The sequence below is a fragment of the Oncorhynchus masou genome, chromosome 12, assembly GCF_036934945.1.
Source record: "Oncorhynchus masou masou isolate Uvic2021 chromosome 12, UVic_Omas_1.1, whole genome shotgun sequence".
Taxonomy (NCBI): Eukaryota; Metazoa; Chordata; class Actinopteri; order Salmoniformes; family Salmonidae; genus Oncorhynchus; species Oncorhynchus masou.
This window is the reverse complement of record NC_088223.1, coordinates 78278822-78419991: the sequence shown is the minus strand read 5'-3', so window position 1 is coordinate 78419991 and position 141170 is coordinate 78278822. Positions and strand designations below refer to the sequence as shown.

Sequence of the window (141170 nt, the reverse complement as noted above, 5' to 3'; positions counted from 1 at the left end):
TTTCTCTACCATAAGCAGCCTCCAATGTCGTTTTAGAGAATTTGGCAGTACATCCAACCGGCCTCACAACCGCAGACCACGTCTATGGCGTTGTGTGATCGAGCAGTTTGCTGATGTCAATGTTATGAACAGAGTGCCCCATGGTGGGGTTAGGGTATGGGCAACGAACAAAATGTACATTTTATCAACGGCAATTGGAATGCACAGCGATAGATACCGTGATGAGATCCTGAGGCCCATTGTTGTGCCATTCATGCTCTAACCACTAGGCAGTGTAGCCGAAAGGTTGCAAGTTCAAATCCCCGAGCTGACAAGGTACAAAATCTGTTGTTCTGCCCCTGAACAGGCAGTTAACCCACTGTTCCTAGGCCGTCATTGAAAATAAGAATTTGTTCTTAACCGACTTGCCTAGTAAAATAAAGGTAAACTAAAATAAAAAAATCCGTTGCCATCACCTCACGTTTCAACATGACAATGTTGCAAGGATCTGTACACAATTTCTGGATGCTGAAAGTGTCCCAGTTCTTCCATGGCCTGCATACTCACCAGACCTTTCACCCATTGAGCTTGTTTGGGATGCTCTGGATCAACGTGTAAGACAGCTTGTTCCAGTTCACGCCAATGTCAAGCTACTTCGCACAGCCATTGAAGAGGAGTGGGACACCATTCCACAGGCCACAATCAACAGCCTGATCAACTCACGTTGCATGAGGCAAATCGTGGTCACACCAGATACTGACTGTTTTTCTGATCCTCGCACCTACTTTATTTATTTATTAAGGTATCTGTGACAAACAGCTGCATATCTGTATTCCCAGTCGTGAAATCCATAGACTAAGCCTAATGAATGTATTATAATTGACTAATTTGCTTATATGAACTGTAACTCAATAAAAATAAATTGTTTCATGTTGCATTTATATTTTTGTTTAGTATACATATTGTTGGTACAGGCTTTTTTGTTGTGATATTGTATGAATTTCAATTGGCATTTCAATATTGAGTTTGCACAATTAATTGACCCTAATAGGCAGCAAGAGAAGGCAATTATCCCATTTTAGAAAAGCAATAACATTTCAAGAATAAACTGAACAGCTCTCATAATTGACCATTGTGTCTGTTTTGTCTCTTCAAAAGTTCCACATAAGCCTTCATGCATTCATGCCTCAATAATTTTATAAAACCATAAACTTAATTAATATGCTAAACGTAGGCTATGTGAAAGAGCTACAAATGTTAACATGCTTACTGTTAATTTGGGGTTGTATAGTTGTGCAATAAATAGGCGCGAATTTTGGACTATAGACGAGCGTGTGCATGGGTATCCCGTCACCAAGGCGACCACGTGATACCGGGTCTAAAATACTTTTAAAACGAAAATAGACCTAGCTACTGTACATGCATGCAATATACACAGTTTAAAGATACGGCAACTTTACCGCTATCTTGATGGAAGGTGGAATATGTTATATATAATGTGCAGATATAGATAAGGGCAAAATAAATATTAGTTTGACATCGACGCAGAAGCTACGTTTGCGTTTTGGACACTGCAGAAAAGTGAAGACTTCGAAGGTGCAAGAGAACCTACTTTATGTAGTCTACTGTACACTAATAGCTCATTGCAATGATGTAACTGGTTAAGCGTAAATCTAACGTTGGTTACCGACTGTCTTTAAGCCCGGTTCCATGTAAAAGAGCATGTGTGGACAAGACTACTGATGCTATGATACTGTAACGACCCTGGGTTTGCACTCTTTGAAAGGAGGGAGTAGTGTTTGCGCACGAGCATAGTGTCAGAAGTGATCGGACCTCGCATCCACGACAGTGTGTGTGCGTGGCCGGTGAGCGCGTTCCTGTAAGATGTAGAGCCGCAAGCTAGCGCGAGGACGCACTCTTTGAACGGAGGGAGTAGTGGAACGACCCTGGGTTTGCGCTCTTTGAAAGGAGGGAGTAGTAGCAAAAAGGGACAATTAGGGGGCCTGCGTCTTGTGACCATAGTACGTGTAGGTATGTACGGCAGGACCAAATCGGAAAGATAGGTAGGAGCAAGCCCATGTAATGCTTTGTAGGTTAAAAAAAAATCAGTCCTTGCCTTAACAGGAAGCCAGTGTAGGGAGGCTAGCACTGGAGTAATATGATCACATTTTTTGGTTCTCCTCAAGATTCTAGCAGCCGTATTTAGCACTAACTGAAGTTTATTTAGTGCTTTATCCAGGTAGCCGGAAAGTAGAGCATTGCAGTAGTCTAACCTTGAAGTAACAAAAGCATGGATTAATTTTTCTGCAGCATTTTTGGACAGAAAGTTTCTGATTTTTGCAATGTTACGTAGATGGAAAAAAACGTCCTTGAAACAGTCTTGATATGTTTGTCAAAATAGAGATCAGGGTCCAGAGTAACGCCAAGGACCTTCACAGTTTTATTTGAGACAACTGTACAGCCATGAAGATTAATTGTCAGATTCAACAGAAGATCTCTTTGCTTTTTGGGACCTAGAACAAGCATCTCTGTTTTGTCCGAGTTTAAAAGTAGAAGGTTTGCAGCCATCCACTTCCTTATGTCTGAAACACAGGCTTCGAGCAAGGGCAATTTTGGGGCTTCACCATGTTTCATTGAAATGTACAGCTCTGTGTCATCCACATAGTAGTGAAAGTTAACATTATGTTTCGAATGACATCCCCAAGAGGTAAAATATATAGTGAAAACAATAGTGGTCCTAAAACGGAACCTTGAGTATCACCGAAATTTACAGTTGATTTGTCAGAGGACGAACCATTCACAGAGACAAACTGATATCTTTCTGACAGATAAGATCTAAACAAGGCCAAAAGAATGTGGTGATCGACGGTATCAAAAGCAGCACTAAGGTCTAGGAGCACGAGGACAGATGCAGAGCCTCGGTCTGACGCCATTAAAAGGTTATTTACCACCTTCACAAGTGCAGTCTCAGTGCTATGATGGGATCTAAAACTAGACTGCGCAACAGCTTTTCTAAAATGTTTGAGAGGAATGGAAGATTCGATATAGGCCGACAGTTTTTTATATTTTCTGGGTCAAAGTTTGGCTTTTTCAAGAGAGGCTTTATTACTGCCACTTTTAGTGAGTTTGGTACACATCCGTTCTTCTATACACAGTCTTCTATTAATGAATTCTTCTTTACCTTACGTCAGTCTCACTCCAAACATCGTAATTTTTTTGTTATCTGCACGAAACCAGTCTAGACTATGAATCATCCATACACCAATTGGCTTAATCATTTATTTACTAACTAACTAAATAATCACAGAAATGCATAACAAACAGTAGATATTGGTTACTAACAATGATAGGGAAGATCCCCTATTGGGCTAAACCGATAAGACGGCTTGGTATACAAAGAAAAGGGGGTGTGGACCGATAAAGGAGCGGGAATGACAAAATGGATCACTACACACAGTAGACAATTATATTATTTGAAATGCTAATCCTTTGCACATGAACGCTCGCTCATTCGGGAATAATTGCAATCAATATATTTACTCCCCTATTGTCGCTATTGGAATTGTCGGTCCGTCTGCTGGAGAGTCAGCTCATCAGAGATTCTCTGGTTACTCAAGGTGGTAGCTCTGTCGGCGGCTCCACATCATGTCTGTTGTAAAGAATATGTCAGGCGTTCATTGTTCTTAGAGTACATGTTTTGGTGGTTGTCCTTTGTTTACATAATTTCTAGCTGCAGTCTAGTAATTAGTATCTAAGATTTGTTCTTATTCTGTAGGGATCGATAGTTTGAGTTTATTTAATTTTTACAGGGACAGTGCACATTAATCAACATTTCAGTAAAAGTGCCGGTTTTAGCCAGCCGGCTCATTTTCAACCGCAGTCCCTGGGCAGGTTATTAAAAACAATTACAATATAGACAATAGCAACATAGGACAAGCAAGACATAGCATACAGACAGAGCAACATAGCACACGCAAGATGTAGCATACAGACAGTAATATAGAACAAAAAGCAGCAAGACAAAATTCATAAAAGCAACAAAGTGTTTCCACACCTCACAAGCTACAACAGATAACATGGAAAGCGGCAACACACAGCTAGGGTTTCTGTTCACAAATCTGATTGTCCTTTAGCCATGTCTTCAAGCATTTTGTGAAAGTGTGATATGTGGTGCAGTTATGTGTGTCTGATGGCAGTGTATTCCAGACATGGGAAGCTCTCACAGAGAAAATGGATTTACTAAAGGTGCTTTTTCTTAAGGGAACTATACAGTCACCTCTCATGGCAGACCTTGTGGATCTGCTGCCATATGTTTGGGTTCGTGTTTAACAAAAATACTGACTGGAGGGGGAGCCAGGCCATTTAGGATCTTGAATATAATACATGCTTCGGTGTATTGCACAAGATTTTCCCAACTCAGGAGCTCATGCTTTCTGAGGATGTAACAGTGATGATGGCTATTGGGCTTCCTATCAAGCACTTTTAGAGCCTGTTTGTAGACAGACTGAATAGGTCTTAATGTTGTACAGCAAGCTTGGGCCCAACTAGTCAAGCAGTATGTGAAGTGAGAGAGTATCATAGATTTGAAGTACAGTTTTGCTACCTCTGTAGTCAAACAATTTCGTATAAATCTGAAATTAGCTCGGTTGAATTTGGTTATTTGAATTACCTTTTTCACATGCTTTTTAAAAGAGAGGTTGGAATCAAGTATGATGCCAAGGTACTTAAAATCAGATACCACCTGGAGCTTCTCCCCTGACACATAGACATCTGGCTCAGTAGCATCTGTTGCCCTCTTTGTGAAGAACATGCAAACAGTTTTTTTCACATTGAGATGCAAACACGAGTCACTGAGTCACTTTGTAACCTGGACCATTACAGTAGTGAGTTCTTGTGCAGCTTGTTGTTTGCTCTTTGCGTGCACATATATCACTGTATCATCTGCATACATTTTAACTTCAGACCCAGTACAGACAGAAGGCAGATCATTACTGTACAGGCTGAACAGGAGGGGCCCCAGTATTGACCCTTGGGGCACGCCCACATCATAGCTAAGAGTGGGCGACAACTCATTGCTCACTCTGACACACTGAGTTCTGCCTTCAAGGTATGATTTCATCCATCTCAAGGCATCAGGGGAAAAGTTGAACTTGGACAATTTTGTGATGAGAATCTCATGGTTAACCGTATCAAAAGCCTTCCTTAGGTCCAGAAACACAGCCCCAACAACGCCCCCTTTGTCCATCTTGGACTTCACACAGAAGAAAGCAGTTGGCCGTATATGTGGAGTGTTTCGCTCTGAAGCCAAACTGCATGGAGTGTAATGTGAAGGTGCTTTTGTTGAGGTGTGCAATCAGTTGTTCTGCTACACACTTTTCAACAACCTTTGACACCACAGGTAGAATACTAATGGGCCTGTAGTTACTCACGTCAGCAGAGTCGCCTGATTTAAAGATGGACGTTATTATGGCCGACTTCCATACCCTTGGAAACACCCCGAGACCAATAGATGTGTTGGTGACCTTAGTAATGGGGCCAATGAGTGACTCTTTGTAGTTTTTAAGAAAGGTAGAGTTCAGCCCAAACACATCTTTGGCTTTAGAGTTCTTTAATGAGCTAATCACCTTGTTCACCTTTGACTCAGAAATCTCCCTTATGATGAAGACAGGTTGAGCATAATTTACTAGCACTGAGCCCAAGAAACCAGTGGAGGGGTTCTGTGTCAGTACCCTGACAGAGTCAATAAAGTAGGAATTGAAGGCTATTGCTATTTTGACTGCATCCTGTGTTAGATTGTTAATCAACATGATTTCTAGTCTTTTTGCAGTGTTACTATGGTCTTTCCCTGTTAACTTTTTTAGATTCTCCCAGATCAGTTTAGAATTTCCCTTTGCTTCACCAATTATGTTAATAAAAAGGTTTGCCTTGGCCTGTCTGATTTCTTTCATCACCTTATTTCTCAACATGGTAAACCTACGTCTGTCATGCTCTAATTTGGATTTAGGGCTATTTTTAGAGCATAATCTCATTCTTTCATCAATTTCCAGATTTCTCCATTTAGCCAAGGAAGAGTGCTCTTTTGGCCAGGTTTGGATTTGATTTTCTATAGGAAACCATTTATTGTAGTCTGGATTGTGGATAGAAGAACTTGACTATCAGCTTCCACGTCTGTATAGGACAAGAGATCATACCAGTTAATTCCCTTAATTGCATTTTCAAAATAGCTTAATTCACTCTTAGGTATTCTTAGTTGATCTGGCTTCCTAACAGTAGAGAGGTTAAACATGTTCTTAGAAAGCTTTCTGGCTATAAGTGTCAGATTATGATCAGATAGCCCAGTAACCATATTGAATGATTTAGTCACTCTCTCTGGTTTATTACTGAACACCAAATCAATCTGTGTTTTAGAGCAACAAGTCACCCTGGTGGGCCCTTTAACTAGCTGTGTAAGGTCAAAAGTATTAATGATCTGTTTGAGGGTTTTCCTACCAAACTTGTCTTCATAATTAATATTAAAATCTCCCGTTAAGTGGACCTCTTTCCCAAAGTCACATTCCCTAAGCATGTTATTAAACTGATCAAAAAACACACTTTTGGTGGAAGGTGGCCTATACATTTCAATAAGGGTAAAAGACATTTGGGGAGACAGTGTAACCTGTTCTCAGGCGGTAATACTGTCAGGACCCCAGCCGTTAAGTCGCTTTGGACAAAAGCCCGGGTCTCCGGAGTGAGAAACAGTCACTTAACCAACTGAGCCACAAATAGTCAGCAGAACCCAGAAGATGAGGCAGACACAGCAGTACTTGAGACGGTGTATTTAATAAAGTAAAAAGTGAAGTCCTTCAGGAAAACATGTAACTCCACAACCTCAAAAGGAATTCCACAAGAACAAGGTAATCCACAAGGTAATCCTCCAAGACAAAAAGGTAAATCCACAAGGTGGTAGGTAAAGCATAAAAAGCCTCAAAAGATACTCAAAAATAAATAAACAAGAACAAAAAACAGAATTCCACAAGAGCGTCCACCGGGATCAACAAGAGTACACAGAATACTAGGGCTGGGTGCTAACATACAAACACAGAGCAAAGAACTGAGGGAAACTAAGGGTTTAAATACAATCAGGGGAAACGAGGCACAGGTGCAAATAATAATGGGGATCAAGGGAAAGCAAAAGGTCAAAAAGCACAATGGGGGCATCTAGTGAACAAAAAACGGAACAACCCTGGCCAAATCCTGACAAATACATTCTAGTTCATTATCACATGACCACTCAATTTGTTTACATCAGATATGTTCTTTAATGTAAATCATCAGACCCCCTCCTCTTCCTTCAGTCCTGTCTCTCCTGAAGACATTGTAGCCAGGCACAATCACAGCAGCATGTGGAGAGTTTTTATGGAGCCATGTCTCTGAGAGGCAGAGGAAATCAAGGTTGGAGTCTGTGAGTAGATGTTGAATTTGATCACCTTTTGGACACTACGAATGTTCAAGTGCCCCCCTAGTAGTCCCTTGGGCTTAGCTCGTGGGTCCCAGATGACTCGAGAGTGATTGACACATTGTAAAAAGTTACATTTTCTGTGTTTTCTGACGGCTGGGTTTAGGCCGTTTTGTTTTGTTTTGATTAAGGGCAGTTCGGTAGCGCAATTAACAATCCCTCCCGCCTGCACTGGATGCGGGGAACAAAATAAAACAGCTTGCGTACCAGAAGCAGAGTCAGGGATCGCATATAGCGACTCGGGTATGTTTGAAGAGTCAAAATCTATCCTGGAGCCGGGTGAGTGGAGAGAAACCATGGGACCATAGCACTCACCCACTTCCACAGCGGCGACAATCAGTGGAGGAGGCCATCCACTGCTTTCCACTCCGCTGGCTCGGTGATGTTGGGCCCAGGGTTGAGGCTGGCTCGGTGATGTTGGGCCCAGGGTTGAGGCTGGCTCGGTGATGTTGGGCCCAGGGTTGAGGCTGGCTCGGTGATGTTGGGCCCAGGGTTGAGGCTGGCTCGGTGATGTTGGGCCCAGGGTTGAGGCTGGCTCGGTGATGTTGGGCCCAGGGTTGAGTTGCACATCCCGGGGAACAGGAGGGTAGTGAACAGGTAGTTTAACAGTTTCCGATACATGTTGGACTTGTGTTTGTTAGGCCTAAGCGGTTCAGTAGAATAGGGAGCGAGGTAGACTTGGCCATTATTCAGAACATTATGGTACGCTGTGTACTGTCCGCTCCCGTGGAACGTGAACCAATGTGTTGATATTCTCAGGCAGTAGATTTGTGTCATCCCAGCAACGACACACTGAGATTATCAGTAGAGCAGCTACATAACTGACAATCATGGCAGAGTACTGGAGATAAAACACAGAATTGCGCTTTAACACTTTGCATGAGTTACTTAGCTGGGGTCTGCGTACATGATGGTTTAGATAAAATTACAGCATTCGAATGAGAAGCGGCACCATCCTGTCTTCCATCCGCCATCGTGACTTTTCTTGAGCCAGAAGAGGGTGTAGTATCTTAAACTCTCAAGAGTTTAACCATTTCCAGCCGTGTAGCCAATGCACCGCGTGGTATGAATTTCTAGTCTTGGTACTCAACCATTGCAACCACAGATCACGCTGGGGGTTTTCTTAATCTGAAGAGGATTTCCTCTGGAGGGTCTTTTATTCATAACAATAGAAAAGGGTGGTTCTGTCACGATCGCTGTTGTCGTGAAAATGACCGGACCAAGGTGCAGCATGGTGAGCTTACATTTCTTTTATTGGTAAATGTCACCAACAAAACAAAGAACAAGGAAACGACCGTGAAGCTTACTTAGGCTATAATATCACTAACAAAGACAACTGCCCAGAAATACTGTCCCTGATTGAGATCCATACCTGGCCAAAACATAGAAACAAAGAACATAGAGTTTCCCACCCGAGTCACACCCTGACCAAACAAACACAGAGAATGAAAGGATCTCTACGGTCAGGGCGTAGGTGCGGACTCCGGACGCAAACCTGACACTACAGGGGAGGGTCCGGGTGGGCATCTATCTTGGTGGCGTCTCCGGTGCGGGACGCCAACCCCGCTCCACCTCTGGCTCCCCCCACTTTGGTGGCGCCTCTGGTGCGGGGACCCTCGTTGCCGACCCCGGACTGGGGACCCTCTCCGCAGGCCCCTGACTGGGGACACTTGCCGCAGGCCCTGGACTGGGGACCCTCGCCTCAGGCTTCGGACTGGGGACACTCATTGCAGGCCCCGGACTGGGGACCCTCTCCGCAGGCCCCGGACAGCGGATCGACGCTGGAGGCTCCGTGCCATGGATCATCACTGGAGGCTTTATGCAATGGATCATCACTGGAGGCTTCGTGCCATGGATCATCAATTAGAGGCTTCGTGCCATGGATCATCACTGGATGCTTCGTGTCATGGATCATCACTGGATGCTTCGTGTCATGGATCATCACTGGAGGCTTCGTGCCATGGATCATCACTGGAGGCTTTGTGCCATGGATCATCACTGGAGGCTTCGGGCCATGGATTGTCACTGGAGGCTTCCTACTTGGAGCCGGAACAGGTTTCACTGGACTGAGGAGACGTACTCGAAGCCTGGTGTGTGGAGCAGCCACAGGGTTTACCGGACTGGGGAGATGCACTGGAAGCCTGGTGTGTGGAGCAGGCACAGTACCTCCCCCCAAAGGTGCGGACTCCGGGACGCATTCCTGACACTATAGGGGAGGGTCCGGGTGGGCATCTATCTTGGTGGCATAGCACGGTGCCTGACCAGTACCATGCTCCCCACAGTAAGCACGGGGAGTTGGCTCAGGTCTAAACCCTGACTCCGCCAATCTCCCCGTGTGCCACCCCCTCCCCCCAAACCATTTTTGGAGCTGCCTCTAGGGCTTCCGTGCTAGCCGTGACCCTGTGTAACGCTGGGCCCCTTTACTAGCTGCCTCCGCCTTCCTCGCTGCTTCCACGGCAGGCAATCCTTTCTAGCCAGGATCTCCTCCCATGTCTAGGATCCCTTTCCTTTCAGCCTGTCTTCACATGTCCATTCTGTCTGCTCCTCCCGGCCACGCCGCTTGGTCTGTTTGTGGTGGGTAGTTCTGTCACGATCGCTGTCGTCTTGGAAATGACCAGACCAAGGTGCAGCATGGTGAGCATACATTTCTTTTGTTGATAAATGTCTCCAACAAAACAAAGAACAAGGAAACAACCGTGACGCTTACTTAGGCTATAATGCCACTAAACAAAGACAACTACCCACAAATACAAAAAGGAAAAAGGCTGCCTAAGTATGATTCCCAATCAGAGACAACGATAGACAGCTGTCCCTGATTGAGAACCATACCCGGCCAAAACATAGAAACAAAGAACATAGAGTTTCCCACCCGAGTCACACACTGACCAAACAGACATAGAGAATAAAAGGATCTCTATGGTCAGGGAGTGACAGGTTCCATGACGCCAGATTATGTCTGTGGGGGGGCGTGGCCGCTGACTAGTTAAACTTTACAGGGAATACAATTCTCTCATTCTAAAGGTTAACATCACATTACATCATTTCACAAATAGTTTAATCTATTCATATATACTCATTCATTTTATACAATAATTATATGAAAACCCCATAATTGAGAAGTGTACACATTCAGAGAGATAGTTAAGTGTGTTTCCTGTCCTCCATGAGTTCACCAAATGAAACACACTCGCCCCTTAAGTGTCCACGGATCATTCCCACAAGTGGGAATATAGTTTAATTACCCCATTTTTGGGGATTTAGGAGTTTGGCCAAGTGAAATCCTTTGTTCACTCTGTGGTGTCTCTCTCTGCATAACCAGAAAAAGCAGAACATGGGTGTAGGAGAGAGTGAAAGAGAGGGGGAGCCGTGATTTACACCCAGAAAGGGTTACGTCATGACAGTGGTTCCAGACTTGTTCCATTTAAGAATGATGGAGGCCACTGTGTTCTTGGGGACCTTCAATGCTGCAGACATTTTTTGGTACCCTTCCGCAGATCTGTGCCTCGACACTCCTATCTCGGAGCTCTACGGACAATTCCTTCAACCTCATGGCTTGGTTATTGCTCCGACATGCACTGTCAACTGTGGGAACTTATATAGATAGTTTTATGCCTTTCCAAATCATGTCCAATCAATTGAATTTACCACAAGTGGAGTCCAAGTTGTAGATCTCAAGGATGATCAATGGTAACAGGATACACTTGAGCTCAATTTCGAGTCTCATAGGAAAGGGTCTGAATACTTAGGCAAATAAGGTATTTCTGTTTTTTATTTTTAATACATTTACAAACATTTAAAAAAATATATTTTTGCTTTGTCATTATGGGGTCTTGTGTGTAGATTGATGAGGAAAAACATTTATTTAATGCATTTTAGAATACGTAACAAAATATGGAAAAAGTCAAGGGGTCTGAATACTTTCCGAAGGCATTGTAAATGCATCATACTCTGAGAGCCAATCTGTAGTTGATTCATAGTGCCTTTAAAGTGGCACATCAGATAAAGGTAGTGATAGCAATACGTCTTGGATGTTCCATGGTGGCATAGGGTACTAGCTATGCTTGCCATGCCTCTTGGCCCTCAAGACAGGGCTGGTGGTGAAAGCAAACACAAGGACACTGAGTTGAAATAATTAGGTATTTATGCAATTCTCACTGTAGACCAATAGATAGCAACCTTCCCTATGTACAGCAGAGGGCAGCAAATTACTATTTTATACAGTGGCAGGTTTTCCTCAGGATATTTTAACAAGATGGTGCTGCTGAGTACGGCATTTTTGAACACATTCACAACATGTTAGCCTATTCCACCTGGTTGTATTATCATCAAGTGACATTGAGCTACTATGAGCTGAATTTAATGTATGAGTTTGCCTTGATGGAGAGGTTAACTAATGGTTGTTTGGATATGGGGGGATGTAGTCGTAAAATATAGGTGGATAAACCCTGAGTACTGTGGGTCAATAGGTGGGTAAACCCTAAATGTATAAAAACTCTAGTGTAAGACATGGGAGAATACTATTCACAAAATAAGGTGTGTCTACCCCCTCTACATCAGTTGTTATTGGGTGTTTGTTGTTTGTGTTGGTGGTTGGCTTCTCAGTTGTATAATCATTCCAGATGAGCATATGTATGACTATCAATCCATATCTTCCTAGTGGCCAATGTGAGTCATCTAGCCTGATCTTATGTTGTGCTGTCTTGTTTGGTTTCCGAGGTGATGATACCTTACCTAGTAGAAGTACAACAGGATTCCCAGGTAGGGCTTTTCCCACAGAGGCTTCCCTGGAATTATGTGAATGTCTTGTAATGTATACTAAGGTGTGCTTGTGTGTACATCACTATTATTGTGTGTGTGTGTGTGTGTGTGTGTGTGTGTGTGTGTGTGTGTGTGTGTGTGTGTGTGTGTGTGTGTGTGTGTGTGTGTGTGTGTGTGTGTGTGTGTGTGTGTGTCACGCCCTGACCGTAGATTGCTTTGTATGTTTCAATTTTCAGTTTGGTCAGGGTGTGATGTGGGTGGGTATTCTATGTTTTTGTTCTATGTTTGTATTTCTATGTGTTTGGCCTGGTTTGGTTCCCAATCAGAGGCAGCTGTCAATCGTTGTCTCTGATTGAGAACATACTTAGGCAGCCTGGTTTCTACCCTTGAGTTGTGGGTAGTTATTTTCTGTTGTGTGTCTGCACCAGCCAGAACCGTTTTGGTCGGTTGCGTTATTATTTTTGTGATTTCAGTGTTCATTAAATAAATATGGACACATACCATGCTGCACCTTGGTCCTCTCCTTCCAATAGCCATTACAGTGTGTGTGTACGTGTTTGTGTGTGCATGCAGCCATGCACCCATATGCATATTGCCAAGTTTGCATTACAGTCCCGTTGCTTACATTTGTTGTCAATTAAGATTTTTACTTCATTTTTGTTTCTGATTTTACAACGATTCTTAGAGACCTTATCATCAATGAGGCACATTCTGTCTTTACTTTAGGTTCCAGTATTTCCAGAAAGACAACGCACCTCTTCCCCAAATGGGGGAAACCGACTGAAAGTGTGAGAACTACTTGGACTATGAGAAATGCTCATTTTCATTGGCGTTACATTTTCTTTCTCCGTTGCATGCCTGAATGAATACGACCCAGGATTTTGTAGGTAATGGAATTGTCACCAAAATGAATAATGTTTCCATTATTTTTTACAGAAATACACTATATATACAAAGTATGTGGACACCCCTTCAAATGAGTGGGTTTGACTATAGCTGACAGGTGTATAAAATCAAGCACACAGCCATGCAATCTCCATAGATAAACATTGGCAGTAGAATGGCCTTACTGAAGAGCTCAGTGACTTTCAATGTGACACCGTCATATGATGCCACCTTTCCAACAAGTCAGTTCTTCAAATTTATGCCCTGCTAGACCTGCCCAGGTCAACTGTAAGTGCTGTTATTGTGAAGTGGAATGTCTAGGAGCAACAATGGCTCAGCCGCAAAGTGGTTGGCCACACAAGCTCACAGAAAGGACCGCCAAGTTCTGAAGCGTGTAACAATTTCAAAATTGTCTGTCCTCAGTTGCAACACTCACTACCGAGTTCCAAACTGCCACTGGAAGCAACATCAGCACAAGAACTGTTCGTCTGGAGCTTCATGAAATGGTTTTCCATGGTCGAGCAGCCTAAGATCTCCATGCCCAATGCCAAGCGTTGGCTGGAGTGGTGTATAGCTTGCTGCCATTGGACTCTGAGGCAGCGGAAACGCATTATTTGGAGTGATGAATCACACTTCATCATCTGGCATTCTGACTGACAAAGCTGGGTTTGGCAGATGCCAGGAGAACACTACTGCCCCAATGCATTGTGCCAACTGTAAAGTTTGGTGGAAGAGGAATTAAATCAAATAAAATGTATTTATATAGCCCATCAGCTGATATCTCAAAATGCTGTACAGAAACCGAATGCAGGTGTAGAAGCACGGTGGCAAGGAAAAACTCCCTAAAAAGGCCAAAACGTAGGAAGAAACCTAGAGAGGAACAAGGCTATGAAGGGTTGGCCAGTCCTCTTCTGGCTGTGCCGGGTGGAGATTATAACAGAACATGGCCAAGATGTTCAAATGTTCATAAATGACCAGCATGGTCAAATAATAATAATCACAGTAGATGTCAAGGGTGCAGCAAGTCAGCACCTCAGGAGTAAATGTCAGTCGGCTTTTCATAGCCGATCATTAAGAGTATCTCTACCGCTCCTGCTGTCTCTAGAGAGTTGAAAACAGCAGGTTTGGGACAGGTAGCACGTCCGGTGAACAGGTAAGGGTTCCATAGCCGCTGGCAGAACAGTTGAAACTGGAGCAGCAGCATGGCCAGGTGGCAAGGAGTCATCATGCCAGGTAGTTCTGAGGCATGGTCCTAGGGCTCAGGTCCTCCAAGAGAGAGAAAGAAAGAGAGAATTAGAGAGCATACTTAAATTCACACAGGACACCGGATAAGACAGGAGAAATACTCCAGACATAACAGACTGACCCTAGCCCCCCAACACATAAACTACTGCAGCATAAATACTGGAGGCTGAGACAGGAGGGGTCAGGAGACACTGTGGCCCCATCCGATGATACCTCCGGACAGGGCCAAACAGGCAGGATATAACCCCACCCACTTTGCCAAACACAGCCCCCACAACACTAGAGGGATATCTTCAACCACCAACTTACCATCCAGAGGACGAGGTGTAGCCCACAAAGATCTCCACCACAGCACAACCCAATGGGGGGAGCCAACCCAGACAGGAAGATCACGTCAGTGACTCAACCCACTCAAGTGACGCACCCCTCCTAGGGACGGTATGGAAGAGCACCAGTAAGCCAGTGACTCGGCCCCTGTAATAGGGTTAGAGGCAGAGAATCCCAGTGGAGAGAGGGGAACTGGCCAGGCAGAGACAGCAAGGGCGGTTCGTTGCTCCAGAGCCTTTCCGTTCACTTTCACACTCCTGGGCCAGACTTGACTCAATCATATGACCCACTGAAGAGATGAGTCCTCAGTAAAGACTTAAAGGTTGAGACCGATTCTGCGTCTCTCACGTGGGTTGGTAGACCATTCCACGAAAATGGAGCTCTATAGGAGAAAGCCCTGCCTCCAGCTGTTTGCTTATAAATTCTAGGGACAATTAGGAGGCTTGCATCTTGCGACCGTAGCGTACGTGTAGGTATGTACGGCAAGACCAAATCGGAAAGATAGGTAGGAGCAAGCCCATGTAATGCTTTGTAGGTTAGCAGTAAAACATTGAAATCAGCCCTTGTCTTAACAGGAAGCCAGTGTAGGGAGGCTAGCACTGGAGTAATATGATCACATTTTTTGGTTCTAGTCAGGATTATAGCAGCCGTATTTAGCACTAACTGAAGTTTATTTAGTGCCTTATCCGGGTAGCCGGAAAGTAGAGCATTGCCTAGAAGTAACAAAAGCCTAGAAGTAACAAGAGCATGGATTAATTTTTCTGCATCATTTTTGGACAGAAAATTTCTGATTTTTGCAATGTTACATAGATGGAAAAAGCTGTCCTTGAAACAGTCTTGATATGTTCGTCAAAAGAGAGATCAGGGACCAGAGTAACGCCGAGGACCTTCACAGTTTTATTTGAGACGACTGTACAACCATCAAGATTAATTGTCAGATTCAACAGAAGATCTCTTTGTTTCGTGGGACGTAGAACAAGCATCTCTGTTTTGTCCGAGTTTAAAAGTTGAAAGTTTGCAGCCATCCACTTCCTTGTGTCTGAAACACAGGCTTCTAGCGAGGGCAATTTTGGAGCTTCACCATGTTTCATTGAAATGTACAGCTGTTTCTCATCCACATAGCACTGAATGTTAACATTATGTTTTCGAATTATATCTCCAAGAAGTAAAATATATAATGAAAACAATAGTGGTCCTAAAACGGAACCTTGTTCCCAACATTTATAGTTGATTTGTCAGAGGACAAACCATTCAGAGAAAAACTGATATCTTTCCGACAGATAAGATCTAAACCAGGCCAGAACTTGTCCATGTAGAACTATTTGAGTTTCCAATCTCTCCAAAAGAATGTGGTGATCGATGGTATCAAAAGCAGCGCTAAGGTCGAGGAGCACGAGGACAGATGCAGAGCCTCGGTCTGACGCCATTAAAAGGTCATTTACCACCTTCACAAGTGCAGTCTCAGTGCTATGATGCGGTCTAAAACCAGACTGACACATTTCGTATACATTGTTTGTCTTCAGGAAGGCAGTGAGTTGCTGCGCAACAGCTCTTTCTAACATTTTTGAGAGGACTGGAAAATTCGATATAGGCTGATTGTTTTTTATATTTTCTGGGTCAAGGTTTGACGTTTTCAAGAGAGGCTTTATTACTGCCACTTTTAGTGAGTTTGGTACACATCCGGTGGATAGAGAGCCGTTTATTATGTTCAACATAGGAGGGCCAAGCACAGGAAGCAGCTCTTTCAGTTGTTTAGTTGGAATAGGGCAGAATTGGGGTGACAGGGTAGCCTAGTGGTTAGGGCGTTGTACTAGTAAGCGAAAGGTTGCAAGTTTGAATCCCCGAGCTGACAAGTTACAAATCTGTCGTTCTGCCCCTGAACAGGCAGTTAACCCACTGTTTCTAGGCCATCATTGAAAATAAGAATTTGTTGTGAGAATTTGAGTGAGTTGTGCAGACTCAGGACAACTGAGGTTTGGACGAATACGCAGATTTAAAGAGGAGTCCGTAATTTGCTTTCTAATGATCATGATCTTTTCCTCAAAGAAGTTCATGAATTTATTACTGCTGAAGTGAAAGCCATCCTCTCCTGAGGAATGCTGCTTTTTAGTTAGTTTTGCGACAGTATCAAAAATAAATGTTGTGTATTGTTCTTATTTTCCTCAATTAAGTTGTAAAAATAGGATGATCGAGCAGCAGTGAGGGCTCTTCGATGCTGCACGGTACTGTCTTTCCAAGCTAGTCAGAAGACTTCCAGTTTGGTGTGGCGCCATTCCGTTCCAATTTTCTGGAAGCTTGCTTCAGAGCTCGGGTATTTTCTGTATACCAGGGAGCTAGTATCTTATGACAAATGTTTTTAAGGGGTGCAACTGCATCTAGGGTATTGCGCAAGGTTAAATTGAGTTCCTCAGTTAGGTGGTTAACTGATTTTTGTCCTCTGACGTCCTTGGGTAGGCAGAGGGAGTCTGGAAGGGCATCAAGGAATCTTTGGGTTGTCTGAGAATTTATAGCACGACTTTTGAGGCTCCGTGGTTGGGGTCTGAGCAGATTATTTGTTGCTATTGCAAACATAATAAAATGGTGGTCCGATAGTCCAGGATTATGAGGAAAAACATTAAGATCCACAACATTTATTCCATGGGACAAAACTAGGTCCAAAGTATGACTGTGAGAGTGAGTAGGTCCAGAGACATGTTGGACAAAACCCACTGAGTCGATGATGGCTCCGAAAGCCTTTTGGAGTGGGTCTGTAGACTTTTCCATGTGAATATTAAAATCACCAAAAATTAGAATATTATCTGCTATGACTACCAAGGTCTGATAGGAATTCAGGGAACTCAGTGAGGAACGCTGTATATGGCCCAGGAGGCCTGTAAACAGTAGCTATAAAAAGTGATTGAGTAGGCTGCATAAATTTCATGACTAGAAGCTCAAAAGACGAAAAAGTCTTTTTTTTGTCAATTTAAATTAGCTATCATAAATGTTAGCAACACCTCCGCCTTTGCGGGATGCGTGGGGGATATGGTCACTAGTGTAACCAGGAGCCAAGGCCTCATTTAGCACTGTAAATTCAGGCTTAAGCCATGTTTCAGTCAGGCCAATCACATCAAGATTATGATCCGTGATTAGTTCATTGACTATAACTACCTTTGAAGTAAGGGATCTAACATTAAGTAGCCCTATTTTGAGATGTGAGGTATCACGATCTCTTTCAATAATGGCAGGAATGGAGGAGGTCTTTATCCTAGTGAGATTGCTAAGGCGAACATCGCCATGTTTAGTTTTGCCCAACCTTGGTTGAGGCACAGACACGGTCTCAATGGGGGAAGTTGAGCTGACTACACTGACTGTGCTAGTGGCAGACTCCACTAAATTGGCAGGCTGGCTAACAGCCTGCTGCCTGGCCTGCACCCTATTTCATTGTGGAGCTAGAGTAGTTAGAGCACTGTCTATGTTGGTAGATAAGATGAGAGCACCCCTCCTGCTAGGATGGAGTCCGTCACTCCTCAGCAGGCCAGGCTTGGTCCTGTTTGTGGGTGAGTCCCAGAAAGAGTGACAATTGTCTACAAATTCGATCTTTTGGGAGGGGCAGAAAACAGTTTTCAATCAGCGATTGAGTTGTGAGACTGCTGTAGAGCTCATCACTCCCCCTAACTGGGAGGGGGCCAGAGACAATTACTCGATGACAACATATTTTTAGCTGATTTACACGCTGAAGCTATGTTGCGCTTGGTGACCTCTGACGGTTTCATCCTAATATTGTTGGTGCCGACGTGGATAACAATATCTCTATACTCTCTACACTTACCAGATTTAGCTTTAGCCAGCACCATCCTCAGATTAGCCTTAACATCGATAGCCCTGCCCCCTGGTAAACAGTGTATGATTGCTGGATGAGTCGTTTTATATCTAATACTGCGGGTAATGGAGTCGCCAATGACTTGGGTTTTCAATTTGTCAGAGCTAATGGTGGGAGCCTTCGGTGTAGAGTCCAGAGAAGGCTCGGCCTCAGGCTCCAACTCGCTGCTTAATGGGGAAAACCGGTTGAAAGCTTCTATTGGCTGAATGAGCAACACCGGTTGAGCATTCCCACAGCATTTCCCTCCAGAAGCCATGAGAAAGTTGTCCGGCTGCGTGGACCGTGCGAGGGGATTTATACTAACGTTACCATCTGTACTTACTGGTGGCACAGATGCTGTTTCATCCTTTCCTACACTGAAATTACCCTTGCCTAACGCTTGTGTCTGAAGGTGGGCTTGCAGCACAGCTATCCTCGCCGTAAGGTGATCATTCTCCTGTATTTTATGAGTACAGCGACTGGAATTAGAAGGCTGTTGGAGGTCCTGACGTACCATGTCCAGATAAAGCGTCCGGAGTGAAAAAGTTTAATGAAAAAGTTGAGTGAGGGAAAAACTAAAAATTTTAACATAATTAAAAAGTAAAAACTGCCTCCCGGGTGGCGCAGTGGTTAAGGGCGCTGTACTGCAGCGCCAGCTGTGCCATCAGAGACTCTGGGTTCGTGCCCAGGCTCTGTCGTAACCGGCCGTGACCGGGAGGTCCGTGGGGCGACGCACAATTGGCCTAGCGTCGTCCGGGTTAGGGAGGGCTTGGTCGGTAGGGATGTCCTTGTCTCATCGCGCACCAGCGACTCCTGTGGCGGGACGGGCGCAGTGCGCGCTAACCAAGGTTGCCAGGTACACAGTGTTTCCTCCGGCACATTGGTGCGGCTGGCTTCCGGGTTGGATGTGCGCTGTGTTAAGAAGCAGTGCGGCTGGTCGGGTTGTGTATCGGAGGACGCATGACTTTCAACCTTCGTCTCTCCCGAGCCCGTACGGGAGTTGTAGCGATGAGACAAGATAGTAGCTACTACAATTGGATACCACGAAATTGGGGAGAAAAAGGGGTGAAAATTCAACAACAAAAAACAAAAAACAAAAAAAAGAAGTAAAAACTGTAAAGTTGTCAGGTAGCAAAGTAAGGTTGGCAACAAAACGCACAGCAACACGTAAACAAGTCTGCAGAATAATGGTCTGGGGCTGTTTTTCATGGTCCGGGCATCTTAATTCTACAGCATACAATTAAATTCTAGACAATTCTGTGCTTCCACTTTGTGGCAACAGTTTTGGGAAGGACCTTTCCTGTTTCAGCATGACAATGCCCCGTGCACAAAGCAAGGTCCATACAGAAACGGTTTGTCAAGGTTGGTGTGGAAGATCTTGACTGACCTCAACCCTATCAAACACCTTTGGGATGAATTGGAAAGCCGACTGTGAGCCAGGCCTAATCGCCCAACATCAGTGCCCGCCATCACTAATGCTCTTGCTGCTGAATGGAAGCAAGTCCCCGCAGCAATGTTCCAACATCTAGAAGAAAGCCTTCCCAGAAGAGTCGAGGCTGTTATAGCAGTAAAGGGGAGACCAACTCCATATTAATGCCCTTGATTTTGTAATGAGATGTTCAAAGAGCAGGTGTCCAAATACTTTTGAACATATAGTGTATATTGAGTTCCCACTGTATTTTTTTTTCACCTTTATTTAACCAGGTAGGCTAGTTGAGAAAAGGTTCTCATTTGCAACTGCGACCTGGCCAAGATAAAGCATAGCAGTGTGAACAGACAACACAGAGTTACACATTGAGTAAACAATAAACAAGTCAATAACACAGTAGAAAAAAAGGGTCTATATACATTGTGTGCAAAAGGCATGAGGAGGTAGGCAAATAATTACAATTTTGCAGATTAACACTGGAGTGATAAATGATCAGATGGTCATGTACAGGTAGAGATATTGATGTGCAAAAGAGCAGAAAAGTAAATAAATCAACACAGTATGGAGATGAGGTAGGTATAATTGGGTGGGCTATTTACCGATAAGACTATGTACAACTGCAGCGATCGGTTAGCTGCTCAGATAGCAGATGTTTGAAGTTGGTGAGGGAGATAAAAGTCTCCAACTTCAGCGATTTCTGCAATTCGTTCCAGTCACAGGCAGCAGAAAACTGGAACGAAAGGCGGCCAAATGAGGTGTTGGCTTTAGGGATGATCAGTGAGATACACCTGCTGGAGCGCGTGCTACGGGTGGGTGTTGCCACCGTGACCAGTGAACTGAGATAAGGTGGGGCTTTACCTAGCATGGACTTGTAGATGACCTGGAACCAGTGGGTCTGGCGACGAATATGGAGCGAGGGCCAGCTGACTAGAGCATACAAGTCGCAGTGGTTGGTGGAATAAGGTGCTTTAGTGACAAAACGGATGGCACTGTGATAAACTGCATCCAGTTTGCTGAGTAGAGTGTTGGAAGCTATTTTGTAGATGACGTCGCCGAAGTCGAGGATCGGTAGGATAGTCAGTTTTACTAGGGTAAGTTTGGCGGCATGAGTGAAGGAGGCTTTGTTGCGGAATAGAAAGCCGATTCTGGATTTGATTTTCGATTGGAGATGTTTGATATGAGTCTGGAAGGAGAGTTTACAGTCAAGCCAGACACCTAGGTACTTTTAGATGTCCACATATTCAAGGTCGGAACCATCCAGGGTGGTGATACTAGTGAGGCGTGCAGGTGCAGGCAGCGAACGGTTGAAAAGCATACATTTGGTTTTACTAGCATTTAAGAGTAGTTGGAGGCCATGGAAGGAGTGTTGTATGGCATTGAAGCTTGTTTGGAGGTTAGATAGCACAGTGTCCAAGGACGGGCCGGAAGTATATAGAATGGTGTCGTCTGCGTAGAGGTGGATCAGGGAATCGCCTGCAGCAAGAGCAACATCATTGATATATACAGAGAAAAGAGTCGGCCCGAGAATTGAACCCTGTGGCACCCCCATAGAGACTGCCAGAGGACCGGACAGCATGCCCTGAGATTTGACACACTGCACTCTGTCTGCAAAGTAGTTGGTGAACCAGGCAAGGCAGTCATCAGAGAAACCAAGGCTACTGAGTCTGCCGATAAGAATATGGTGATTGACAGTGGTGATTGTATGCTGCCTCTAAAATATCTTTGTAATTTAAAATCTGGGTGAGCCTTCAGCTTACCTTACGCAGAGAGATCTTTCCTGGAGTAAGTGATATTCTGATATTTGTAATGCTAATTGGTATTTTGACCAGCTCTGAAAAAGACCTGAAGTGAAAAGAAAAAAATCTGAAAAAAATCCGAATTGGGCTGCCTGTTTAAACGCAGCCAAAGTGTGATTTGGTACCCTACAGTATATTGATGTGGTGAGGTGACATCAGTAGGGTAAGGACTGGCGTGTTTAGGGGGGGTGGGGGTGGGGGGGTGCGTGCGTGCGTAATCTTATGTACAGTGTGTGTGTGTGTGTGCATATATACATGCACGTGTGTGTGCGTGCAATCGTGTGTGTGTGTTTGCATAGACGTGTGCGCGTGTAATGTTCTGTACTGTGTGTGTGTGTGTGTGTGTGTGTGTGTGTGTGTGTGTGTGTGTGTGTGTGTGTGTGTGTGTGTGTGTGTGTGTGTGTGTGTGTGTGTGTGTGTGAGATCAAGGACCTCTCACTTACAACACATATCCATCCAATCCTACCTGATTCATCAACAAACTACAAGTTACGTGGCTATGGCATTGGACTCTGCCCAGCGCACACTTAATGACCAGGCCACCCAGCTATAAGCTGTAAACTGTACCTGTCTCCATGGAGGTCTGTATAGAGCTGTTAAGTTTACAAGGACAAATCAAGGACAATTGCTGCTGTCCTCTGCACTTGTCTGTGGTATACCTAGCTATATAGATAGATGTCAAGGCCAATGGGTTCTCCTAGGATGACGGCTTCTAGTCTAACTAGCAGGGTTCATTCATGGATCCTGTGTGTGCGTGTGCACACATGCGTGTGACCGTTAACCTGCTCTTAATGTAAATGTCCACCTCTGACAGAACCCAGAGAGACCAGAGACTGGTGAGGTCCATATGGAATCTAGCATGTATGCAATGAACTGCCCAGACACCTAAATGCTCTCGCTGTCTATCTTACCTTCTTGTACAAAAGCTAAAGGACATACACACATCCAGGTACTTTTTGCAGGTGCTGCAGTTATAGGTGAATTCATGAAAAATGTAAATGAAAATGCAGCACACTGCTACTCATGCTCCTAGGTTTCGACCCTTAGGTCTTCATCAGCCATGTATATCGGTATGGATTCCTGATGAAAAGCTAAGGGTCTCAGCAGTGTTATAATAAAATCATCTGGAAGCATGAGCAGCAGTTTGCAGCATTTTTATTTTTATTTTTCATGTCTTTCCTTCTTACAAGGAACAGTTTTTTTTCTGGTCTTTACGTGGAAATTATTTGGTAACAGCTTTATTACCTCATGATTACCTGCTTAAATTCCTTTCGAATGTTGTGGGATTCAGTTAAACAAGTATGAAATAAACCACTAGGTTTCAGGTAGTTTTCTCAATAAGCACCAGAAAGTAATTGATTCTCTCACTTTCTATATCGTCTTTTCTTTATCTCTGTCTTATCCTCTCTCGCCTTCCTCTCTGTCTTTCCCCTCTTTCTCTCGCCTCTCTCTCCTCTCTCTCTCTCTGTCTTTCCCCTCTTTCTCTCCTCTCTCTCTCTCCTCTCTCTCTGTCTTTCCCCTCTTTCTCTCCTCTCTCTCACCTCTCTCTGTCTTTCCCCTCTTTCTCAACTCTCTCTCTCGCCTCTCTCTCTGTCTTTCCCCTCTTTCTCTCCTCTCTCTCTGTCTTTCCCCTTTTTCTCTCATCTCTCTCACCTCTCTCTGTCTTTCCTCTCTTTCTCACCTCTCTCTCTCTCGCCTCTCTCTGTCTTTCCCCTCTTTCTCTCCTCTCTCTCTCACCTCTCTCTGTCTTTCCCCTCTTTCTCTCCTCTCTCTCTGTCTTTCCCCTCTTTCTCTCATCTCTCTCTCTTTCTGTCTTTCCCCCTCTCTCTCCTCTGTCTCGCCTCTCTCTCTCGCCTCCCTCTCTCGCCTCTCTCTGTCTTTCCCCTCTTTCTCACCTCTCTCTCTCTCCTCTCTCTCTCTCTCTCTCTCTCTCTTTCTTTCCCCTCTCTCTCGCCTCTCTCTCTGTCTCTCCCCTCTTTCTCTCCTCTCTCTCGCCTCTCTCTCTGTCTTTCCCCTCTTTCTCTCACCTCTATCTCGCCTCTTTCTGTCTTTCCCCTCTTTCTCTCCTCTGTCTCGCCTCTCTTTCTGTCTTTCCACTCTTTCTCTCAACTCTATCTCGCCTCTCTCTCTGTCTTTTCCCTCTTTTTGTCCTCTCTCTCTCGCTTCTCTCTGTCATTCCCCTCTTTCTCTCCTCTCTCTCTCGCCTCTCTCTGTCTTTCCCCTCTTTCTCTCCTCTCTCTCTCCCCTCTATCTCTCTGTCTTTCCCTCTTCCTCTCTCCTCACCTCTCTCTCACCTCCCTCTCTCGCCTCTCTCTCTCGCCTCTCTCTCTGTCTTTCCCCTCTTTCTCTCACCTCTCTCTCGCCCCCTCTTTCTGTCTTTCCCTGTCTTTTTCTCTCCTCTCTCTCGCCTCCCTCTCTCTCTGTCTTTCCCCTCTTTCTCTCCTCTCTCTCTTTCCCTCTCTCTCTTGCCTCTTTCTGTCTTTCCCCTCTTCCTCTCTCGCCTCTCTCTCTGTCTTTCCCTCTTTCTCTCCTCTGTCTCGCCTCTCTCTCGCTTTCCACTCTCTCTGTCTTTCCCCTCTGTCTCACCTCTTTCTCTCTCTCTCTCGCTCTCTCTGTCATTCCCCTCTTTCCCCTCTATCTCTCGCCTCTCTCTCTGTCTTTCCCCTTTTCTCTCCTATCTCTCACCTCTCTTTCTGTCTTTCCACTCTTTCTCTCTCCTCTCTCTCTCACCTCTCTCTCTCGCCTCCCTCTCTCGCTGTCTCCCCTCTCTCTCCCCTCTATCTCGCCTCTCTGTCTTTCCCCTCTTTCTCTCACCTCTATCTCGCCTCTTTCTGTCTTTCCCCTCTTTCTCTCCTCTCTCTCTCGCCTCTCTCTCTGTCTTTGCCCTCTTTCTCTCCTCTCTCTCTCACCTCTCTCTCTCTTTCCCTCTCTCTCTCTCTCGCTCTCTCTGTCTTTCCCCTCTTTCTCACCTCTCTCTCCTCTCTCTCTCTTTCTTTCCCCTCTCTCTTGCCTCTTTCTCATCTCTCTCTCCTCTCTCTCTCTTTCTTTCCCCTCTCTCTTGCCTCTTTCTGTCTTTCCCCTCTTTCTCTCCTCTCTCTCGCCTCTCTTTCTGTCTTTCCACTCTTTCTCTCGCCTCTCTCTCTGTCTTTTCCCTCTTTCTCTCCTCTCTCTCTCGCTTCTCTCTGTCATTCCCCTCTTTCTCTCCTCTCTCTCTCCCCTCTTTCCTCTCACTGTCTTTCCCCTCTTTCTCTCCTCTCTCTCTCACCTCTATCTCTCTGTCTTTCCCCTCTTTCTCTCCTCCCTCTCTCAACTCTCTCTCTCGCCTCTCTCTCTTTCCCCTCTTTCTCTCACCTCTATCTCGCCTCTCTCTCTGTCTTTCCCCTCTTTCTCTCCTCTATCTCTCGCCTCTCTCTGTCTTTCCCCTCTTTCTCCCTCTCTCTCGCCTCTCTCTCTGTCTTTTCCCCTCTTTCTCTCTCTCTCTCTCTCTCTCGCTCCTCTCTGTCATTCCCCTCTTTCTCGCCTCTCTCTCTTCCTGTCTTTCCCCTCTTTCTCTCCTCTCTCTTTCTCTCCCCTATCTCTCGCCTCTCTCTGTCTTTCCCCCTCTTTCTCTCCTCTCTCTCTCCCTCTCTCTCTCCTCTCTCTCTCACCTCCCTCCCTCTCGCCTCTCTCTCGCCTCTCTTCTGTCTTTCCCCTCTTTCTCTCACCTCTATCTCGCCTCTTTCTGTCTTTCCCCTCTTTCTCTCCTCTCTCTCTCTCTCTGTCTTTGCCTCTCTCTCTCCTCCCTCTCTCACCTCCCCTCTCTCTGCTCTCCTCTCTCGCCTCTCTCTGTCTTTCCCCTCTCTCACCTCTCTCTCTCCCCTCTCTCTCTCTCTCTTCTTTCCTTTCCTCTCTTGCCTCTTTCTGTCTTTCCCCTCTTTCTCTCACCTCTATCTCGCCTCTTTCTGTCTTTCCCCTCTTTCTCTCCTCTCTCTCGCCTCTCTTTCTGTCTTTCCACTCTTTCTCTCGCCTCTCTCTCTGTCTTTTCCCTCTTTCTCTCCTCTCTCTCTCGCTTCTCTCTGTCATTCCCCTCTTTCTCTCCTCTCTCTCTCGCCTCTCACTGTCTTTCCCCTCTTTCTCTCCTCTCTCTCTCACCTCTATCTCTCTGTCTTTCCCCTCTTTCTCTCCTCTCTCTCTCACCTCCCTCTCTCGCCTCTCTCTCTCGCCTCTCTCTCTCGCCTCTCTCTCTGTCTTTCCCCTCTTTCTCTCACCTCTATCTCGCCTCTTTCTGTCTTTCCCCTCTTTCTCTCCTCTCTCTCGCCTCTCTCTCTGTCTTTCCCCTCTTTCTCTCCTCTCTCTCTCGCCTCTCTCTCTGTCTTTTCCCTCTTTCTCTCCTCTCTCTCTCGCCTCCCTCTCTCGCCTCCCTCTCTCGCCTCCCTCTCACTGTCTTTCCCCTCTGTCTCACCTCTCTCTCTCTCTCCTCTCTCTCTTTCTTTCCCCTATCTCTCGCCTCTCTCTCTGTCTTTCCCCTCTTTCTCTCCTATCTCTCGCCTCTCTTCTGTCTTTCCACTCTTTCTCTCTCCTCTCTCTCTCACCTCTCTCTCTCGCCTCCCTCTCTCGCCTCTCTCTCTCGCCTCTCTCTCTGTCTTTCCCCTCTTTCTCTCACCTCTATCTCGCCTCTTTCTGTCTTTCCCCTCTTTCTCTCCTCTCTCTCGCCTCTCTCTCTGTCTTTCCCCTCTTTCTCTCCTCTCTCTCTCGCCTCTCTCTCTGTCTTTGCCCTCTTTCTCTCCTCTCTCTCTCACCTCTCTCTCCTCCCTCCCTCTCTCTCTCCTCTCTCTCTCCTCCCTCTCTCTGTCTTTCCCCTTTCTTTCCTCTCTCTCTCTCCTCTCTCTCTCTTTCTTTCCCCTCTCTCTTCGCCTCTTTCTGTCTTTCCCCTCTCTCTCTCTCTCGCCTCCTCTTTCTGTCTTTCCACTCTTTCTCTCGCCTCTCTCTCTGACTTTTCCCTCTTTCTCTCCTCTCTCTCTCTCTCTTCTCTGTCATTTCCCTCTTTCTCTCCTCTCTCTCTCTCTCGCCTCTCTCTGTCTTTCCCCTCTTTCTCTCCTCTCTCTCTCACCTTTCTCTCTGTCTTTCCCCTCTTTCTCTCCTCTCTCTCTCACCTCTCTCTCTCGCCTCCCTCTCTCGCCTCCCTCTCTCGCCTCCCTCTCTATGTCTTTCCCCTCTTTCTCACCTCCCTCTCTCGCCTCCCTCTCTCTGTCTTTCCCCTCTTTCTCACCTCTCTCTCTCTCCTCTCTCTCTCTTTCTTTCCCCTCTCTCTCGCCTCTCTCTCTGTCTTTCCCCTCTTTCTCTCCTCTCTCTCGCCTCTCTCTCTGTCTTTCCTCCACTCTCTCTCAACTCTCTCTCGCCTCTCTCTCGTCTTTTCGCCTCTCTTTCTGTCTTTCCCCTCTCGCTCACCTCTATCTCACCTCTTTCTGTCTTTCCCCTCTTTCTCTCCTCTCTCTCTCGCCTCTCTCTGTCTTTCCCCTCTTTCTCTCCTCTCTCTCTCACCTCTCTCTCTCGCCTCCCTCTCTCGCCTCCCTCTCTCTCGCCTCCTGTCTTTCCCCTCTCTCATGTCTTTCCCCTCTTTCTCACCTCTCTCTCTCTCTCTCTCTGTCTTTCCCATCTTTCTCTCTCTCTCCCGCTCTCTGTGTCTTTCCCCTCTTTCTCACTCTCTCGCCTCTCTCTCTCTCTCTCAACTCTATCTCGCCTCTCTGTCTTTCCCCTCTCTCTCCTCTCTCGCCTCTTTCTGTCTTTCCACTCTTTCTCTCTCCTCTGACTTTTCCCTCTCTCCTCTCCTCTCTCTCTCTCTGTCATTTCCCTTTTCTCTCCCTCTCTCTCTCTCTCTCGCCTCTCTGTCTTTCCCCTCTTCTCCTCTCCCTCTCTCTCTCTCCTCTCTCGCCTCCCTCTCTCGCCTCCCTCTCTCTGTCTTTCCCCCCTTTCTCACCTCTCTCTCTCGCCTCCCTCTCTCGCCTCCCTCTCTCTGTCTTTCCCCGCTTTCTCTCCTCTCTCTCTCACCTCTCTCTCTCTTTCTTTCCCCTCTTTCTCACCTCTCTCTCTCTCACCTCTCTCTCTCGCCTCCCTCTCTCGCCTCCCTCTCTCACCTCTCTCTCTCGCCTCCCTCTCTCGCCTCCCTCTCTCACCTCTCTCTCGCCTCCCTCTCTCACCTCTCTCTCTCGCCTCCCTCTCTCACCTCGCTCTCTCACCTCCCTCTCTCGCCTCCCTCTCTCACCTCTCTCTCTCCTCCCTCTCTCACCTCTCTCTCTCGCCTCCCTCTCTTGCCTCTCTCTCTCGCCTCTCTCTCTCTGTCTTTCCCCTCTTTCTCACCTCTCTCTCTCTCCTCTCTCTCTGTCTTTCCCCTCTTTCTCTCCTCTCTCTCCTCTCTCTCTCTCCTCTCTCTCTGTCTTTCAGAACCCCAGGACCAATCAGAACCCCAGGACCACAACCAGCTGATGATCCACCTTAAAGTGTGGTATTGTGGGAGATGACTTTGTAGCAATAGGGGTGATTGACAACAGGCTGGGAGCAGAGAGTAGAGTGTGGGTGGTGGGGATGATGTCAGAAGACAAGAGACGTTGTGATGAGGAACTGTGGGGCTGCTTCTTAATTGGCAACCTCTTCCCTAGATAGTGCTCTACTTCTGACCAGGGCCCATAGAGATCTGGTCAAAAGTAGTGCACTAAATACAGAATAGGGTGTCATTATTGGGACGTAGTCTGTTATTATTATCAAATGTATTCTTCACAGTTCATCACAGGTCAGACTCTGGGTTACTGCTGAAAGCACAGGAATAGCACAGAGTACAACATGTTTTGGGTAAGCAGCAGGGCAGACATTCAGACATTCCACACATTCTACCATTCCAGTGTTTAATTGCTATATTGTAATTACTTCACCACCATGGCCTATTTATTGCCTTACCTCCCTTATCCTACCCCATTTGCACATGCTGTATATAGATTTTTCTACTGTATTATTGATTGTATGTGTGTTTATTCCATGTGTAACTCTGTGTTGCTGTATGTGTCAAACTGCTTTGCTTTATCTTGGCCAGGTCGCAATTGCAAATGAGAACTTGTTCTCAACTAGCCTACCTGGTTAAATAAAGGTGAAATAAATAACAATTAAAAAATTAAAAATATGCCTGCAGCTAATGTCTCTTTTTATGAAGAGGAGTTGTATATATATATCTGTATAAATATATCTCTTCAAGGTCTCGCCAGGGCATTTGTGATTGATGTTTAAGATCAGTTTGTTTGGTGGAAGTGGTGTTGATCCTGTATGTGTGTGTGTGTCTACAAGGTGAAAACCAGACTTGTCCTAGTTTAAGGCACATGAATTACACAGTCAGACAGTCAGATGTCTTGAAAGATATGGCAAGAGAGAACAGAGGTGTTAAGGTGACACTTTGCTGAGTTGTCTCTCCCATAGTAACTTTTATGCCAGTGATACACATAACTGCAATGTGTGTTTTCTTGTCCAGCACAAAGATTTGACAGGTTTGCTTAGTAGGAATGCACATTTGATTTCCATGCACACACCACACACAAGGTCCTTGAAAAATATATACCACATTTTACTTAGTCAGCCATTGATTTGCAATTGTCTTGTACAAGGGTGTCAAGATCCAGAGGGCCATACTGAAAATGTGTTATATTTCCTCACAGTCCAAATTTGCAAAACATAGTAATCTATCCATTGTTTTTGGAATTTCCAATGCACCCTGACTATCTCGATTTTTTTCTCGGTCATTGATAGCGAGCTGGACAGAGTGAAGTGACTCAAATGGAGGTCCATTGTCATGTCTGCACTGTTTAAATTTGGATTTGGTCATTGAGGTCGTTTTCCCCCAGAATTTTGTATATATTTATTTTTACACACACTGCTTGGCATGAACACGACATGGAGAAAGTCACCTTTTATCTATCGTATTACCAAACACTCTTGGATAATATCCCAACTTTAGCCCCAAACTGACCGGAAGACTTTAAAAAAAAACACCACAAACAGACTGTTTAATAAATGTCATTTTGGCTCATTGGTTGAGCTGGCCAATCAGCGGTCTACTTGTATGAGATTTTTTTAGGACCGGTAACTCGTTGAAGGCCAACAGGGGCAGTGATAACTTCTTCTGTGTGTGATTTTAAAATAATTGGTTCAAGGACATACATCTGGTCATTTAGAGGCAACTATTGGTACCATGATTGTCTTCAAATTGTTTCGTTTTTTCCACTAACATTGCCCACGCAATTTTTCCATTCACTATAATGGGGAATCCTGTTTTCTGCTAACAATGCCTACATTACCACGGTCAGCATTGAACTTCCGTGGTTTCAATGAGAGGGGGTAGTCGTTCCCCCCTAATTCAAACAGGCCCCATTTCAAAGGAAACAAGCACTCATTAAGATCAGCTGTGGCCAATTAATGGGTGTGGCCAACACACCTCAACACACTTTACAAGATAGAGGGTGGAGTGTTTTCTGAACATTGCTAAAGTTTTCTTGTGTTTTTTATGGAAAGTTCTCTGCTTGTTCTGAGAATGGAATTTATAGCTTATTGATGTCAATGCGTACAATTAGATGTTTTTTTACATTCCCAGAATATTGCCAAGATCTGATATAAGAGAACCTTACATTCTCTGAACGTTTTGAGAACAATGCTTATGTCACACCATTTTTGAGAAGGTTCCCAGAATGTAGTAAAAATATGACAGTAATTATAACTACATGGGAACTTGTGTGGAATGTTCTGTGGAAGTACTGAAATTCACACAGAAGATGGCTGTTTCTTAACGTTCTTGGAACAATTTCAGAATGACTTTAAATGGAACCACAATGAAACATGCTGAACATTACTGAAATTCCCACAGAAGAACATTGTTTGACTCGGTACCGGTACCCCTGTATGTAGCCTTGTTATTTTATTTTTGCTCATTTCTTTTTTACTTTTGTTTATTTAGTAAATATTTCCTTAACTCTCATTTTTCTTAAAACTGCATTTTCGGTTAAGGGCTTGTAATTAAGCATTTCACAGTAAGATCTACACCTGTTGTATTTGGCGCATGTGACAAATAAAATTTGATTTGATATGTTTCTTAACGTTCTCTGAACTATTTGAGAACTTTTCCAATGTGAAACAAGTTGGAGAATGTAAATGTGTAAACATGTTTCAACTTTTAGGAAACGTTCTGTTAAAGTTTTTTTTGTGAAGTTCCATAAATGTTCTGAAAATGTTCCAAAGCCAAGCAACTGTCCTGCAGCATTCCCAGAAAGTTGTGGGAAGGTTGTATGCAAAATAACCATAGGACAACCACCCTCACACCATGCTCTAAGAAACATGGTTCTCAGAATGTTATGTGCTTGCTTGGCTATTTCGATCATATTGTAGTTAAAAGTCATATTTCATAGAAATCAGGAAACACTTTTTTTATGGAATTGTTGAGATGAAAACACACTTGGATGTGTATATACACACACACACACACACATTTCTTGTTAGTAGGTGAACAAGCACTATGAGGACAAAGACACACACACACACACACAGTGATGCAGGCACGCAACCAGTGACATCGAGTTTGTTCCTAGAGTTTGTTGTGGACACACGGGTCTATTCCATGGCAGTCTGAGAAACACTGCTCTTAAATCTCTCTCTCACTCTCTTGCTCTCTCTCTGTCACTCTCCACCCACTCCACACTCTCATTCATCTCTTTTCCCTTTAATTCATTTCCTCCCTACTTTATTCGCCCCCTCTAGCTGGCTCTCTCTCCCTCTCTGTCCATCCACCTCTCTCGGCAACAGTCCAGATATGGAGTCCATCCAGCACAATGGGTCACATGCCTCCATGACTGTTTCCCCCTATTAGCATTTGTTAAGAGCTTAACGCTCTAACACCACGTGTGTGTGTGTGTGTGTGTGTGTGTGTATGTGTGTATGTGTGTGTGTGTGTGTGTGTGTGTGTGTGTGTGTGTGTGTGTGTGTGTGTGTGTGTGTGTGTGTGTGTGTGTGTGCGCTGCACTTTAAACCCCATTCATGTTATGTAACTATTAATAGCCGGCCAGCAGCAGCTGACAAGACTTTTACCGGCGTAATTGAGGCCAGAATCCCTTCAGATTTCCTCTCTGAGTCAAAGGCACACTTCGGCCCCCTACCATATTTAGTATCATATACACCAGTACCACCAGAACAGCTACCTGTTAAAGGCCCACTCTGTGATCTTTACAACCATTTATAAACATGTACCTTATTATATTGTACTTGTACATGTACTTATTATATATAATTATATATTATATATTATATTATGCATTTTAACAAGGGCTTCAAGCACCCCAAAAATCAGAGAGGGCACAGTACTTGAGGATGGCTGGGGGAGGTGGGTCTGATGTTAAATACTGTTGAAGTAATGTGGCTACAGGTTCATTTGCCTCACCTAAAACCCATTCTTGTAGGAAGCTGCTATAGACCACCAAGTGCTAACAGTCAGTATCTGGATAATATGTGTGAAATGCTTGATAATGTACAGTACCAGTCAAACGTTTGGACACACCTACTCATTCCAGGGTTTTTCTTTATTTTTACTATTTTTTACATTGTCAATTTATGTTGAACATCAAACATATGAAATAACACATATGGATCATGTAGTAACCAAAAAAGTGTTAAACAAATCAAAATATATTTTATATTTGAGATTCTTCAAAGTAGCCACCCTTTGCCACCCTTTGCCTTGCCTTCATGGTTGAATTGCTACAAAGAAACCACTACTAAAGGTCACCAATAAGAAGACAAAAATAAATGGCGCCGACAGATAGGGCTGCCGTGCTTCTACCTCTTAGGAGATTTTGCGGTATTTTTTGTTGTTGTTGAGTGTGTTATTTATTACATTATTATCCCATAATTGTTTTTGTGTTATTACATACAGTCGGGAAGATCTTTTGGATATATTTTGATTTGTTTAACACTTTTTTCGGTTACTACATGATTCCATATGTGTTATTTCATAGTTTTGATGTCTTCACTATTATTCTACAATGTAGAAAATAGTACAAATAAAGAAAAACCCAGGAATGAGTAGGTGTCCAATCTTTTGACTGGTACTGTACATATAAGTAACAGTATAGCTTCCGTCCCTCTCCCCACCCCTACCTGGGCTCGAACCAGGGAAACTCTGCACACATTGACAACAGCCACCCTCGAAGCATCGTTACCCATCGCTCCACAAAACCCACGGTCTTTGCAGAGCAAGGGGAACAACTATTTCAATCTTCTCTCAGAGCGAGTGACGTCACCGCTTGCAACGCTATTATATATATATATACATGTCTTTAAAAATATATATTTTCTTTTATTACTTTCTAACCCTACCACCCCTCCCCTAATTGGAGTAAACTAATGAACAACAACTCTTAGGCTTCTACTTCCAGCTTATACATACAGTTGAAGTCTGAAGTTTACATACACCTTAGCCAAATACATTTAAACTCAGTTTTTCACTATTCCTCACATTTAAGCCTAGTAAAAATTCCCTGCCTTAGGTCAGTTAGGATCACCACTTTATTTTAAGAATGTGAAATGTCAGAATTTTAGTAGAGAGAATTATTTATTTCACCTTTTATTTCTTTCATCACATTCCCAGTTGGTCAGAAGTTTACATACACGCAATTAGTATTTGGTAGCATTGCCTTTAAATTGTTGAACTTGTGTCAAACGTTTTGGGTAGCCTTCCACAAGCTTCCCACAATAAGTTTGGGGAATTTTGTCCCATTCCTCCTGACAGAGCTGGTGTAACTGAGTCAGGTTTGTAGGCCTTCTTGTTTGCACATACTTTTTCAGTTCTGTCCACAAATTTTCTATAGGATTGAGGTCAGGGCTTTGTGATGGCCCCTCCAATATCTTGACTTTGTTGTCCTTAAGCCATTTTGCCACGACTTTGGAAGTATGCTTGGGGTCATTGTCCATTTGGAAGACCCATTTGCGACCAAGCTTTAACTTCCTGACTGATGTCTTGAGATGTTGCTTCAATTTATCCACATAATAGATGCCAGCTATTTTTTGAAGTGCACATGTCTCTCCTGCAGCAAAGCACCCCCACAACATGATGCTGCCACCCCCGTGCATCACTGTTGGGATGAAGTTCTTCGGCTTGCAAGCTTTTTCTTCCAAACATAACAATGGTCATTATGGCCAAACAGTTTTATTTTTGTTTCATCAGACCAGAGGACATTTCTCCAAAAAGTACAATCTTTGTCCCCATGTGATGTTGCAAACCATTGTCTGGCTTTTTTATGGGGGTTTTGGAGCAGTGGCTTCTTCCTTGCTGAGCAGCCTTTCAGGTTATGTTGATATAGGACTAGTTTTACTGTGGATATAGATACTTTTGTACCCGTTTCCTCCAGCATCTTCACAAGGTCCTTTGCTGTTGTTCTGGGATTGATTTGCACTTTTTGCACCAGAGTACATTAATCTCTAGGAGACAGAATGCGTCTCCTTCCTGAGCAGGATGTTTATACTTGCGTACTATTGTTTGTACAGATGAACGTGGTACTTTCAGGCATTTGGAAATTGCTCCCAACGATGAACCAGACTTGTCGAGGTCTACAATTTTTTTTCGGAGGTCTTGGCTGATTTCTTTTGATTTTCCCATGATGTCAAGCAAATAGGCACTGAGTTTGAAGGTAGGCCTTGAAATACATCCACGGGTACACCTCCAATTGACTCAAATTATATCAATTAGCCTATAAGAAGCTTCTAAATCCATGACTTAATTTTCTGTAATTTTCCAAGTTGTTTGAAGGCACAGTCATTTTAGTGTATGTAAACTTCTGATCCACTGGAATTATGACACGGTGAAATAATCTGTCTGTAAACAATTGTTGGAAAAATTACTTGTGTCATGCACAAAGTAGATGTCTTAACTGAATCTCCAAAACTATTTGTTTTTTAACAAGAAATTTGTGGAGTGTTTGAAAAACGAGTTTTAATGACTCCAACCGAACTGTATTGTAACGGTTTTCTTCCGTCAAAGGAGAGGAGGATCAAAATGCAGCGTGGTTGGAGTTTGTGGTTTTTAATAAGAGAAACAAAACATGAACACAATTACAAAAACAACAAACGTGGCAAAAAACCAAAACAGTCCTATCTGGTGCATAAACACAAAGACAGGAAACAACCACCCACAAACCCCAACACAAAACAAGCTACCTAAATATGGTTCCCAATCAGAGACAATGACTAACACCTGCCTCTGATTGAGAACCATATCAGGCCATACATAGAAACGGACAAAGTAGACACACAACATAGAATGCCCACCCAGCTCACGTCCTGACCAACACTAAAACAAGAAAAACACAAAAGAACTATGGTCATAACGTGACATGTATGTAAACTTCTTACTTCAACTGTAGTATATACATTTTATGGACACAGTCTATTTTACAATAGTTCTATTTTGTTTGTTTTTACTCCTGTCCTTCCTCTACCCTCAACCTCTTCCATCTATTTCTGATGTCCATACGGTTCTATTTGCCATATCTTTCACACTGTGCTCTTTCACTAAAGTTCTGAACCCATATACGTTTTTTTGGACACAGTATGTTTTACATTGGTTATCTTGTTGTTATTAGTTATTAGTCCCAACCTTCAGCTCCATTCAACCCCTCCCATCTATCTCTTAACACTGTCCATATTGGATTTCTATTTGCCATATATTTTTCAACTGTGCTGTGATGTTTCACAAAAGCTTTCTAAAGCTAAAAGTATTATTATTTTATTGATTGACTGAATATGACTTTTCAGATCACCCAGTGACTTAGAAATGTACTAACAGTATGTACAGAAATAATGTACATTCATGTATTAAACAGTATAATGATGTACTGGATCCATTGATTATTGAAGAATATATCTTAGAAATGCCTCATGAACTACATTTCTCCAGCACTCAGCTTTATAGCAAACCAAGTGGCGAGGCTGGCCATTTAGTGTTTTTATTTTTTTATAATTTTCTTTTTACAGAGTGGACCTCCTCCCTGTCTGTCGGTAGAGGAATTAGCCTGCAGCTATGGCTGGTGTACACAGAGTCCAATGGTCTATTTTACATTCCTATTGGTTTGACTTGAGATGTACTTTACCGGAGTCAGGTTCATAAATGATGAAGTGGATGGCGCCGAGGTAATGTTGCAGCCAGAGAGCAAGGAGGGACAGAGTTTCGCTTTCATACTGTACTTTCAGGCTCATTCCAAGGTTAACTATGTCTATTCTGGCTGTGGCGTTTGCATAGACTCAATGAGTTAACTCTTGTCTATATTTCTGTCCTGAAAACAAAGCAGCTGTGAGAGACCCTCTATATCAGGGATCATCAACTAGATTTATCCGTGGGCCAATTTTTTTTCTTGAGCGGATGGTCGGGAGGCAGGAACATAATTACATATAATTTGTAGACTGCAAATTAACCGTGCTGAAGCCCAAACAGATATAATATTTGACTGAAATAATAATTTCAAACCTTGCTTACATTTGTATACAATCAAGTGTCTCTCTATTATGTGTGGGAATACTTGGAAACAGATTTCCAATATCACTTGGAGCTGATTTCCTGGTTTTCCTTTTACAGTCGTATGTCCGGCATCGAACACTATATCGGCATTGCCTGGATCTTTCATTTAAAGACCCTTTCTCCCCCTCGCTCTCAACGTAGAGTTTGATCTGAAGCCAATCTTGTGATGATTGTGTTTTTGCTATCCATTGTAAATAATGTTTGTGGGCCTATGTAGCCAAATTATATTTATGATCGCATGTTATCCGTTCATGATTTTTTATGTGTTCTATTTATATCTGTAAATCAAACAATTAAATCAAGCCACATCTAGACATGATTACAAACACCTGTGTGTTCTTCAATAATCACCAGCTGTGTGTGCGTGTCCGACTATCTGTGTGCACATCTATGCTGTGTTCACTAAATGCCAGCCGTGTGTGTGTATCGGGGGCTATTTTAGGGTCCCCCAGAGCAGTCTGAGTCACTGCAGTGGTCGCGGTGACGTCACTGTTTGTCTACTGTCTAGGGCTTATCCACCTGATTCTGTTAGTATGGAGACATTACACTGGACACAGAGAGGTGAAGCCATGCTATCTCTCTGTTTCCTTCCCTCCCTTTCTCTCTCTCTCTCTTGCGCTCTATTTTTCTATCTTTCTATCTTTCTATATTTCTCTCTCTTTCTCTTTCTCTCTGAGATAATATGCAGCATATTTTCTGGAGATGTCAAGGGAGACTGTCAGCACTCTAAACAAAACGTATCTGCGCCCAATGTAGGGTATGAGTAACTTGCTATAGTTTGTAGAATGTTTCTCTGTTTTCGTGATCATTGATCATTGATAGTGCTTTGAAGAAAGAGCTTGCTCCGAAAAGCAATAAATATCAGTGAAGGGAATTAGGCCGCCGTTCTGAACCTTCTTTCTCAATAGCAATTTTACATTCCTAGGACTGATCACCCCTGCAGAGGTCCAGAGAAATGTTGAAATCTTCTGGCTTGATAGGTACCCCTAGCTAGCCGCATAGACTCTGGTCAAAAGTAGTGCACTAGGCCTTTATAGGGAATTCGGTACCATTTCAGTCGCACCCTATATGTTTTCCTCAGCTGGTTGGTAAAGTCGTGATCTTCCAACTCTGGCAGGGGGCCAGGAATGTTGCTGGTAATAGCTCTGCCATCCATCCCCTTCCCCCTATCTAGCCCATCCTTGTTGAATTTTTCCCTTTCTTGAAGCTTCAAACAGGTTGAACCGTCGTGGCAGTGAAGGAATATTAGGCATGCATGACTGCGTCGTTGCGTCCCAAATGGCACCCTAATCCCTATGGGACCTGGTTAAAAGTAGTGCACTATATATGGAATATGATGCCATTTGGAACTTCTGTGTTACACATCTCTGATGTACACAGAGACCTCACTGATAGGGAGGGAGTTTATGGCATAGACCTGAACTATGTAGAGGTGCTAAGATCACTTGGTATACATTTAGAAAAAAAGGTGCCATCTAAAACCAAAAAAGGGTTCTTTGGCTGTCCCCATAGGAGAAGCCTTTGAAGAACCCCTTTTGGTTCCAGGTAGAACTGTATTTGGTTCCATGTAGAACCCTTTCCACAGAGGGTTCACCTATGGGGTCAGCCGCAGAACCCCTTTGGAACACTGTGTATATAGGTAATCATCTGCCCTCTTGCCTGCTAGTAAACACAGTTTCTCCTTGTTCTTATTTAATAACATTTCACAAGAGGAATGCACTTTTCCGTGCTGCTTATGTAATGACATGAAGAAAATATAAACTTTGCTTAAAATTGGTGGGCAGAGTGCTCTGTTTTTTGGCTGTTGTGTTTTGAGAGTGGATGTATTACTTTTTCTTACACCCCCTCTAGCTGGTCGGATTCTGTGTACATATTGAATGGGAACTCAGAGTGATGATGGGTTCACTAGCCTATGTGTGCAGGGCCAGCAAGGAGCAGGGTCATGTTCATTGTGCACCAAACGAAGAAGACTTTTTGCTACGCTGTGCCCCAATGAGCGCAACACTGGTACAAATTTAGGATCTTAATTTAAAGGAAATGTTAAACTTGTAATGAGTTTGTTGTTTAAAAAGGCTTCAGAAGTTTGTAATTTCCACTTAGAGATGTCAGACTTGATTTTCCATTCCGAAAAATGTATCAACCCCGACAAAAATGTCCATTTAATAATTCACATTTCCTGTTGCTGCAGGATTATTTTCCTGCTGTAGCAAACTGGATCAAATTTAGATCCTACATCTTTATGCCTAAAATCTGCTGGAATAATAAAATTGTCTGACACTTGAAGGAAGATGAATCCAGGGAAAGGGTTTGATTGGGTAATGTGTTGCATTGCTCTTACTATATGCCAGGATAGTGTTTATTGTGCCTCACCATACCAAAACATTTGGCAACGAAAAATGAAAACAAGCTTTCTTATTGGTCGGATTTACGTAAGTCCCTCCCTATTTCGGGCTATTTGCTTCCTATTGGATATGACCCAGTTTAGTCATTCATTCACAATATTCTAGAGAATCACGTGGCAATGCTTGAGGCTAGACCAATTGTTGCTTTAGCTTGCTAAATTTGCAAGCAACAACACGTAGGATGTTATTGACTTTTGATTTACTTAATGACATAAGCATGACATAATGCTGTCATACTATGTAATATCGGTTTTACTTATACGGTCATTACACTGTTATTAGGCATTATGCGGTCAAGCTAAATTCACCTGGCAAGATGGAAGAAGCCAACGCTGTATGGCAAAGTATTAAAATGGATGGATGGGTAGATTGTTCTATAGCCTACAGAAACAGACAGACACAGACAGATCGTGCTTTTCCATATATGGACCTTATTTTCCACCACCCTGTCCCCTACCCTCCTCTCAGTCCTCCTCCTTCTTCCCCCCACACCCTATCCCATTTCATCATCGTCCTCTGAATGTTGAGAAGGTCTTGTCCTCTGCAGTTTGACGTCTGTCTCAACCACTGCTCTCAACAAGCATGAGACACTTCGTGACGTCTAGAGAGTCCGAGGGGGCGTGTGCACATTGTAGTAAAAGGAAAGTGCACACCGACTCGATTATTCATCAACCCACACTTGGAGAGGTGGAATCACATAAAACCGAATCGGTCTCAGTCAGCAGGCAGTTAGTGATATTCCAGATTGAGTTGCGGGTCTGTTATTCTAGTGAACAAGATGTCTGCTATATTGTTGTTGTTTTTACTGCACATCGCAACTATTTATCACCAGAGCCTGTTTTATGTCTAATTATGTGTTTCAAGGGATTCGAATTGAAAACTGTGTCATCTCAATCAGAAAAAATATATAAAAAAATAGGGGGGAGATCAACAACGTCACGCAGGACTACTGTTTCAGTCACAGTAAACAACTTTTAACCATCGCCACCGCAAATTGATTGTAGGTCTGTAGTCTGCAATTATATCGCCGCTACACCGCCATCATGCCTAGTCTGCGACAGTCTTACACCGTGACGGTGCCCGAGGAGTCACCGGCATCCACTTTCCCCTTCCTAAAGACGGACCTGCGCAGGAAGAGTCCTCCAATGTCGCGGTCATTGTTGATGTCCACATTTGTGGGTCTGCTTATCAATCAAGCCAAGGTGAGTGCGCCTATTCGGTCTGCAAGCAAAGGGATATTCAGGTAGTCCATGCACTACAGATGTGGAGTGCCCATGCCGTAAATTGTATGGGCACGCCAAATCGATTACACTGTCAGTCGATTTAGTCAATTATGGGCCGATTTGATATCGACAATAACTTGGATAGATTTGTTTTAGTTACAGGAGACATTCCCACCCAAAAATAAGCCCAGTAAAGGATAATGTTGGCAGCTAAATGTACTTACATAATAATGCCATTTATAATCTGTGAGCAACAGATTAAATGTGTTATGAAATTGCTTTTAGAGATTGAGGATTTTTAAACTGTTCCTTCCATGTTGGAACTTGGAATCTTGTCGGTTCCGTGGCGTTAATAGTTATTGATTTTCCAAAGCTAAAGTCAAGTAATTTTAAGTGATGCACCTGTAGGTTGAATAGGCAGACCTACAAATGATTTCGACACCCGTGATAATATAATATAATTACAATATGTGTGGTGGAATGATGTAACCATACTCAGGCCAATTTAGGCTCAGGTAATTTATGTTGTTGCTTAGTTTACTAAGGTGGATATAAATAGGGTATGACGGTATAGGAATCGTTTCAATCCAATAGGAAAAGTTTTCACATTGTGTTCAAGGCATCCGGCATTTGAAAACCGCGGAGCGTTCAAGCCAGCTGCCTGCTTGTCACGGTACTCGTACTGTAACCTCTCACAGTTGATTTGGTTACGTAATCCGGCTTTCAGCAGTTTCGCTATGAGCGTTCTCTACCCTGAGGAGTGTGTGGACTGCTGGCCATAATGCATATAATTTAGGCGTACCTCCAGCTGTTCTTTTCTGGCCCTGAATGTAGGCTACACTTTACAGTACAGGACATTTGTGAGGATACTGATTCATATGTGCCTTTACCTCCAATGTGACATGCAGACTATAGTCTATTGTAGAGAGAATAATTAGCCCTAAAGAAAAAACATCATCTGATGTAGCACTGCCTATTTAAACAACACTGAAATCTTTCTTGAAAAAAAATATATTTTTAAATATATCTAGGCCTAAATGTAAATGTATTATAAATGTAAAGGCCTGTATAATATGCCACAACATAAGCAGGCAGGAGATCAACCTCAGCGGTTTATTTATCAAGCGTCTGATGGTAAAATTGCTGATTTCGGATCAGTTTTGACTTTAAAATCATAATGAATTAGATTACATGGACCTGATCCTAGATCAACTGTGAGACGTTTTAAGAATATGGGCCCAGGAATCCTTACATGAACCCTGAGTAAATGACAGGATGGCCCCTAGTGGACAAACCAAAGGCTCACAGTGCTTTATAGCTGCCTGTTTAGCATTCCTTCTGTCAGGCAAGTTCTCAACACAAAACCTCACAATGAAACACCAAACAAACCACCATTCATAATCATTGCCCTCAGTAACGGCTTGACCTTGAAAGTATGCACTTGATAAAGAGCAGTGTTTTACATCACAATGTTCCCTGGTTGATAGAGGAAAGCCCTGTCAGCACTTGTGGGCGAAGATGACCTGATTTGTCGATTGTTGCATAACCGCAACACACATTAAGAACACTGTTAGCACTATTTGCCCTGTGTCACACTAACAATTAGGGCGTGACATTGTGTAATGATGTTTGAGCGAACACCAAGATAAGGAATATCAGCTTTTATCGCCAGGAAAGTCTCACCTTATCTGATGTACAGTACACTGTGGGTGATAGGGCACATTGATTCTCAGAATGGGCCGAGGGCCTAAATATATGGATGTCCTTTACGGGGAGAGCAGAATGTTCCTCAGTCAGGACTGTCACCGATAACCATTGAATAACGGTAACACAACATTATCACCGCTTCAACAACATCAATGGTTGTAATACATTATCACTGCTTTATCCACCACAGTTTTGGTCTCATTGGTATGAGCTGTACAGTCAGCCTACAGTGTGTCTGCTGGGTGGTGCTACAGTATGAAGCGAGGTGTGTTTGGATGTGTGCATGTGTGTCCCAGTCACAAGTTGCTTGCCTGTGACCAGTCCTGCACAGTAAGGCTGGAACACAATGTTCTCCCCACTCTCATACTTTCAATCTGTGCCAACCAATGAAATGACTTCCTCCCCAATGGAATTACTTCCTCCATTGGCTGTCAGCCAATCAGGGCCCTTATTGTTGGACCCACCTCCATGTCCCGAGTGAGCCACATGCCGACAGAGCCCATTCTCCACAGGCCTCTCCTCAGTAATCACTGTACTAGTGTCCCAGTGTCCTGGCTCCGGTGCTATTTGAACCAGGTTGTGAGGAACTGGCCTGTGCATGCTGCTCAAGCCATATGCTCTGTTTTAGAGCTAACAATGCAGTGTGAACCCAGACACACCCTCTGATTGGCCATGTGCAGCAGCGCAGTCTCTACTCAGTACTCACACTCCAGCTCAATGAGAGTTTGACCTCTTGAGACAAGGCCTACACTGCGCTGACAATGGAAAGTGAACTATGAGAAGAATGAGGCATTTGGTACCTGTCTGGTTGTGAGAAGTGGCATTGTGGTGCTATGTACTGTACAGTATGTGGAGTGGTTTGGTCTGGGACGGAATAGTCACTGACTCATGTTTCAGACTTAATTCACAGTGTGCATGTCTATGGCATGTGTGGACGTTTGTTTTAGGCCTGTATGTGCCTGACTGTTTGTGCTTGCTTGACTATCTGTGTGTGTGTGTGTGTGTGTGTGTGTGTGTGTGTGTGTGTGTGTGTGTGTGTGTGTGTGTGTGTGTGTGTGTGTGTGTGTGTGTGTGTGTGTGTGTTGACTATTGTGTGTGTGTTTGTGCCTGCATGTACATGTGATACCACCCCAGTCCTGTCAGCTCTGGCGTCAGGTGGGGGCTGCCCTATACCAGTTTAGGTGTTTCATTCGTCAGCAGATGTACAGTACCGATGCGTGGCTTCCCTCCCCACATGTTACACTGTCACCAAACCCCCCACCCTAATCTGGACTAGCCTACATAGAACACTAGATGCATGTGTAATATTAATATGTAACTTCCAAGACTTTCCGTTCCCCAGAAATGTCCCTGTACAGCAACGTGTATTACAGGGACACTGTAGAGTAGGTTAAATGTAGCAGTAAGCTTGGAAAAGCAGTATTATCCATTAAACCTGCTTAACCCTGCACTGGTTTAAACCAGTATTCAATACTAAATGAACACATTATCCCTAGCAGAATTTATTTTTGCAGAATATACAGTGCCTTGCGAAAGTATTCGGCCCCCTTGAACTTTGCGACCTTTTGCCACATTTCAGGCTTCAAATCATGAAGTGGAACGACATTTATTGGATATTTCAAACTTTTTTAACAAATCAAAAACTGAAAAATTGGGCATGCAAAATTATTCAGCCCCTTTACTTTCAGTGCAGCAAACTCTCTCCAGAAGTTCAGTGAGGATCTCTGAATGATCCAATGTTGACCTAAATGACTAATGATGATAAATACAATCCACCTGTGTGTAATCAAGTCTCCGTATAAATGCACCTGCACTGTGATAGTCTCAGAGGTCCGTTAAAAGCGCAGAGAGCATCATGAAGAACAAGGAACACACCAGGCAGGTCCGAGATACTGTTGTGAAGAAGTTTAAAGCCGGATTTGGATACAAAAAGATTTCCCAAGCTTTAAACATCCCAAGGAGCACTGTGCAAGCGATAATATTGAAATGGAAGGAGTATCAGACCACTGCAAATCTACCAAGACCTGGCCGTCCCTCTAAACTTTCAGCTCATACAAGGAGAAGATTGATCAGAGATGCAGCCAAGAGGCTTCAATCAGTCGTATATTGCACAAATCTGGCCTTTATGGAAGAGTGGCAAGAAGAAAGCCATTTCTTAAAGATATCCATAAAAAGTGTTGTTTAAAGTTTGCCACAAGCCACCTGGGAGACACACCAAACATGTGGAAGAAGGTGCTCTGGTCAGATGAAACCAAAATTGAACTTTTTGGCAACAATGCAAAACGTTATGTTTGGCATAAAAGCAACACAGCTCATCACCCTGACCACACCATCCCCACTGTCAAACATGGTGGTGGCAGCATCATGGTTTGGGCCTAATTTTTTTCAGCAGGGACAGGGAAGATGTTTAAAATTGATGGGAAGATGGATGGAGCCAAATACAGGACCATTCTGGAAGAAAACCTGATGGAGTCTGCAAAAGACCTGAGACTGGGACGAAGATTTGTCTTCCAACAAGACAATGATCCAAAACATAAAGCAAAATCTACAATGGAATGGTTCAAAAATAAACATATCCAGGTGTTAGAATGGCCAAGTCAAAGTCCAGACCTGAATCCAATCGAGAATCTGTGGAAAGAACTGAAAACTGCTGTTCACAAATGCTCTCCATCCAACCTCACTGAGCTCGAGCTGTTTTGCAAGGAGGAATGGGAAAAAAAATTCAGTCTCTCGATGTGCAAAACTGATAGAGACATACCCCAAGCGACTTACAGTTGTAATCGCAGCAAAAGGTGGCGCTACAAAGTATTAACTTAAGGGGGCTGAATAATTTTGCACGCCCAATTTTTCAGTTTTTGATTTGTTAAAAAAGTTTGAAATATCCAATAAATGTCGTTCCACTTCATGATTGTGTCCCACTTCTTTTTGATTCTTCACAAAAAAATACAGTTTTATATCTTTATGTTTGAAGCCTGAAATGTGGCAAAAGGTCGCAAAGTTCAAGGGGGCCGAATACTTTCGCAAGGCACTGTATGTATTTGGCCTCAGTGTAGGCCATAAATTAATAATTTTTGTTCGCATGACTTAAACTTTGATATATAATGCATCGGAAATATCTTAACCAGCCTGTTGAGTTGCCTAATTAGAGTAAACTAATTTTATATTGGAATTTGCATAGACTTTTTAAATAAAAAAATGAAAAAGATACATGAATTTATGTTATGACTGCTGTAACGACGTTCTTCGTTTGTCGAAAGAGAGTCGGACCGAAATGCAGCGTGTTGGTTACTCATGTTTTTAATAGAACAAATGACGATACATGAAATAACAAAAACAACAAACGGAACGTGAAAAACCTATACAGCCTGTCTGGTGAACACTAACACAGAGACAGGAACAATCACCCACGAAATACAAAGTGAAACCCAGGCTACCTAAATACGGTTCCCAATCAGAGACAACGAGAAATCACCTGACTCTGATTGAGAACCGCCTCATGCAGCCAAACCTATGCAACACACACCCCTAATCAGCCACAATCCCAACAACTAAAAAACCCCACTAAGAATTACAACAAACAATAAACCCATGTCACACCCTGGCCTGACCAACTAATTAACTAAAACACAAAATACTAAGACCAAGGCGTGACAACTGCTTAATTTACTTATAATGGAAGTTAGGTTTAGTTATATAAGGACTGATATAAAATATTAAGAAAATATGATACATTTGTGTGTCAAAATTATGTTTTAGAGGTCACCAACAAATTGTGGTAAATGAGGTTCGGTTTTGCTCACATTCCCTTCCTTGAATGTGTGTTGGAAAAAATATGGGATTCCGATAATGAAAACCATATGATTTTACTAAATGGCATTTGTTGAGATGATAAAATATGACAAACAATACCATAGTATTACCATAGTATTGCTATTAGTATCTGTCCTGAACAACAATAGCAATATGGAAGAGATCAGGATATAAGTTATCTTTGCCCTGGTTCCAATGCAGGCATGATAGGTCAGGTTTTGTTCTTTCAGTTGTTGAGCCACAGATGGTGGTTATTTGTGTTTTGGTCATGACAAGCAGTGTCCCTCACCCAACGTCTCACAACGACACAAAGCACACCACTCATGACGTAGCTACCACGTGTGTACTCTGACCTTAAGGCAACGATACACTCTGACCATCAAAAACCCTTCAGACAAGGTCACACCACTCCAGTGAACATCCAACCAGAGCCACGGGAAGTAGGGGTGCTGAGGGTGCTGCAGCACCCCCTGAAAAATGGGGAATAAAAAAAATATATTCATAAAAACATTTATAAAAAAAATTGCAGTCTGTAGCATGGCAATTTGTTTGTTTGTTGATGAACATTTGATTTTTCACAAAAGTAGTGCACTGGTCCTTTACCAGTCCTGTATTAGTGGACCTATATAGCCATCTGTAGCGCAGGCAATACAATGGTATGTGTTTGGACCTGTGTCCCTTTAAGTTGACATGTATCAGGGACTGAGTGAAGAGGGATTTCTGCCTTGCTCTAACCTGTGTCTCCCTGTCTTTGTCTCAACAGAACTCCAAGAATCCTCAAGGCCTAGTGGGACTGAGAAACCTCGGCAACACAGTGAGTAAACCATTACATCCGCCACTAACACAAGTCTGTTTTTACACTGTGCTTATGTCTGGTTTGTAGCAGATCTGATGTCCACTCTTTGGAATATCTATCCCTGTCACTGAAAAGTGTGCACTTCTAGTCTTAATAAATATTCTCTCCTTTTTCTCTCTCTCTGTCTCCCCCTTCTCTCACCTACTATTTTCTGGTGTAGTGTTTCATGAACTCGATCCTGCAGTGTCTGAGCAACACTCCTGACCTGAGGGACTACTGTCTGAGGAACACACACCGCACTGAACTCAACAACAACTGCAGAGCCAAGGCTGCTCTCATGGAGGGTAAGACACTACTGCTTCAACTGGTTGCACTTTACTTAAGCCTGCAGGTATAATGCATTATTAGAATGACATTAGAAGGATGTTACCAGCTGACCAATTATGGAAAATTTGACAGTGGATCAAGTGCTGAAAAAAAGAAAAGGACAAAATGGTGTAAAACAAAAAGCACTAATCATGTTTATGCAACATAATAATCATCCTAAGAATATTTACAGAACCACCTAAGGGTCACTATAATACTGACCTCTAATTCGTAACAACCTGTATGCTTAAAACGTACACAAATTGTGTCTTAAATGGATTTGAAACATATAGGAGCTATTCTGTGCATGTACACACACAAACACACACGCACTGATCCCCAGACAGGGTTTGGAGATGGTGAACAGTAACAGTAGTTCTGTCTACTACCTGATTGATATTCTTCACATGGGCTCCTCTCCCCTGCAATGTGACCTCTGCTTAACAGTACAATGACTAAAAGTGGTCTCATTTTCTTTCCTCTCTCTCTCTGTCTCTGCCACACTCTGTCTCTCTCTCTCTCTCTCTCTCTCTCTCTCTCTCTCTCTCTCTCTCTCTCTCTCCCTCTCTCTCTCTCCCTCTGTCTTTCTCTAACAGAGTTTGCCAAACTCACTCAGACCCTATGGACGTCAGTCAGCAGCGAGGCAATCAGTCCCTCAGACTTCAAGACCCAGATCCAGAGATATGCTCCCAAATTTGTGGGATACAAGTAAGTCTATTCAGAAAAGGGCTGTGGTCTGATCAAGTAATTCTATTTCTATGGCCATAAGTGTGCTGGGAGAAAGCGAGTTCATTTAATGTGAACTTTCTTAACTATTAAAAATGTCATCATACTTTCTCACCCCTCTCTCTTGCTCTCTCTCTCCATAAGGCATTAATGTAGACACATCTTTTATATTAATTTCTCATTTTGTGGCTGTGGTTGAAATAATAAGCTTTTGAAAGTAAACATCCCTCTTACTCTCTCTCCCCCCATCTCTCTCTCCCCCATCTCTCTCTCTCTCTCTCTCTCTCTCTCTCTCTCTCTCTCTCTCTCTCTCTCCTCCAGTCAGCAGGATGCTCAGGAGTTCTTGCATTTCCTATTGGACGGCCTCCACAACGAGGTCAACAGGGTCACAGTGCGGCCCAGGCTCCCGTCCGAGGACATTGACCACTTGCCGTAAGTCTCACCTCCCGTAGCACCAACCCAGGAGCATGTTAATTAGTTTGAATCGTTTTGAAACAGAAAACGACAATTAGCATTTCTCAGTCTGTTTTCTTCTGCTTGGTGCCTCATGAACACGACCTTGACATGTTCTCCTAGGATTAGACATGCCTAGACATGCCTCATGATATTCAGGCTGTTAACTGCCTTTGTAATGAGTCATGTTTTATAGTTGTTGTTTTTTTAACAAGACCTTGGTACCTCAGATTAAAGTCCCCTGGGATCTGTATTGGAGAGGAGTGTGTCTGTTCTAGAGGAGCTTGTTTGAATGTAAACTGATGTGGGATCTGTGTTTGTCTCCTCCACAGTGACAATGAGAAAGGGAAGAGAATGTGGAACAAATATCTAGAGAGAGAGGACAGCAAAGTGGTTGGTAAGTGTCTGAGTGACTGAGAACAAGTGTGTATATTACAAGTGTGATTTTCATTGTGTGTAATAGTGTATCTGTTTCTCTGTATAGATCTGTTTGTGGGCCAGCTGAAGAGCTCTCTGACCTGCAGTGAGTGCGGTTACTGCTCCACTGTGTTCGATCCATTCTGGGACTTGTCACTACCCATCGCTAAGGTCAGTGTACACACTCACGCACACACTCACATGCAGGCACACACACACAGTGAAAAAGCTGTGCCTAACTGAGAGTGTTTGTGTCCACAGAAAGGTTCAGGGGAGGTGAGTCTGACAGACTGCATGCGACTCTTCACTAAAGAAGACATACTGGATGGAGATGAGAAACCGGTAAGGGACTATTGCTATGGTGTGTGTCTGTGTCTGTCTGTTATTTAAGTGTTTGGTATTAAAAATAATTTTCCTGTGTATTTGAGTATTTTCAAATGCACAGCCCAACAAGTAATTGTATTTGAGTATTGGAATGCTTATTTTTTTAAACCAAATAGTCGACCAAATTGTATTTAAGAGAATTTTCAAATACTATTTTCAAATAACTGGTTTAAACTCATGGGTGTGTATTTGAGTCAGTGTATTTTAATGTTTCAAATTCTTTCTAAGTTAATTTCCAAATACATCCTCCTCCAGACATGCTACAGGTGTAAAACCAGGCGGAAATGCACTAAGAAGTTCACCATCCAGAAGTTCCCTCAAATCCTTGTGCTTCGTATCCTTTCCATTACTTCATATTAGTGTCCCCATCATTGGTTCCCCCAACAATTAAGTTACTTCCAATCTAGTAGTAATAAGTGTAGTAGTAATAGTTTTACTAATAGTAATAGTTGTTGTGGTAATAGTTTTAGTAATAGTTGTTGTTGTATAACCTGATAGTAGTAGAAGAGTAGCAATAACACTACAACCAGATACATAGCTAGAATGAACTGTCATTTTCAAGGAACTTTGGAGCCAAAGTCGTTGAAATTGTATATATTTCAAAAAGTGTATTAAAAGTTTATGGTTCTGGCTTCTGGGGTTAACCTATGTAGTCAGCTGCCCTATGAAAGCCAGGTAGAGAATTGCATTATAGCAATGCTACAACGCTATCAATATATATCAATATCTAGATATGGTACTATGCTATCAATAGCTATGCTACTATGCTACCAATATCTATACTATCAATAGCTATACTACTATGCTATCAGTAGCCATTTATGCCACTATGCATTCAGTAGCTCTATGCTTCAGCTGTCCATGTGCTTGTCCTTGACCGAGCCCCTGTCCCAGACCTCAAGCGCTTCTCAGAGAACCGTGTTCGAACTAGTAAGCTCTCCACCTACGTCAACTTCCCCCTCAAAGAGTTGGACATGAGAGAATTTTGCTCTGAGAACAGCAGTAAGTAGTACACACACATACTCAACAAACAAGCACTCTGTCTCCTGCTACTTTGTTATTGTATTGGTTTTCTTTTTAGAAGTGCTTTCAGGGCCATTTCTGAAGAGTCTTGTACAGATATGACGTTTATTGACTGGCCTGATATAAGTACTGACTGGATCATCTGGCTTCATTGAACTCAGGACGCACACACACACTACCGCCCAGTTGAACTGACTTGCTTTGTGGGCTCCTGCTACATGTAATGGACATATGGGCTACATAAAGCCTGGCAGTCTGGATATGGATGACATATGCAATGAGCCTATTAGGCCTGTGTCTGATGGTTGATGTTTGAGCCTTGCTCTGTGGACTGCATACAGTATACTTTATCTTTATACAGGAGCCCAGCCTTGCTTTGTGTACAGTCTAGATAACCCATCCTCTTTATAAATCAGGCTTAAAGCAGACATTGTTTTTCAATAATGTTAGGGGACTGTTGAAACTGAATGCATTGGTGATGTCAATGACATAACACTCATCTTTGTCTCTCTATCCCTCTCTCTGTCTCTCTCTCTCGCTCTGTGTGTGTAGTGAATACAGTGTATAATCTCTATGCCGTGTCCAACCACTCTGGGAATACGCTGGGTGGCCACTACACAGCCTACTGCAGGAACCCAGCCCTTGGGGAGTGGTACAGTTACAATGACTCCAGGTATGTAATGATACAATGATGTCATATACATCCTCATAATACCACTAGGAGTAGTTTGCTACTATATCAGAGTTAATGGCTCTGTTTTCTGTTTGTTTGTTTTCTGTTTGCTTGTCTCTATGTGTGTATATCACTAAGCTGAGTATACAAAACATTACGAACACTTTCCTGATATTGAGTTGGACCCCCTTTTGCCCTCAGAACAGCCTCTATACGCAAGGTGTCAAAAGCGCTCCACAGGAATGTTGGCCCATGTTGACTCCACTGCTTCCCACAGTTGTGTCAAGTTGGCTGGGTGTCCTTTGGGTGATGGACCAATCTTGATACACAAGGGGAAACTGTTGAGCATGAAATACCCAGCAGCATTGCAGTTCTTGACACACAAACCAGTGTGCCTGGCACCTACTACCATACCCTGTTCAAAGGCACTTAAATATTTTGCCTTGCCCATTCACCCTCTGAATAGCACAAATACACAATCCATGTCTCAATTGTCTCCAGGCTTAACAATCCTTGTTTAACTTGTCTCCTCCCCTTTATCTATGCTGATTTTAAGTGGATTTAACAGGTGTATTCAATAAGGGATCATAGCTTTCACCTGGATTCACCTGGTCAGAAAGAGCAGGTGTTCCTAATGTTTTGTACACTCAGTGATTATTTCTATAGATGTGGGTATGTCTGTATGTCTATAACAATGCTCTGATTAACACACACCTGTTCTCTGTGTCCTTACAGGGTGAGCTCCATGTCATCCAGCCAGGTCCGCAGCAGTGATGCCTACGTGCTCTTCTATGAGCTGGCCTCCTCTCATTCACGCCTCTGACGCTACATGTCATGGACATATGGGCTACATAAAGCCTGGCAGTCTGGTCATATGGATGACATATGCAATGAGCCTATTAGGCCTGTGTCTGGGTCTGATGGTTGATGTTTGAGCCTTGCTCTGTGGACTGCATACAGTATACTATATGTTTATACAGGAGCCCTTGGCACTATGGATTTAGCTTCAACACATAGGCTGCACTGTACTGCCAGGATACAGAGATTGAGTTGTGGTTCAACCACCTTCCGGGGACATTGGGAAGAGCATTGGGACAATGGGAAGGCCCTTTCCAGCTAAAAACATGTCCTTTGAATATCATGTGTGTGTGTGTGTGTGTGTGTGTGTGTGTGTGTGTGTGTGTGTGTGTGTGTGTGTGTGTGTGTGTGTGTGTGTGTGTGTGTGTGTGTGTGTGTGTGTGTGTGTGTGTGTGTGTGTGTGTGTGTGTGCGGTCACCATGCAGACGGCGAAGATGCCTCTCTATGCACTACAACGAGGACTGTCTGACCCCAGTTGTCATTCGTTTCAAGGTCACCACTGAGACGTGAAAGACTTTATCACTCCGACCTTCCGTTCTGTAAATGATTCTATTTAAATTAGATGTCATCATATCTGTGACTTTGGTAATGGGATGACTCTCTAGCACCATCTGTTGGTGTGCTGTGGTTGTAGGTTTTGCACAACCTCATCTTCCTCCCGTTTCAATAGGACTGTGTGTGTGTGCCTGCTGTGTGCATGTGTGAAAGAGAGAGACAGAGAGAGCGGCCCCTCTCCAACTTCAAACTAGTGGTGGAGATATCATGCCATTGCAAACGAGATTGAGAGAAACTACACCTCTAGCTATGTTTTTATGACTAAACGCGTATTTTTGTATTTATAAAACAACATGGTGAATGTAACTGTACTGTTGTTCTAATCATTAAAATATCACTATTTTTCAAGTTTCAAGTATTATTGTCATGTGCACAAGTATTGTGAAATGCCATTCTTGTAAGCTCTTTCCCCACAATAGTATTATAAAATAAAGTAGAACAAAAAGACATGCGAAATAGAAACAAGAAGAGCACTAGAAAATAAGTAAGTTACATACAGGGTCAGTTCTCGGGTCAGTGACATTTTTACAATGTGCAGGGATGTGCAGGGATAATGGACTAATAGGAGTAGACATGCATAAGAGTAAGGTAACTAGGAATCAGGATATATGATAAACAGTGGCAGCAGTGTAAATTATGATTGCATGTGTATGTATTTTGTGTGTGTGTGTGTGTGTGTGTGTGTGTGTGTGTGTGTGTGTGTGTGTGTGTGTGTGTGTGTGTGTGTGTGTGTGTGTGTGTGTGTGTGTGTGTGTGTGTGTGTGTGTGTGTGTGTGTGTGTGAGAGTGTGTGTGTAATCCTGCGAGTGTGCATTGAGTCAGTGAAAAAATAAAAGGGTCAATGCATAGTCTGTGTGGTATTTTGGTATACACTGAGTGTACCAAAAATTAAGAACACCTTCCTAATATTATATTTGCATTCAGAACAGCCTCAATTCATCAGGGCATGGACTCTTCAAGGTGTCGAAAGCGCTTCACAGGGATGCTGGCCCATGTTGACTCAACAGTTGTGTCAAGTTGGCTGGATGTCCTTTGGGTGGTTGACCATTCTTGATACACACAGGAAAATGTTGACAATGATAAACCCAGCAGTGTTGCACCTACTACCATACCCTGTTCAAAGGCACTTAAATGTATTGTATTGCTCATTCATTCTGAATAGCATTTTACATTACATTTAAGTCATTTAGCAGACGCTCTTATCCAGAGCGACTTACAAATTGGTGAATTCACCTTCTGACATCCAGTGGAACAGCCACTTTACAATAGTGCATCTAAATCATTTAAGGGGGGGGGTGAGAAGGATTAATTTATCCTATCCTAGGTATTCCTTGAAGAGGTGGGGTTTCAGGTGTCTCCGGAAGGTGGTGATTGACTCCGCTGTCCTGGCGTCGTGAGGGAGTTTGTTCCACCATTGGGGGGCCAGAGCAGCGAACAGTTTTGACTGGGCTGAGCGGGAACTGTACTTCCTCAGTGGTAGGGAGGCGAGCAGGCCAGAGGTGGATGAACGCAGTGCCCTTGTTTGGGTGTAGGGCCTGATCAGAGCCTGGAGGTACTGCGGTGCCGTTCCCCTCACAGCTCCGTAGGCAAGCACCATGGTCTTGTAGCGGATGCGAGCTTCAACTGGAAGCCAGTGGAGAGAGCGGAGGAGCGGGGTGACGTGAGAGAACTTGGGAAGGTTGAACACCAGGTAGCACACATACACAATCCATGTCTCAATTTTCTCAAGGCTTAAAAATCATTTAACCTGTCTCCTCCCCTTCATCTACACTGATTGAAGTGGATTTAACAAGTGACATCAAAAAGGGATCATGGCTTTCACCTGGTCAGTCTGCCATGGTAGGATCAGGAGTTCTTAATGTTTAGTGCACTCAGTGTATATCCAAAATTGTATTTCAACACATTCACAAAAGTTGAAACATAATTACTTTTTAAAGGAACAAAATGCAGATTTAATCACATAGATTTTTGTTAAAGTGTATTAAATGTCTGTAAATTATTAAATATTAAAACAAATAAAGTACTCAGTGTTTTTCAAGATTTGTTTGTAAAAGGCTTAAAAACGACAAGAATAATTAATTCAAATAGTCTTTAACCTGCGGTCAAATAATATTTGAAGCCTGTGTCAGGTGTTGGCAGGGTGTGCAGTGCACGTTTGGGGCAAGCTCAATCAATCAAGCACAGCTGAAGTATTTGTAATGATTTAAAATACACTGCTCAAAAAATAAAGAGAACACTTAAACAACACAATGTAACTCCAAGTCAATCACACTTCTGTGAAATCAAACTGTCCACTTAGGAAGCAACACTGATTGACAATACATTTCACATGCTGTTGTGCAAATGGAATAGACAACAGGTGGAAATTATAGCCAATTAGCAAGACACCCCCAATAAAGGAGTGGTTCTGCAGGTGGTGACCACAGACCACTTCTCAGTTCCTATGCTTCCTGGCTGATGTTTTGGTCACTTTTGAATGCTGCTGGTGCTTTCACTCTAGTGGTAGCATGAGACGGAGTCTACAACCCACACAAGTGGCTCAGGTAGTGCAGCTCATCCAGGATGGCACATCAATGCGAGCTGTGGCAAGAAGGCTTGCTGTGTCTGTCAGCGTAGTGTCCAGAGCATGGAGGCGCTACCAGGAGACAGGCCAGTACATCAGGAGATGTGGAGGAAGCCGTAGGAGGGCAACAACCCAGCAGCAGGACCGCTACCTCCGCCTTTGTGCAAGGAGGAGCAGGAGGAGCACTGCCAGAGCCCTGCAAAATGACCTCCAGCAGGCCACAAATGTGCATGTGTCTGCTCAAACGGTCAGAAACAGACGCCATGAGGGTGTTATGAGGGCCCGACGTCCACAGGTGGGGGTTGGGCTTACAGCCCAACACCGTGCAGGACATTTGGCATTTGCCAGAGAACACCAAGATTGGCAAATTCGCCACTGGCACCCTGTGCTCTTCACAGATGAAAGCAGGTTCACACTGAGCACATGTGACAGACGTGACAGTCTGTAGACGCCGTGGAGAACGTTCTTCTGCCTGCAACATCCTCCAGCATGACCGGTTTGGCGGTGGGTCAGTCATGGTGTGGCGTGGCATTTCTTTGGTGGGCCGCACAGCCCTCCATGTGCTCGCCAGAGGTAGCCTGACTGCCATTAGGTACCGAGATGAGATACTCAGACCCCTTGTGAGACCATATGCTGGTGCGGTTGGCCCTGGGTTCCTCCTAATGCAAGACAATGCTAGACCTCATGTGGCTGGAGTGTGTCAGCAGTTCCTGCAAGAGGAAGGCATTGATGCTATGGACTGGCCCGTCCGTTCCCCAGACCTGAATCCAATTGAGCACATCTGGGACATCATGTCTCGCTCCATCCACCAACGCCACGTTGCACCACAGACTGTCCAGGAGTTGGCGGATGCTTTAGTCCAGGTCTGGGAGGAGATCCCTCAGGAGACCATCCACCACCTCATCAGGAGCATGCCCAGGCGTTGTAGGGAGGTCATACAGGCACATGGAGGCCACACACACTACTGAGCCTCATTTAGACTTGTTTTAAGGACATCAAAGTTGGATCAGCCTGTAGTGTGGTTTTCCACTTTAATTTTGAGTGCGACTCCAAATCCATTGATAATTTTTGTGTGATTTTGTTGTCAGCACATTCAACTATGTAAAGAAAAAAGTATTTAATACAATTATTTCATTAATTCAGATGTAGGATGTGTTATTTTAGTGTTCCCTTTATTTTTTTGAGCAGTAGTTTTTGAACACAGGGTCTTGTTTAGTGTTTACCATAGTAAACTGTAAACATGTTTACAATGAAAACGTTTTGCAACGAAAACTAGAGTTTGTTATTGGACATGTTCAGTTAGTCCCTAAATTGTTTTGGTGCGTATTCGTCCGTTTGGTGTCTTGTGAATACGATCGTGGTCTGTTCAAAACTAGCGCTCACAGTTGTGCCATTGTCTATCTAATATGCAAACACACCTGTTAGGGCTGGGAATTGCCAGGGACCTCACAATATGATATTATCATGATACTTAGGTGTCGACACGATATGTATTGTTATTCTCAAGGTTCTATATGTATTGTGATTGGATACTGCGATTTTATTGCGATTCAATGTTCCAAATATATTGCTCACCATGTCTGCTGCAGAGGGAGAAGAGAGAGCCATGAGAAAGCGAGTCATGGAAATAAAAGTAAAAGAAAGCTGTTGGCTCATCATTTAAATAGATACCAGAGTTCAAATCAAACCAAACTGTATTTGTCAGACCTTTCTGTGAAATGCTTACTTACAAGCCCTTAATTAACCAACAGTGCAGTTGAAGAAAGAGTTAGGAAAATATTTACCAAATAAACGAAAGTACAAAATAATAACAAGTAACACAAAATAACACAACGAGGCTATATACAGGGGGTACCGGTGTTGTGCCAGAATTCTACCCACCCCTTCTAATTTCCTTAATTTTTTGGCGAAAGTCAAATACTTTCTGTGGCACACATCAGTCAAATACTTTCTATAGAGCACACTACACGTCAGGATAGGCAACCGAAATGAATAGTGAACGTGTGTGTTATATTAAACATAAAGGAGGGAATACAATGTTGGCAAAAAAATAAACATTTCAGAACAACTATGGCTGAATTATTATCCTTACACTTTCAAAAATACTAGTCGAATAAAACATGGGGGAGATGACGGATTTTGGCAAAGAGATTTATTTACAGACTAATACAAATCAGCCGATTGGGTACGAGCGTCATGGGCAGCCGCCCTTTGCGGCACCTTGCCTGGGCCCGGGTGCGGGTGCTGAAGGTGTCGGTTAAAACAAATAACTTGAACACTTGAAACAAATATAACCAAACCGAAAACTGCAGACAAAAATACTGTATGCTACTAAAATCAGTGAAATGTAGGCTAAACTGACAACGGAGTGCAGAGCAGAAATTTCAACTTGCAAGCAAGTTGCAGAAATGAAGAACGCGAAAGAGGGGGGAGAATTCTGTCATGGGGGAGATTTTCGGCACAACACCGGTACCGAGTCAATGTGTGGAAGTATAGGTTAGTCGAGATAATTTCTACATGTAGGTAGTGGTGAAGTGACTGCATAGATAATAAACAGCGAGTAGCAGCTCAATGTCAATAGTCAATAGTCAATGTCAATAGTCAATAGTTTGAAAAATTGTTCAGCAGTCTTATGGCTTGGGGGTAGAAGCTGTTAAAGAGCCTTTGGGTCCTAGACATGGCACTCTGGTACCGCTTGCGGTGAGGTAGCAGAGAAAACCGTCTATGACGTGGTGACTGGAGTCTTTTGACAATTTTTGGGGCTTTCGTCTGACATCGCCTAGAATTTACAGTTGAAGTCGGAAATTCACATACACTTTAGCCAAATACATTTAAACTCAGTTTTTCACAATTCCTCACATTTAATCCTAGTAAAAATTACCTGTCTTAGGTAAATTAGGATCACCACTTTATTTTAAGAATGTGAAATGTCAGAATAATAGTAGAGAGAATGATTTCAGCTTTTATTTCTTTCATCACATTCCCAATGGGTCAGAAGTTTACGTACACTCAATAAGTATTTGGTAGCATTGCCTTTAGATTGTTTAACTTGTGTCAAACGTTTTGGGTAGCCTTCCACAAGCTTCCCACAATAAATTGGGTGAATTTTGACCCATTCTTCCTGACAGATCTGGTGTAACTGAGTCCGGTTTGCAGGCCTCCTTGCTCGCACACGCTTTTGTTATGGCCACTCCAATACCTTGACTTTGTTGTCCTAAAGCCATTTTGCCACAACTTTGGAAGTATGCTTGGGGCCATTGTCCATTTGGAAGACCCATTTGCGACCAAGCTTTAACTTCCTGACTGATGTCTTGAGATGTTGCGTCAATATATCCACAATTTTCCACGCTCTTGATGCCATCTATTATGTGAAGTGCACCAGTTCCTCCTGCAGCAAAGCACCCCCACAACATGATGCTGCCACCCCTGTGCATCACTGTTGGGATGAAGTTCTTCGGCTTGCAAGTCTCCCCCTTTTTCTTCCAAACATAACAATGGTCATTATGGCCAAACAGTTTTATTTTTGTGTCATCAGACCAGAGGACATTTCTCCAAAAAGTACAATCTTTGTCCCCATGTGCAATTGCAAACCGTAGTCTGGCATTTTTATGGCAGTTTTGGAGCAGTGGCTTCTTCCTTGCTGAGCGGCCTTTCAGATTATGTCGATATAGGACTCGTTTTTTGTACCTGTTTCCTCCAGCATCTTCACAAGGTCCTTTGCTGTTGTTCTAGGATTGATTTGCACTTTTCGCACCAAAGTACGTTCATCTCTAGGAGACAGAACGCGTCTCCTTCCTGAGCGGTGTGACGGCTGCGGGGTCCCATGGTGTTTATACTTGCATATGATTGTTTATACATATGAATGTGGTACATTCAGGCATTTGGAAATTGCTACCAAGGATGAACCAGACTTGAGGACTACTATGTTTTTTCTGAGGTCTTAGCTGATTTCTTTTGATTTTCCCATGATGTCAAGCAAAGAAGCACTGAGTTTGAAGGGAGGCCTTGAAATACATCCACAGGTACACATCCAATTGACTCAAATTATGTCAATTAGCCTATAAGAAGCTTCTAAAGCCATGACCTAATTTTCTGGAATTTTCCAAGCTGTTTAAACGTCCCACATAGCCTAAAGAGGTTAAAGACACAGTCAACTTAGTGTATGTCAACTTCTGACCCACTGGAATTGTGATACAGTGAATTATAAGTGAAATAATCTGTAAACAATTGTTGGAAAAATTACTTGTGTCATGCAGAACGTAGATGTCCTAACGGACTTGCCAAAACTATAGTTTGTTAACAAGACATTTGTTGAGTGGTTGAAAAACCTACCAACCTAAGTGTATGTAAACTTCAACTGTAGGTCCTAGATGGCAGGAAACTTGGCCCCAGTGATGTCACTACCCTCTGTAGCGCCTTATGGTCAGATGCTGAGCAGTTGCCATACCAGGCGGTGATGCAACCGGTAAGGATGCTCTCAATGGCGCAGCTGTAGAACTTTTTGAGGGTCTGGGGACCCATGCCAAATCTTTTCAGTCTCCTGAGGGGGAAAAGGTGTTGTCGTGCCCTCTTCACGACTGTCTTGGTGTGTTAGTTTGCTGATGATGTGAACACAGAGGAACTTGAAACTCTCGACCCGCTCCACTACAGCCCTGTCAATGTTAATGGGGGCCTGTTCGGCCCGTCTTTTCCTGTAGTCCACGATCAGCTCCTTTGTCTTGCTCACATTGAGGGAGAGGTTATTGGGGCGGCAGGGTAGCCTAGTGGTAAGAGTGTTGGACTAGTAACTGGAAGGTTGCAAGTTCAAATCCCCGAGCTGACAAGGTACAAATCTGTCGTTCTGCCCCCGAACAGGCAGTTAACCCACTGTTCCTAGGCCATCATTGAAAATAAGAATTTGTTCTTAACTGACTTGCCTAATTAAATAAAGGTAAAAAAAAATAATAATAATAATTGTCCTGGCACCAGAATGCCATATCTTTGACCTCCTCCCTATAGGCTGTCTCATCGTTGTCGGTGGCCTACCACTGTTGCGTCGTCAGCAAACTGAGGGGCCCCAATGTTGAGAATAAGTGTGGCAGACATGTTGTTGCCTACCCAGTTGCAGAGGGAGGTGTTTAGTCCCAGGGTCCTTAGCTTAGTGATGAGCTTTATGGGCACCATGGTGTTGAACACTGAGCTGTAATCAATTAACAGCATTCTCACATAGTTGTTCCTTTTGTCCAGGTGTGAAAGGGCAGTGTGGAGTGTGATTGAGATTCTGTCATCTGTGGATCTGTTGGGGTGGTATGCAAATTGGAGTGGGATGATGCTGTTGATGTGAGCCATGACCAGCCTTTCAAAGCACTTCATGGCCGCTGACGTGAGTGCTATGAGGCGGTAATCATTTAGGCAGGTTACCTTCGCTTCCTTGGGCATAGGGACTATAGTGGTCTGCTTGAAACATGTAGGTATTACAGACTCGGTCAGGGAGAGGTTGAACACGTCAGTCAAGACACTTGCCAGTTGGTCCACACATGCTTCCAGTACACGTCCTGGTAATCCATCTGGCCCTGCGGCTTTGTGAATGTTGACCTGTTTAAAGGTCTTGCCCACATCTGCTACCAAGAGCATTATCACGCAATCGTCTGGAACAGCTGATGCTCTCATGCATGCCTTAGTGTTGCTTGCCTCCAAACGAGAATAAAAGGCATTTAGCTAGTCTGGTAGGCTCGCGTCACTGGACAGCTCGCGGCTAGGTGTCCCTTTGTAGTCTGTAAAAGTTCTCAAGCCCTGCCACATCTGACGAGAGTCAGAGCCGGTGTAGTAGGATTCTAGCTTAATCCTGTATTGATGCTTTGTCTGTTTGATGGGTTGTCTCCTTGAAAGCGGCAGCTCTGGCGGTTAGCTCAATGCAGATGTTGCCTGTAATCCATGGCTTCTGGTTCGGGTATGTACGTACAGTCACTGTGGGGACGATGTCGTCAATGCACTTATTGATGAAGCCGGTGACTGAGGTGGTATACTTTTCGATGCCATTGGATGAATCCCGGAACATAATCCAGTCTGTGCTAGTCCTGTAGCGTAGCATTCGCGTTATCTGACCACTTCCGTATTGAGCTAGTCACTGGTACTTCCTGCTTTAGTTTTTGCTTGTAAGCAGGAATCAGGAGGATAGAATTATGGTCAGATTTGCCAAATGGAGGATGGGGGAGAGCTTTGTATGCATCTCTGTGTGTGGAGTAAAGGTGGTCTAGAGTTTTTTTCCTTCTGGTTGCATATGACATGCTGGTAGAAATTAGGTGAAACGGATTAAGTTGGCCTGCGTTAAAGTCCCCGGCCACGAGGAGCGCCGCTTCTGGATGAGCATTTTCTTGTTTGCTTATGGCCTTATACAGCTGGTAGAGTGCGGTTTTAGTGTCAGCATTCATTTGTGGTGGTAAATAGACGACTATGAATAATATAGATGAGAACTCTTTTGGTAGATAGTGTGGTCTCAGGCAAGCAATACCTCGAGACATATTTAATATTAGACATTGCACACCAGCTGTTATTGACAAATAGACACACATTCCCGCCACTCATCTTAAGAGACGTAGCTTCTCTGTCCTGTCGATGCATAAAAAATCCCTCCAGCTCTATATTATCCGTGTCGTCGTTCAGCCACGACTCGGTGAAACATAAGATTTTACAGTTTTTAATGGTAGGATAATCTTGATCGTAGATCATACATTTTATTTTCCAATGATTGCACATTGGCGAATAGAACGGATGGCAGTGGGGGTTTACTCACTCGCCTACAAAATTCTCAGAGGGCAGTCTGTCCTTTGCCCCCTTTTTCTCTGTCTTTTCTTCACGCAAATGACTAGTATTTGGGCCCGTTCCCGAGAAAACAGTATCCTTAGCGTCAGACTCCAGGTCGAGGTGAGTAATCGCTGTTCTGATTTTCAGTCATGACTGTTTTCAGTCATAAGAGATGGTAGCAGCAACATTATGTATAAAATAAGTCAAGAGCACGTAAAACGGCAGCCATACCCTCCAGTCATTCTTTCAATTTTGGCGCAGGTACAGCCAACTAGAGCAAACATAATACTCAATATGGTCAAAATTAATATTCCAATATGTCACTGTATCGATTTTTTCCTCCATCACTAACACCTGTACAGTATCTCCAGTAAATGACTTTGATTAAAAGAGCAGTCTTCTTCACCTGTGCCAACTATGCACTCTTAATGGGACTGTTCGGCAAAATTACATATGTTTCCTTATCTTGAAAGCATTTTATGGATAAGGAGGGACTACAATCCACACTTTTGTTTTGTCCAACTAGCCTCTGTAACGAAGTACACCGGGAGTCAGGAAGCAGGTGCAGAAGGTGAGTTTAATAAAGAAACGATGCAGATGAACAGAACATGACAATCGTACAGAACGTGAGAGAAACAATACTACCTAGTGACTGCTGTCGACTGAGGGCTAAACAAAGGGAGATTAATCAAGGAGATAATGATGACCAGGTATGTGTAATGATGGGGCGCAGGTGTGAGTAATGATTGTTGCCAGGGCAGGTGGTTAGTAGACTGCCGACATCGAGCGCTGGAGAGAGAGAGAGTGGGAGTAGACATGGCACTCCAAATTATCTTTATAAATGGATTTTGTTGCCCAGTTAACCATTACTTTAAAAAATTCAGAGTATTTAAGGCATAATCCCTAATTCAAAAAGCAACAAAGCGGCAGCCCAGCACTTAGAGCTACGGGATGGGGTTGGAACATTCAGAGATGGAGCTGTGGATGTCTAGTCAGATTGTATTAACAGCAAAATAATGCAATCTCATTCATAATGACACAATTAAGCCAAAACTGATCCTAGATCAGAACTCCTACTCTGAGACGATTTGTGAATACGGGCCATGAGGTCAACATGAGAAGTGATGCTGGTTAATTCTTTAGCCACTGGAGGGTGTTGTCTCCACTAATATTGTCTCATGGGATATTAACTGTGTGTGGGTGTGTATCCTTCAAGGTTATTCAAGTCTAAGTCCTCAGTAGCAGTAGTTTGGCCCAAACACAGTGGACAGTTTTGTTTGGGGATTATTTAAAGGTAACCTCAATGAAGACACAGATAGATAATAATTGGACAAATAATAATCAATGAGTAGTAACAATTAACAGGACACTGCAGTAAGAAATGAAGACGATAATTAAATAGTGAGAAAGGCACAAAAAGTGACATTATTGCTCTGGTTGTGGCAAGAAGCAACATTTTTATTTGTTTTCAATTTTAGGAAAGAAAACTGCCCATAAATCTGTATAGTTTTGGCAGTGTAGGAGAAAATGCAGCTCTGTCTCGACCTCTCTCTGAGTGCAGAGGGAGCGCAACCTGTCCTTTCTGGGTAGCCAGATTTGTCTGTGATAGCCAGTTTCTATGGCCAGATTGTGTTCACTGAGTCTGTACATAGTCCGTGTTTTCTCAGTTTTCTATCAGTCACTGTGGTTACATAGTCTGACACCATGTACTGTCTGTTTAGAGCCAAATAGCATTGGTGTTTACTTAGATTTGTTGTGGTGTCTTTTCAATAGGTGTTATATTTTTATTTTTGCTTTGTGATGATTTGGTTGGGCCAGATTTTCTGAGTGCTTTCATGAGGCTTTGTTAGATTGGTATGGGTTAGTGAACAGAGCCTCAAAACCAGTTGGCAGAGGGGACTCTTTTCTATGGTCAATTTTTGGCATTTGAGGGCTTTGGTAGGAGTGGTGCTCACTTGTTCTTTTTTGGATATTAATCAGAAGAGGGGATTGTTGTTTGGAGTTTGGAGTTTTTCTCTGTACTCTGAGGATGCTCTTACAGAATTCCGCGTACAGGGTTTCAGTTGGGTGTTTGTCTCATTTGTAGGTGTGTGTATGTTCTCAGATTATCACAGATTAAAACAGATTATCTGTTTGCGAGGAACCCAATTTGTGAGGAGAAGAAGGATAGAATTATCTTGCCTGGTCCTGGCTGGTGTGTCAGAGGTAACACTACCCCATAAGCCTCTGCCCGAACCCAGAGGCCACAACACACCTCCTGCCATCATTGACATGGTGGCAACATAGTGGCGTTACTGTGCCCTGCCATCCCTCTCTGAACAAGCCTCCGCATAATTTGTACCAGCCTTCCTTAAGTGCCTTCAAAAGATGAAAGTTTATCCTGTCCTGTCCTGCCCTGTCCCATCCTAACCTAACAGGGCATTTTCTGTTGAAGTCCTGCTACAGTAGGTTTCCAGTGGTGGTCAACATATTTCCATGAGTGGTAGTAGCTAACAACCTGTTTTAAGTTCACATCCTTTCTCTTCCCTCTTTAGATCTCTTGGTGCTCTCTGTCCCTTTCTACTACCCTTTTCACTCTCTCTCCTCTGGCTTCCTTCTTTATCTCTTTCAGTGCTCTCTCGCCTTATGTCTTACCCTTTCTGTCCCTCTCTCTTTTTCTCTCTCCTCCTCTCTCCACTCTTTTACTCGGTTTTTTTTCCCTCTATCTTTCCTGGTTCTATCTGTCTCTCTCATCCTCCTCCCTTCATCTTCTATTCTCCCTCTCTCTCCCTCTTTCCTGCCTCTCTTGGTGCTCTCTATCCTTTTCTCTCTCCACTCTCTTACTCTGTCAGTGTACTCTCTCCCTCTTTCCAGCCCAATCTCATTCTCCCTTTTCTTACCCTTGGTGTCTCCCCCCCCCCTCCCTTAAGGCTGGCGAGTGCAGCTTAGAAGGTTTAGTTGAACAGGGTGCTGTGCTGGATTAAATTGGATCCTGTTTAGAAAGCAGCTGTTCAGTGTGGGATGAATTGTTTATGGTCTGCTCAGTTAGGGGCAGAGGGAGAGAAGGAGGGAGCGGGAGAGAGATGTTGCTCCTTTCGCTGCTGCCTCTCTGTCTGTGCATTAGATGCTACTTGACCTATAGGGCTCCGCATTTGATTTCACAAAGAGCCCCCTCAAATCTATATAGACCTTGAAGGATGCATGCGCGCACACACACACACACACACACACACACACACACACACACACACACACACACACACACACACACACACACACACACACACACACACACACACACACACACACAAGCAACCCCTTCACCCCACACACACATACTCCATATGGCCCCAGCACGGCAACACACACCTCTGGGATATTAGTGGTAACGTACATCTGTGCTGTTTCATTGTGTACCCTCCCACTCTGGCTAAACAGGGTCTGTTGACACTTTCATAACTAATGACCATGTCGTAAACCCTCTCTGGGCTGATCAGGGCTAAAGTCCACGCTGCTTATGCAGTGACACAGCCTTGGACTAACAGAGATGTATGATAGACTTCTAAAACCTCTTTATTTCTTTCACTCTTTCTATCTTTCTTTTTCTTTTGTTCTCTCTCTCTCAACATGGTTGGAGTATAATGCATTATGGACTGGTTACAGACTCTGTACTGAGACCCCTTTTATATAGCCAAGTTATTGTGTATTTATTCCTTTCATTATTATTTTTAATATTTATTTCTATTCTTTTTCTCTTTGCGTTGTTGGGAAGTAAGCATTTCACTGTTAGTCTGTTCCGAGTTGGGCATCTCCGGCGCGGCCCACGCTTGGATTGCGTCCTACCTGACAGGTCGCTCCTACCAGGTGGCGTGGCGAGAATCTGTCACGTCGCCACGCGCTCTCACCACTGGTGTCCCCCAGGGCTCTGTTCTAGGCCCTCTCCTATACTCGCTATACACCAAGTCACTTGGCTCTGTCATAACCTCACATGGTCTCTCCTATCATTGCTATGCAGACGACACACAATTAATCTTCTCCTTTCCCCCTTCTGATGACCAGGTGGCGAATCGCATCTCTGCATGTCTGGCAGACATATCAGTGTGGATGACGGATCACCACCTCAAGCTGAACCTCGGCAAGACGGAGCTGCTCTTCCTCCCGGGGAAGGACTGCCCGTTCCATGATCTCGCCATCACGGTTGACAACTCCATTGTGTCCTCCTCCCAGAGCGCTAAGAACCTTGGCGTGATCCTGGACAACACCCTGTCGTTCTCATCTAACATCAAGGCGGTGGCCCGTTCCTGTAGGTTCATGCTCTACAACATCCGCAGAGTACGACCCTGCCTCACACAGGAAGCGGCGCAGGTCCTAATCCAGGCACTTGTCATCTCCCGTCTGGATTACTGCAACTCGCTGTTGGCTGGGCTCCCTGCCTGTGCCATTAAACCCCTACAACTCATCCAGAACGCCGCAGCCCGTCTGGTGTTCAACCTTCCCAAGTTCTCTCACGTCACCCCGCTCCTCCGCTCTCTCCACTGGCTTCCAGTTGAAGCTCGCATCCGCTACAAGACCATGATGCTTGCCTACGGAGCTGTGAGGGGAACGGCACCACAGTACCTCCAGGCTCTGATCAGGCCCTACACCCAAACAAGGGCACTGCGTTCATCCACCTCTGGCCTGCTCGCCTCCCTACCACTGAGGAAGTACAGTTCCCGCTCAGCCCAGTCAAAACTGTTCGCTGCTCTGGCCCCCCAATGGTGGAACAAACTCCCTCACGACGCCAGGACAGCGGAGTCAACCACCACCTTCCGGAGACACCTGAAACCCCACCTCTTCAAGGAATACCTAGGATAGGATAAAGTAATCCTTCTCACCCCCCCCTTAAATGATTTAGATGCACTATTGTAAAGTGGCTGTTCCACTGGATGTCAGAAGGTGAATTCACCAATTTGTAAGTCGCTCTGGATAAGAGCGTCTGCTAAATGACTTAAATGTAAATGTAAATGTAGTCTACACCTGTTATTTACGAAGCATGTGACAAATAAAATGTGATTTTATTTTATTTATGATGCATTATAAGACTATGATGTCTTTGTAGCATCTCATAATGATTTTGAGTCTGTAGAAAAATTGCCACATTGAAAGACATACACTACCGGTCAAAGGTTTTAGAACACCTACTCATTCAAGTGTTTTTCTTTACTGTTACTATTTTCTACTTTGTAGAATAATAGTGAAGAAATCAAAACAATAAAATAACATGGAATCATGTAGTAACCAAAAAAGTGTTAAAGAAATCAAAATATATTTTAGATTTGAGATTCTACAAATAACCACCCTTTGCCTTGATGACAGCTTGGCACACTCTTGGCATTCTCTCAACCAGCTTCACCTGGAATACTTTTCCAACAGTCCTGAAGGAGTTTCCACATATGCTGAGCACTTGTTGGCTGCTTTTCCTTCACTCTGTGGTCCGACTCATCCCAAACCACCTCAGTTTGGTTGAAGTTGGGGGATTTTGGAGGTCAGGTCATCTGATGCAGCACTCCATCACTCTCCTTCTTGGTTAAATAGTCCTTACACAGCCTGGAGGTGTGTTGGGTCATTGTCCTGTTGAAAAACAAATGATAGTCCCACTAAGCGCAAACCAGATGGGATGGCGTATCGCTGCAGAATGCTGTTGTAGCCATGCTGGTTAAGTGTGCCTTGAATTCTAAATAAATCGCAGACAGTGTCACCAGCAAATAACCCCGTGTCATGCATAGGTGTAATAGGTGGCAGGGAAGTCAGGCGCAGGAGAGTCAAACTGAGTGTAAAATGGAGTCTTTTAATAAAGTTCCACGAGTATGCTCCATAACAATAAATGTACAAACAAACCAAACATGGGTACGAGGAACCGACGCGCACCTATTCAACAATCACACTATACTGACAATAAAACAATCTCTGACAAAGACATGAGGGGAACAGAGGGTTAAATACACAACAGGTAATGAATGGGATTGAAAACAGGTGTGTGGGAAGACAAGACAAAACCAATGGAAAATGAAAAAAGGATCAATGATGGCTAGAAGACCGGTGACGTCGAACGCCGAGCACCGCCCGAACAAGGAGAGGCAACGACTTCGGCAGAAGTCGTGACACCCCGCACAATAACACCTCCTTCTCCATGCTTTATGGTGGGAAATATACATGCGGAGATCATCCGGGTCATTCTCGTGAAACCATTAAAATACCATGGCAGTAATGATATTAAATACAAAACATGTAATTTAGTAATATAACGAAATATCATAATAAAGATAAATGTTCTCTACCTTGTGTAGCCGATGAAATGGCTAGCTAGTTAGCGGTGGTGCGCGCTAGTGGCGTTTCAATCGGTGACATCACTTGCTCTGAGACCTTGAAGTTGTGGTTCCACTTGCTCTGCAAGGGCCGCGGCTTTTGCGGAGCGATGGGAAACGATGCATCGAGGGTGACTGTTGATGTGTGCAGAGCGTCTCTGGTTCGCGCCCAGGTCGGGGCGAGGGGATGGACGTACAGTCTATACTGTTACACTAGCACAAAGAGTCATTTCAACATAGGAATTAATTTGTTTTGTAATAGTTTTCGTTGGTAGAAGGAGAGGAGGACCAAAATGCAGCGTGGTAAGTGTTCGTCATGATTTAATAGAACAAACTGAACACTACACAAAATGATAACGAAGCGAAAATGAAACAGTTCTGCCAGGTGAAACAGACACCAAACAGAAATTAAACACCCACAACCAAAATGGGGAAAACAGGCTACCTAAGTGTGATTCTAAATCAGAGACAACGAACGACACCTGCCTCTGATTGAGAACCATACGAAGCCAAACACATAGAAATATAACATAGAAAAAAGAACATAGACTACCCACCCCAACTCCCGCCCTGACCAACCTAACACAAAGACATAAAAAATGAACTAAGGTCAGAACGTGACAAGTTTTGTATTTTATTGCATTCCCTGCTGAAATTCTCATTACCGCAATGTGTCCAGCTCTGTCTGAATATATGTTATGTTGTAATTTAAGCAGAGTAAAATGAAAATATTCTGAAAAAAATGAATGGATGTTCTACTAGATGTTTTCAAATGACAGAAAAAATATTAACTTAATATTCATGTGTAATAATAATTAACAAATAGTGGAAAAAATAAGTGTCCATGACTGATGTTCTCATCCTCCGCAACATTTTTGAAGGACTGTTTACACACACAGAATTTTAAATTAAGTTTGATTTTGAATGAAGAAACACATCTGCCAGTACCTTCAAGATGGCTACCAGGTAAGCAGATCTATTTATATTTCTCCAGTTAAAAGTGAAACATTCTCTTGTCAGACGGCGTACACAACAGTATTAATTATCATTACCGATACAGGTATGTTTCCACATTTAGAATTTTTTTAGATTTGGCATTTTCTATGAAAATATCCTTCATTAATGTCTAATTATGTACATTGAGGAAAAATGTGCTTAGTCATCATGTCTTCTCTATTGTTTGCAAAACATGCCAAGGTTCCTCATCCTCTGCATCACCATTCTCACTTACTGCTGCGATTTAAGGCCAGTTGCGGTAGAGAACTTCTGTTTCGGTAATGAGAATTTAATCATACAGACTATATTTTTAAATATATATAATTAACTATTAATTTAAATATGATTTACTAACTGTTCATATTGTGCTTTATGTCCTGTTTAATTGCAGACAGTCAGCAAGGGACAAAAAGAAAGCTTTATCAAAGGCTAGGCTGACAAAATTCAGAAAAAAAGTTCACCAACCCAGAACTGCTGGAAGAGTACAGAAGGAAGGAGAGAGAGAGGTTAGGGGTTGGAGAGGTTACAGCAAGATGAATTAGCATATAGATAGTCTATAGGTAGCCTATGTTAATAAACCTTGCTGTAGTCTCTCCAACCCCTAACCTCTCTCTCTCCTTCTGTAATCTTCCAGCAGTTCTGGGTTGGTGTGAACTTTCTTTCTGAATTTTGTCAGGGTCTATAGGAAGTCACACAGTGTCTATAGGAAGTCACACATTGTCTATAGGAAGTCACACAGTGTCTATAGGAAGTCACACAGTGTCCATAGGAAGTCACACATCCACCACAAACGCGCACACACACAATCAGTAAGCCATTTACTATATTGTGTGGACATACTATAGGATGTCCACACACAGTGTGTAACCTTTTCAGTCCCTACTATAGGATGTGTACACACAGACACACACAGACACACAGTCTGTAAGCCATCCAGTCCCTACTGTTGGATGCACACGCACACACACACACACACACACACACACACACACACACACACACACACACACACACACACACACACACACACACACACACACACACACACACACACACACACAGTCTGTAAGCCATTCAGTCTCTACTATAGGATTACGAGTCCATAGCAGTCAGATTTTCCCCATGTTTTGAGACATGCTCATTTCATGTCATGCTTCCTTCCCAGTTCCAGATATCAAAAACGAACTCAAAATTGTAAAAATCAAGAAAACTCAAGTTCTGACAAAGAAGCAACATGAAAAAAAACTGTGGCAGGAAAACTCAAAAAGTTATTACAGAAGAAAGAAATAGCTAAAAGCAGCATTGGACATGACACCATCAAGACAGGAAGATGATTGTTACGGATACAGTTATCCTGTGTGTGTGTGTGTGTGTGTATCCTGTGTGTTTCTTTTCTCTCCTTATCCCCTCTCAGGTGAAAATCATCACTCCCCAATCAGTCAACAATCAATCATCAATCAGAAGACACACCTCCTCCTATTTCCTGACCTATCACAGTTCCTTCCCCATGGTTTAAAAACCCCATCATTTGTTTGTTCTGGAGCTCAGCTCAGCTCAGCCTCTCTGTAAATGTCATGTCTGTAGGTCTCTGTGTTTCACTCTCGCTTTGTGTCTTAACCTCTCTTTTGTTTAAGCACCTCATAGCACTTTGTCATCACATGTGAGAATTGTTTTTGGTTATGGTGTTTGTGTTTGATTGCTGGTGGAAAAGGGGGAAATCAAGACAAGTCGCCCATGGACATACACTACCCGTAGGTGAACTTTGTTAAATACACTAGTTAGAACTGGGCGGACCACCCACTGTATTTTTGGTTAGTTAGTTAGCTGTTGTTAAAGTAGGCTAGTCTAGCTTAGGGGTGTTTTTGAATACTTATTGTTTCTTTCCTTGGGTCCAGCTCAGCCCCTTTTCCTGCTCCCCCCATTACCGTGTGTTTATAAATAAACCTAGAGTTTGACGGTAGATTTCTGTTGTCGTGGTTATTTCGTTCACACTTTTACTTTGTCACAATAATAATTTGCATGAGTTATGTTACGAGTCTCATTACCATCCCCCCTAGACTGTCGGGCCAAAAGGGATTCGTAACAATGATACACTTCAACATGTTCAAGGAGCAAATGAAGAAGTTATTCAAAATCTTCAAGAAGACACAGCCTCCCCAAGAGAACAGCCATTCTCACCTCAGCAGGTAAATGTCTCTCTTCTTTTCTGAGTTGAGTTGATGGCAGGGACATCTCTACAGACACCAGGACCAATGAAGACATCTACCCCAAAGGAATCACACAAAAAGAGGAACAGAAAAAAGAAAACACTATAAAATGTAGGTCAAAGTTGTGTTAAAAAGAAGAGAAGCTGCAGGAGAGGACCAAAGAGATGATCATCCTAAAGAGAAGACTGAAAAGACTTGAGATGATGGCCAAGAGGAAGCAGGGAATTGTCAACATGGAAGGCAGAGAGGTCCAGAAGTAAACTACAAAAAGAGATTACCCAAGAACATTACCCAATAACAGCCAGAGGAGAGTAATGCGCAAACTTGGTAGCCGCTTCCTTCATCAAGATGAAGTCTCCAGTGAAATAAATGGGGAATCCTGAGAAATTCAGAAAAAGGGCCAGATATTCCGTAAGAAAGCCTTAATGGACACTATCTTCATAGAAGATTTCTGTCTGATAAGGCACAACCTTTCCAATCCTCAATTATTTAAACTTAAGCCATTATGGATTGGCCAGTGAAGAGTCACAGACAGAGAAACATGTGCTTGCAAAACGCATGAAAACTTTGGCATGAAGATAGAGAACCTGCACCAGCAGGGGGTCATAGAAACATCATCCCCAAGAGACACTGTACAGACCAGTGTGTGTAGTGACAGTGACGTGCTGTTCTAATGTTTTTGTATGTGTTGTTTTTATGTGTTCTCTGTTTTCAGCCTTCAGTGGCTTGAGAAAGTATTCCCCCCATGGCAGTTTTCCTATTTTGTTGTCTTACAACCTGGAATTAAAATAGATTTTTTGGGGGGGGTTGTATCATTTGATTTACACAACATGCCTACCACTTTGAAGATGCAAAATATTTTTTATTGTGAACCAAACAGGAAATAAGACAAAAAAACAGAACTTAAGCGTGCATAACTATTCACCCCCCCCAAAGTCAATACTTTGTAGAGCAACCTTTTGCAGCAATTACAGCTGCAAGTTTCTTGGGGTATGTCTCTATAAGTTTGGCACATCGAGTCACTGGGGATTTGCCCATTCTTCAAGGCAAAACTGCTCCGCTCCTTCAAGTTGGTTGGGTTCCACTGGTGTACAGCAATCTTTAATTCATACCTCAGATTCTTAATTGGATTGAGGCCTGGGCTTTGACTAGGCCATTACAAGACATTTAAATGTTTCCCCTTAAACCCCTCAAGTGTTGCTTTAGCAGTATGCTTAGGGTCATTGTCCTGCTGGAAGGTGAACCTCCGTCCCAATCTCAAATCTCTTGAAGACAAACAGGTTCCCCCTCAATAATTTCCCTGTATTTAGCACCATGCATCATTCCTTATATTCTGACCAGTTTCCCAGTCCCTGCCGATGGAAAACATCCCCACAGCATGGTGATGGTGCTCTCGGGGTGATGAGAGGTGTTGGGTTTGCGCCAGACATAGCATTTTCCTTGAGAGTACCTTCTTCCATATGTTTGGGGAGTCTGCCACATGCCTTTTCGCGAACCCCAAACGTGCTTGCTTACTTTTGTCTTTAAGCAATGACTTTTTCTGACCACTCTTCAGTAAAGCCCAGCTCTGTGGAGTGTATGGCTTAAAGTGGTCCTATGGACAAATATGCCAATCTCCGCTGTGGATTCTTTGCACCTCCTTCAGGATTATCTTTGGTCTCTTTGTTGTCTCTCTGATTAATGCCCTCCTTGACTGGTCCGTAAGTTTTGGTGGGCGGCCCTCTCTTGGCAGGTTTGTTGTGGTGCCATTTTCATTCCATTTTTTAATAATGGATTTAATGGTGCTCCGTGGGATGTTCAAAGTTTCTGATATTTTTTTATAATCCAACCCTAATCTGTACTTCTCCACAACTTTTTCCCTGACCTGTTTGGAGAGCTCCTTGGTCTTCATGGTGCCGCTTGCTTGGTGGTGCCTCTTGCTTAGTGGTGTTGCAGACTCTGGGGCCTTTCAGAACAGATGTTTTATATATACTGAGATCATGTGACAGATCATGTGACACTTAGATTGCACACAGGTGGACTTTATTTAACTAATTATGTGACTTCTGGAAGTAATTGGTTGCACCAGATCATATTTAGGGGCTTCATAGCAAAGGGGGTGAAAACATATACACGCACCACTTTTATGTTTTTTATTCTTTTTAATTTTTTTAAACAAGTTATTTTTTTCCTCTCCATTGGGGCAAAAAAGTATTTCGGCAGCCACCAATTGTGCAAGTTCTCCCACTTAAGAGTTTGGAGTGTGACTGTTTGAGGTTGTGGACAGGTGTCTTTTATACTGATAACAAGTACAAGTACAGGTGCCATTAATACAGGTAACAAGTGGAGGACAGAGGAGCCTCTCAAAGAAGAAGTTACAGGTCTGTGAGTGCCAGAAATCTTCCTTGTTTGTAGGTGACCAATACTTATTTTCCACCATAATTTGCAAATAAATTCATAAAAAATCCTACAATGTGATTTTCTGGATTTTTTTTCTCATTTTGTCTGTCATAGTTGAAGTGCACCTATGATGAAAATTTACAGGCCTCTCTCATATTTTTAAGTGGGAGAACGTGCACAATTGGTGGCTGACTAAATACTTTTTTGCCCCACTCTATGTTATGTAATTTTGAAGCACTAATGATGAAATTTATAGAACTTGAATCTATGATTGTGCCAATATTATCTAATTTATTTTCTACATCAAATTGTATAATGTTTTTAACCATACCTCAGTCTTAGTATACTTATTATCATTACCGAAATCATCAACCTCATTTCCGAAACCTATGTATCATTACCGCTACAGGTGTTCATTTAATGTTCATTTAATTAATTGAAAAATAGTAGTTTGCTTTAAAATGTATGTGCAGAATCTATACAATATGTTCTTTCAGGATTGCCACATCATTATGAAAATATGTCAGGTTTCAAAGAAATATAAAAAATATTAGGTTGTAGATTGCGGAAGGTGTTGCGGTAATGAGAGAAATCAGTCAAAATCAAATCATGTTCATTTAAAAATATATATTATTTGAGAGTTTCAAGTAACAGTGCATGACTGTTAATAATCAATTTTTAAAAATGTGAAAATGTATTAGCTTTCCTAATGGTCTTTACGTTTTCAGATCTTTGCGGTAATGAGAGTTGTTTTGGAAAATGTGTTCGAAATGGTGTTAAATTGTCAGTAAATGTTTTTAAATTAATGTTCACAAACACTTCAGTCCTGTTATTAATGCCTTAAATGGAAATTTGTTGATGCAAGTTTTTTTTTAAGATTTCATGTTTGAAATCTTTGAAACCAAGATTTCGTCAGAATCACCATTCTTTTTACCCACACCACTTCTCACAAAGACACAGCGGTTGGAACCAAAAATCTCCAATTTGGACTCCAGACCAAGGACAGATTTCCACCATTCTAATGTCCATTGCTCGTGTTTCTTGGCCCAAGAAAGTCTCTTATTCTTAATGGTGTCTTTTTGCAGTGGTTTCTTTGCAGCAATGTGACCATGAAGGCTTGATTCACACAGTCTCATCTGAACAGTTGATGTTGAGATGTGCCTGTTACTTGAACTCTGTGAAGCATTTATTTGGACTGCAATTTCAGAGGCTGGTGACTCTAATGAACTTATCCTCTGCAGCAGAGGTAAGTCTTGGCCTTCCATTCCCGTGGCTGTCCTCATGAGAGCCAGTTTCATCATCTTGATGGTTTTTGCGACTGCACTTGAAGAAACTTGACATTTTCCTTATTGACTAACCTACATGTCTCAAAGTAATGATGGACTGTTGTTTCTCTTTGCTTATTTGAGCTGTTCTTGCCATAATATGGACCTTTTACCAAATAGGGTTATCTTCTGTATACCACCTCTACCTTGTCACAACACAACTGATTGGCTCAAATGCATGAAGAAGGAAAGAAATTCCACAAATTAACTTTTAAAAAGGCACACCTGTTAATTGACGACCACCTCAAGAAGCTGGTTGAGAGAATGCCAAGAGTGTGCAAAGCTGTCATCAAGGCAAAGGATGGCTCGTTGAAGAATCTCAAATATAAAATATATTTTGATTTGTTTAACACTTTTTTGGTTACTATGTGACTCCATATGTGTTATTTCATGGTTTTGATTTCTTCACTATAATTCTACAATGTAGAAAAGAGCATAAATGAAGAAAAACACTTGAATGAGTAGTTGTTCTAATACTTTTGACTGGTAGTGTAAGTTCATCACAAAATGATGATCAAGGGCTTAATCGTATTCATAACACTTTACATGCTTAACTTCAGTAGGTTTATTTGACAGGAACAATGGCATTGTCTGCTTTCTTTTCATCTGGGTGCGTAAAGGGTCTCAGAGTAGGAGTACTGATGAATTCATTCAAATGTACCTGACACAACTGCCCTAGAATGCGGGCCCTGTGGTCCCTTTGCAGAGACATGTAATAATGTATTCTATATGCTGGCATGTCTGTGTGAAAACAGGTCAGTGGGGAGTCATTCCTGTCTGCAGTCTATCAGGCCTGCAGTGTTTGTTAGATTTCACTTTGGTTGCATCTAAAATGGCATCCTATTTCATAATAAAGTTCCCCTTTTCTTTACCAGGGCCCCTGGCCCAAAGTAGTGCACTATATAGGGAATCAGGTATAATTTGGAATGCACGCTATGACATTTCAAACATTGAACCCATTCAGTGCTGGTCAGGTAAGACAACTGTCTTGCCAGTCAATGGGTTAATCAAACTAAGTGCTGAGACATAATGAAAGCATGCAGACAGAGAGCACACCATCAGAGCTGGGAGGGGAGAGGGGACACATCCCTCAACTGGCACCTTCACAAGATGGCTGCCACAAATAAAACACAACAGTCACACAACTACTCTTGGTCTTTATTACATAATGAGGTGTTTACATTGTGACCATAATACCATAATTATCATGGTATTTTGTTGTGAAATAAAGTGTGTGCATAATAATTTTTGAGGAAATAACATTAAAAATCCCATGTGATCATTCATTCTAATCTTAAAATGTTTAATGACAAGAAAATTAAATCATTAAATCAATCAACAAAAATCATTGATCATCTTAAAATATTTAAAAAGACACGTAGCAGAAGGTTCAAAGCACGGTTAAGCTGTCACCACAAGATGTGCGGTGAACCATAATATTAAAATATATTTGCTACCATATATTAAATATATACTGTAGCTATCATGTTATTTCGTATTATCATTTGTCTTTTACAGACACTGTTCTCCTTTTTCCCCATATACTGTATGCTCTCACTGGATAGGGAAAGCATATGCATCAACAGCTGAATGGTACATTGTGGCCATGCATAACATGTGATATACAGTATGCATATGCTTTCCCTATATATTTATATATATATATATATATATATATATATTTATATATATAAAATACATATATATATATATAAAGCAGTAGAAGTAGTATATTATCTCGACTGATCACAGTATAAAATTCCAGATTGTGGCTCATAGTAATGCAATCTGCATTCCTGTGTAGTTGTAAATTAAGGTCTCAATGTGTTGGTTGGCAGTGGTTTCAGATAGAGGAAGGTGAGAGGGCTCTGTTTTTTCCCAAAGTGGTTGTGCAGTATGTAGAGTCTTGGACTGGTCTCAGGCCAATCGAATCTCCCCTTACCAACCCACTCAGCTTATCTTTACGCAGCACAGTCCAGTCCAGTCTAGCAACACTAACCTGCCAGCTTACCACTAAACTTCAGACCAGCAAAGATCCCTCCACCTAGAGGGGAGAGGGGAGAGGGAGAGGGAGAGCGAAAGAGAGAAAGATAGATAATATATCCTTATATTAGAAAGTTCGGTTTTATTTTTTGGGAAGAAAGTTGTAAGTCAATGTCATTAAGGAAGGCTATCACAAATGTTAAATTTCCACACTACTGTACACATTACATGAAACTGAGAGTTCACTTCACATAGAGGTGTTAAATATTTACTTAGGCTCAGGCTTAGAAGGGAGGCTGTTATAACCCTGATATGCCTACATCCAGGCCATGTTAATGAAGAACCAAATGGAAGACAACAGACAGAAAAATGATTACTTGGACTTCTCCATTAAGAAACGTTCATTTTGGTTTTCAAATCATATTTTTTTTAAATTGCGCTGACAAACAAATTGCTGTTGCAGGAGTAGCCTGGAGCAGGCATTCTCATTGACATATGCATGTTTGTCTGTTTTGTTTGTAGGTCATCTTGTATTCTGTTTGAATCCTGTTGTGACCACAACTACTAGAGTTGGCCTTAATAAACCAGACCCTGCCCTCAGTATAGTCTGTTTACTTCCTTTGTCCTCTGATTTGGTAGTTGGGGCTGACATAATAGAAGCATTTACACACATTTGGTTACACAGGAACAGCATGAAACCATGATACCAGTGTGGTATCACTTTCATGGTTCAATATTGGGTTTGCCCTTCCTCTGTTCTGTTAATGAATAGATAAGGCCCAGGGTAATTGTGGTGCCGGAGAATGTGTGTGCGTGCATGTGTCGGTGTGCATATTACACTCACCAATAGCCGCCACTCCAGCAATGCTGCCGACAGCAATGCCGGCTATCTCGCCAGTTGACAATATTGTCTCTGTGGCTTCTTCATTTGCCTGGTCGGATGTGGAGACCATGGTGCTCTTGGCCTCTGTGGGGTTAGATGTGGGGTCAGTCCCTGGGGCAGAGGTGTTAGTACCAGTGGTGGAAGGTGCGAGTGTGGACACATTGGCAGGAGTATCCTCTGGGCTTACATATTGTGCTGTTGGGGTAGATGTATTGTTTGAAGATGCAGGATAAATGTCTGCACAGAGAATGGCTGACAATAAAAGAAGAGGATAGAGTTAACAGTCACCACTGTTCACACAAGCACCTTCAAAAACATATAAAAGTGTAGTTTTTTTCAAATGAATTCATTACTCAATGCTCATTTGTTTTGACATGTATGTAAATACATATTTATTTATATAGATTTGTATAGATTTTTACAACTAATCAGGGTGGTATTCATTAGGCACCAAATGTAAGAAAATTGACTAAATGGTACAATAAGAAATGCTAAATTTGTACTGAACACATCACATGTCTAGGTGTCAAACCATTACCTGTGCCCAGCAGGCAAACAGTCAGAGTGGATAGGTTCACAGGCATGACCCTGGGTATGAAGTCTCCAAGCTAAGGAAGAAGCCTCGGTTTGTCTAAATATTGCACGTAGGCCTAGGGAGAGAGAGACAGAGACAGAGATTGAGAAAGACAGAGAGTGAGAGAGACATGGGAGGAGAGAGAGAGAGACACGGGGGGAGAGAGAGAGAGACCGATAGACAGGGATAGAGAGACAGAGAGCGAGAGAGACAGGGAGAGAGAGAGACAGAGAGTGAGAGAGACAGGGAGAGAGAGAGAGAGAGAGAGAGAGAGAGAGAGAGATACAGAGAGGGAGAGGCAGAATGTGGAGAAATAAATGTCATGTAAACTGATTTCCATGATAGTAGATTATCAAAGATAGGAGACATTGACAGACATATTCTGGAACAATTCCCCATGGGGGTTTAAAGATAAAAATCCCATACAAGATGTTACAGTAGAGGGAGAATAAGGAGGTGAATTGTTGAATGGTTTGCTTCACAGTCAATAAGGTGTGGCAATTCAAGAGAAAAAATGTATCTTCATTAAAAGCCTATATGTAGGTACATCATCAATAGAAGGTCACAGTGCTAATGTAGTCTTGACTGTAACCAGACAGAAATAATTAAAATAATTAAAATACTTTTATTTCTGTATATGAGCCATATTTTACAGTGATACTTTACTCCAGTGGTTCCCCACTGGTGTGCCTTGAAACTTTTCCTAATCTTGATAATTTAAAAAAAAACTCCCTTATAAATGTGACCTGTGGAATGCACATGGAATTTTGACATGGGAGCACTAGTTCCTGGTCAGATAATACATTCAATGGCTACATCTGTATCGTTGTTTCAAGTCCAGTGTGCTCAGGCTGTTACATTTGAAGAGCTTAATTCAGAAACGCTATGTATCAATTTTCAGAAATATTGGTAAATGAGCTTTATTGTTTAAAGAAAATATGAACGAGATGTGTGTGTTTTTCACTAATTAATCATGGCATTGGGTTGTTCAATGACATAGAGTCACAGTTAAAACTTTGGACACACCTACTCATACAAGGGTTTTCTTTATTTTGACTATTTTCTAAGTTGCAGTAATAGTGAAGACATCAACACTATGAAATAACACATATGGAATCATGTAGTAACAAAAAAGTGTTAAACAAATATATTTTATATTAGAGATTTTTCAAAGTAGCCACCCGTTGCCTTGATGACAGCTTTGCACACTTTTGGCATTCTCTCAACCAGCTTCATGAGGTAGTCACCTGGAATGCATTTCAATTAACAGGTGTGCCTTGTTAAAAGTTAATGCTGAAAATAAACCATTTCTAAAGGACACCAATAATATGAAGACACTTGCTTGGGCCAAGAAAAATTAGCAATGGATATTAGACCAGTGGAAATGTGTCCTTTGGTCTGGAGTCCAAATTTGAGATTTTTGGTTCCAACCGCCGTGTCTATGTGAGACACAGAGTAGGTGAACGGATGGTCTCCGCATGTGTAGTTCCCACCATAAAAGCATGGAGGAGGAGGTGTGATGGTGTGGGGGTGCTTTGCTGGTGACACTGTCTGTGATTTATTTAGAATTCAAGGCACACTTAACCAGCATGGCTACCACAGCATTCTCCATCTAATCTGGTTTGCGCTTAGTGGGACTATCATTTATTTTTCAACAGGACAATAACCCAACACACATCCAGGCTGTGTAAGGGCTATTTGACCAAGAAGGAGAGTGATGGAGTGCTGCATCAGATGACCTGGCCTCCACAATCACCCGACCTCAACCCATTTGAGATGGTTTGGGATGAGTTGGACTGCAGAATGAAGGAAAAGCAGCCAACAAGTGCTCAACATATGTGGGAACTCCTTCAAGACTGTTGGAAAAGCTTTCCAGGTGAGGCTGGTTGAGAGAATGCCAAGTGTGTGCAAAGCTATCAAGGCAAAGAGTGGCTACTTTGAAGAATCTAAAATCTAAAATATATTTTGATTACATATGTGTTCTTTAATAGTTTTGATTTCTTTATTATTATTCTACAAAGTAGGTGTGTCCAAACTTTTGACTGGTACTGTACATGTATTTGTTTAAAATCACTTGATGGAGAGATAAATAATCATGTTCTTTTGCAAAATGCTGTATATTCACCTCTTTCAGAGAAATAAGTAGTATTGCTAGGTTTTATACAGTCAACTGTAACAAATAACTACATTTTTAATAAAGAAATGTACAAATTATACATTTATGACATCAATGTTAAAAAAACATTTATTTAGTACAGTAATCTGAGATATGTATGTAAAACACCTACATTTGACATTTATGTCATTTAGCAGATGTTCTTATCTAGAGCAACTGTCACGACTTCCGCCGAAGTCGGTGACTCTCCTTGTTCGGGCGGCGTTCAGCGGTCAGCATCGCTGGCCTTCTAGCCATCGCCGATCCACGTTTCAATTTCCATTTGTTTTGTCTTGTCTTCCCACACACCTGGTTTCAATTCTATAATTACATGTTGTGTATTTAACCCTCTGTTTCCCCCATGTCCTTGTCCGGAATTGTTTATTGTAAGTGCTTGTGCACGTTATGTCTGGTGTGCGAAGGGGTTTTTATTATTAAAACTGCGCCATTGTAACACAGTCTTTGCTCTCCTGCGCCTGACTTCTCTGACGCCAGTACGCACCCCATACAGAATTCCAGACCAAAACTTATGGAGTCAGCAGGAGCAGGTATTCCCGGGTATAGGATGTGAAGGAACGCGTCCGGGAGCATGCAGCAATGCTCCACCACCATGGACCGCGTTGTCCAGACAATGGACCGCTGGGAGAGAGAGGGAGTTCTCCCAGCATCTCTACCAGCACAACCGGGGTCTCCACTACGCGCCCCTCCTTCTCCTGGTCCCAGTGGGATTCGTCTCTCCCTTCCCCAGGAATATGATGGGATGGCTGCGAACTGCCAGGGGTCCCTATTGCAGCTGGACTTATACCTGGCAATCGTCCACCCGGCTCCTTCAGGCCGCAAGAGGGTGTCCGCCCTCGTCTCGTGCCTCACCGGGAAAGCCCTGGAGTGGGCTAACGACGTGTGGAGAGAGGGAGATGCGGCGTTGGACCAGTTTGAGGAGTTCACCTCAAACTCTTCCATCTGAGACAGGGGATGAGGAGAACCCAGGAGTTTGCCCTTGAGTTTCAGACCCTGGCTGCCGGCGCGAGATAGAATGACAGGGCCCTGATCGACCATTACCAGTGCAGTCTGCGCAAGGACGTCCGTCGGGAGTTGGCCTGCAGAGACACAACCCTCAGGTTCCACCAGCTGGTGGACCTGTCCATCTGGCTGGATAACCTGCTGGCTACCGGCGGACGTTCAGATCGGGGTCTGTTGGTTCCATCCCCCTGCACCCCCTCACCGATACCCATGAAGCTGGGAGGGTGGTGCGCAGGGAGACTCCAGCTCGTGCACCATCTACGGCCGCTAGAGGTCACACTGCCGGTCGGTATCGGGTAGCAAGCAGGGCGCTCTGTTACCACCCCAGGTGAGCCGGCACCATTCTCACCGAGAGCCCTCTGTTGCACATATGTTTGTGTATGTCACTTTCCCTGAGTTTTCCCCACATTCCCAGCATAAGGCGCTCGGTGATTCAGGCGCGGCTGGGATTTTTATAAATCGTTCGCCCATAGTTTAGGGATCCCCATTGTTCCCGTGGCTATGCCCTTCCCCGTTCATGCTTTAGATAGTCGACCATTAGGGTCAGGGTTGATTAGGGAGGCCACCACTCCTCTGGGCATGGTGACGCAGGGGAGTCACAAGGAGAGAATTAGTCTCTTCCTTATTGACTCTCCTGCGTTTCCCGTGGTGCTAGGCCTACCCTGGTTAGTTTGTCATGACCCCACTGTTTCTTGGCCACAGTGCGTACTGGGAAGCTGTCCGTGTTCACCTTCAGCGGGCCATGCTGCGCCAAAAGGAGAACGCAGATCGCCACTACAGTGAGGCCCCGGGGCCCTGCCGGAAGCAGCGTCCGTGGTTTGTGGGGCCATTTAAAGTCCTGAGGAGAATGAACAAGGTTTGTTATAGGTTACAGCTTCCACCCGATTACCGTATTAACCCCTCGTTCCATGTGTCTCTCCTCAGGCCCGTGGTGGCTGGCCCGCTCCAGGAGTCTGAGGTGCGGGACGTTCCTCCACCCCCTCTGGACATCGAGGGGGCCCTGGCGTACTCCGTTCGCTCCATACTGGATTTGAGGCGTCTTGCGAGGGGCCTTCAGTATCTCGTGGACTGGGAGGCGTATGGTCCAGAGGAAAGCTGCTGGGTTCCGGTCAAGGATGTGTTGGACCCTTCAATGCTGCAGGAGTTCCACCGTCTTCGTTCGTATCGCCCTGCACCTCGCCTTCCGGGTCGTTGTCACGCCATGACCTTAGAGAGCTTTTTATGTCTCTATTTTGGTTTAGTCAGGGTGTGATTTGGGTGAGCATTCTATGTTCATTTGTCTATGTTTTGTATTTCTTTGTTTTGGCCGGGTATGGTTCTCAATCAGGGACAGCTGTCTATCGTTGTCTCTGATTGGGAACCATACTTAGGTAGCCTTTTCCCACCTGGGTTTTGTGGGTAGTTGTTTTCTGTTTAGTGTTCTGCACCTGACAGGACTGTTTCGGTTTCGTTTTGCACTCTGTTATTTTTGTTCTAGTTGTTCAGTTGTTAATAAAAATCATGAACACTTACCACGCTGCGCTTTGGTCCGATCATTCATCAGACGACGACCATTACAGTAGTCCCCGAGGCTGGTGTCGGCGCGCGGCTGGTCCCTCTCCTTGTTTGGGAGGCATTCGGTGGTCGGCGTCCCGGCCTTCTAGCCATTGCCGATCCACCTTTAATTTTCTATTTGTTTTGTCTTGTCTTCCCACACACCTTGTTTCAATTCCATAATTACATGTTGTGTATTTAACCCTCTGTTTCCCCCATGTCCTTGTCCGGAATTGTTTATTGTAAGTGCTTGTGCTTGTGCACGTTATGTCTGGTGTGCGACAGGGTTTTGTCCCATTGTATATATTGTTTTTGTTCACGGTGATTTTTATTATTAAAACTGCGCCGTTGTAACACAGTCTTTGCTCTCCTGCGCCTGACTTCTCTGCCGCCAGTACGCACTCCTTACAGCAACTTACAGTAAGTGCATTCATCTTAAGATAGCTAGGTGAGACAACCACATATCACAGTCAAATATAAAGGATACAAACATTCCATTCCAGCTAAACAATGGATATATAGTGTATTGCAAAAAGAAACACATTTTCACACATCTAGAATCTATGAATAAAAAATCTGAGAAAAGTACAATTTTACACAAACATGAATCTACACATAACCAATCATTTCTGATGAAAAAAGGCAATTAAAGGGGTACACACACCAATTAACCATCATGAGTAAGGAACTATGAAAATATTTCAAATAAACCCTATTTAATCTATTTAAAAAACTTTGTCACAGAAAATAGATTATTTTCAGTATGGATCAGATGGAGGGCATTACCACTAAATACATTAATAAGAAATTGTAAGTGTGCCACAGAATTTTATATCCCATCAAAGTGTGCCATGGTTAAAAAATACGCAACAAAATACTTAAATACGCAACAAAATACTTAAATGCAAAAGATAAATACTATTCATATATACATACTTACTCTGACAATTCAAATGTTGACCCAAAGGTCCCTTTCATCATATTGTTTGCATAACGAGTGACATTACATTTTGTAGCATAACACAGTACACCAAGTTAGCCACACTAACCTGGAATAACAGCAACTGGTGTGTCCCTCTTTCTCTTCTAATCTTATTCTCTTCACCCAGTTTCATCAGCTTTTATACCAAACTGTATCTAAGTCACGTCATCATATCCACATCACCATAAAATATTTTTATTTTTTTACTTAATAAACGGATGTCCATCCTCCTGTTCATGTTGGCAATTTATTGCCAGGAGAGCTGTAAAATTATATTGCACTATCAGTTTGCTGTCAACCTCTTATCTGACTTCAGGGCAATGAGGAAAGACAGGAGATAGACCTAACTGGGAACCATGCATTAAAACAGTACTAAACCGTATCTTATTAAATACGCTGTCAAAGGGAACGATTATGATTATCAGAATATATATATTCAAGGTGTCCTTCATTAAAGTTTTTGTCATTTAGCACACATTCTTATACATAGCAGCTTGCATTCAGTGCATTCAACTAAGTAGAATATAATAATAAAAACATTACAACTATTGCAAGTACACCCTTCCTCGAAAATAGCCATTATCAGCCAAATCAGTTCCTTAACTGATCAAGGTGGTAAAAGCCAAGGTGATTGGATAAAATACATATACTATGTAATATAAGGATTTAAGGAATATGGTAGATACTGGGCACAAACATCAATTCAACATCTATTCCACATTGGTTTAACGTAGTTTCATTGAAATTACGTGGAAACAACGTTGATTCAACAAGTGTGCGCCCGGTGGGTGATGAATGATAACTAGAGGTTATTTCCTTCCTCTTGAATTCTTGAAATATAGTGTGTCTGTCATTATGGCAATGTATTCACGTAGGGCCCTGAATGGTTGGAGCCAAGCTGTCAGACATTTTCCATTGGTGTCAATGGACAATGGGCTTCTTCATCTACACCTTATGTCCCAAATGTCACCCTAATCCCTACATAGTGCACTACATAGGGCACCATTTGGGACTCAACCCCTGAATAGGCCCAGTAAAATGAACACGTGTTAATAAAATATATACTGCTCTGTGAATAGCATTGTGTTGATTATACAGAGTTCTACTGAATGACTCAAGACTAAGCCTACAGGTTGGTAGCCTGTGAGATGCTTGAAGATGAGTTTGTGTGAGTATGAAGAGGAGATTTGCCCCCGGACCGTCATGGTAATGAGAGAAAGAGAGAGAATAGATTTTGCAGTTATTTGTGTTTTTGTTTTGTGTCATTGTGTTTAGCTCTCTTTTTGTTTTGTTTCCGTTTTAAATTATTTCACTAATTTCTGTAAAATAGCATGAAATACACTCATATACTTATCCACACACCCATGCAAAACTATGTGCACAAATTGGTTGTGCGGACACGCACACACACTACAGACACATGCATGCACACCTACATTCCATAGATGATCTCATTGTACTGATTCAATGTTTTATAGATTTACACTGCATGACTTCATTGTACTGATTCAATGTTTTATAGATATACACTGCATGACTTCATTGTACTGATTCAATGTTTTATAGATATACACTGCATGACTTCATTGTACTGATTCAATGTTTTATAGATATACACTGCATGACTTCATTGTACTGATATACATGTTCTTCTTTTTTTATATTTTTTTACTTATCAAAGCTAAATTATTTTTAGATTATCTCTACTATTTTTATTCATTTATATCATTTAAATGTTTTTACTTTACAAAAAAATATATATTTTTAATCCCTTTGGTATTATTTTCACAAGTATGTGGTACATTTTCATAACTTTTAGTACAAAACTCACTGGTCACGCTTGTAACGAAGCCAGTCTTTCATTCAAAACCTGTCATTGTGCATTCAAAACCTTCATTCAAAACCTTCATTCAAAACCTGTCATCTGTCACCACACAACCATGGATTCAAAACTTAAGTTTATCGTGAAATGTAATGAGAACATAGGTTTAAATCACCAAAACACAACATAATGATATATTTTCAATTTAGTTGTTTTAACTACCAGTTAATCCAATAGCAAACCATGCAAGATACGTGTTTAAAATCACCCTTGGAAGTACTGAAAGTAATATGCTACAGTACTGTAAATTACAGTAGATTACACATTTTTCACATTAGGCAAACACTTACATTATTCAACAAAATTGACAGAAAATCTATAATTTCCATAAGATCTATCCAACCTGTAATCAAAGGTGTGATCAATAAAGACATCCTCTACAATCATTCATGCAAAAAACATTGCACTTTTCAGTATAATTGCAACATAGTTGTACTGTCTGTAATTAAATGTAAAAAACTAAATTAAACAACTTAAATTCATAAAAATAAAACAACGTTTAGTATGCATTCATTTGCATCTAGCATGTCTTGAGCATTTGGCCATAAATTCTCATCCACATCACAATGAATGCCCTCATTGTTAAAAATATTTGTTGGTCTGATGTGATTAATAAGGAGCATCCAGGCGCTGCAATTGATTTACGAAATTGCTTCTTCCAATTAACTGACAGTTAGAACTGTTAAGGCTCCATGGATTGATGAGGACTTGAAAAACTGTATGGTTGAAAGAGATGGGGCAAAAGGAGTGGCTAATAAGTCTGGCTGCACATCTGACTGGCTTACTTACTGCAAATTGAGAAAGTATGTGACTAAACTCAACAAAAAGAAGAGGAAACAGTATTATGAATCCAAGGTCAATGATATAAAGATTGAAATGATGGGCAGAAAGACAAATTCAATTCCATCTTTCATTGACTTTGATGGCTTATCCATCACAAAACCATTCGATGTTGGCAATAATTTTAATGATTACTTCATTGGCATAGTGGGAAAACTTAGGCTGGAAATGCCAACAACGAACATTGTGTCACATCTGCTCCTGCCACGCCCTCTAGTGCTCATCCGGTGTCTCTTGACCTGCCGCCACTCCCCCAGTGTGCTCTCTCTCTCTCTCTCTCTCTCTCTCTCTCTCTCTCTCTCTCTCTCTCTCTCTCTCTCTCTCTCTCTCTCTCTCTCTCTGTACGTGTGTGTGTGATTGTGTGAGTGGAGACAGGTGTGTCAGAGCAGATACCCACCAGCTGCAATCTGTTCTATAATCAAGACCTTTACAGACACTCAGCACTGCCACTTCCACACTTCCATCTCTGCTCAGTCAGTCTACGGTTCCCTACTATTTAGATCCTGTTGTGCCTGTTTTCCTTGCCTGATGCTGTTTTCCTCTCCACTACAGTTCTGCCTGCTCTGATTCTGGTCCCTGTCTCCAGTCCGACTTCTCGTCAGTCCTGCTGCTCTGTCCTGGATTCCCCACTCTACGCTCCCTTGGATTCCCCTCCGGATCTGCTTACCCTGTCCCCACACCTCTTGCTCCAGCCTGAGCCACCGCACCTGGTTTCCGGCAGCCCGTCGAGCTTCCCCTGGCCTGCACTCAATCTTCCCCCCGTGTTTCAATAAATACATTGGTTACCTCATCCCAGTCTCCTCGTCTGAGTCTGCTCTTGTTCCACTCCACATGTTGTTACGTTACAGCCGTATTCTAAAATGGATTCAATCGTTTTTTTACCCCTCATAAATCTACGCACATTTCCTTTGATTTAAGTTTTAATTATTCATTTAACCTTTATTTAAATAGGCAAGTCAGTTAAGAACAAACTCTTATTTACAATGATGACCTAGACCAGCCAAATCTGGACGACGCTGGGCCAATTGTGCGCCACCGTATGAGACTCCCTATCATGGCCGGTTGTGATACAGCCTGGAAATGAACCAGGGTCTGTAGTGACACCTCTAGCACTGAGTTGCAGTGTCTTAGACCGCTGCACCACTTGGGAGCCCAACAATGCCCCATAATGACAAAGCAAAACAAGGTTTTTAGATTTTTTTACAAAATGTAAAGGAAATATAACATTTACATAAGTATTCAGACCCTTTACTCAGTACTTTCTTGAAACACCTTTGGCAGCGATTACAGCCTAGAGTCTTCTTGGGTAGGATGCTACAAGCTTGGCACACATGTATTTGGGGAGTTTCTCCCATTCTTCTCTGCATATCCTCTCAAGCTCTGTCAGGTTGGATGGGGAGCGTCGCTGCACAGCATTTTCAGGTCTCTCCAGAGATGTTCGATCAGGTTCAAGTCCATGCTCTGGCTGGGCCACTCAAGGACATTCAGAGACTTGTCCGGAATCCACTCCTGCATTGCCTTGGCTGTTTGCTTTGGCTCGTCGTCCTCTTGGAAGGTGAACATTTTCCTCAGTATGAGGTCCTGAGCTCTCTGGAGCAGGTTTTCATCAAGGATTTCTCTGTACTAGTCTCCCAGTCTATTCCGCTGAAAAACATCCCCACAGCATGATGCTGTTAGTACCATGATGCTGTTAGTACCGTAGGGATGGTGCCAGGTTTCCTCCAGACGTGATGCTTGGCATTCAAGTTCAATCTTGGTTTCATCAGACCAGAGAATCTTGTTTCTCATGGTCTTAGAGTCTTTGGGTGCCTTTTAGCAAACACAGAGAAGGCTGTCATGTGCCTTTTACTGAGGAGTGGCTTCTGTCTGGCCACTCTCCCATAAAGGCCTGATTGGTGGAGTGCTACAGAGATGTTTGTGGTGCTGGAAGGTTCTACCATCTCCACAGAGGAACTGTGGAGCTCTGACAGATCGGGTTATTGGTCACCTCCCTGACCAAGGCCCTTCTCCCCCAATTGCTCAGTTTGGCCAGGTGGCCAGCTCTAAGAAAAGTCTTGGTGGTTCCAAACTTCTTCCATTTAAGAATGATGGAGGCCACTGTGATCTTGGGGACCTTCAATGCTGCATAAATTGTTTGGTACCCCTCCCAGATATGTGTCAAAAAACAATCCTGTCTTGGAGATCTACGGACAATTCCTTCAACCTCATGGCTTGGTTTTTGCTCTGACATGAACTGTCAACAATGGGACCTTTGTTAGTCAGGTGTGTGCCTTTCCAAATCACGTCCAATCAATTGAATTTACCACAGGTGGACTCCAATCAAGTTGCAGAAACATCTCAAGTATGATCAATGGAAACAGGATGCACTTGATCTCAATTTCGAGCCATATAGCAAAGAGTCTGAATACTTATGTAAATAAGGTATTTCTAAAAAACAGTTTTCGCTTTGTCATTATGGGGTATTGTGTGTAGATTGATGCGTAAAATGTGTCATTTAATACATTTTAGAATAAGCCTGTAATGTAACAAAATGTGGAAAAAGTCAAGGGGACTGAATACTTTCCGAACTGATAGATGCACGCATAAGATATATGCTAATATTTTTAAATGTATGTAAATTGTAAAGTCTCTTGTCTGTAACATATTTTTCGTTAAATGGTGACCAATTGTGGTTACCACTATGTTAAATCAATTGGCAATAACGAGTAGTCAACGGTATGGTTGTCATGTACCATACATTGCATTCGGAAAGTATTCAGACCCCTTGACTTTTTCCACATTTTATTACGTTACAGCCTTATTATAAAGTGGATGAATAAATATAACATCTCATCAATCTACACACAATACCCCATAATGACAAAGCGAAAACAGATTTTTTGATATTTAATTCAGACCCTTTGCTATGCTTATTCAGACCCTTTGCCATGAGACTTAAAATTGAGCTCAGGTGCATCTTGTTTCCATTGATCATCCTTGAGATGTTTCTACAACTTCATTGGAGTCCACCTGTGGTAAATTCAATTGATTAGAAATTATTTGGAAAGACACACACCCCTTTATATAGGGTCCACAGTTGACTTTATATTTTTCCTCTACCTTTAATCACATTAATATTATTTATTTATTTACTGTTCTTGTTTATGCAATTATCTCACTTTGATTTAGCAACAGTGGCCTTGTCATTCATGTTAATAAAGTATATCTGAACCTGGGAGAGTGGGAGATAGCATGAGAGAGAGCAGTAACACCAACAGGATATCTCTCTCCCTCGTGTGTGTGTGTGTGTGTGTGTGTGTGTGTGTGTGTGTGTGTGTGTGTGTGTGTGTGTGTGTGTGTGTGTGTGTGTGTGTGTGTGTGTGTGTGTGTGTGAGGACTCAGTAGGGGTAAGTGGGCGGTGCTGGCTTTGGGAGCCCATGGGGCAGGGGCAGGATTAGGGGCTGTGACGGGCACACTGGAGAACAAAGGGGAGCCTGTGTGGACTCAACAGCACTGGGTGACCTGTGGGTCACTAAGCCCTCACACCATGAGCCCTCCACCACTCAGTGAGCGCCACAGCCGGAGCGCCATTAATGCCACACTGCCCTTTACCCACCCCACCATACCCCCCTCAGCATGAAAACCTTCACTCACTACTTACTGTTGTCCCCCATCGTATACATTGATATACAGTGCCTTCGGAACGTATTCAGACCCCTTGACTTTTTTCACATTTTGTTATGTTACAGCCTTATTCTAAAATGTATTAATTAAATAAAAATCCTCAGCAATCTACACACAATACCCCATAATGACAAAGCGAAAACAGGTTGTTTATTTTATTTTAAATTGTTTTAAGTATTCAGACCCTTTGCTATGAGACTTGAAGTTCAGCTCAGGTGCATCTTGTTTCCATTGATCATCCTTGAGATGACTATTCAACTTGATTGGAGTCCACCTGTGGTAAATTCAATTGATTGGACATGATCTGGAAAGGCACACATCTGTCTAAATAAGGTCCCGCAGTTGACAGTGTATGTCAGAGCAAAAACCAAGCAATGAGGTCGAAGGAATTGTCCGTAGAGTTCCGAGACAGGAATGTGTTTTGGCACAGATCTGGGGAGGGGTACCAAAACATTTCTGCAGCATTGAAGGTTCCCAAGATCACAGTGGCCTCCATCATTCTTAAATGGAATTTATTTGGAACCACCAAGACTCTTCCTAGAGCTGGCCATCCGGCCAAACTGAGCAATCGGGGAGAAGGGCCTTGGTCAGGGAGGTGACTCTGTCTGTCACTCTGACAGAGCTCTAGAGTTCCTCTGTGGTGATGTGAGAACCTTCCAGAAGGACAACCATCTCTGCAGCACTCCACCAATCAGGCCTTTATGTTAGAGTGGCCAGACAGAAGCCACTCCTCAGTAAAAGGCACAAAACAGGTCACTTGGAGTTTGCCGAAAGGCACCTAAAGACTCTCCGACCATGAGAAACAATATTCCCTTGTCTGATGAAACCAAGATAGAACTCTTTGAGACTAGTTAGGATCGAAGGAAAGATGAACAGTGCAAAGTACACAGAGATCTTTGATGAAAACCTGCTCCAGAGCACTCAGGACCTGACTGGGGCGAAGGTTCACCTTCCAACACAACAACAACCCTAAGCACACAATGCAAGAGTGGCTTTGGGACATGTCTCTGAATGTCCTCGAATGGCCCAGCCAGAGGTCGGACTTGAACCCAATCTAATATTTCTTGGAGAATAGCTTTGCAGCGATGCTCCCCATCCATCCTGACAGAGCTTGAGAGGATCTGCAGAGAAGAATGGAAGACACTCCCCAAATGTAAACAATTTATTCATTTTTAGAACACGGTTGTAACGTAACAAAATGTGGAAAAAGTCAAGGGGTCTGAATACTTTACGAAGGTACTGTACTTATACAGAATGTGGAGCAAATACAAAATTAACAGAGCTCTTTTGATACTAATATGTTTTATACAGCGTTTAAGGTGATTAGAAATAGCATGCACATTACATCAATACATATATACAGAAAATACATAAAAATGTGGTGAATATTTATATTTCTATTTCTCTTATGTGATACATATAAATAGAGTGTTTTAAAGAAAATGCACGCTTTTATAATAATGCATAGTCTAATTCAGTGTTCTAGTGGAGACTAGTAAAAATTGGCTACTAAAACAGCTACATTCAGAATAATCCGGGTTCTGTAACGGTATGCAGCACAGGTCCGCTGCTGCCTAGATGGCGCTGTCTTGCGGAATGCACCTTGCAGTCCACTGTGTGTAGGGTCTGCACCGTCAGGCATAAAAGCGCTTGTCGAGTCGTTGATGGTTAGCAGCATAGCACCCCATCTCGAAGAAGCATAGGTCGAATCTTGCCTTTCCGCGGTTTAATTAACATATTTATGATATTCATCGTGGACTACCGGGCGCATGTTTTTGCTGGTTGAATAATCTCAAACCTAGTAATTAAAGTGTATTCCGCGGCATGTAGTTAGCGTGTTGGCTAACGTTACCGGCTTTGCGCCAGGGCAGGAGTGAAGACCAATCAATCACCGGGTACCTTCACCGCTAGTTTTTGTGTAACGGTACAGTGTGGTGCTGCTGAGGCAAGGGAAAAAACGCAGCGGTCACCGGTGACTGGATCTTGTGGCGTGAGCACCAATGCAGTCTAGAAAACACGGCGAATCCCAGTCACCGGTGTAAAACACGGTGTGTAAAATACATTTAGTAGCCCTCGAACCAAATTATAATCATAGATAGGTCGCTAGCTTGATAGCAGGACAAGTGCAACGCAAGGATGTTGCAAGTGCTGGCTTGCGGCGTCGTAGTTTTTCCCGGTCTCTTCTTCATCTTTCGGAGAGTACTCCCTTCCATTTTCAAACAGTGGACCGATGCCGACGTTGTACTGGTCAGCGAGAGGTAATTATTAATTTCCTTTCTTTATGGTATATGTTTAACCCTGGACAAGCAGTAGCTGGCCCTAAGGCTATGCTAGCTAGCTGGCTAGCACGGTCGTGCAAGCTGATAAAACAAATTGAGTCTTGAGCTTGGCACAAGGTTTTAACCGAATTAGCCACATTTGCTCTTTCAAACAGCGCTAAAATATATTATTAGATTAGATATTATTTGTTTGTAAATTTGATTTGTCTTAATGGCCATTACATGTCGTACTCGAAAATCTTATTGTAGGTAGCGTTAGTAGCGTTATTATAACGGTGGCTAACCCAGTGAATTACAACATAATAACTAACATCTTGGGAATATTGCTCCGTTTTGGTAAAAATTACGCACTCACATGCGCAAGGGTCAATTCAATGTTCATTTGAACCCTGTCACTCTAGTTGGGAACCCTGTCACTCCAGTTGATAATCCCCGCCAACCTCCAGCGCTGTGGTGGCTACTGAGTTATGCAATGTTAAGTGCTGAACTATACTGAGCGGATCACTTGGTTTTAATAACGCTCTTATCAATTCTGTAATAATGCTCAGCTAACGGGGAAAAAAAAACATTATTTTGTTGGGACACATGTGGATGCCCCAGGGGCTATATTTTCAGTAGCCGGGTAAACTCCGTTTGAATGCCTCTCCAGTTTGCTACATTGTCACACAGCCCGTGTGTTGATGCTGTTTTCTTTAGATTAATATTTACGTTATCTGTCTTGCAATACCGCTATAGGATAAGTTTTGTTTTCAGATCTATTGGCCAGCAACTGTATGTGTTGTATTTATTTTACCTGTCTGTTAGAAGTGCCAGTGGGCAGTCGTCTGGATAAGCTGCAGGATGTGATGCTTGAGTTGTTCTATCTCTAGCGGTATTTTAGCCAGTGATGTGTTTTACCGACACTGCATCTCAGTGCTAAATGCGTCAACCTGGTTCAAATCCAGACTGATTTGAACCTTGTCAGCTCAGGGATTAGATCTTGCAACCTTTCGGTCACAAGTCCAACGCTCTAACCACTAGGCTACCTGCTACCTACAGGTGGGTTCAAGGCCCACCACCATGACAGAACATCAGATAATTAATTCCCATGTACCCACACTGTTCGAATCCATGCTTTATGTAATAATCTAGGCCTCATATTAATTATAATATGGTAATTATGTCAACACGCTTATCCAATGAAACATACATTTCAATATATATACACTACCGTTCAAACGTTTGGGGTCACTTAGAAATGTCCTTGTTTTTGAAAGAAAAGCAAAAGTCCATTAAAATAGCATAAAATTGATCAGAAATACAGTGTAGACATTGTTAATGTTATAAATGACTTTGTAGCTGGAAACGGCAGATTTAAGTTGCTAAATTGTAATTACTTCGCTACTATGGCCTATTTTTTTGCCTTACCTCACGCCATTTGCACACACTATATATAGACTTTATTTGTTTCTATTGTGTTATTGACTGTAAGCTAGTTTATTCCATGTGTAACTCTGTGATGTTGTTTGTGTCGCACTGCTTTGCTTTATGTTGGCCAGGTCGCAGTTGTAAATGAGAACTTGTTCTCAACTACCTTACCTGGTTAAATAAAGGTTAAATAAAAAATAAAAAACTTCTGACTTCAACTATATATCCAAAGCAAAAAAACATCTACATTTAAATGGTGTTAATATTATTTTGCATATATTTCCGTTAATTCCCACGGAAAGTTTCCACCTTAGAATATTCCCCAACATGTGCAACCCTAGTCGCACCATTCTCTGTTTACCCTAGACACTGGATCTGGCGTTCCTGGCACCGACCATCATACCACTCTCAAAGTTGCTTAAGTCACTAGTTTTTCCCATTCTAGAGTTCAATTGAACAGTAACAATGCCTCGATGCCTGTCTGCTTGCTTTATATAGCATGTGAATGCCACGTGCGATCCATTGTCATGAACTGGGTGGTGTACCTAATAAACTGGCCTGTGTGTATATAAAACATTAAGAACACCTGCTCTTTCCATGACAGACCAGGTGAATCCAGGTGAAAGCTATGATCCCTTTTTTTATGTCACTTGTTAAATCCATTTCAATCAGTGTAGAAGGGGAGGGGACAGGTTAAATAAGGATTTTTAAGCCTTGAGACAATTGAGACATGGATTGTGTATGTGTGCTATTCAGAGGGTGAATGGGCAAGACAAAATATTTAGGTGTCTTTTAATGGGGTATAGTAGTAGGTGCTGGGCACACTGGTTTGTGTCAAGAACTGCAATGCTTCTGTGTTTTCCACGCTTAACAGTTTCCCGTGTGTATCAAGAATGGTCTACCACCCAAAGGACATCCAGCCAGCTTGACACAACTGTGGGAAGCATTAGAGTCAACATGGCCAGCATCTCTGTGGAACACTTTCTACACCTTGTGGAGTCCATGCCCTGGTAAATTTAGACTGTTCTGAGCGCAAAAGGGCGTGCAACTCAATATTAGGAATGTGTTTCTAATGTTTTGTACACTCCGTGTATATAGCCTACTATAGTCATTGTATGTGGCTATTGGCCAACACAGTAGTAATATAGGCCTAATTAAATCCAAAGAAACATATTGTTATGACATTTATTCATTAGGTTATATTTGGCTAATACAATACCTAAATCAAACCCACAGCTCAGCTATTTTGAGCCCCATGCTCCTCCAACCAACTGAAAATCATGCTATATGTGGCCATTTCCACATTTTATATTTTTTGGCACAATGATACAACAGCATCAGGGTACCTATAGGCAAGACATGACCTTGCCCCAGTTTAAAAAGCACTGAGTTTATCTGGATTGGAGAATAGTTTCCTCCACAGTGATGGAGAGAGACATGGTCACAGCATTGCACCAGAAGGTTTTCAGCTGCCCCATTTCTGCTATTATGTGAATGTCAGTTTTCAATGTGTGGCTGCATTCTACATTTTCCTGAAGTGTGCACTTGACTTGTGTACTCCACTTACAATTAAAGCATGATTCTATGCTAGAGGGAGTTTCCACCATATTTTTCTTGTACCAGTCATTTCCATGGATGGGGTCCTGGGGTCCAGCAAAATTAAGGCAGTTATACATTTTAAAAACATTACAATACATTCATAACAGATTTCACAACATATTAAGTGTGTGCCCTCAGGCCTCTACTCTACTACCACATAGCATCTGTAACACAAAATCCATGTGTACATGTGTGTGTATAGTGTGTTTGTTATTGTGTGGTTGAATGCATGTATGCATTGTATGTATGAATGCATGTCTTTGTTTGTGTGGCTTCACTGTCCCTGCTGTTCTGTAAGGTTTTTTAAAAACAATTTTACTTCTTGCATGAGTTACTTGATGTGGAATAGAGTTCCATGAAGCCATGGCTCTATGTAGTACTGTGCACCCCCCATTTTCTGTTCTGGATTTGGGGACTGTGAAGAGACCGCTGGTGGCATGTCTTGTGGGGTATGCATGGGTGTCCGAGCTGACAGTAGTTCAAACATACAGCTCGATGCATTCAACATGTCAATACCTCTCACAAATACAAGTAGTGAAGAAGTCAAGCTCTCTTCCACTTTCAGCCAGGAGAGATTGACATGCATATTATTGTTAGCTCTCTGTGTACATCCAAGGGCCAGCCGTGCTGCCCTGTTCTGAGCCAATTGCAATTTTCCTAAGTCCTTTTTGTGGCACCTGACTACACGACTGAACAGTAGTCCTGGTGCGACAAAACTAGGGACGGTATGACCTGCCTTGTTAGTGCTGTTAAGAAAGCAGAGCATCGCTTTATTATAGACAGACTTCTCCCCATCCCAGCTACTGTTGTTTCAGTATGTTTTGACCATGGCAGTTTACAATCCTGGGTTACTCCAAGCAGTTTAGTCTCCTCAACTTGCTCAATATCCACATTATTCATTACAATATGTCAAATCAAATTGTATTAGTCACATGTAGGGTAGGAAACTTTCTGGTAAATTAAAAAAAAGAAAATCAGAAATTGTCCATGGGAAGTTAAGCTCGGGAATTTGGGGAATGTTGCTTAAATTCATCAAAAAAGCTAGCTTATAACAGTGAATGTTTTTTTGTGGGATACACACGGTAATTCTAGGTCTTGTGGCATATTTTGGTTACATTATCCCCAATTCAATGGAATTGCAATCCTCTGCATACACAGTACATTCTTCCATCACATGTGTAGTGTGCTCTTCCATCATATGTACAGCTGATTCTCAAGATCTTACACACTAATGAGATGCTATAGAGCCCACACTACCACACTGTCTCAGCCAAGGCCTACATGCTTTCGGGTAAGTTTTGATTACAATATTGGGTGGGGTGAATATATTTTATGGGACATACATGATATTTTGTTAACTAATAAATAGTAGCCTACGGCAAAGTGTGTTTAAATAATTTCTAACTTGTTAACAATTTCTGCTAGTTAGATTTTTAGCTTGCTTGAAACTGCTAACTGAGTGTTAATTCACCTGTTTACATAAATGTTTTAAAATTAAACATGTATCTCACAAAGGAGTTGTTTAATCTAACTGCTTAACTATTTATCTGTACATGGAATTGTATTTGTTGTTTTTTTAACTCTTTTTTTCCCCCTAATCTTTACAGGAAAATTCCACGGGCACTATCTGATGTGTGGAGACATTTACTGCCGCTAATGTAGAAGGAAAAGCTGTGTACATTTGCAAATACTGTGCCAAATCACATGTGAAGAATGCAACAAAGATGCAGAATCATCTGGCCAAGTGCATAAAGTTCCCTCAGCACTCACAACAAGCAACCTCTGACAAAAGTCCCTCTACTTCTATTCGAGGTGAAAATTATGAATCAGACACTTTATCGATAGCAACAGCTCATGGTTCTCCTGGAATCAGAATTTTTTTTTGACTCAATGGAGGATCATAGTCAGAGAAATGCTGATGAATGTCTTGCTCGAGCTGTATATGCAACTGGTTCACCTCTGATGCTCACAGGCAATGTGTATTGGACAAGATTTTTGAATGTTCTTCGCCCAGCACACACCCCCTCCAACCAGACATGCTTTATCTACTCATTTGCTGGATGCAGACTTCAACGTAGTTCAAGTGAAGGTCAAGCAAATCATAAAGCAGACTGTATTGCATTCATCTCTGATGGGTGGTCGAACGTTTGTGGGCAAGGAATAATTAACTACATCATCTCCACCCCTCAACCAGTATTCTATAAGAGCACAGACACAAGGGACAACAGACACACCGGTCTCTATATTGTAGACGAGCTGAAGGCAGTCATCATTGTCCTTGGACCACAGAAAGTGTTTGCACTGGTGACAGACAATTCTACGAACATGAAGGCTGCTTGGTTTGAAGTTGAGGAGTCCTACCCTCACATCACACCCATTGGCTGTGCTGCTCATGCATTGAATCAAGGACATAATGGCACTGAAAACAAGAGAGCCAAGGAAATGGTTAGGTATGTGAAGGGTCATCAAGTTATAGCAGCAATCTACCTCACCAAGCACAGTGAGAAGAATAAGTGCACCACGTTGAAGCTGCCCAGCAACACTCGTTGGGGTGGTGTTGTCATTATGTTTGACAGTCTCCTGGAGGGGAAGGAGTCTCTCCAAGAAATGGCCATATCACAGTCTGCCGATATGGACAGCCACATCAAGAGGATTCCCCTGGATGTAGTATTTTGGGAGAGAGTGGAAAGCAGCCTGAAACTCCTGAAACCTATAGCAGTAGCCATTGCACGGATTGAGGGAGACAATGCCATCCTGTCTGATGTTCAGACTAGAGGTCGAACGATTATGATTTTTCAACGCCGATACCAATTATTGCAGGACCAAAAAATGCCAATACTGATTCATCGGATTATATTTTTTTAAACATTTTTATTATTATTTATATATATTATTTGTAATAATGACAATTACAACAATACGAAATGAACAATGAACACTTTAAACTTAATATAATACATAAATAAAATATATTTAGCCTCAAATAAATAATGAAACATGTTCAATTTGGTTTAAATAATGCAAAAACACAGTAATGGAGAAGAAAGTAAAAGTTAACCCACTGTTCCTTGGCCGTCATTGAAAATAAGAATTTGTTATTAACTGACTTGCCTAGTAAAATAAAAAATATTCCCATATATTGCCATTAATTCCCACGGAAAGTTTCCACCCCTGAATATTACCCAAAATGTGCAGACCTAGTCACATGCCTTAATACAACAGATGTTGTTTACTTACAAGCCCCTAACCAACAATGCAGTTTAAAAAATACAAATAAGAAATAAAAGGAACAAGTAATTAAAGAGTAGCAATAAAGTAACAATAGCAAGACTATAAACAGGGGGTACCGGTACAGAGTCCACAGTGATGTACTGGGCCGTACGCACTACCCTCTGTAGTGCCTTGTGGTCGGAGACCGAGCAGTTGCCATACCAGGCAGTGATGCAACCAGTCAGGATGCTCTCGATGGTGCAGCTGTAGAACCTTTTGAGGATATGAGGACCCATGCCAAATCTTTTCAGTCTCTTGAGGGGGAATAGGTTTTGTCAGGCCCTCTTCATGACTGTCTTGGTATGCTTGGACCATGTTAGTTTGTTGGTGATGTGGACACCAAGGAACTTGAAGTTCTCAACCTGCTCCACTACAGCACTGTCAATGAAAATGTGCTCGGTCCTCCTTTTCCTATAGTCAGCAATCATCTCCTTTGTCTTGATCACATTGAGGGAGAGGTTGTTGTCCTGGTACCACACGGCCAGGTCTCTGACCTCCTCCTTATAGACTGTCTCGTCGTTGTCGGTAATCAAGCCTACCACTGTTGTGTCATCGGCAAACTTAATAATGGTGTTGGAGTCGTGCCTGGCCGTGCAGTCATGAGTGAACAGAGAGTACAGGAGGGGACTGAGTACACACCCTTGAGGGGCCTGTGTGTTGAGGATCAGCGTGGCGGATGTGTTGTTACCTACCGTTACCACCTGGGGGCGGCCCATCAGAAAGTCCAGGATCCAGTTGCAGAGGGAGTTGTTCAGTTCCAGGGTCCTTAGCTTATTGATGAGCTTTGAGGGCACTATGGTGTTGAACGCTGAGCTGTAGTCAAATCAAATTGTATTTTTCACATACTCATGGTTAGCAGATGTTAATGTGAGTGTAGTGAAATTCTTGTGCGTCTGGTTCCCGACAGTGCAGTAATATCTAACAAGTCTAATATTAGTATTGCTCGCCTGAGGTAGAATTCCTTATGATAAGCTGTAGACCACACTATCTAACAAAAGAGTTCTCATCTATATTATTCGTTGCTGTCTATTTACCACCACAGACCGATGCTGGCATTAAGACCGCACTCAACGAGCTGTGTAAGGCCATAAGGAAAAAAGAAAATGCAGAAGCGGCGCTCCTAGTGGCCGGGGGCATTAATACAGGCAAACTTAATCCGTTTCACCTCATTTCAACCAGCATGTCATATGCAACCAAAGGGAAAAAAACTCTAGACCACATTTACTCCACACACAGAGATGCATACAAAGCTCTCCCTCACCCTCCGTTTGGCAAATCTGACCATAATTCCATCCTCCTGATTCCGAGTCACTTGGAAGTACCAGTGACTCGCTCAATACGGAAGTGGTCAGAGGACGCGGACGCTACAGTACAGGACTGTTTTGCTAGCACAGACTGGGATATGTTCTGGGATTCATCCAATGGCATTGAGAAGTATACCACCTCAGTCATCGGCTTCATCAACAAGTGCATCAATGACGTCGTCCCCACAGTGACCATACATATCCCAACCAGAAGCCATGGATTACAGGCAACATCTGCATTGAGCTAAAGGCTAGAGCTGCCGCTTTCAAGGAGCAGGACACTAATCCGGACACTTATACGAAAAACCGCTATGCCCTCAGACTAACCATTAAACAGGCAAAGCATCAATACAGGATTAAGATTGGACTGAATCCTACTACACCGGCTCTGAAGCTCTTCGGATGTGGCAGGGCTTGCAAACTATTACGGACTACAAAGGGAAACTCAGACCAAATGGCTCCTTAACAGCTTCTACCCCAAGCCATAAGACTGCTGAACAATTAATCAAATGGCCACCAAACAAATTACTTTGACCCCCCCCCCCCCCATTTGTTTTTACACTGCTGCTACTCGCTGTTTATTATCTATGTATAGTCACTCTACACCTACCTACATGCACAAATTACCTCAACTAACCTGTACCCCCACACACTGACTCATTCCCGGTACCCCCTGTATATAGCTTCGTTACTGGTATGTTATTGTGTTACTTTTTATAATATTTTTTATTTAGTATATATTTTGACATTTTTTTTGCTTTAGTTTTACTTGTTAAATATTTTCTTAGCTCTTCTTGAACTGCACTGTTGGTTAAGGGCTTGTAAGTAAGCATTTCACGGTAAGGTCTACACTTGTCGTATTCGGTACATGTGACAAATAAAGTTTGGTTTGAGATATGCTTCGAGATACTGTAGATGTATAGATAGTTGTTAGATACTTATTTGTCCTTAGGGAAGAAATTATAGGCCTATAAACTTCAAAGGCTATTCATTGTTAACATAAAATGGGTGGATAGACTATGGAGTACAATATAATGAACCAAATCACCACTGAATGAATCATTGTTCATCAGGGCAGTGTTCACTAGGGCATTGCACGGAAAACTAAAATTAGTCCTTCCCGGTTTCAGTCCAAGTTCTTCTATTTGGTACCTACCTAGCCTACATGAACATGAGCCAGTATTAAGTAACCATGTGGGTTAATCCACATCACTCCATCCCTTCTGAACAGGCCTCGGGGTCTTCTCATTTTACTAAAGCCAGGTAATTGTGGATTTTGGTTGTGTTAGGAGAAGCAACCAGTCGCCTCTTTTGTTTTGTCAATAGCTTCCAACCAGTTATTATAGTGTCCAGTTTAGGGGATGAATGAATTGAGCACATCAGGCTAGACTTAATCTGTGTATGAGGAGAGAGCGAGAGAGAAAGGGGGAGGGACAGAAAGAGTGCAGGGCTGCTGGACTCGCTACTGTCTGTGCCTTTAACCTTTCTGGGATATTCGGGACGGTAGCGCCCCACCCCGCCAACAGCCAGTGAAAGTGCACGGCGCCATATTCAAAACAACAAGAATCTCAAAATTAAAATTCCTCAAATATACACGTATTTTACACCATTTTAAAGATAAAATTCTCGTTAATCCAGCCACAGTGTCTGATTTCAAAAAGGCTTTACAGCGAAAGCACCACAAACGATTATGTTAGGTCACCACCAAGTCTCAGAAAAACACAGCCATTTTTCCAGCCAAAGAGAGAAGTCACAAAAAGCAGAAATATAGATAAAATGAATCACTAACCTTTGATGATCTTCATCAGATTACACTCATAGGACTTAGTGTTACACAATACAGGTATGGTTTGTTTGATAAAGTGCATATTTATATCCAAAATGGATTACGTTCAGTAGTTCCAAAACATGCAGTGATTTTGCAGAGAGCCACGTCAATTCACAGAAATACTCATAATAACCATTGATAAAAAATGCAATTATTATACATGGAATTAGAGATATACTTCTCCTTATTAATGCAACCGCTGTGTCAGATTTTTTAAAAACTTTACGGAAAAAGTCCAAATCAGCCAAAGAAATATCTGCCATGTTGTGTAGTCTACATTAATCAGAAATAGCATTATAAATATTCACTTACCTTTGATGATCTTCATCAGAATGCACTCACGGGAATCCCAGTTCCAGAATAAATGTTAATGTCCAAATAGCTACTTTTGTTAGCACGTTTTGTAAACAAATCCAAAGTCAGGAAGCGCGTTCACTTGGAGCAGACGAAATGTCAAAAAGTTCCGTTACAGTCCGTAGAAAAATGTCAAACGATGTATCGAATCAATCTTTAGGATGTTTTTAACATAAATCTTCAATAATGTTCCAACCGGAGAATTCCTTTGTCTGTAGAAAAGCAATGGAACGGAAGCTACCTCTCTCATGACCGCGCGTCATGAGCTTGTGGCACTCTGCCAGACCACTGACTCAAAGAGCTCTTATGAGCCCCTCCTTTACAGAAGAAGCCTCAAACAAGTTTCTAAAGACTGTTGACATCTAGTGGAAGCCTTAGGAAGTGCAACATGACCAATATCCCACTGTATCTTCAATAGGGAATGAGTTGAAAAATGACCAACCTCAGATTTCCCACTTCCTGGTTGGATTTTTTTCTCCAGTTTTCGCCTGCCATATGAGTTCTGTTATACTCACAGACATCATTCAAACAGTTTTAGAAACGTCAGAGTGTTTTCTATCCAAATATACTAATTATATGCATATTATAGATTTTATGGCTGAGTAGCAGGCAGTTTACTCACCTTATTCATTCATCCAAGATACTCAGTACTGCCCCCTAGTCACCAAGAAGTTAATGAGTGTTGCTCTGTTTGCTATTTTCCTCTCACTCTGCACTCTTTTCCCGGTCGGCCCAGGCAGGCACCAGTGCACTGTGCTGCTCTAAATTACACACACCATTAACCATAGGAGGAGAAAAACACTGCTCCTGACTCAGAGGGCGGAAGGGAGAGAGAGCGAGAGGGTAGTCTTCAAAACGTGGCCCTGCCACACACAGTAGCCATAAAGAAAGAAAAGGAAGACCGACCGATTCTGTTCTGGGAAAAGGAAGCCACAGTTAGGGAAGAAAGGGAAACATGACAAAACATGGCAACCCACCTCCCTCTCTTCCCCCTCAAGTCCTTTAAAGGGAGGACACAATTGTGGGTTTTGAAAATCTAGGTCTCGTGACAGAGTGTACAGCCCGAGGAGGCAGTGAGGCGTGGAGGTAAAAACAGGGGGGGGGGGTGTATGGAGGGCAGTTGGGGTGGAGGAAGGCTGGGGGGATGGTGAAAGGGAGGAGGGGAGGTTGGTAGTCTTATCCAGCTACGGGCTGGTAGGGTCACATAACCACTGTCGTCATCACGCCAGCCTGCGTTCCCGAGGAGAAGGGTGGCGGGCCTCCGGAGGAAACAGCTCTGTGTGTGTGTGTGCCTTCTCTCTCCCTCCCTCCCGCTGACCTAGCCTGGACTGAGAGACTCCATTGTACTGCTAAATAGAATCACCCCTTTTAATCATTTGGATATCGTGCAATGCATAAAAGGCGTAAATAGCGAGTGGCTGTGGTAAGGGTGAATTAATGAGATTTCCGTAATATTTCAGAGCTGCTTATTGCCAGAGGTGCCAAGATCTGTCAAACTAAGCTGGGAGGTGGAAGTGCCTGGTTGAGCAAGCCATTTTTCCACATTTTAAAGGGGAACTCCATTGCTGTGTCTGAAATTGCACGCTATTCCCTATAGTGTACTACTTTTGACTAGGGCCCATAGTGGTGCCATCTCTGCAGCACTCCACCAATCAGGCCTTTATGGTAGAGTGGCCAGACAGAAGCAACACCTCAGTAAAAGGCACATGACAGCCTGCTTGGGGTTTGCCAAAAGGCACCTGAAGGTCTCTCACACTATGAGAAACAAGATTCTCTGGTCTGATGAAACCACTCTTTGGCCTGAATGCCAAGTGTCACGTCTGGAGGAAACCTGGCACCATCCCTACAGAGAAGCATGGTGTTGGCAGCATCATGCTGTGGGAAAGTTTTTCAGCAGCAGGGACTGGGAGACTAGTCAGGATCGAGGGAAAGACGAACGGAGCAAAGTACAGAGATCCTTGATGAAAACCTGCTCCAGAGTGCTCAGGACCTCAGACTGGGGCAAGGTTCACCTTCCAACAGGACAACAACCCTAAGCAAACAGCCAAGGCAACGCAGGAGTCGCTTGGGACAATTCACTTCATGTCCTTGAATGGACCAGCCAGGGAGACCTGAAAATAGCTGTGCAGCGACGCTCCCCATCCAACCTGACAGAGCTTAAGGGGATCTGCAGAGAAGAATGGGAGAAACACCCCAAATACAGGCGTGCCAAGCTTGTAGCGTCATACCCAAGAAGTCGCGAGGCTGTAATCGCTGCCAAAGGTGCTTCAACAAGGGTCTGAATACTCATGTAGATGTGATATTTCAAAAAAATGTTTTTATAAATGTGCAAAACAAAAAATTGTTTTTCATTATGGGGTGTTGTGTGCAGATTGATGAGGCAAATAAACAATTTAATCCATTTTGAACAAGGCTGTAACGTAATAAAGTGGAAAAAGCCAAGATTCTAAATACTTTCCGAATGCACTGATCTGGCCGCAGACCCCCTGCAGTACCTTTGCGGACCCCCAGGTCTAGAAAGTAGCCTGTACAATCGGTGTCCTCTATGAAATGATTGTCTGGTTTAGCTTTTGTCTAAAGATTGGGTCAATTCGAACTGAGGTCACCCAATTCAGGATGTGATTTTGTATTATAATTCTAAAATGGAAAACTTTAATAAATAATTAATTAATAAATAAATTCTTCATTTGTTGCAACATCTGTGAATGTGAGCCAATTGCTGACATTTTGCGTGACATCCCACATTACGGACATGGGGTGCGAACAGTTTCAATGAAGGCAGGTTCAGAAGGAAAGGGAGAAGTGAAACTACAATGAAACGGAGTACTCCATTATGCTACATGTGAATTGCACCCCAATCAATAATGTAGTTAATAAAAGTTTGCAGTTCAAGACCAAATGAAACAGTAAACTGATAAAATGGACTTTCTATTAGCCTGCCATAATAAATGCTTGTGAGACAGGATATGGAGTAGCCTACCCTGGGTAAAATGCTTACATCCTTAATTTGCCTGAAGAAAAATGATACTCTGTCTATTTGCAACTTGTGAAGCGACATACTTCCTTTAGAAAATGGAAAGTATGATGATGCTGTCTCGTTCTGCTCTCCCTATGATTTTCTTGTCTCTTCTTGAAATCTAACATACATTGATAAAAAAGTTGACAGCTTTTCATATGACTGTATTGCCTGTAAATACTGTTTCTGGTCATTGACATTCTGGTAACTGTTATTATTAATGCAACTGGTATTATTAATGCAAGCTGGTAATTATAGTAGTGAACTGACGGTTTCTCCTGAAACGTCACATTTCTAGTTGTCTTAATTGCGTGTTTGAAACATTTCTCTCCTTTTTCTCAGGCTGGTGTCCTCCATCCACGCTATCATGGCCACCACGGCGGGAGTCATCGTGGTGTCCGCGTGCAGCGGTAACGTCATGACTGACAGGTAGGACAGCCACTCACAGACTGAAACAAGCACAAAATTAACAACAGCCGCCCGCCAAATGCGGGTAGATTTAGATATTGGCAGGTAAGAATGTCTATTTCACCAGCCACGTTGGCAGGTGGTCAGTTTGCAGGGCTCTACAGTGATTTAATTAAATTAATTAATTTCACCTTTATTTAACCAGGTAGGCTAGTTGAGAACAAGTTCTCATTTACAACTGCGACCTGGCCAAGAATAAAGCAAAGCAGTTTGACACATACAGCAACACAGATTTACACTTGGAATAAACAAAATTACAGTCAATAATAAAGTAGGAAAAAATCTATTTACAGTGTGTGCAAATGTGGTAAGATAATGGAGGTAAGGCAATAAATAGGCCATGGTGGCAAAGTAATTACAACACATCAATTAAACACTGGAGTGATTGATGTGCAGAAGATGAATGTGCAAGTAGAGATACCTTTGGGGTGCAAAGGTGCAAGATAAAAAAATACAGTATGGGGATGAGGAAGTTGGATGGGCTATATTACAGATGGGCTATGTACAGGTGCAGTGATCTGTGAGCTGCTCTGCCAGCTGGTGCTTAAAGCTAGTGAGGGAGATATGAGTCTCCAGCTTCAGTGATTTTTGCAGTTCGTTCCAGTCATTGGCAGCAGAGAACTGGAAGGAAAGGCGTCCAAAGTAGGAATTGGCTTTGGGGGTGACAAGTGAGATATACCTGCTGGAACATGTGCTACGTGTGGGTGCTGCTATGGTGACCAGCGAGCTGAGATAAGGCAGGGCTTTACCTAGCAGAGACTTGTCGATGACCTGGAGCCAGTGGGTTTGGCGACGAGTATGAAGCGAGGGCCAGCCAACGAGAGTGTACAGGTCGCAATGGTGGGTAGTATATGGGGCTTTGGTGACAAAATGGATGGCACTGTGATAGACTGCATCCAATTTGTTGAATAGAGTGTTGGAGGCTATTTTGTAAATGACATCGCCAAAGTCGAGGATCAGTAGGGTTGTCAGTTTTACGAGGGTAAGTTTGGCAGCATGAGTGAAGGATGCTTTGTTGCGAAATAGGAAGCCGATTCTAGATTTAATTTTGGATTGGAGATGCTTAACCTCTAGTGTCGAGCAATCCCGTATACGGGAGCGTAATCATAGCCTCAAGCTCATTAGCATAACGCAACGTTAACTATTCATGAAAATCGCAAATTAAATGAAATAAATATATTGGCTCACAAGCTTAGCCTTTTGTTAACAACACTGTCATCTCAGATTTTCAAAATATGCTTTTCAACCATAGCTACACAAGCATTTGTGTAAGAGTATTGATAGCTAGCATAGCATTAAGCCTAGCGTTCAGCAGGCAACATTTTCACAAAAACAAGAAAAGCATTCAAATAAAATAATTTACCTTTGAAGAACTTCGGATGTTTTCAATGAGGAGACTCTCAGTTAGATAGCAAATGTTCAGTTTTTCCAAAAAGATTATTTGTGTAGGAGAAATCGCTCCGTTTTGTTCATCACGTTTGGCTAAGAAAAACCCCCGAAAATTCAGTCATTACAACGCCAAACTTTTTTCCAAATTAACTCCATAATATCGACAGAAACATGGCAAACGTTGTTTAGAATCAATCCTCAAGGTCTTTTTCACATATCTATTCGATGATAAATAATTTGTGGCAGTTGCCTTTCTCCTCTGAACCTAATGGAAAAGTGGACGCAGCTGGAGATTGCGCAATCATTTCAACGGAGGACCCCAAGCGGACACCTGGTAAATGTAGTCTCTTATGGTCAATCTTCCAATGATATGCCTACAAATACGTCACAATGCTGCAGACACCTTGGGGAAACGACAGAAAGTGTAGGCTCATTCCTGGCGCATTCACAGCCATATAAGGAGACATTGGAACACAGCGCATTCAAAATCTGGGGCATTTCCTGTATGAAATTTCATCTTGGTTTCGCCTGTAGCATTAGTTCTGGGGCACTCACAGACAATATCTTTGCAGTTTTGGAAACGTCAGAGTGTTTTCTTTCCAAAGCTGTCAATTATATGCATAGTCGAGCATCTTTTCGTGACAAAATATCTTGTTTAAAACGGGAACGTTTTTTTATCCAAAAATTAAAAGAGCGCCCCCTATATCGAAGAAGTTAATGTGAGTCTGGAAGGGGAGTTCACAGTCGAACCAGACACCTAGGTATTTGTAGTTGTCCACATATTCTAAGTCCGTCCAGAGTAGTGATGTTGGACGTGTGGGCATGTGCGGGCAGCGATCGGTTGAAGAGCATGCATTTAGTTTACTTGCATTTAAGAGCAGATGTAGGCCACGGAAGGAGTGTTGTATGGCATTGAAGCTCGCCTGGAGGTTCATTAACACAGTATCCAAAGAAGGGCCAGAAGTATACAGAATGGTATCGTCTGCGTAGAAGTGGATCAGAGAATCACCAGCAGCAAGAGCGACATCATTGATGTATACAGAGAAGAGAGTCGGCCCGAGAATTGAACCCTGTGGCACCCCTATAGAGAGGTCCAGACAGGCCCTTCGATTTGACACACTGAACTCTATCAGAGAAGTAGTTGGTGAACCAGGCGAGGCAGTCATTTGAGAAACCAAGGCTGTTTAGTCTCCTGATAAGTATGTTGCATAAATTGCATAGTAGAGAAGGTATGGTGGGATTCGAAATGGTCGGTAATATGTTTGTGAACTTGGCTTTCGAAGACCTTAGAAAGGCAGGGTAGGATAGATATAAGTCTGTAGCAGTTTGGGTCTAGAGTGTCTCCCCCTTTTGAAGAGGGGGATGATCGCGGCAGCTTTACAATTTTTGTGAATCTCAGATAATACGAAAGAGAGGTTGAACAGGCTAGTAATAGCATTACAGTAATGATAGCATTACATTAATGATAGCATTACATTCTCAAATTAAATTGTCAAAAGTCAAGTATGAGCACGAGTATTTCTGCTGTTTTGTTTTATAGCTGCTGATTGCACAAAATAAATATAAATCCCATATTTCACCTCACACAGAAACACTGCCTGGCAGGGGAACTTTGCGCAATGAGTGAAGTGCTGATAGATTCATTTTTGTAGGTGCTGCACACAGGCATAACAGTTGGTCTAATTTACTCAAAAGTCTACGAAGTGAGACTGTCCTCATGGTTCTTGGCCATTTGCATTGTTTTTTTCACAAGCTCAGTTGTTTTTCAACGTTAGTTTGTCTGCTGCTTCAACAGATAGCGAAGAGACGCCCTAGTCAGATTCCAAATCTCACACACACAGACAAGCATGACAGGACTGAGTGGCCCGATACCACAATAACATCCCGCCCTTAAAGGAGCAGCTGAACATTTTTTCTCTGATATTTTCGTTAATAGACTCCGGTCACAATTATTTTTCAAGGAAATTGAGCAATATACCACATTACTTCTTAGTAATACATTTATTGTTTTAGAAACATTACGAAGCATCTGTTTGTGTTTTTGTGATATAATTATGGAGCAACAATATTTCGGCTAGTAAAACATCTGTGGCTGGAATATTTTTTTATCTACCTGCCACAGTGGCTGGTGGACCAAAAGGTTCATATAGGCCCTGAACCCCTCTATCCTGAGTCAGATGGCCACCTGCTCAGTCAGTCAGTGGCAGTCAACAGCATAGCTGTAGCTTACTATCCGTATCCTTGACCTGGCCAGTGCTACCTAGCTGATGCTAATAATGTATCTCGGTCAGATGGCCATATGCTCAGTCTGCAAGTAGCAGGTTGCTGTGTGGGCTAGTGTAGCTTAGGATCCTTATCCCTGTATCTCTATCTTGGCTTGGGCAGTGCTGCTTGGCTAATACTAACACTACTGCTAATGCTAATAGTCAGTGTAATCCAGCCAGTCAGTTGCCATAGCCCGGGATGCCTCTGACCATGGCCCAGCCTCAGTCAGTGCAATGTCCTTTCTTCCTCCTGACCTAACCCAGCATCAGTGCTCTGCTAATCCCCCCCCCCTCCCCTGGGCTTAATTCCCCAACAGCATAGCGCAGAGCAGGCGCACAAGTCGCCAGCCTGTAACATTGCAACAAACACACAGCCACGGTGCAAGGAGGATAGACTGTTTGTGTTATCCTTGTCATTTAGCTTAGATAGGCAGGCAGGCGCACACACACGCTCTTCTTCCAATAGACTCACTGCAGGCATGGGAGGGACCAGCAGAGGGTTAGTAACAACAACTAATGTGCTCTAATCAACTGAGCTAATTGTTCTACGTGGTGTGTCGTGTTTCAGTCTATACATTGCTACATTCCTACATATAGCTAGAGTTAATGTTATAAAATAATTGCCACAAACACTAAACAGACACTTTTATCCAAAGAAACGTACAGTACAGTGAATTCACTGAATACATATTTTGTAACAGTACCAGTCAAAAGTTTGGACACACCTACTCATTCAAGGGTTTTTCATTATTTTGATTATTTTCTACATTGTAGAATAATAGTGAAGACATCAAAACTTTGAAATAACACATATGGAATCATGTAGTAACCAAAAAAAAGTATTAAACAAATCAAAATATATTTTAGATACTTCAAAGTAGCCACCCTTTGCCTCAAAGACAGCTTTGAATGCTCTTGGCATTCTCTCAACCAGCTTCACCTGAAATGCTTTTCCAATGGTCTTGAAGGAGTTCCCACATATGCTGAGCACTTGTTGGCTGCTTATCCTTCACTCTGCGGTCCAACTCATTATTAACCATCTCAATTGGGTTGAGGTTGGGTGATTGTGGAGGCCAGGTCATCTGATGGAGCACTCCTTCTTGGTCAAATAGCCCTTACACAGTCTGGAGGTGTGTTGGGTCATTGTTGAAAAACAAATGATAGTCCCACTAAGCGCACACCAGATGGTATGGAGAATGCTGTGGTAGCCATGCTTCAAGTGTGCCTTGAATTCTAAATAAATCACAGACAGTCTCACCAGCAAAGCACCTCCACACCTCCTCCATGCTTCATGGTGGGAACTGCACATGTGGAGATCATCCGTTCACCTACTCTGCGTCTTACAAAGACAGTGGTTAGAAACAGAAATCTCAAATTTTGACTCATCAGACCAAAGGACAGATTTCCACCAGTCTAATGTCCATTGCTTGTTTTCCTTGGCCCAAGCAAATCGCTTCTTCTTATTGGTGTCCTTTAGTAGTGGTTTCTTTGCTGTTAATTGACCATGAGGGCTTTAATCACACAGTATTCTCTGAACAGTTGATGTTGAGATGTGTCTGTTGCTTGAACTCTGAAGCATTTATTTGGGCTGCAATTTCTGAGGTTTGTTAACTCTAATGAACTTATCCTTTGCAGCAGAGGTAAATGTAGGTCTTCCTTTCCTCATGAGAGACAATTTCATTATAGCGCTTGATGGTTTTTGCGACTGCACTTGAAGGAGCTTTCAAAGTTCTTAAAATGTTCCACATTGACTGACCTTCATGTCTTAAAGTAATGATGGGCTGTCGTTTCTCTTTGCTTATTTTAGCTGTTCTTGCCATAATATGGACTTGGACTTTTACCAAATAGGGCTTCTTCTTCTTTATACCACCCCTGCCTTGTCACAACACAACTGAATGGCTCAAACGCATTAACACATTAAGAAGGATAGAAATTCCACAAATACATTTTTATCAAAGCACACCTGTTAATTGAAATGCATTCCAGGTGACTACCTCATGAAGCTGGTTGAGAGAATTCCAAGAGTGTGCAAAGCTATCATCAAGGCAAAGGTTGTCTATTTTGAAGAATCTCAAATATAAAATATATTTTGATTTGTTTAACACTTTTTTGTTCCTACATGATTCCATATGTGTTATTTCATAGTTTTGATGTCTTCATTACTACAATGTAGCAAATAGTAACAAAGAAAAAAAACTTGAATGAGTAGGTATGTACAAACATTTGACTGGTACTGTATGTATATGATCCCTGAGGGAATTGAACCCACAAACTATTTGCCCACTTGGCTCACACTTCTCTTACCAACTGATTCACTCCAGGACCAAGAGAAACTCACTAGCTTTACTACCCAGTTTACCCTAAGCACTTCCTGGCATGTTAAGCCATCATGGCTGTCTGGTGACCTTATAATACAGGGTGAAGGTTGAATCTACTGAGGGGGTCAAAGGTCACCAACGCTGTTCTGGCCGGTCATGATATGAACCAGTAGCAATCTGCTTTTATTAGGGTCAGTCTGCTCCTGTGCTGCTCACTCCCAAGCTCTTCATTTCTTTATTACAGTTGCACCATAAGCTTAGCTGCCTGTATAGCCTTGTTGTTGTGTACATGATCACTCATCTGTCTGAGAATGCTTGCTTGCTCATATGAGTTTCGCAGGAAAATGTGTAATGCTGTATCAACAGAAACACAGGATGAAACTTCCTCAAGACTTCTCACTCCCCATACACACAGAAAGAATCTGGGAAATGGAAAAGCAATACCTAGTCAGGTGCACAACTGAATGCATTCAACCAAAATGTGTTTTCCGCATTTAATCCAGCACCTCTGAATCGGAGAGGTGCAGGGGGCTGCGTTATTTGACGTCCACATCATCGGCACCCAGGAGCAGTTGTTGTTTGGGATAAAACTATAGGCTTTGGTGGTATACAGATTTTCATATAGTCATACCGACTCTCATTCCGGGATTTACGGTATTACCGGCATATCACACAAGGGGGCGCTAAAGAAGCAAATAAATCCCATTGGGCCTCTTTTACCAGAATCCTGAAAAAAATTGCACAAACTAATAGCAAAATCGCATAGACACTTTTAGCTAAATGCTAACAAGCGAAAACAAACAAACTAATTGCAAAGACAGGCAAATCCAGATCATAAAGTTATATAAGCATAGCAAGTAGCTACCGAATGTAATTTTCGGTGAGTGGACATTTTACAAGCAAAAGTGTATGAGAACTTTATTAATTTGTACAATTTATGATGCATGCTTCTTTGAAGGAAGAGCAGAATGTGTATACGGAGCAGAGGGGAGAAGAATGGAGGATAGGAAAAAAATGCTAATAGCAACACAGGGAAAAAAATGGCAACTGTACAGAACTCATCCAGAGCTCTTTGACTTCTGTCAGAAAGCCATTATTAGATAGCTGATGGCTAACATGTAGTAGTAGGATTGCATATGTAGAACGCCAGCTCCCACTTTCTCCTGTTGTGCTTTTTACATACGTGACTGGCTTAACTGTTCTGGGGAACTACGGTAAGCTTCAAAATGTAAAGTAATGTGACAGGTGAAATGAGGAACGCAATGCTTTATCTCCTAACATATAGCAGTTGACTGCAGTTATTAGCTTAAAAAGTAACTACAAATATTCAAATCTTTTGACAAACTTAAATAGTTTTGACGGTATTTAAAAACCATCCCATATATTTTTTTCCAAATACCCCGGTATACGGTATACCGCCCAAGCCTGCCTTGCTCAAGGGCAGAACGGCAGATTTTTCCACCTTGTGGGCTGGGGTTTCACCTTTCGGTCACTGGCCCAAAGCTCTTAACCGCGAGGCTACCTGGGGCCTGTTTTGGAGTATACAACGTTACAGAACATTCAGATAGAAATGTATCGTGTTATTATTAATATTGTATGCCAGATCAGCACTATTCACTATTCATACTATTCTATCCATTTTACGATACTCTGAACTTTTCACATCACTGAACACACCCACACTAGGTCTTAATCACTAGGAACATACGGAACCAAAGGGGCCATAATGTGGAGGGACAATCTGAAGTCACTAATGAACATGACCTTGGGTTGTATTCACTAGGAACCAAACACAAGCAAACAGCCAAAATGGGGAGGGACTAACCTGAACGTGTCCAATAAGAAACGCTTGTTTCCCTCCCTCTCTCTCAGGTACTGGCTGGCCACCTACTTTGTCATCTGGTACGGCGTGCCCTACATGACATATGATATCTATGCCATGTACCTAAGCCACTACTACCGCTTCCGGGTCAAGGGCCACGAGGAGTACAAGGAGCACTCGCTGACCACGGTCAACTCGTTTGTCCGCCGCGAGTTCCTACTGGTGCTCCACCACATCGCCCTGCTCACCATCTTGCTGCCCGTCACCCTGGTCAGTAACACACACACGCATACACAAAAATCACACACACACACACACGCATACACAAAAATTACACACACACACACACGCATACACAAAAATCACACACACACACACACACTGAACGTGTCCATTAATAAAAATCATCATGTACATTTGCAATTAACAAAAATTACAAAGAAGGGAATCATATCGTGTTCTTTTGTTTTTATATTTTATTTGACAAATCACACACACACACACACACACACACACACACACACACACACACACACACACACACACACACACACACACACACACACACACACACACAGGCTCTCTCTGGCCTCAGTCTCATGCCTCTCTTGTCCCCGTCTCTGCCCATCACCCTGGTCAGTAACACACACACACACAGACTCTCTCTGAGGCCAGAAAAACGGGGAGATTTTAATGCCCTGCTGAACATTCTGCTGCCTGCCACTGACGAGAAGAGGGGAGACGTGGGAGAGGAGGAGGGGAGGGAGATGAAAGGAGGGTGAGTGAGTGATAAAGTGACATGGGCCTTCTGACCATTGTGCTGCTCATCACTCTGGTGAGAGAGGGAGGGAAGGAAGCGGGAAGACAGGGATACCCTGTTGACCATTCTGCTTCCTGACATTGATGAGAGGGAGGGTCAAAAAAGGGGAGAGAAAAGGGATAATAATAATGAGTGAATGAGGCTAAGAGAGATATGGCACTAACCCTATTTGACAAGTGCTTTGACAATTATACAAGAGGTAGAGACTAGCTGATATTTTCCTTCTATTAGTTTGCCGTCTTCAGTCTTCCCCACAGCATTTTCAATCGAACGCTAGCTAATAGCCGCATAACGACAGATGAGTGCATAATACAGTAATCGACAGCGAACCTACCTACACAGACACACACACACACAGATCATGTTAGCGTCCATTTCATGGAGCGAGGAGGCCAGGTGCATTGGAAACCTGACCCCTGTGTTTGCAGTGGCTGTCAATGGTGATATGAGATCACCTTACCCCCCCTCCATTATTCAGGCTCCAGCTACTGTAATCCTCCTCTCTTCCTCCTCTTCCCTCGCTCCCTGCTTTGTTCCCCTCCCACACACGCAGGTAACACACACTGACATGTATTACACACACACACACACACACACACACACACACACACACACACACACACACACACACACACACACACACACACACACACACACACACAGAGGCCTGGTCCAGTGGGTAGGTAGGTAGGTGTAGTGTTACATAGCAGCAGTGTGTGCTGCAGGTCATCCTTCCATTGGGCAGATGGCAGAGTTTGTGTCTTACCCTTCGCACCCGCATGCTACTGGTTTATTCATCATCACATCACACACACACACACAGACACGCACACACAGACACGCACAGCCATATCTAACACACACACAAAACACACACAGAGCCCTCTCTGTTTGGCATCTTTGTCTGCAGCTTCCATCAATACACTCCTCCTTATGTTTACTCATAGTGATCCATTCTCTTCCCGTACTGACTGGGCTCATGGCTTAAGTCTGGCTCGTATTCATTAGTGTACTCAACAGAAACCTTTTACAATGAAATACGAGTGTTTCTTATTGGAGTTTCTGGGCCTGGTTTCTCTTCTCTGTTGGTTTGTGGCCTTGGTGTTATTGAGCCGGGTCCTGACTCCTGTTTTTGTATGTGCAGCCATAGGGACAATCCATTCTCCAAGTCCTTTCTGTTCTAAAAGTACTGGGTGTGTGTGTGTGTGTGTGTGTGTGTGTGTGTGTGTGTGTGTGTGTGTGTGTGTGTGTGTGTGTGTGTGTGTGTGTGGTGTGTGTGTGTGTGTGTGTGTGTGTGTGTGTGTGTGTGTGTGTGTGTGTGTGTGTGTGTGTGTGTGTGTGTGTGTGTGTGTGGTCTTGTATCAGACTGTAGTAACGGTGTGTCATCTCCCTCCCTGTGCCTTTTCAGTTCTTCAGGAGGGACCAGGGAGACTACTTCATTGGCTGCCTGTTTCTCACAGAGCTCAGCACGCCCTTCGTCTCTTTAGGGAAGATCCTCATCCAGGTGACACACACCTAACAATGTATAGATACGCTATATACACACAAGTATGAGACACCTTTCAAATGAGTGGATTCGGCTATTTCAGCCACACCCGTTGCTGACAAGTGTATAAAAACAAGCACACAGGCATGCAATCTCCATAGACAAACATTGGCTGTAGAATGGCTTTACTGAAGATCTCAGTGACTTTCAACATGTCACTGTCATAGGATGCCACCTTTCCAACGAGTCAGTTTGTCAAATTTCTGCTTTGCTAGAGCTGCACCGGTCAAGTGATGTTATTGTGAAGTAGAAATGTCTAAGAGCAACAACAGCTCAGCCACAAAGTGGTAGGCCACACAAGCTCACAGAACGGGACTACTGAGTGCTGAAGTGTGTAAAAATCATCTGTTCACTACCGAGTTCCAAACTGCCTCTGGAAGCAACGTCAGCACAAGAGCTGTTGTAGGAGCTTCATGAAATGGGTTTCCATGGCCGAGCAGGCGCACACAAGCCTTAAGATCACCATGCGCAATGCCAAGCGTCGGCTGGAGTGGTGTAAAGCTCGCCGCCATTGGACACTGGAGCAGTGGAAAAGCGTTCTCTGGAGTGATGAATCATGCTTCACCATCTGGCAGTCCGACGGACGAATCTGGGTTTGGCGGATGCTAGGAGAACGATATCTGCCCGAATGCATACTGCCAACTGTAAAGTTTGGTGGAGGAGGAATAATGGTCTGGGGCTGTTTTTCATGGTTCGGGCTAGGCCCCTTAGTTCCAGTGAAGGGAAATCTTAACGCTAGAGCATACAATTACATTCTAGACAATTCTGTGCTTTCAACTTTGTGGTAACGTTTTTTTCAGTAGGACAATACCCCCGTGCACCAAGCGAGATCCATAAAGAAATGGTTTGTCGTGATCGGTGTGGAAGAACTTGACTTGCCTGGACAGATCCCTGACTTCAACCCCATCAAACATCGTTGGGATGAATTGGAACACCAACTGCTAGCAAGGCCTAATCACCCAACATCAATGCCCAATCTCACTAATGCTCTTGTGGCTAAACAGAAGCAAGTCCCTGCAGCAATGTTCCAACATTTAGTGGAAAGCCTTCCCAGAAGAGTGGAGGCTGTTATAGCAGCAAAGGGGGGACCAACTCCATATTCATGCCCAATGAGATGTTCGACGAGCAGGTGTCCATATACTTTTGGTCATGTAGTGAATGTACTTGTATTCGTACAGCCACTCACTAAATGCACACTTTTGGTATGTGTGTATCACAAAAAAAGCAGAGCAGTGAGCAGGCAGTCCTCTTGGCCTCCAGCTCCCTTTCTGCTGACATCTGTCTCTTCAGTCTGTAGGGCCGCCCGCCACAGATAGAACAATGAGACAGATATTTCACTGGATGTTTAAATGTGAAGCATCCGGTTGGCGGTGAGAAGAGGAAGCCCAGTGGCCGGCAGTTGGAGAAGATGAAACATTTGATCTCAATACAGTTTTCTGTTCACAAAACTAGAATCTGTTATAAACAGAGTGGACTTTAGGTTTGTAAACTTAAGCCTTTGCAAAAGTTTGAAAAATGTGCATTGTTTAGAAGGAGTGCAAAGGCAAATTGAGTTATTGCACAGGTGCATTTCACAGAGTAGGCGTTCCCTAACGGAATTATGCAGATTATGCTAGAACGCACCAATAGGATCTCGCTAGCTTGTGCTTGGCTCTGCCCCCCTCCTTGCTTGTTTTGCCCACTATGGCTCATTTGTTCCCATTGTAAACGGCAGGCTGTGGGCTATCTTGGTTTAGTTATAAAAATCTTTGGGGCCACTCTCTGTCTTTACTCACAGCTCCCTCTGGTGGACTGGTTGGGTACTGCAGAGCCACTGTCACTTATGGGCCCTGTTAGAATGCCTCCTTCCCTTCCTGTAATGGTGTATCAACTGATCTATCATTATGCATGGGTACCACATCATAGAGTTCACCAGTTCGGACGTGTCAGAACATTAATTTCATCTTGGAAAGGAGGAAGGAAGGGAGAATGCATTTTCAAAGTATTTGAACAGGCCCAGCTATTCCAACCCAGTTTATGTTCTGCTCACTTAGAATTTCAACACTGTTTGACCATATATTGACCTCTTTTCTCTCTTTTTGTCTCTTTTGAATATTTTCCCAACACGTCCTTCCCTTCTCTCCTCTTGTTTGTCATAGCTGGGTCTGCAGGACTGCTGGGTCCACAAGGCCAATGGGGGCATGGTGCTGCTCAGCTTCTTCCTGTGTCGAATTGCCCTTTTTCCCTACATGTACTGGGTCTACGGCCGCCACTACGGCATCCCCATCTACGGCGTGCCGTTCCATCTGACGCTGTCGGTCAACCTAGGCAACTTATGCATCCTGGCGCCGCAGGTCTACTGGTTCGTGCTGCTTTGCCGCAAGGGCTGGCGGCTCTACCAGCGCCAGCGTCACGCCACCGCTGCTGCCGGCAGCCAGGACTCCTCCCCCCTGCCCCCACCTAGCACCTCCCTCACGGACAACCAACCCAAGGGAGACCATTAGAGATGGAGAGCTCACTCTGTCACCATTGCGCTCTCTCGGATCTTTCTTGTTCTCTCTACTCTACCTGCGCTCGAGTCACACAAAAACGAACCACCATTGACTACTATTTACTACTTACTACTACTACTACTACTACAAAGGCACTATGGCTACTTACCACAGTCTCCCCAAAACAACTACTACTACTACTACTACTATTATCACTACTTCTACTACTATCGTTACTACTATGATTACACTAGCTACTGCTCTTCCACCCATGCCCAGTCCAAGCGATACTGATGATGATTTTTGACCCCCCTTAGATATTTTTTGGGGTTCCTACCCCCCCCACCCCCCTCTTTCTGGATTATAGGGACTGGACATGGGTTATATTTGGAGTGCTACAGTGGAGTTTCCGAAAAGGATATGAAGAAGACTGAGAATGGAACTCCTGGCTTTTTTTGATGGGGGGGAATGGGGGGGGTCTTGCTTCTTCCCCCATATTACGAGACCTGTGCAGTATTGCGTCACTCCCCCAGCCTCGCCCCCCCTCTATTACTAGATCTGCTGATTGGAGGGTCTGTTACAGTGTAGATGAATGTGTCTGTAGAATTGGTTGATTTGTTCTATTTGGTGTCAATGATTTTTAAGTGTCAAGTTTTGAAGATCCCCATTTTATGAAATGTTTGTCCACCCACCCAGTCCTGATCTTTAAAAGACCGGAGGGAAAGGAGGAGAAACGGGTAGGGGGCTCGGCATGCAGATAGAAATAGTGACAAGGCTTGGTGGAGGGACAAGGGGTGGGTTGGGATGGGATAGACTAAGCTAGGTACGGGTGTCAGCATCCACATTTGAAGGAGACAATGAAGTAAAAATGTTTGCTCCAAGCTCTTTGCACCAGCATAGCTACACAAAAAAAACATTTAATGTGATTGGATTGTGGAACCCCACACTCCTTTATCCACTTTGACACCTCCCATTGTCCTTTCTCCTCATTTGCCTGTCTCTATGGCTGCTGCCGCTGGCCAATCGGTGCGCCTGCAACGCTCCCGTCTTTCTCCTTTGTTGTTTATGGCCCAACAGAGTTCTGTGTGCTGCCCTGCTGCGTCTGTTTACAGTAAGTCTATAAGCCCCACCCCTCGGTATCACACAGGGGGTGGGGCATCACAAGCCCCACCCCTCCTAAGAGAGGGGGAGGAGCCTCTATATTATGCGCTGTGACCTACCTGCCGAAAGGGGGAGGCTTAGCAAAAGATTAGTCCGTATGTTTACACACGCAGGACTTCTCAGAGATGGAAGAGCAAGCGAGATATCCCACTCTCATTTTTTCTGTTTCAATGGAAGTCCACGAACGAGGTACACCAGACCCAGCTGCTATTACATTGGTGTCTATGGGAGAGCCACCCCCTTAAGTACACCTGAACTGGAAAAAAATGATATGGTAAACGGCCTGAGTGAACTATCTTCATTTATCCACCATCTTTGGACTTATCTGGGAGCACTGTAGCGGCATTAGAAGGAATGGGGTAGGTTGTTTAGTCCCGGGTTCGGCTCGGTTGCTACAGCGACAACTGAAGCTGCTTTTAATGGGTGGAGACAAGACTTTACGGTCACTCGAGGTCAAGTTTGCCGGGTGTGGGTGATCCGGTGCTTCTGTTAGGTACATTTTGCCCTCCGGCAAAAGGTGTCAGGGGTGCTTCTGTTAGGTCAATGCTGCCCTCTGGCAAAGGGGTCTGGGGGCCACATGGGAGGGGCTTGTATACCACTGGGCATCCCATTTAAATTGGAACTGACACTGTTTTAACTACTTTGCAGATATGAAACAGACAATCATAATATCAATCAATTCCCAGTTTATCCCTCAAAACCAACTTTATAAGAGGTTATTTTAATATATATATATATATCAGTCAAAATTTTGGACACACCTACTCATTCCAGGTTTTTCTTTATTTTTACTATTTTCTACATTGTAGAATAATAGTAAAGACAACAAAACTATGAAATAACACATATGGAATCATGTAGTAACCAAAATAAATGTTTCACAGAGTTCAAGTAGCAGACATCTCAACATCCACTGTTCAGAGGAGACTATGATTCAGGCCTTCATGGTCGTGTCAGGCCTTCCAACCGCCCTGTCTTTGTGATACGCAGAGTAGGTGAATGGATGATCTCCACATGTGTGTTTCCCACAGTGAAGCATGGAGGAGGAGGTGTGGGGGTGCTTTGCTTGTGACAGTCTGATTTATTTAGAATTCAAGGCACACTTAACCAGCATGGCTACCACAGCATTCTTTAGCGATACGCCATCCCATATGGTTTGCGTTTAGTGGGACTTTTCATTTGTTTTTCAACAGGACAATAACCCAAAACACAACTCCAGGCTGTGCAAGGGCTATTTGACCAAGAAGGAGAGTGATGGAGTGTTGCAGACCTCAACCTACATAGTAGAAAATAGTAAACAAATTAAGAAAAACCCTTGAATTAGTAAGTGTGCCCAAACCTTTGACTGGTACTGTATATATAACTTAGATTTTACTCAAAATTCCATGACTTATAGTCTGGTATTGGTGGCAGAATAGATGGATGCAGTCAATGCATGATTAATATATTTTACCAATACGTTCTAGGCAGTGTAAAAAATATTGCTATCAGGTTGTATGAGCTGTGATTTACATTGTTTGCTGCTTGCAGCCATTCGAGTGATGAACTGTCGTAAGTTTCACTCGCTCAATATTTTCGACAAAGCTACCAAGAGCAGGGATCATAAGTCAACGTGGCTAATAGGCTATCTGATCTTTTTATGTATTTTTGGCAAGCTAAAAACACATTACCTTGTTGTACCTAGCTAGCTGCTGGGAGGATTTAATGTCAACGCTTGGATGAGTGGGTAAGTGACAGACTTTATATTATTTTAGATATTTTTTCTCCCCAATTGGTAGTTAGTCTTGTTCCATTGCTGCAACTCCCTACGGACTCAGGAGAGGCGAAGGTCGAGAGCCATGTATCCTCCGAAACACAACCCTGCCAAGCCACACTGCTTCTTGACACACTGCTCGCTCAACCTGGAAGCCAGCCGCACCAAAGTGTCGGAAACACCGTACAACTGCCGACCGTGTCAGCATGCATGCGCCCGGCTCGTAACAGGAGTCGCTGGAGCGCGATGGGACAAGGACACCCGATCGGCCAAACTCTTCCCTAACCTGGACGACGCTGGGCCAATTGTGCGTCGCCAGCTGCAACACAACCCGGATCTGTAGTGATGCGTCAAGCACTTAGACCGCTGTGCCACGGGAGGCCCTGACAGACTGCTAAATTGCAGTTGTCATTTGGTTCGCTAGCTAACAAGAAATCTGACTCACTTCTGAACCTGAATGACTGTTATCCACAGTTACCATATATCTTAGTTGTCAATCAAATGTGCAGGCTAGCAAGCTGGTAAATCCCGTTAAATTGACAAAAACGTGGGTTATGGGATAGACGGCAGGCTACAACAGGGCGAGCAAGCAAGCTATTCCCCATCGTATCAGTGTAACTACAGGCTGAAAAGGTTTGACTGAGTTTATCCCTCACTAGATTTAACTCTTCTGGTATTTACATATTTAAAGCCCTGATGCATTATTTTTCATTTTAAATCAATGATATATGTTTAATAAATCACTGTTTTATTTAATGAAAATATATTTTTTATTTACCTGAGCCTCGTTTTGCCATTGAAATGCTCAGTCTGATTGTGTGGGTGTGTTGATACAAATGTAAATATATTTACATACACAGCCCTAATTGACGGATAGGATCGTCTAGACTCTAGTCTAGAGCAGGGATAGGCAAACTATGGCCCGCTGGCAAGCCCATTCAATCCGGCCGGTGGGAGTTTTTTTTTTTGGGGGGGGGAATTATTATGGGTAAAAAAAAAAGCACTCCAGCCTCCCGGGTGGCGCAGTGGTTAAGGGCGCTGTACTGCAGCACCAGCTGTGCCACCAGAGACTCTGGGTTCTCGCCCAGGCTCTGTCGTAACCGGTTGCAACCGGGAGGTCCATGGGGCGACGCACAATTGGCCTAGCGTCGTCTGGGTTAGGGAGGGTTTGGCCGGTAGGGAAATCCTTGTCTCATCGCGCACCAGCGACTCCTGTGGAGGGCCGGGCGCAGTGCATGGTGCCAGGTGCACGGCGTTTCCTCCAACACATTGTTGCGGCTGGCTTCCGGGTTGGATGGCCCTGTGTTGGTTGGGTTGTGTATTGGAGGACGCATGACTTTCAACCTTTGTCTCTCCCGAGCCCGTACGGGAGTTGTAGCGATGAGACAAGATAGTAGCTCCTAAAACAATCGGATACCACGAAATTGTGGAGAAAAAGGGGTAAAATTCACACACAAAAATAAAATAAATAAATAAATAAAAAACACTCCAGGCCACTGTGTTGAATGTCTAAAACGAGATAGAAGATATGTAGAAATTATAATGGACCTATATATTTTCAAATAACTGCACTTTTTCTGGCCCGCAAAAAGATTTTGACTAACTAAAAATGTGCGTTGAATTTCGAAATCCTGATGTGGCCCTCGAGCCAAATAGCTTGCCCACTCCTGGTCTAGAGCCGACCCCGCTTACCCCTTCAAAGTAGAAGGAAACATATGCAAATAAAAGTTGAATGGTCTTTGGTCAGAATAATTCGATCAGAATGTGATGTCATGCTGTTGGCCAAAAACTCCATCCCACATGAGCAGGTTGAAATTCCAAGAATGTTTTTTTGTCTTCCACAAAGCTCTTACTAAAAGGTTATTATCATAATTTTCACCATTTCAGAGTGTTATTTCAGCCTTTATAGTGTTGGAATATCATTTAAAAAAAACTGTAAATCACATTTTTGACTGAACTGCCCCTTTTAAAGAAAACCATTCAGGTGTATTTTGTGGGTTTTGCTGAGTGCTTTCTATGACCTAATGTTGTGCTGCTGTATCTGCCTGTAAACACAGTTCAAAGTGAATGGCATTATCCCCATATGGCAATGGCTTATTTGCATATAGGCCGATTGTAGCTCTGATTAGGTACGGCGTACTGGTCTGTGAAGATTCTGATCCGGTACAATACTGACAAGTTTTATTAGTTTTTATTTAATGCGGTGTGCTGTGGCTATTAATTGCTCAGACACACCCACTTTCCCACTCATATTACTATAGAATCTTCACAAATACCCGACTCGACGTCATTCCCAAACATTCTATAAATGTATAAAAACGTGAAATGACCATATCTATGCCCCATATTTGAATGAGATTTAATGGTGCCAAAACGCTGTCAGTTCCTCTTTAACGTCAAATGGTGCCCACCGGGGCCGCTCACAAGGCGCCAGTTGGAGCACTGGTTCCCGACTCAGGTCCTCGAGTACCACCAACAGTTCATATTTTTATTGTAGTCCCAGAGAAGCACACCTGATTCAACTTGTCAACTAATCATCAGGCCCTCAATGAGTTGAATCAGATATGTTTGTCCAAGGCTACAACAAAAGTGTGTGTGCTGTTGGAGACTGTTGAGGACTGGAGTTGGGAACCACTGAGTTAGAGCAATAAAACTAGGTTGAAAACGGCAAGGACAATGTAAAACCCCAGGTAGAATAGATTAACCTGATGTTTAGATAGAAAAACAGTAAGGTTCCTAGCATGATGCTTGAGCAGGATGACTACACAGCTGCATGCGACCCTGCTCCAAAATGATTTATTTTCACAAAGATTGTCGAATAGAAGAAGAAGAAAGTCTTGGTGGTGGCGACACACTCATTTCATACATTCTACTTTTCCTTTATTTCTTGTTGTGGGAATGAATTTAGAGTTTGTCCCTTACTTGGTTGGGTCCTTAGGAAAGGTCAGCTAGGTGGGAAATGACCCCATACTTATACAGTATATACAGAAATATATAGAAATGACCCCATACTTATACAATTCACAATTTTTAAATGTGATCCACCTCATATTGGTCACAAAACCCATACAGCCTTGAGTTTTATGTTATTCTCTTAAAAATATTCCTCCTTAGCCTTCCAATCTGAAGGCAATAATTCTGTATAAATGAATTAAATAATGTTAACGTGTAGATAATTATTACAAATTTACAGCTAAATTTAAGTGCTAATGATTTTAACCAGAGTTCCCGTCATGGCATGTGTTTATAATGGCAACGAGGAAGTGACGTTTGTGTTGGCATCAGCGCTGCTAGCATGGAGCACCAATCATAGGGCTGTAAATACAGGATAATAATAACAAAATGTGTTTTTAGAGAAACCATTACCAAATGAACGCATTTTTTTTTATGATGACAACCTTAATTAGAAGCTTCTGTAGATTCTGTTAGCACTTAAAGTCTGAAGCCATCAAACTGCACTTGAGCGGTACATTTATATCATGTGTACACACACACACACACTGTATTTCTGCTCAAACTCAAAACATGATTCTAGTTTTAATGCTGAGCAGACATAAAAAGGATGACCTAGGCAATTGAATACATTTGAGAAAGGGGGGAGTTTGTGTGTGTGGTAACAAAAACAACTTTGCTTCAAACCTACATGCGCCGACTACATTTTAGCTTGAGTTAATCATAATGATTTTAATTAACATTATCAGATCTTGGAGGCTATTTTAATAAGTAGTGGTCCCTAGTAAGGATGCATTATTTGTGGCACATCCAACAAAGGTGATTTATGTACAGACCCTCGTTCTGCTCCTTTGCGTCAGTTATGTCAACGTGTCCCTGTCCCCTGAAATTCTGTTTGCAAGTTCAAGCTTGCATTGTGGGGACTTTGCTCTCTGTAGGAGACTACTGCATTGTGGGGACAAAGCCGTTTTCTGCAGAAAAACACTCCAGTCCAGAGCCAAACCGGACCACTGTGCTTCTGGGCATTGTGGGGACTTTGCTCTCTGTAGGAGACTACTGTATTGTGTGGGTTCTGCTCTCCTGTGTAGGAGACTGCTGCATTGTGGGGACTGCTTTACTTTATAGGGACAGTTGCATTGTGGGGACTTGCTGTTTTCTGCAGAAAACACTCCAGTCCAGAGCCAAACCGGGCCCAAACTAAACCGGGCCACTGTGCTTCCAGCAGGGTCCGACATTAACGATGGCCCGCTGGCCCAGGGCCAGTAAAAAAAACAAAAATTTGTCGGGCCAGTGGATCTTGTCAGTCACTGGCCTGACCGGGTCAGTAACTTCTCAGTGCATTTTGGAGTTCCAATTGAACATTTACCTGCTGTATCGCAGTCTGCCATAGAAAACCATTGAAGACTGCACACAGAAGTCATGCTATTTGTATCTGAGCAATATGATTGGCTATTCATTCAACCACGATCCTCGCGAGTTACAACTTCTCGAGCACTCAATAAATGAGTTGATGCCTTCACACTGCACACACAAGCACTCATCAACCCACTCACTGAGCTTTTTTATTTTTGGGAAAGTGAATCACAAAAGTAAACCTTTTAATAGTGAAAAAATGCTAGCAATAGACTGGCTAGTAGCTACTGTTAGTCTGCAAAAAGAATGCTAAAAAGACACCTAGTGTTCATCTTGGCTAGCCTACTGTAGCCAGATATCTTTTGAAAAGCAGTTGTCTTAACGTGGCAGCTTCCTATTTTGAGAAAACAAAACTCCTATTTTAGAAACAAAAAACAATTAATACAATGCCATTTTAAAGAATAGAATGTCTTACATTGCTAAATTATATTACAAAGCTTTTTAATATATACCCTAATAACCAAATGTTGTCTCTTACTTGCTGAATAGAGTGAAAGCAGGTCAACCTAGGCCCGCCATGACCCTAATACATTTATAAACTACCCCATTCTTATTTTCAATGATGGCCTAGGAACAGTGGGTTAACTGCCTGTTCAGTTTTGTACCTTGTCAGCTCGGGGATTTGAACTTGCAACCTTTCGGTAACAAGTCCAACGCTCTAACCACTAGGCTACACTGCCATGCACTCTCTTGCCCCCCCTGTTACACTTTCTCTCTCCCTTCATGTCTCTTCATCTTTCTCGCTCACTCCTCGTACCCTGACTAGATGCACTGCCACTGGCTTCAGGTGTCCAGTCTCTACTCAGCAGCTCAGAGTCCAGGGAACACAGGGTTAATTGGGATACAGGGGCCCTTTCTTAACCAGGCCATTATGGCTTTAAAAAGGCTCTCTGGATGTGCTGCTCACTGCAGTCTGCAGCTCTCCTGAGTCAGTCCACAGCACACAGTGAGATGCCTGAAGGACAGACTCATCATCTGTACACATGGGTTCTGTTCCAACTGGCACCCTATTCCCTATATAGTGCAGTACTTTTGACCAGAACCCTATTGGACCAGAGCAGAATACACATGCCCTCACAAGTCGACGCCACTAATGTCCTCTCAATGCAGCACAGCCACTGTGGGGAGCCTTTTATGGTTTAAATCGACATTTCAGAGATATTTGCCCCCATCTTGGAAGTGTTCAGTTGTTCTCATATGGGTTGTTATTGATTGATTTGATGTTTAAGCCGATGACATATGTGGTGTGGCCTGATATAGTAAGGGTGACATTGATGGCTTTAGGGATTTTTATGGTATACGTTTAAAATGTCCCTTTGTCTCTTGCTAGCTCGATGTCGTTGTTGTGAGGTTTGAGGCGGAGTATAGAGAGCCAGTAGTCGCCTACACTTTGAAACTTAGGGCACCTCGATGTGTCGCTAAAGTGCAATCCCCCTTCCCTGACATGCAATCCAGAGCCTTTGAATCCCGCGGTTCAAGGGTCAGCATTCAAAACACATATCCTGATAATCCTCTTTATATTCATTCTTATTCCCGGACAGATTTATTTTATTTTTTATTTTTACAATAATGTATGAAGTCTTATGTTCGGCCTCCTTGGAGGTTCCTCTCTTTGCTCAGGGTTTGATGAAGAAAATGTTAACATAAATCTGTATAGCTTAGATTTATTTTAACATTTGTGAAACTGTGAGTGAAACAAGATTTTCGATGAAAATGATGGATTCTGAAATATGAAAATACCTGGAATGTCGTGCTGTCTTCTCCTGCTTGTTCTGTTGTTTTTTGCTTTCTTCCAAATGCGTTCTGGCATGGCTTGCGGTATCGCAACCAGTAGGGTTGGTAGACCAAAGATTGTCAGGCACTTTAGTCAACCATGTTATCATAGAATCATTAACATTAATCTCCAAACCACTGTAGCACAGATCTAGATCCCACCCCCCACCACCCTCAGTGTGTCATCTCATCTCAGTGTCATCCTCCTCCTTCCTCCAGTCTGGTTCTCCAGGGGGACTCTCCACTATTCATACTCAAGAGAGGGCTTACCCTCTTGGGCTTACTGTAGACTGAACCACCCGGCCAGGAAGGAATGAGGACTGGGAGTGCATACCTTACCAACCAGACTACATGGCAGTGTCTCCACTCCCCCACTAACACAACCCTTATCCCAGGTCACCATCCATCCACATCAAGTCTATACAGGAACATCGGTGGGGTGGACCGTGAGGTGTGCATGGCCAGCGTGATCAAGATTAATGGCTGTGTTGAGGTGGCAGACTTACATTTCCATTTCCAGTTGATTTCATACATCCATACAGGGCCAGTCGCTCCTATCAAGGGACATATGGGCCTGGAGGGTTATCGAGGGCATGGCCCACTGACTGGCTGGCCAGTGGATTTAAATTCCAATTTAAGACAATCGGGTTGTAAAAAAACAAGAGGGAAGGGAGTTATATTAGTAGAACTGGGCTGATGAAATTAATAAAAAATTTAAAAACTATCAAGGGGAAAAAAATGGATTAGAACTTTTGGGCAAATGTATGGTGCAGATTGATTTTATAATTTGTTTGTAGTAAATATATTCTTAACTCAATTTCTTGAACTGCATTGTTGGTTAAAGGCTTGTAAGTAAGCATTTGATGGTAAGTTCTACACCTGTTGTGTTATTCGTCGCATGTGACAAATAAAATTTGATTTGGAACTCTGGATATAGTGAACCAAATTGGTATCCCTTGCCTTTGTGATACCCACAAAACTAGGCACGATAACAGAGTTGGCAGGCATCATTTACAGGTTGTGGCTGTCTTTCTTTCTGGGTCAACTCCAACTTTCGGTAAAAAACGAAAATGAAAGCAAACCCTTGGGGCATTATCAAACGAGGAGGCGGCAGTTTTATCCGTTGCATGCACTCCCATCGTCCTCTTAGTACAATACCACTGTACACGTATTCAAAAATCCCCCAAACTTTTATCTTAATTTTCTTAAGACAAAAGGGTGTTTGTCGACTCCTACTGGGAGTCTTCCAATGTGTTTCTCTCTTCCTTCGTCACGATTCTGTACATTTTTTTTTATATACTCCAGTTCAGAATTAGTTTGCTGTGCTTCGTTGTTTTTAAATTCAAATGATATTCTCTCTCTTATATATAAATAAATAAATAAATAAATAAGAGAGAATATCATTTGAATATATATATACACACACACACACAATAGTGTCTGTCATCTCATGTCCCATCTTGGCTGTGTAAGTTAACATATGCAGCTTATTCACAACCTTCAACACTCCCTGCCTCCTGTTATTGTTTTGATAACATTATCTGATTTTTTTCATATATATTTATGTATCTACTTTGATATATACATATATGTTTTTGTTTGTTTGTAGTGTGCCCTTTTTGAGGAATTTCTTATCTGAGAAGAGAATGGGCTCTTTAATTAAATAAACTAAGCATTGATTGAGAGGAAATATTTTGTTGCAACTTGTGAAATCAGACACCCCTTAAAGACAAATAAAACTGATTTGATGAATTATTTTGAACCAGAGTCTGTTATTTGCTGTACATGCCTCTTCCTCAATTTGCACAGAGAACTCTAGGGTTTCTTTAGTAGCTACAAAATTTGAGAAAATTTTCCAAAACGGAGTGAAACAGGGAGGTACTATCTGAAGTTGTCCAAGAAGAAACACTCATTAACGTTTATTGTTTTTCTATGGTGGGACTCAATGAACACCACCCAGGGTTGTGTTCGAAATGAGAGAACATTGTTTGATTTAATAGAAAAGGTATTGTACTGAACGACCAGTAGAAGAACGGTGTGATTATGGTGGCCCAGAGGGCGATCGTGTATGGTTGGCTGCATGAGTTTTGTGATTTCTAATGGTCACTCCCATATTGATCAGGCTACAACTCGTCACACCCACCAAACGGGAGCAAGCGTAGCACTACTTCAAAGGCTGTTGAAGAACGGTGTGCACATTTTTGTGGAAACATGTTGTTCAGTACAAACCGCCACACAACGTAGAAAACGTTGAACCGAACTAAACGCATCTCTGGTCTCTGTTTCACTCTGGGTGCATCTCTGAAGTCTGCAGTGTCTTCCACTCTAGTCCTTTGACGTAACAGATGAGAAAGATCTGGACAAGTGAAAGCTGGTTTCCGGTAGGCATCATTTTCCATATGTCTTCAGTACAGATGAAGGAGAGTAGAAGAGGATGCAACTTCAGCTTATTGAGATGCACCTTCTGTTTCTTTCCTCCCACGTTCCTAGCCTTGTCCCAGATCTGTTAGTGCTGTATAGCCAACTCCTATAGTCGTAAAACAACTAGAGCAGGGTTCCCCAACAGGTCATTTGCATTTTTTATTGGACCTAAAAAAAAAATTGGCAAAAACACCAGGAAATCAGCTCCAACTGATTTTTAATATTGAAAATGTGCCAAAGTATCCCCACACATAATAGAGAGATATATGTGATCGTATACAAATGTAAGCAAGGTTTGAAATTATTATATTTTAGTCAAATATTTTATCTGTTTGTGCTTCTTGCCGTTAATTTGCAGTTTACAAATTATTTGTATATTATGTTCCGGCCCCCTGACCGTCAGATCAAGAAAAAATCGTCCTGCAGCTACATCTAGTTGATGATCCCTGCGCTAGACCACACAAACTGATCTGGGACCAGGCTGCCACATTTCTTTAGAAAATGAAATGTTCTCTCTCAAACCAGCAGATGGCAATCACACGCAACACAATAAGGCACCTTCAGATCTTGAAACCTTACTCAAATTTTCTCGCAGGTCTCCAGTTGCCATCAATAGATGATTTTACATGATTTGTTTATGGCTCGTCAGTCAAACTAGGTTGCAGGGGCGAGTGTTGGAGTTTGTTAGAGCAGATGCAATGGGAAAGGCCATTTCCCTGTCCTGGACAGTTGGTGGAGCAGATGGCGATTATAAGGCAGCTCTATTTGGTCCCGAAACTCTCTACAGTGGTACAGGATATAAGAGCTATCTCATGTCACTTGTCTCTCTCAGTTTGATCTGAAATGTCTAAGGCTTTTATTTTGATGGCTACTGGGTTTATACTTATCTAGTTGAGCCATTAAAATGCCACTTAGCAGCTTTCCATTACGCAGAGGAAACATAGTCCTATAAAAAAATATTCATTTGAATTCATGACCTGTCTGTCTGTCGGATCAGCCAGTCCGAAATTGCTCCCTATCCCTCCCCCTTGGCCCTAACCACTTGATCTTAGCATGTGGGATGGGCCTGGATACAGTGCCTTGCGAAAGTATTCGGCCCCCTTGAACTTTGCGACCTTTTGCCACATTTCAGGCTTCAAACATAAAGATATAAAACTGTATTTTTTTGTGAAGAATCAACAACAAGTGGGACACAATCATGAAGTGGAACGACATTTATTGGATATTTCAAACTTTTTTAACAAATCAAAAACTGAAAAATTGGGCGTGCAAAATTATTCAGCCCCCTTATTAAGTTAATACTTTGTAGCGCCACCTTTTGCTGCGATTACAGCTGTAAGTCGCTTGGGGTATGTCTCTATCGGTTTTGCACATCGAGAGACTGAAATTGTTTCCCATTCCTCCTTGCAAAACAGCTCGAGCTCAGTGAGGTTGGATGGAGAGCATTTGTGAACAGCAGTTTTCAGTTCTTTCCACAGATTCTCGATTGGATTCAGGTCTGGACTTTGACTTGGCCATTCTAACACCTGGATATGTTTATTTTTGAACCATTCCATTGTAGATTTTGCTTTATGTTTTGGATCATTGTCTTGTTGGAAGACAAATCTCCGTCCCAGTCTCAGGTCTTTTGCAGACTCCATCAGGTTTTCTTCCAGAATGGTCCTGTATTTGGCTCCATCCATCTTCCCATCAATTTTAACCATCTTCCCTGTCCCTGCTGAAGAAAAGCAGGCCCAAACCATGATGCTGCCACCACCATGTTTGACAGTGGGTATAGGGTGTTCAGGGTGATGAGCTGTGTTGCTTTTACGCCAAACATAACGTTTTGCATTGTTGCCAAAAAGTTCAATTTTGGTTTCATCTGACCAGAGCACCTTCTTCCACATGTTTGGTGTGTCTCCCAGGTGGCTTGTGGCAAACTTTAAACAACACTCTTTATGGATATCTTTAAGAAATGGTTTTCTTCTTGCCACTCTTCCATAAAGGCCAGATTTGTGCAATATACGACTGATTGTTGTCCTATGGACAGAGTCTCCCACCTCAGCTGTAGATCTCTGCAGTTCATCCAGAGTGATCATGGGCTTCTTGGCTGCATCTCTGATTAGTCTTCTCCTTGTATGAGCTGAAAGTTTAGAGGGACGGCCAGGTCTTGGTAGATTTGCAGTGGTCTGATACTCCTTCCATTTCAATATTATCGCTTGCACAGTGCTCCTTGGGATGTTTAAAGCTTGGGAAATCTTTTTGTATCCAAATCCGGCTTTAAACTTTTTCACAACAGTATCTCGGACCTGCCCGGTGTGTTCCTTGTTCTTCATGATGCTCTCTGCGCTTTTAACGGACCTCTGAGACTTTCACAGTGCAGGTGCATTTATACGGAGACTTGATTACACACAGGTGGATTGTATTTATCATCATTAGTCATTTAGGTCAACATTGGATCATTCAGAGATCCACACTGAACTTCTGGAGAGAGTTTGCTGCACTGAAAGTAAAGGGGCTGAATAATTTTGCACGCCCAATTTTTCAGTTTTTGATTTGTTAAAAAAGTTTGAAATATCCAATAAATGTCGTTCCACTTCATGATTGTGTCCCACTTGTTGTTGATTCTTCACAAAAAAATACAGTTTTATATCTTTATGTTTGAAGCCTGAAATGTGGCAAAAGGTCGCAAAGTTCAAGGGGGCCGAATACTTTCGCAAGGCACTGTATATATCAGCAGTGTAGTGTTGAAGCTTCCACTATATTGCTTCCACCTGACAGATCAGCAAACATTAAAGGGTCAGGGCCGGGGATGAGAAGGTGGGAGGGCGATTTGGAACTGGCTCTGTTCCTTCTCACAGAGTCAGGTTAAATTATATAATGTTTATGTCTCGGTCCATGTCAGTCTGTGTGTTAAAGTAAAAAGAGTAGGGTCAGGCTGTGGTGGCACTTGCGGGGACACATGTACAGGACAGGTCACAGGGTCAATTTGATCTGCTCAACTCCTGCATCCTCTCTGGCCTCCCTTTGAAAAAGCTCAAAAGTCATTGAGGATAAGTGGGGGGGAAAAGCACTTGTATGAATTGGGACTCTCCTACAATCGTGCTTCATTTGGCAAATTATATTTACAGGGTAGATTTCCAAAATAAATGTATAAAGTGATACAAACTAATTGAGCTAGTTATGCAAGACATTTTATTGATAAAAGGATACGTAGCATATCATTTTTAAATGTTTCCATTCTTTTCCCATTGAGAAAAATATAGCTGATTCAAAGGGGATCTGGCAGGTTTTAAAGCTGCACTATGCAGAAATCGCTCTGCAATTTCCTGGTTGCTAAAATTCTAATGGTTCACCTAACTTCTGTTAGTGACAAAAAAAGCAACTGTAGTGTAGAGAATCATTGTACCATCTAAACCGCTGTGAAATATATTTCCCATAACCAAAAATATTGTATTTTCAGCTGTTTGAAGCTGGTGTACAAAACCACAAGCAAAAATGAAACTTAAGAACGGGAAGCATGGAAATGGTCATTGTATTTTGTGTTTTCGTTATATATTTGGTTAGACCAGGGTGTGACATGGGTTATTGTATTGTATTTTCATATTGGGGTTTTGTAGTAGTTGGGATTGTAGCTGGTTAGGGGTGTGTGTGTGTGTGTGTGTGTTAATTAGGTTGGCTGCCTGAGGCTGTTCTCAATCAGAGTCAGGTGCTTCTCGTTGTCGCTGATTGGGAACCGTATTTAGGTAGCCTGTTTTTCGCTTTGCATTTCGTGGGTGATTGTTCCTGTCTCTGTGTAGGTTGCACCAGTCAGGCTGTATTAGGTTTCGTTCTGTTTGTTGTTTTCTTGTATTTATTTAGTTATTCGTGTATAGTTCGTTCGTTTTGTCTTTATAATAAACATGAGTAACTTACACGCTGCATTTCGGTCCGACTCTCCTTCAACAACAAAAGAACGCCGTTACACATATAGAACAGATTGTAACGGCGTTCTTCGTTTGTCGCAAGAAAGTTGGACCGAAATGCAGCGTGTAGGTTACTCATGTTTATTAGTGAAACAAACAAACGAACTATACATGAATAACTGATAAATACAAAACAACAAACGGAACGTGAAACCTATTACAGCCTGACTGGTGAAACTAACACAGAGACAGGAACAATCACCCACGAAATACAAAGCGAAACCCAGGCTACCTAAATACGGTTCCCAATCAGAGACAACGAGAATCACCTGACTCTGATTGAGAACCGCCTCAGGCAGCCAAACCTAAGTAACACACACCCCTAATCAGCTACAATCCCAATAACTAAAAAACCCCACTAAGAATACAACAAACAATAAACCCATGTCACACCCTGGCCTGACTAACTAATAAACTGAAACACAAAATACTAAGACCAAGGCGTGACACAGATATACTGCTTCTTAGACTTGTTTTCAATGAGAATAACATATCTATAACTCACATGTATATATTAATTTGGTCAGGTCGCTCAAAAAGTGACATATTGCATCTTTAAAAACTATTCGGACAAAGGCCTCCGGTAGGGTACACTTGCCAAAATGAGGCTATTGAAGAGGGGATGACTGTCTTTAGTTTGCCTACTAACGAATTCACACACTCCTTGACCTCTTATCGGTTACTGGGTCACGGAGGAGAGAGGACTGAGGACAGACTTTTGCCCAAATGAGAGGACCCCATAGTGTCCCAATTCCAAAATGGTCGCTACTGCCTACCCACTAGGAACCTTTCTAGATCTAGAGAGATTAAATGGTGCCAGCAAAACAGCAATAATGACACCGAATATGGTAAGGTAGCAGTAATACAGCCAATAACCGTCTAATCATTTGAGATCTACATTACGCCTGTTTCTGTAAGCAGTAGGGCTCCGTTTAGATTCCTGCAAGATTCAGAGGGCTGAAGCTCTTTGAAAGACTCTAAAGTCCAATCTTTCTTCATACTACTAGTACTGCCATGGGAGACCATGGCCCTAAGGCAAACAGATGAGTGTCCTTGCATACTTTTCAATGTAGCCTGTAATGTTTTTGTTGGACCAAGGGCCAAATCACTCCACACTTGAAGAAACACCACCAGCAACATGAACAATACCTTGTATTACCTCCAATAATAAATCACTTTTACCAACCTCTCTACCCACCCTTCCTGACTGATTAGGTGTTTCCTTTCAAAGAACCATGATATTATAATGTTGGCACAATGTTTTGTTTGGTTCTAAAATCCGGCTCTCATAGCAACCGTGATGTCACGGCAGAGACACCGACATCAATCCATCATCGATAGACACTTTTTATAGTTATTTGTCGACACATTGAAGGAAGCTGTTTTTTGGTGTCTCCAGTGTGTCTAGCTGACTGTTTGTGCATATTTTTCTCTATAGCACCCATGGGATATGTCTGTCTATACAGGTGTCTGTTTGTATCTTATGTGAACTTACATGGTGTGGTGGGTCGACATCAGGGCTATATGAAACATAGTAACCAAAATTACGTTGAAAATATGGATTTGAGACGTGTTTTCCAGGTGCAGAATGAAATGTTAGATCTATTCTCCAGACGTCAAAAATGCATTTTGTATGGACGTTGAAAATAAGTATTTACCAGACGTTGAAGATACGTATTTTTCAGACAGAAATCAAGTGAATTTTAGATGCTAAATGAAAGGTACAAATATGTATTTTCTGGAAGTTTAAAAATATGTCATTTTTCAGTCATTGGTTCTATGGCCAAATTTCAACTTTTTATTATTATTTATTTCACCTTTATTTAACCAGGTAGGCTAGTTGAGAACAGGTTCTCATTTACAACTGCGACCTGGCCAAGAATAAAGCAAAGCAGTTCGACACATATAACAACACAGATTTACACATGGAATAATTAAACATAGTCAATAATACAGTAGAAAAAAATCTATATACAGTGTTTGCAAATGAGGTAAGATAAGGGAGGTAAGGCAATAAATAGGCCATGGAGGAGAAAGTAATTACAATATAGCAATTAAACACTGGAGTGATTGATGAGAGAACAGTGTAGTAGTAGTATAGTTTTAATTCAGTACAGTAGAGTAGGGTACAATACAGTACACTATACTTTTCTATACTGTATTCTAGTGTGCTCTATTGTATTGTACTGTACTCTATTGTACTATACTGTACTGTACTGTGTACGGTTCTGTGCTGTCCTATGCTGTCCAAACTTGTGAAACATACAGCAGATGTCTATGTTTGGGCTAAATCAAGGCCGATCCTGATGGGACCAAATAAAAACATATTTGTTTGGGTTGTAACGGCTTTCGTCTGGTGGAAGAGAAGCGGACCAAAATGCAGCGTGGTGGTTATTCATGTTCTTTAATAAAATGAACTCGACATGAAATAACAAACAAAACAAAGAACGAACGTGAAAACCTATACAGCCTATCTGGTGAACACAGAGACAGGAACAATCACCCACGAAATACTCAAAGAATATGGCTGCCTAAATATGGTTCCCAATCAGAGACAACGATAATCACCTGACTCTGGTGAGAACCGCCTCAGGCAGCCATAGACTATGCTAGACACCCCCAAGACAAAACACACCACAATAAACCCATGTCACACCCTGGCCTGACCAAATAAATGAAGACAAACACAATATAATACGACCAAGGCGTGACATGGGTAAAATATAGGCCGGTCCGGACCAAAAATCAATGTCCGTGGAAGGTGAAGTCAAGGCTGGTCCGGATCACATCAAAAAATAACAAAAAAAGACATTCAAAAGACGTCGCCTGACATCAAATGCTTAGTGGGATATCTCTCTAAAAACGTTCACCTCCATAACATCCCGTTGTGCTTCAACAGTACAGCTGAACCTACAAAGATTAGTGAAGTCTGGGGCCTGTTAAATCCCGGTGGTGAGATTGCACTCTCATTCTGACTCGTGTTCCTGCTCCATCAAATAAGAGTAGGACTCATGGGAGGCGAGCTACACAGTCACTACCCTTACAGTCAATAAGTATACATTCACTAGCTACAGTCACTACCCTTACAGTCAATAACTATACATTCACGAGCTACACAGTCACCACCCTTACAGTCAATAACTATACATTTACGAGCGATACAGTCACTGGCTATACAGTCACTGACTATACATGCACTAACAATACAGTCAATAACTATACATTCACTGGCTACAAAGTCACTAACTAAACATGCATTACCAATACAGTCACTAACTATACAATCACTAGCTGTACAGTCACTAGCTATACAGTCACTGGCTATACAGTCACTAGCTACACAGTCACTAACTATACATTCACTCCCTGTACATTCACTAGCTATACAGTCCCTAACTATACAGTCCCTAGCTATACAGTCACTAACTATACAGTTACTAACTATACAGTCCCTGGCTATACAGTCCCTAGCTAAACAGTTACTACCTATACAGTTACTAATTACTAATTATACAGTCCTTAGCTATACAGTTTCTAACTATACAGTAACTAACTATACAGTCCCTGGCTATACAGTCCCTAGCTATACAGTTACGACCTATACAGTTACTAATTACTAATTATACAGTCCCTAGCTATAAAGTCTCTAAATATACAGTTACTAACTATACAGTCCCTAACTATAAACTCCCTAGCTATATACAGTTACTCACTATACAGTCCCTGGCTATATACAGTTACTAACTATACAGTTACTAGCTATACAGTTACTAGCTATACAGTTACTAACTATACAGTTCCTAGCTATACAGTTACTAACTATACAGTTACTAACTATACAGTTACTAACCATACAGTCCCTGGCTATATACAGTTACTAACTATACAGTTCCTAGCTATACAGTTACTAACTATACAGTTACTAACTATACAGTTACTAACTATACAGTTACTAACTATACAGTCCCTGGCTATATACAGTTACTAACTATACAGTTACTAACTATACAGTTCCTAACTATACAGTTACTAACTATACAGTTACCCTATACAGTCCCTGGCAATATACAGTTAATAACTATACAGTCCCTAGCTATACAGTCACTAAATATACAGTCCCTCGCTATATACAGTTACACACTATACAGTCCCTGGCTATATACAGTTACTAGCTATACAGTTACTAACTATACAGTTCCTAGCTATACTGTTACTAACTATACAGTTCCTAGCTATACAGTTACTAACTATTCAGTAACTAACTATAGAGTCCCGGGCTATATACAGTTAATAACTATACAGTCCCTAGCTATACAGTCACTAAATATACAGTCCCTAATGATACAGTCCCTAACTATACACTCCCTAGCTATATACAGTTACTCACTATACAGTCACTGGCTATATACAGTTACTAGCTATACAGTTACTAACTATACAGTTCCAAGCTATACTGTTACTAACTATACAGTTCCTAGCTATACAGTTACTAACTATACAGTTATTAACTATACAGTTACTAACTATACCGTTCCTAGCTATACAGTTACTAACTATACCATTCCTAGCTATACAGTTAACTAACTTCCTATACAGTTACTAACTATACAATACTATACAGTTACTAACTATACAGTTCCTAGCTATACAGTTACTGACTATACAGTTCCTATACAGTTACTAACTATACAGTTACTAACTATACAGTTACTGACTATACAGTTCCTACTATACAGTTACTAACTATACAGGAACTAACTATAGTCCCTAGCTATACAGTTACTACCTATACAGTTACTAATTACTAATTATACAGTCCCTAACTCTAAACTCCCTAGCTATATACAGTTACTCACTATACAGTCCCTGGCTATATACAGTTACTAACTGTACAGTTCCTAGCTATACAATTACTAACTATACAGTTACTAACTATACAGTTACTAACTATACCGTTCCTAGCTATACAGTTACTAACTATACAGTTACTAACTATACAGTTCCTAGCTATACAGTTACTAACTATACAGTTCCTAGCTATACAGTTACTAACTATACAGTCCCTGGCTATATACAGTTACTAACTATACAGTTACTAACTATACAGTTCCTAGCTATACAGTTACTAACTATACAGTTACTAACTATACAGTCCCTGGCTATATACAGTTAATAACTATACAGTCCCTAGCTATACAGTCACTAAATATACAGTCCCTAACTATACACTCCCTAGCTATATCCAGTTACTCACTATACAGTCCCTGGCTATATACAGTTACTAGCTATACAGTTACTAACTATACAGTTCCTAGCTATACTGTTACTAACTATACAGTTCCTAGCTATACAGTTACTAACTATACAGTTCCTAGCTATACAGTTACTAACTATACAGTCCCTGGCTATATACAGTTACTAACTATACAGTTACTAACTATACAGTTCCTAGATATACAGTTACTAACTATACAGTCCCTGGCTATATACAGTTAATAACTATACAGTCCCTCGCTATACAGTCACAAAATATACAGTCCCTAACGATACAGTCCATAACTATACACTCCCTAGCTATATACAGTTACTCACTATACAGTCCCTGGCTATATACAGTTACTAGCTATACAGTTACTAACTATACAGTTCCTAGCTATACTGTTACTAACTATACAGTTCCTAGCTATACAGTTACTAACTATACAGTTACTAACTATACAGTTACTAACTATACAGTTACTAACTATACAGTTCCTAGCTATACAGTTACTAACTATACAGTTCCTAGCTATACAGTTACTAAGTATACAGTTACTAACTATACAGTCCCTGGCTATATACAGTTACTAGCTATACAGTTACTAACTATACAGTTCCTAGCTATACAGTTACGAACTATAGAGTTACTAACTATTCAGTTACTAAATATACAGTCCCTGGAATATACAGTTAATAACTATACAGTCCCTAGCTATACAGTCACTAAATATACAGTCCCTAACGATACAGTCCCTCGCTATATACAGTTACTCACTATACAGTCCCTGGCTATATACAGTTACTAGCTATACAGTTACTAACTATACTGTTCCTAGCTATACAGTTACTAACTATACAGTTACTAACTATACAGTTACTAACTATACCGTTCCTAGCTATACAGTTACTAACTATACAGTTCCTAGCTATACAGTTCCTAACTGTACAGTTCCTAGCTATACAGTTACTAACTATACAGTTACTAGCTATACAGTTACTAACTATTCAGTAACTAACTATAGAGTCCCTGGCAATATACAGTTACTAACTATACAGTAACTATACAGTTTCCAGTCCCTAATATACAGTCCCTAACTATACAGTCCCTAGCTATATACAGTTACTCACTATACAGTCACTGGCTATATACAGTTACTAGCTATACAGTTACTAACTATACAGTTCCAAGCTATACTGTTACTAACTATACAGTTCCTAGCTATACAGTTACTAACTATACAGTTATTAACTATACAGTTACTAACTATACCGTTCCTAGCTATACAGTTACTAACTATACCATTCCTAGCTATACAGTTACTAACTATACAGTTCCTAGCTACACAGTTACTAACTATACAGTTCCTAGCTATACAGTTACTGACTATACAGTTCCTAGCTATACAGTTACTAACTATACAGGAACTAACTATACAGTCCCTGGCTATACAGTCCCTAGCTATACAGTTACTACCTATACAGTTACTAATTACTAATTATACAGTCCCTAACTCTAAACTCCCTAGCTATATACAGTTACTCACTATACAGTCCCTGGCTATATACAGTTACTAACTGTACAGTTCCTAGCTATACAATTACTAACTATACAGTTACTAACTATACAGTTACTAACTATACCGTTCCTAGCTATACAGTTACTAACTATACAGTTCCTAGCTATACAGTTACTAACTATACAGTCCCTGGCTATATACAGTTACTAACTATACAGTTACTAACTATACAGTTCCTAGCTATACAGTTACTAACTATACAGTTACTAACTATACAGTCCCTGGCTATATACAGTTAATAACTATACAGTCCCTAGCTATACAGTCACTAAATATACAGTCCCTAACTATACACTCTATACCTAGCTATATCCAGTTACTCACTATACAGTCCCTGGCTATATACAGTTACTAGCTATACAGTTACTAACTATACAGTTCCTAGCTATACTGTTACTAACTATACAGTTCCTAGCTATACAGTTACTAACTATACAGTTCCTAGCTATACAGTTACTAACTATACAGTCCCTGGCTATATACAGTTACTAACTATACAGTTACTAACTATACAGTTCCTAGATATACAGTTACTAACTATACAGTCCCTGGCTATATACAGTTAATAACTATACAGTCCCTAATACAGCTATACAGTCACAAAATATACAGTCCCTAACGATACAGTCCATAACTATACACTCCCTAGCTATATACAGTTACTCACTATACAGTCCCTGGCTATATACAGTTACTAGCTATACAGTTACTAACTATACAGTTCCTAGCTATACTGTTACTAACTATACAGTTCCTAGCTATACAGTTACTAACTATACAGTTACTAACTATACAGTCCCTACTATATACAGTTCCTAGCTATACAGTTACAACTATACAGTTCCTAGCTATACAGTTACTAAGTATACAGTTACTAACTATACAGTCCCTGGCTATATACAGTTACTAGCTATACAGTTACTAACTATACAGTTCCTAGCTATACAGTTACTAACTA

The 141170-nt window shown here is 42.5% G+C and overlaps 3 protein-coding genes across 5 annotated transcripts; 2 read left to right on the top strand and 1 right to left on the bottom strand.

Annotated features, from left to right (window-relative positions):
• Positions 1–39382: 39382 nt before the first annotated feature.
• On the top strand, positions 39383–52062 carry LOC135550874 (ubiquitin carboxyl-terminal hydrolase 2-like). The gene is made up of 12 exons (XM_064982063.1): positions 39383–39925; positions 46227–46277; positions 46480–46603; positions 47222–47333; positions 47673–47783; positions 48137–48201; positions 48289–48392; positions 48483–48563; positions 48861–48939; positions 49500–49607; positions 50181–50301; positions 51037–52062. The coding sequence occupies exons 1-12, from the start codon at positions 39767–39769 to the stop codon at positions 51122–51124; spliced, it is 1203 nt and encodes a 400-aa protein (XP_064838135.1). The 5' UTR covers positions 39383–39766; the 3' UTR covers positions 51125–52062.
• Positions 52063–75426: 23364 nt separating this feature from the next.
• On the bottom strand, positions 75427–83589 carry LOC135550873 (uncharacterized). 2 transcript variants are annotated; one of them, XM_064982060.1, is made up of 4 exons: positions 83487–83589; positions 77694–77805; positions 77117–77407; positions 75427–76333 (listed from the first exon to the last, which is right to left on the bottom strand). In XM_064982060.1, the coding sequence occupies exons 2-4, from the start codon at positions 77737–77739 to the stop codon at positions 76284–76286; spliced, it is 387 nt and encodes a 128-aa protein (XP_064838132.1). In that variant the 5' UTR covers positions 77740–77805; positions 83487–83589; the 3' UTR covers positions 75427–76283. The 2 variants fall into 2 exon arrangements, with proteins under 2 accessions (XP_064838132.1, XP_064838134.1); XM_064982062.1 differs by having other exon boundaries at positions 77117–77350.
• Positions 83590–91479: 7890 nt separating this feature from the next.
• tlcd3a (TLC domain containing 3A) lies at positions 91480–121829 on the top strand. 2 transcript variants are annotated; one of them, XM_064982058.1, is made up of 5 exons: positions 91480–92062; positions 105204–105290; positions 113173–113392; positions 115351–115446; positions 117627–121829. In XM_064982058.1, the coding sequence occupies exons 1-5, from the start codon at positions 91941–91943 to the stop codon at positions 117969–117971; spliced, it is 870 nt and encodes a 289-aa protein (XP_064838130.1). In that variant the 5' UTR covers positions 91480–91940; the 3' UTR covers positions 117972–121829. The 2 variants fall into 2 exon arrangements, with proteins under 2 accessions (XP_064838130.1, XP_064838131.1); XM_064982059.1 differs by lacking the exon at positions 105204–105290.
• Positions 121830–141170: the final 19341 nt, after the last annotated feature.

Coding starts and splice junctions, on each gene's coding strand:
- LOC135550874 (XM_064982063.1), top strand. CDS start 39,767: ATGCCTAGTCTGCGACAGTCTTACACCGTGACGGTGCCCGAGGAGTCA. Junction 48,393..48,482: donor TGTCACTACCCATCGCTAAG/GTCAGTGTACAC, acceptor TTGTGTCCACAG/AAAGGTTCAGGGGAGGTGAG. Junction 48,564..48,860: donor TGGATGGAGATGAGAAACCG/GTAAGGGACTAT, acceptor ATCCTCCTCCAG/ACATGCTACAGGTGTAAAAC.
- tlcd3a (XM_064982058.1), top strand. CDS start 91,941: ATGTTGCAAGTGCTGGCTTGCGGCGTCGTAGTTTTTCCCGGTCTCTTC. Junction 105,291..113,172: donor GGTAACGTCATGACTGACAG/GTAGGACAGCCA, acceptor CCTCTCTCTCAG/GTACTGGCTGGCCACCTACT. Junction 113,393..115,350: donor TCTTGCTGCCCGTCACCCTG/GTCAGTAACACA, acceptor GTGCCTTTTCAG/TTCTTCAGGAGGGACCAGGG.
- LOC135550873 (XM_064982060.1), bottom strand. CDS start 77,739: ATGCCTGTGAACCTATCCACTCTGACTGTTTGCCTGCTGGGCACAG. Junction 77,408..77,693: donor TGTTTGCCTGCTGGGCACAG/GTAATGGTTTGA, acceptor TTTTATTGTCAG/CCATTCTCTGTGCAGACATT. Junction 76,334..77,116: donor TGCTGGAGTGGCGGCTATTG/GTGAGTGTAATA, acceptor TCTCCCCTCTAG/GTGGAGGGATCTTTGCTGGT.